We start from the raw sequence: 144,179 nt of genomic DNA on the forward strand, positions 1-144,179 counted from the left end.
TTTGTTGACATGAGGGAGGAAGCTTGAAGCCATTCTACACATTGTAAGATGAAGCAAACTTTCAGGACTACAGGGCAGAGAGACAAAACTTGGTCCTTTTTTTTTTTTCTTTTTTGAGATAAGGGTGTCATTCTGCCACCCCAGGCTGTAGTGTGGTGGGCATATTCTCCTCTCACTGCAGCCTCTACCTCCCAGGCTCAAGTGATCCTTCCATTTTAGCCTCCTCAGTAGCTGGGACTACAGGTACACATGACTATGCCTACCTAATTTTAAACATTCTTTGTAGAGACAGAGTTTTGCCATGTTGCCCAGGCTGGTCTCGAACTCCTGAGTTCAAGCCATCTGCCCACCATGGCCTCTCAAAGTGTTTGGATTACAGGCGTGAGCCTGGTCCTTAATGGCAATATTGATTACTGAATATTTACCCCAGAGTGTACCATACCTCTGAACTTCCTTATTATTTAAGCCATTTTAACTGGGTTTCTTGTTACTTGTGATCAAAAGTTTCCTAATGTCTGTGGTCACTGGTTTGCCTTGCACTCTCTGGTTCATGCAATTTTTTTTTTTTTTTTTAATTTTCTAGACAGAGTTTCGTTTCGCTCTTGTTGCCCAGGCTGGAGTGCAATAGCACAATCTTGGCTCACTGCAACCTCCGCCTCCCAGGTTCAAGCGATTCTCCTGTCTCAGCCTCCTGAGTAGCTGAACTTACAGGCACCCACCACCAAGCCCAGCTAATTTTTGTATTTTTAGTAGAGACGGGGTTTCGCCATGTTGGCCAGGCTAGTCTCGAACTCCTGACCTCAGGTGATCTGCCCACCTCGGCCTCCCAAAGTGCTGGGATTACAGGCTTGAGCCACTGCGCCCAGCAGTTCATGCAATTTATATGTAAAATGTAAAAAAATAAAAGCAGAGAGAAGACAATGGCTTGTGGGCTGAGAGAATCAGTGGTATGTGGGCTAAAATGTGTTTAGGTAAAAGCTGTTGTGAGTGAACTGTGTCTTCTTTCTGAGTCGTCACGTTTTTCAGTTTCCACAAGTGTCCACATCCAGAAAACAAATTCATTAAATCAGCTTTTATTTGCATTTCTTATCTCAGAAATAATTATATGTTTGTTTAACTTCTTGTTAGCATAGAAAATTGTTTACTGAGGTAGATATGGAATGCCAAGATGAGAAAATTAAATCAATTAGGAAATGCTCTCACTGACAAATAGTAGAAACTTATCTGTACATACCAGAAGAATTGGCTTTTCGAATAGACAAGTAAATGCACTCCTGATCTTAAGTGATCCACCCACCTTGGCCTCCCAAAGTGCTGGGATTACAGGTGTGAGCCACCACGCCCAGCCTGAGGCTTTAGTTCTAATATAAGCGCTGCTAAACCCAAATATGTGAAATGCTCAGGTGGGCTAAACTGCTCTGGTGGAGGGATATGGGTTCTGGTTGCACAGGGAAGAGGTGTTTCTTTTTTTTTTTTTTTTGTTTTGAGACGGAGTCTTCATTTTAAGTGCAGCAACTTATCACTTATTTAGATGGATATTTAGAGGCTAAGGTTGCAATGGTTGGTGATATTTTAGATCTACCTGGAAACAAACTGTACTATTGATTTGCTCAGGTTCCTTCTATAAGAGAGGGCTGCAGCTTCACAGGGTAGAGGCAGGAATGTAAGAATGAGAGCTGGCTGGGCCTGGTGGCTCATGCCTATAACCCCAGCACTTTGGGAGGCCGAGGTGGGTGGATCACTTGAGGTTAGGAGTTCAAGACCAGCCTGGCCAACATAGTGAAACCCTGTCTCTACTAAAAATACAAAAATTAGCCAAGCGTGGTAGTACGTACCTGTAGTCCCAGCTACTTAGGAGGCTGAGGCAGGAGAATTGCTTGAACCCAGGAAGTGGAGGTTGCAGTGAGGCGAGATTGGGCCACTGTACTCCGGCCTGGGCGACAGAGCCAGACTGCATCTCAACAACAACAACAACAACAACAACAAAAATGAGAGCCCTGGTTTGCTTCCTTTTTTTTTTTTTTTTTTTTGAGATGGGGTCTCACACTGTTGCCCGGGCTGGAGTGCAATGTGGCCATCTCAGCTCACTGCAACCTCTGCCTCCCAGGTTCAAGCAATTCTCCTGCCTCAGGCTCCCGAGTGGCTGGGATTACAGGGGCCTGCCACCACGCCTTGCTAATTTTTTGTATTTTTAGTAGAGACGGAGTTTCACTATGTTGGCCAGGCTGGTCTTGAACTCCTAACCTCGTGATTCGCCCACTTTGGCCTCCCAAAGTGCTGCGATTACAGGTGTAAGCCATTGCGCCCGGCTTCTTCTTTTGTTTAAATAATTTAATCCAATTTACAGCACTGTAAAAGGCATTAAAATAAATTCTACTCACAATCCCATCACACGGTCATTTAGTTACTAATTAATTTATTAAAAAATATATAGGGAATCCCCCAGTGTGTCAGACCCTGGGCTAAGTGCTGTCTCCCTCTCGGTGAACAAGACAGACTGTCCCTGCCCTCTTGCAGCTTACAGGCGATATTGCGAAGGCAGATATTAAAAACATATCACACAAATATGTCTTTCATTGCAACTGTGGTAAGTTAGAGAAGGGAACGGAAGGTATAGGGCAGGAGGGGATTTCAGGTAGATTGAGTTGGGGCTTAGGGAATGCCTCTGAGAAACATTTGAGTTAAGGCCTTCAAGATGAATATGAGTTAGAAGGGTGAAAAGAGGCTTTCAGGTAGAGAAACAGTTTAACGTAGGGACAAGGAGATCTGGGGTGTTCTAAGAACTGGAAAATGGAAGTTTGGAAGAAGTCAGGTGAACATGGAGTAAACTGCTATTTATGTATTTGATTCCTTTTTTGGAAAGTTAATTTTTTTTTGTTTTTTTTTTTACTGTGGTAAGATATATATAACATAAAATAGGCTGTTTTAACCATTTTTAAGAGTACTATTCAGTGGCGTTAATTATATTCACAATGTGGTGCAACCCTCACCACTGTCTATGTCCAAAATGTTTTCATCACTCCAAACAGAAACTCTGTCACCATTAAGCAATAATTCTCCACTCCTTTCTTCCCCCAATCCCTGGTGACTGCTAATCTGCTTTCCGTCTGTATGAATTTGTCTATTCTAGCTATTTCATATAAGTAGACTCATAGTATTTGTCCTTTTGTGTCTGGCTTATTTCTCTTAGCATTTTTTTTTTCTTTTTCTTTTTTGAGACAGAGTCTGTCTCTGTCCCCCAGGCTGGAGTGCAGTGGCACAATCTTGGCTCACTGCAACCTCTGCCTCCTGGGTTCAAGTGGTCATCCTGCCTCAGCCTCCCAAAGTGCTGGGATTATAGGTGTGAGCCACCACACCTGGCTGCATAATGTTTTCAAGGTTCATCCAAGTTGTAGCACATATCAAAACTTTATTTATTTATTTATTTCTGAGACAAAGTCTTGCTCTGTCACCCAGGCGGGAGTGATTGGCATGATCTCAGCTCACTGCCACCTCCACCTCCCAGATTTAAGCCATTCTTGTACCTCAGCCTCCCTAGTAGCTAGGATTACTGCGTGCACCCAGCTAATTTTTGTATTTTTAGTAGAGATACGGTTTTGCCATATTGGCCAGGCTTGTCTCAAACTCCTGGCCTCAAGTGATCTGCCTGCCTCAGCCTCCCAAAGTGCTGCGATTACAGGCGTGAGCCACAGTGCCTGGCCAAAACTTCATTCCTTTTTATGGCTAAATAATATTCCATTGTATGTATATACCATGTCTTGTTTATCCATTCGTGTGTTGATGGACACTTAGGTTGTTTCCATCTTTTGGGCATTGTGAAAATGGTGATACGAATATTTGTGTACAAGTATCTGTTTGAGTCCCTATTTTTAATTATTTTGGGTGTCTACCTAGCAGCAGAATTGCTGAGTCATTTGTTTAATTTTTTCGAGGAATGACAACAATGCACGAGGGTTCAAATTTCTCCATATCCTTGCCAACACGTTATTTTCCATGAAAAAAATTATATCCCTGGGTATGAAGTGTATGTATTTGATTCTAACTCTCTTATATCCTCGAGAATCCATCTCTCCTGAAACTCTGAGATCTTTGGGGTCACTAATCTGGCATGTGGCTTACGATGACCTGCCTTCATTTTTTTACCCAAGTGTCTGATTTCCTTAATAGATGTTCAGCAACTTTGGAACAAGGTGTGGGTGGGGGATCAATTTGAATCTCCAGTGTCTACCATCTGGTAGATGTTCAATAAATAAAATAATTGTGATAAAGGTCGCAGATCTTGTCTCTCTCACATTGTAAACACCCAGTGGAAGTTTCCAACAGGCACCTGAGAGATTTTTGCTTGATTCAAATGAATTAATTTTCATGACTATGTGAGGCAGTTAGTTGTTGGTTACATTTAAACTGCGAATCTGATCCCTGCCACTCTGCTTGATGCCCTTCAGTTACTCTCCATTGCACTTAAGGTTGGGGCCCCTGTTCATTAACGTGGTCTGCAGTGCCCTGCCAGGTCTGACCTTGCCTCCCTCCAGGGCTTTCTCCCTTTCTCTTTAGGCTTGGGTTATTCCTCAGATACACAAGACTCATCTCTAGCACCGGCTGTTTTCTCTTTCACTCTTGCAAACAAGTTCCCCCTCATTTTTGCCTCCCTCCCTCCCTCCCTTCCTTCCTCTCTCTCTCTTTATCCCTCTGTTTCTCTTTGTCTTTCTTTTTTTGAAACAGGGTGTTGTTCTGTCACTCAGGCAGGAGTGCAGTGGTCCAATCATAGCTCACTGAAACCTCAAACTCTTGGGCTAAAGTGATCCTCCTGCCTCAGCCTCCCAAGTAGCTAGGACTATAGGTGTGTACCACCATGCCAGGCTAATTTAAAAAAAATTTTTTTTTAGAGATGGGGTCTTGCTATGTTGTCCAGGCTGGTCTTAAACTCCTGGGCTCAAGCGATCCTCCTGTCTCAACCTCCGAAAGTGCTGGGATTACAGGTATGAGCCACTGCACCCGGCCCTCTCACTTTTTCACCTGAATCTTACTCATCCTTCAGATCTCAGCTGAGATGTCATTTCCTCAGGAAACTGTTTCCTGACCCTCACCCGATCCTAACTCTAGACTCCATTTTGTTCTCCCTCATAGCATCTTTTACTTTGCCTGCATAGCACTTATCAAAATTGTAGTAAAGCAACTTTTTGTTTATTTAGCGTTCATCTTCCAAGTAGTCAGCAATCTCCATGAGGGCAGAAACTCATGTCTGTATCCATCGGTGTTAGGCACATAGTAGGCCCTCAATGCATAGTTTTGAGGAGAGCTTCTACCAAGAAGCAGAAAAACTGATGAGTGGCTTGTGAATGCTGCTCATATTCTGGGTGACTCAGAGTTTCTGGGTATTCTGGGGAAAACAGCTTAGATCAGATTGGATAGGACAGTCACATGAGTGCCTGGCAGGAAGTTGATGAGAGGCCATCCAAGGCCACAGTGAGGTGGCCTCTTTTGCCATGCAGCAGTGCCCAGGCTCTTCAGCTAATGTCAGGTTAGAAACCTCAAGCAAGCTCTTTATGGTTCCTCAGCCTCCCAGCCCTTTGTTAGAAGGTTGTTTCATGAGTTGGCATGGCTTGTCTTACCCTTGAAAGTCATGAGGCCAAATTGTTCTATCCTTTTGCATTTAAAGGAATTAATTTTTTGTTACAAAAGCAATACATGATTACACTTATCTTCCAAAACATTAAAACGAAAGCTAATACTCCCTTTGAACATTCTCTCAATAAAATAATGGTCCTTTATCCCTAGCTTAGAGAGAACTTCTGATAAATTTTGGGCATGCAGCTTTACAGACCTGTTTTAAAAATCTGTCATAAACCTAATGTATGATAATAGGGAATAATGGTATTATTTATGTGTGTTCTGTTTTAGCTTTTTATTTTGAAATAATTTTAGATTTACAGAGGAGTTGCAGAGCTAGTATAGAAAGTTTCAACATACCCTTCACCCAGCTTCTCTTAATGTTAACAATTTATGTAACCCTGGTTCAAAACTAAGAAATTAACACTGGCACAATACTAATAACAGAACTACAGACCTTATTCCAGTTTCACCAGTTTTTTCACTAATGTCCTTTTTGTGTTCCAGGATACCACATTGCGTTTAGTTATCAGATCTCTTTAGTCTCCTATCTGTGAATAGGACAATCTGTGACAGTTTCTCACTCTTTCCTTGGCTTTCATGACCTTGACACTTTTGAAGATTACACGTCAAATATTTTGTAGAATATTCCCTCAATTGGGGTTTATTTGATGTTTTTTCATGATTAACTGAAGTTTTGCATTGGGGGAATAATTTTTTAAATATTGATACTATTCATCTATCTATATATAATAGATATAGATATATAATTCTGCAACTTTGTATTTTCATTCAAAAATATGACTGAGATATATCCATGTTGATACATGCAGATCAAAGTCACTTCTATTTTTTATTATTATTATTTTTGGAGAGAGGGTCTTTCTCTGTCACCCAGGCTTGAGTGCAGTGGCACGATCACAGCTTACTGCAGCCTTGACCTCCCGGGCTCAAGTGATCCTCCCACCTCAGCCTCCTGGGTAGCAGTTGCAACTACATGCTGGAGCCACCACACCCGGCTGTTTTTTAAAAACTTTTTGTAGAAATGAGGTTTCACTATGTTGCCTATGCTTCATTTAAATTCTCTATAGAATTTTATTATATAAGTATTCTACATTTTAGTTAGCCATTCCCCCATTGGTGGGCATTTAGCTGATTCTAAATTTTCTTTCTTTCTTTTTTTTTTTTTTTTTTTTTTTGAGACAAAGTTTCACTCTGTCACCCAGGCTGGAATGCAATGGTACAATCTCGGCTCACTGCAACCTTTGCCTCCTGGGTTCAGGCGATTCTCCTGCCTCAGCCTCCTGAGTAGCTGAGATTACAGGTGTGCACCACCACACCTGGCTGATTTTTATATTTTTAGTAGAGACGAGGTTTCACCATGTTGGTGAGAGTGGTCTTGAACTCCTGACCTCATGATGTGCCAGCGTTGGCCTCCCAAAGTGCTGAGATTACATATTCATTCTTTTTGTTATTGATTTGTTAAGAGTCCTTTATAGACAAATCCTTTGTCTTTTGTATGTTGCAAATAGTTTTCCCCTTATTCTGTTATCTTTCAACTTCGTTTTCAGTTTTTTTCAAGTTATTCCATCTCTCTGATTTTTTAAATTCTTTTTTCTGATTTATTTTTTAAAACAAAGTTCTTGATTATAAAAGTAATACAAACACCGTAAGAAATTAATACAAAAGTATAAAGAAGAAACCACCCCATCTTATCACTGAGAGAAAACAACATAATCAATTACATATTTCCCTGTAGTCTTTCGTGTGTGCAGTTTTTTTTTTCACAGTTGTGATCACATTCATTTGTGTGTGTCTGTATATTTGTTTTTCTCTCAGTACCATAGTCTTTAGACACAAACCCTGGCCTTTTTTCATTTCTTCTTCTTTTTTTTTTTTTGGAGATGGAGTGTCCCTCTGTAGCCCAGGCTGGAGTTCAGTGGCGTGATCTTGGCTCACTGCAACCTCCGCCTCCCGGGTTCAAGCGATTCTCCTGCCTCAGCCTCCTGAGTAGCTGAGACTACAGATGCGTGTCACCATGCCCAGCTAATTTTTGTATTTTTAGTAGAGATGGGGTTTCGCCATGTTGGTCAGGCTGGTCTTGAACTCCTGACCTCAAATGATCCACCTGCCTTGGCTTCCTGAAGTGATGGGATTACAGGTGTGAGCCACCACGCCCTGCCATCCTGGCCTTTTTTCAAATGCACTTGGTTTAAAGATTGTGTTATGCCAGCTTCCAACCCCTATTCCTCTTTTCCATATATCCTGAGAAATTTAGAAGGTGAGGGGACCAAGGTCTAGCCTCAGCTGACCTGAAGCGAAGTTGGCTGAGAAGCACAAGAAGGGGTAGAAGTGCTCTGGTGGACCACTTATTAAAAAGACCCGGAGGTTTTGGTTGACTGCAAGCCCAATATGAGTCAACAGTATGGGTGCCAAGAACTTTATCGCAGGAGTGCAAAGTGATAGGTCCCAAAAGGAGGAAGCTATAGTCCTGCTTTGCTCTGATGATACCACAGACATTTGGTTCAGTCTTGGGTGACGTATTCTAAAGAAATCACAGTCAAATCTACCATTTGCATGACAGGGATAAAGACCCTCAAAACCAGGGCAGAGGAGGAACAATGGAAGGAACGGGAGACACTGATGTGGAATGAGAAGACCTTGGGCAGAGGTGATAGAAGCAAAGTATCTGAAAAGTCAAAAGTCCAAGAGAGATTAGACGTTTGTTCTCTGTGGCTCCAAGGCATCGAATTTGGGCTCTGAAAGTAGAAGTTTAGACACATTTTCTCACTGGTGAGAGCTGCCGGGACCGAGGAATTCAGTCCTCTGGAAATAGCTGGCTGCTTTTGCGGAGACTTCCTGCTGAGTTGCTGGTGGTGGGAACATTTATTGAGTGCTTACTGTGTGCCAGGACCCTGCTGAGGGCCTCACCTATATTGTGTGATTTCATCCCGTCAACACCCTTTGAAGTGGGGACTGTTGTTCCCTATCTTGGTGTTACAAATGTGGGCACCGGGTATAGGAGGTCAGGTACCTCGCCCGAGGTTACAGTTTGTAAGTGGTGGTACTGGGACTGGAACTCGTTCTGACAAACTTCAAAGCCGGTGTTTTTAGCCATCAAGGGGATTCGAGGGTGCCATGCGGTTGTGGACGCATGAGGGGCCTTGAGGTCCATTAGACCAAAACATTCTGTGACTGGGAAAAAGGATGCCCTCTCCTCCCAAGGAAAAGCTTCTTCTGAATGATACACAGTGGAGAGGTTAGCCCGGGTCCCGGCTGAGGGTCGCAGGCAGAATGTCAAGGGATGGAAACCCTCAGAAGGGCAAAGCCGGTGTTCCGTCGTTTGAAGATCTCCAGAGCCGCGGGACAGACAGACGCAGCGCGGTCAGGGAGCGTCGGCTTCGCCGAGCTCTGCGGCGGAGCTGGGGGACGGAACAGCGCGCTGGTCCCTGGCCGGGCGCGAGCAGGGGGGCGGCGCGGGGCGGTGCCGGGCGGCGGGGGCGGGGAGGGCGCGCGCCGAGGCGGCTGCGGCAGTTGCGCGCTGGGATTGTTGCGGTGCGCTGGAGCCGGTGAGTGCGGCGGCACCCGTGGGCGGGCGGGGAAGGAGCGGGCGAGCGGGGAGCTAGGGGAGGTGCGCGGCCGAGCACGCGACCCCAGGGTAGCGGCCTCCGCCTGCCCCCGCCCCCGGCCCCCAGGGACCATGGCCCCCAGGCCCCTCTCCCCAGGCCGAGTCACCGCCAGCGCGCTCGCGGACGCTGCACGCCTCCCAACTCCCTCGGTGCGGCCCCCGCCCCACGGCAGCCCCTTCCTCCGCGCCGCCGTGACGCCTCCGGCCCACGTCACGCTCGCGCCATTGTTTCCCTGCCGCCGGCTCGCCGGGACCCCACCTCAGCCTCCGAGCGCGGCCGTTCGCCGCTTTCCGCCCTCTCCCCCCTTTCCTAACGCTGGTGGTAGCCCTTTCCTCAGTCCTGCTGACGTCCTCCAGCTGATTCCAGGCTGTTCCCGGCCACTCCTGAGGCCGTCCTTTCGCTTCTTGTAAAAGCCTCCCCGCCCCCTGAGCTCCCTCGGTCGCCTTCCGAGAAGCCAACGGGCCTCTGGTGGAGGGCCAGATTGACAGCGTTTTAGCAGGACCGCGAGAAACGGCCAGCTCGTTTGCCACACGCCCGTGTGCAACACTTCCTGGAAAGGTCACAGCGAATTGCAAGCCGCCACAAAAAACATCCGGACGGCTCCTAGTCAGGGGGCTGAGCCGTTCAGTGGCGGCCTATTCCTCTCCTTTTTTCGGGGCTCCTGAAACCGGAGAGGGCGAGATGCCGACCTGAGGCCTGAACCCTTAGTTGTAAGAAGAACGTTTTGGGGGTTTGACTCCGGTAGGCCACAGTTTCTAAAAGCAGCAGGTAGAGGCTGCTGTCCGAATCGACGTTTTCCTGGGGTTTCACCTTTAGGGCCTTGATGTTTGAGGGGGGTCGTACTCTGAAATACAGCGCCCTGAAATGACTAGTCACCATTGCAGGGGGGTGTGTGCGCGCCCGTCCAGGGGCCTATGAGTTCTTAAGCATTGAGCTGTACTTGGTTCCCAGTGTCTGTAGACTATGCATTTCGCCTCTTAAAGCAACGAATGCAAACTGCTGACCGTAATGTGAAAGGCAGAATATTGAAACTGTGTCATTTACCATAAAAACTTAGTGTTACTGCGTAGAGAAGGCTTTAGGTTTCAAAAATATTTACCACGTGGCTTTTCAACAACGGTTAGAATTTATCCAGATGAAGACATCCAGGCCTGAAAGGGTTAAGTTCGAAAAGAGAAAAAAATAGGTGTGAGCTGAGAGTGGAAAAAAAAAAGATAAAAAAGGGTTAAGTTCAAGAAAACATAGCTGGTTAGTAATTAAAATAAAAACTACACATGCAGGGTTGATACTAGCATACACAGACTTTATTTCTGAAGTGCATTTCCATTGCAGTGGAAATCACTACATTTCAACAGTATAGGTAGCTGCATTACTCTCATTGACCCAGAATTAAGGTTTTAGGATTTAGTAACCAACAAATCTGTAAAATAAGGTGGTGGGGCGCGGGGCGGGGTGGGGGGCGGTGCTGAAGGAGATGTTATGCAAGATTCCTTTCAGTTCAAAGGTATGATGCCATTGTATGAAAATTTACAATCAGCTACAAGTTTCCAGAAGTTTGTAATTGTAAGAAGATTTATATAGATAGTATTCCCTTATAGTACCTGCCACCCTTAACCAGAAGACATCACATCTTTGTAAAGAAAGCCAGATTACAGTAGAATGTTAGGCAGAGAGGTGCTCATTAATCTTTCTTTAGGCTCTTTCTGCTGTTTTATGGGGAAAGAGGAATACATAAAACACAGGTGTTTTTTTTTTTTTTTAAAGTATTTCTATTGCTTAATTTTCTCTCTCTTTTTTTTTTTTTGAGACGGAGCTTTGCTCTTGTTGGCCAGGCTGGAGTGCAATGGCACGATCTTGGCTCATCCCAACTTCCACCTCCCGGGTTCAAGCAATTCTCCTGCCTCAGCCTCCCAAGTAGCTGAGATTACAGGCATGCGCCACCACGCCTGGCTAATTTTGTATTTTTAGTAGAGACGGGGGGTTTCTCCAAGTTGGTCAGGCTGGTCTCGAACTCCTGACCTCAGGTGATCCGCCCGCCTCGGCCTCCCAAATACTAGGATTACAGGCGTGAGCCACTGCGTCCGGCCCTGTTGCTTAATTCTCTTAACATAAGCTTAATTCAGTGAAATAGTAAATAACAACAACCCACAACTTTGTCATGTTATGACTGTGCTCTTTTAAAGTACTTACATAGACATGGTTTTTATCTAGTATAGTTGCTGTGTACATATTATTTGGGATTTTGCTCTTACCAATATTTCTGGGATGTCCATGTATTTAGAGAATTCATCTAATCTTCATATGTGGATGCTCTCTAATGTGCTCCAGTAGTCAACAATGCCGGGCACACAGGCTCTTAGTAAATTTTTGTTGAATAAATGTTGTAATATTTTGAGGTTTTTAGACATTTAACACAAAATGCTAACTATCACAAGGCATATGTTGAGTGACATGTGAGCAGTAAAGGCAGTCATACTTTCAGCCAGGAAACATTGCATTTATTTAAGGGCCTGAATTTTGTAGTCTGGCTTGCTACTTAGCATCATGCAACCTTGGGGAACTCAGTTAACCTTAGACAAGCTCACTCAGTTTCTCTCACCTTGAGAAGGGAAAAATAGAACAAATTTTACAGGGTTATATGGATTAAATAGAATAATTCAATTGAAGTGATACTGGCACACATTAAGTTCTCTATAAATGTTAGTTTTTTTTGCTCAGAGTGAAGGAATATTAATGTAGCTTGATGGGATCAGGAAAAACAGTAACACTTTATGGAGAAGATGCTGAAGTGGATGTATTGAGGGTATGATTAATAGATTGTTCTCACTAAAAGGGTTTGGTAGAGCACTAGTCTGAGATAAAGCTGGAAAGAGAAATTTTGGTAAGTAGTTTACAAGTATGCTACATGGATTCTTTGCAATTAGAGCGGAGTGAATGACCACCTGAGGTCAGGAGTTTGAGACCAGCCTGGCCAACATGGTGAAACCCCGTCTCTACTAAAAATACAAAAATTAATCAGGCATGGTAGCGCATGCCTGTAATCCCAGCTACTTGGGAGGCTGAGGCAGGAGAATCGCTTGAACCCAGGAGGCGGAGGTTGCAGTGAGCCGAGATTGCTCCACGCACTCCAGCCTGGGTGACAAGAGTGAAACTCCGTCTCAAAAAAAAAGAAAAAAAAAAAAAAAGGAAAGCCACAAAATTAATGCAGTTAATCGGCCAGGTGCGGTGGCTCACGCCTGTAATCCCAGCACTTTAGGAGGTCGAGGCAGGTGGATCACCTGAGGTCAGGAGTTCGAGACCAGCCTGGCCAACATGGTGAAACCCCGTCTCTACTAAAAATATAAAAAATTAGCTGGGCGTGGTGGCACGTGCCTGTAGTCCCAGCTACTCAGGAGGCTGAGACATGAGAATCACTTGAACCTGGGAGGCAGAGGTTGCAGTGAGCCCATATCATGCCACTGCACTCCAGCCTGGGTGACAGAGCATCTCAAAAAAAAAAAAAAAAAAAAAATTCAGTAAACAGTACAAGAAAAAAGTTAAAAAAATTACGACAGTCTTAATCTTTTTGTTTGTTTGTTTTTTTTGAGATGGAGTCTCACTCTGTCACCAGGCTGTAATGCAGTGGCACGATCTCGGCTCACTGCAACCTCCGCCTCCTGGGTTCAAGCGATTCTCCTGCCTCAGCCTCCCAAGTAGCTGGGACTACAGGCGTATGCCACCACGCCCAGCTAATTTTTGTATTTTTAGTAGAAATGGGGTTTCACCATGCTGGCCAGGATGATCTCAATCTCTTTGCCTCATGATCTGCCCGCCTTGGCCTCCCAAAGTGTTGGGATTACAGGCGTGAGCTACCACGCCTGGCCCTTAATTTTAATTGTTAAAATTTGATAAAGAAGGTGGGTAGTAGACATATCAAATGATCATTATATTATTTTCTGTATGTTTGAAATATTTCACAGTATTTTAAGATGAACCTAAAATAAAACATTAAAGAAACTCCATTAAACCAAGGAGCCTATAAAAATATATATCCCACTGGGCATCTGTAATGAAAACATGCTAATACTCAGCAAGCTTACTGATTTTTTTTTTTAAGCCGTTAAATTTCAGGCATCAGATTTCAGTCTTCTCTTTCCAAGCAGATAGTACAAGCAGGCTCTTTCATCTCACACTCTTTTCTTTCCGAGACGGAGTCTCACTTTGTCACCCAGGCTGGCTCTATCTCAGCTCACTGCAACCTCTGCCTCCTGGGTTCAAGCAGTTCTCCTGCCTCTGCCTCCTGAGTACTGCAAGCATGCTGAGAAAGAATACAGGCATGCGCCACTATGCCCGGCTAATTTTTGTGTTTTCAGTAGAGATGGGGTTTCACCATGTTGGCCAGGCTAGTTTCGAACTCGTGACCTCAGGTGACCTGCCCACCTCGGCCTCCCAAAGTGCTGGGATTATAGGCATAAGCCACTGCACCGAGCCCAAATTCGTATGTTACACAGAATTTTCTGATTTATAAATGTGGGCAACTGATTGTAAAAAATTGTGAAAAACACTGTGACCTCTACAGAATCTGGACCCATAAATCTGTTTCTACATCTGGAAGGGAACTTGAGAGTCTTCCACGTTCAATGCCTTCATTTGACAGATGGGGAAAGTGAATCCCAAAATGGTTTGCATTTTTTGTCTTTTATGCAAGAAAGTCTTCCCTACCTTTGATCCGTAAGGCTGTTCATCTCTATATTCTTCTGTAAATTGCATGATTTTGCTTTTTCACATTTAGGTTTATTGACAGTGCTTATTTTTTTCTGCTTAGTTTATCTTTATTTTTTATTTATTTATTTATGTATTTTTGATTTTTGCACTGTTGCCCAGGCTGGAGTGCAATGGTGCGATCTCTGCTTACTGCAACCTCCACCTCCTGGGTTCAAGCGATTCTCCTGGCTCAGCCTCCCGAGTAGCTGGGACTACAGGCGCCCACCACTACACCTGGCTAATTTTTTTTTTAATTTTTATTTTTAGTAGAGATGGAGTTTCATCATCTTGGCCAGGCTGGTCTTGAACTCCTGACCTTGTGATCCACCCGCCTCAGCCCCCAAAGTGCTGGGATTACAGATGTGAGCCACTGCACCTGGCCTTTTTTATTTTTTTAAGATGGAGTCTCTCTGTCTTGCCCAAGCTAGAGTGCAGAGATGCGATCTCAGCGCACTACAACTTCCGCCTGCTGGGTTCAAGCGATTCTCCTGCCTCAGCCTCCCTAGTAGCTGGGATTACAGGTATGCGCCACCATGCCCATCTAATTTTTCTATTTTTAGTAGAGACGGGTTTCGCCCTGTTGGCCAGGCTGGTCTTGAACTCCTTACCTCAGGTGATCCGCCCACCTCAGCCTCCCAAAGTGCTGGGATTATAGGCATGAACCACCGCGCCTGGCCTAACATTAGAATCTTTCACAAATCTGAAGTCAGTAAATGCAGTGGTGCCATGTCAGCTCACTGCAACCTCCATCTCCCGGGTTCAAGCTGTTCCTCTGCCTCAGCCTCCCTAGTGCTGGGATGTGCCACCACACCTGGCTATTTTTTTTGTATTTTTAGTAGAGACGGGGTTTCACTGTGTTAGCCAGGATGGTCTCGATCTCCTGACCTTGTGATCCGCCCGCCTCAGCCTCCCAAAGTGCTGGGATTACAGGCATGAGCCACCGCACCCGGCCAGTAAATGCCATTTTTTTAAGCCTTGAATTACTCGTTTACTTTTGAAGTAGGTTTGGTGAAACAAATCTTGAAATAATTCTCTCTAGGTCTGAGAGCTTCCAGGAAGAAAGGAAACAAACCTATAGCTATAGTTGTCCTTATATTTAGGATACTTTAATTGACGTGATAAATGTGTGAAATTGCTACAGCCTCTGATACGTAATGGACGCTATGAGGTTTTGACTCCAAAAGTAGAAGCCTATTACTCATTCCTTCAAACATTAAGTACGTTGTTGTGCTAAGGCTTCAAGTATTCAAACATCTTGCACTCAAGCATTATAAACAGTTTATTGACCAATTTCCATGTCTCAGCCACTGTTCTTAGCACCTTACATTTTTGTTCCAACTCTACCTGTTTTGCAGTGGAAGAAACTGTAGTGCTTATAATTTGCTTAGTGGTAGAGCTAGTTGGTGTTAGAGCCAGGTTTTGAACCCAGGCAGTGTGGCTCCAGAAACTGTACTCTTAACCACAGTATAATTCTGTGACTTCAAATTATCTAACTTCTCTTTCCTGTTTACTTCGTAAAATGAGGATAATAGTACCTAACATATAGGGTTGTTCTGAAAAGTCAGTGAGTTAAAATATGTACTATACTGCTTAGAATCATACATGAAAAATAGTAAGTACTCAATAAATGTCAGCTGTTGTTATGTTAGCATTATTAAGGCATCGAACTCATGCATATCTCTGAATTTTAACCAAATAGGTGGACTAAACCTTAAGTATGAATTTATATATTAAAAGGTAGAAATACTGTGGTCTGTGGTTATTTATGTCTTTCCGATTTTATCTTTTTAAATTATTTTATAAGAGGAAAAATAAGAACTAAACCAAAGTTGAATGGTGAGCAGGAGTTCATTGGTGAGAGAATGAGTTCTTTTTTGAAATAAAGCAGTTTTTTACCTGCTTTTTTTTTTCTTCTTTTTTTTTTTGGAGACAGGGTCTTTGTTGTCCAGGCTGGAGTGTGCAGTGTTGCGATCTTGGCTCACACAACCTCTGCCTTCCTGGCTCAAGCGATCTTCCTACCTCAGCCTCCCGAGTAGCTGGGTCTACAGGCACCCGTCACCATGCCTGTCTCATTTTTGCATGTTTTTATAGAGATAGGGGTTTTGCCATGTTGCCTAGGCTGGTCTGGAACTCCTAAGCTCAAGGGATCCACCTGGCTTGTTCTCGCAGAGTGGTGGGATTATAGGTGTGAGCCACTGCACCTTGCCCTATTTTTTTTTTTTAAAGGAGTATTCAGGAATCATTACTAAAGGTGCAAAGTATTATATATTGTCTGAATGTAAAAATTGTGCAGCTTGTTTATACCTTTATGTTTTTGAAGACCTCAGTTAATTATGACAACATTTTGAAGAAATAGCTCAATCTTTTAAAATGTTTTCCTTACATGCTCTCTTGTTCCTTTGTGCCAATAACCATGTTATTGTTGAAGGTCTGGTATTATTCAAAACATTCAGTTAGAAGCAGCCTTAATGTGTTGATGTAGAAGAAATATATAGCATTCTACGTAATATGGCAGGATAGTAGCAATAGAATGTTGATGAGAACATAGCAAAATTCCAGTCTTTTTTGTATATTTTCAAAACTTTAGGAAAAGATGAAATTTGTAGTTTCTAGTTACAATTTCAGACTACAGATAGGAGCATGTAGCTGCTTGAAGAAGAAAAACAAATCGTCAAGGCAACAGGTGCTGCATTTCTCACTCGACAAGATCTCTCTTCTCAACTTTGTTATTTTTCCTTCGGAGAACAAGGAAGCTTTTGTTCCAAGGCCTGATGTTGAAATGTTAACAAAATATTACGTTAATCAAGCCAAGAATCTTACATATTTGTGAACCAAGAGTAAGATTTCCAAAGATTCATTTAGAGTATTAAAAGGGACTTCTGCAGTTATTCTTGCATTTTCAGGCTTACACAAAAATAGGCTTCTGAAAAGCAAAGGGCTCCATGTATAGAGGTTTAATGGTTCATTTATTTCTGTCTGTTAAGTCTACTGTGCGAGATGCTGGGGATAGAGCAGCAAATAAAACACTCCTCTCCCTTATGGAGCTTATATTTTGGAGAGATTGACAGAATGCAAACTGTCAAATGTAAGTGTTATGTGCAAAAAACAAGTAAAGCAGGGTAAGAGGACAGTGAGTGATGTGTGTGGGTAAGTGTGATGTTATTAGTTGGAGTTTGTTAACTGTTGGCATCACTTTGGTGTGTGAACTATTGAGTGTTGGCCTTTGACAGGAATGTATAGTGCAGTTTGGGACAAATGACATAAAGAACTCTGAAAATAATGAAATGAAAAATAAACAAAAAAACTTGTTTATAGGCTGGGCACGGTGGCTCATGCCTGTAATTCCAGCACTTTGGGAGGCAGGTGGATCACTTGAGGTCAGGAGTTCAATACCAGCCTAACCAACACAGTGAAACCCCGTCTGTACTAAAAATACAAAATTAGCTGGGCGTGGTGGTGCTTGCCTGTAATCCTAGCTACTTGGGAGGCTGATGCAGGAGAATCGCTTGAATCTGGGAGGCGGAGGTTGCATTGAGCCGAGATCACGTCATTGCACTCCAGCCTGGGCAACAAGAGTGAAACTCTGTCTCAAAAAAACAAAATAAAACAAAAAGCAAAAACTTATCATGAACTATTTAAAAGATGATGAGAGGTAATGACACATTTAAGATAATTTAAATGCAACAGTTTTAAGGAGTCTTCTGGAAAAATAGGCATTTCTTCATCTTAAACTATTTTATTTTTTAATTTTTATAGATTTAGGGGGTACAGTTTTGGATATATAGCATAGCGGTGGTCTGGCTTTTTAGTGTAACCATCACCTGAATAGTGTACATTGTACTCCTTGGGTAATTTCTCATCCCTCACCCTCCTCCCACCCCCACTTAAAGTATATTATATATGTGTATAAAGTATATATGTGTGTATATATATATACACACACACATATGTATATCTTTTCCTGTGTTTTGTGATGATAAGGAGTAAAGGTTACAAAATACTTAAAAAAGCTATAGCTTATTTCACAGTGCTGTTCTTTGAGTTATAGGTAACACTGTTAACTACAAATATGAGGATTTAGTTTTTCAGCAGTACTGGTAGATGAATTAAAGTAAACTTGCATCTGACTTTCCATGTTTTTAAGGGGATGTATTTGTAAGTAAGTTGGTTTGTGGCTATGTTACAGAGAGGACCCTTAACCACAATATAATGATAAAACCAAATGTCTAACTACTATAGTTTATTGATTTTACTTGCTTATCTGCCAAGGACTAGGGTTATCAAAGACTGAATAAAATGTGGCTATTTAGTACTTTATGAGGCATACAAATGGAGGATATAGCTTTAACTTTTCTTTTTTCCATAAACTAGTTTAACATAAGTAATATACAATGAAAGTTGTTGTATTTAGAGACCAAAATAAGTTTCAGGCTGGTGAGAAAATTTGAAGAAATTATTCAAAATTATCCTTTCCATTTAAGTTTTAGGGCAGTATTCTTAGAATGAGAATGAATGGTTGATTATAAAACTTACAAATGCCAAGTTTTGTATTTTTTTTTTTTTTTTTTTGAGATGGAGTCTAGATGTCACCCAGGCTAGAGTACAGTGGCGCAATCTGGGCTCACTGCAAGCTCCGCCCCCTGGGTTCAAGTGATTCTCCTGCCTCAGCCTCCCAAGTTGCTGAGATTATGGGCGCCTGCCACCACACCTGGCTAATTTTTGTGTTTTTAGTAGAGATAGGGTTTCACCATGTTGGCCAGGCTGGTCTTGAACTCCTGACCTCAGGTGATCCACCCGCCTCGGCCTCCCAAAGTGCTGGGATTACAGGTGTGAGCCACCCAAGTTTTGTATTTTAAATACAAAATTAAAATTTGAGTGAAGTAGAAACTACTGATTATTCATGCTGCTATTATTACCCTATTATCCATGTTGACATATTCTATTGAAAAATGAATATTTGATTCAAATTGCCATGTGTTAAACACTTCGACTGATAGACCTGCTCTACATATTATTAAAGTGCTCCTCGCTTTATTCCAAATGAATTACTGATCTAACTTGAAACAGACATGTGAAATGACTTTTTAAAGAGCGTTTGCCAACGTATAACTCTAGCAGTGTGGCATTTTGTCTTAATGCAGAATTGTCATGAAAAGAAGTGCTGACTGCTATTTTTTTTTTTTTTTTTTTTGAGATGGAGTCTTGCTCTGTTGCCCAGGCTGGAGTGCAGTGGCACAATCTCAGCTCACTGCAACCTCTGCCTTCCGGGTTCAAGTAATTCTCCTGCCTCAGCTTCTTGAGTAGCTGGGACTACAGGGATATGCCACTACGCCCGGCTGACTTTTTTCCATTTTTAGTAGAGACAAGGTTTCATCATGTTGGCCAGGCTGATCTTGAACTCCTGACCTCAAATGATCCACCCACCTTGGCCTCCCAAAGTGCTAGGATTACAGGCGTGAGCCACCACGCCAGGCCTTTACTGCTATTTTTATACTTTTATCAATTTGGGCATGAAGAATATTACTGTACTACATCATAATTCTTGAACTTTTCTTAACATTATGTTAAGTAATGAGAGGGTAATTATGGGAGGGACAAAATTTCCTTTCATTGTAGTTTAAAGATAGTGGTCTTACTGCATGTGGCTGTCAGCATTTTATTGGCACACCATTTTGAGGGAAAGAATATTCAGTGCACATTGCTAACCAGGCTTACCCTACAGTTTCAGTTGCTCTTTTCTTCCTGTTTTCAGCAGTTGCCTAGAGCTGTTGGAGCAGCTGTTTTCCTTTCTTTGGGGGAGGGTGATGGTAGTGGTGAAGGGGACTGTGCATGTTTTGCCTGTGAAATATTTTTTTTTTTTTTTTTTGAGACAGAGTCTTGCTCTGCTGCCCAGGCTGGAGTACAGTCATGTGATCTCCTGACGTCAAGTGATCCACTCGCCTCGGCCTCCCAAAGTTCTGGGATTACAAGTGTGAGCCACTGCCACTGGCTGAAAAACAGTCTTATTGTGGCATAATTGGTATACAATAAGTTGCACAGAGTATATAATAAATTTTAACATATATATGTACCCATGAAACCATCATCATAATGAAGCTATTGAACGTATCACCCCTTCTCCCCAAAAGTTTTCCTGGGCTCCTTTGTAATACCTCCTCCTCTCCCTACTTGACCTCCCTACCCCAGGGAAGCACTTGTCTGTGTTCTGTCAGATTAGTGTGCATTTTCTAGGATTTTATATATACAGAATCATACACTATGTACTCTTTTTGTCTTCTTTCACTCAGTGTAATTATGAAGTTTTTAATGTTTTGCATATAAATACTTTATTCCTTTATATTACGTAGTAGTATTACATTGTACAGATGTACCATAATTTTTTTTTATCCATTCACTTGTTGATAACATTTGAGTCGTTTGTAGTTTCTGGCTATTACAAAGCTGCTAAGAACATTTGTGTGTAAGTTTTTTTTTTTTTTTTTTGAGACAGGGTCTCTGTTGCCCAGGCTGCAGTGCAATGGCATGAGATGATCTTGGCTCACTGTATGTAGCCTCAGCCTCTTGGGCTCATGTGATCCTCCCAAGTAGCTGGGACTACAGGCATGTGCCACCATGCCCAACTAATTTTTCAATTTTCAAAAAGACTGCATTTTGCCATGTTGCCCAGGCTGCTCTTGAACTCCTGGGTTCAAGCAATCCCCCATCTTGGCCTCCCAAAGTGTTGGGATTACAGGTGTGAGCCACTGTGCCCAAGCCTGTGTTGAAGTCTTTATATGGATATATGCCTTAATTTCTCTTGGACAATTACTTACAATTAGAAAGTCTGGGACATATGATAGATATATGTTTAAGTTTTAAAGAAATGGCAAACTTTTCCAGAGTGCTTGTGCTTTTTTTTATTTTCTTTCTGGCAGTGTAGTAGAATTCAGGTTGCTCTACGTTCTCAACAATATTTGATGTTGTCTGTCTTTTTAATTTTAAATTTTCAAATAGGCATATTTTCGTATCTTACTGTGTTTTTAATTTGTATTTCCTTAGTGACAAATGATGTTAAACATCACTTCATATGCTTATTTGCCATTTGTATATATTCTTTGATGAAATGTCTATGCATATCTTTTGTCTGTATTTTAATTGGATTATTTTTCTTATTATTGCATTTTGAGAGCTCTTCCTATATTCTGGATACAAGTCCTTTTGTCAGATGTGTGTTTGCAAATATTTTGTCCCAAACCATAGCTTGTCTTTTTCCTCCCAATATGCTAATGGAAGGATAATATATGAATGCAATTTTGTTTTAGTTTTTTAAGTCCTCTGTTAGTCATGAAGAGGGACTTAGAACAAATTAAGTATACAAACAAGGTTGCAGAGATAATATTTTAACCTCCTAAGAGAATAAAATATTCTAAACCTTTTGCATATGCATATAAACCATAATATGCAAAACAGATTAATATGATGTGTATATGCCAACCCTGTAGTAGGTTGATTTATTGTTTGTTTTATTTTTTTGTTTGGAGATTGGGTCTCACTCTGTCACCCAGGCTGAAGTGCAGTGGTGTGATTATAGCTCGCTGCAGCCTCAAACTCCTGGGCTCAAAGTGACCCTCCTGCCTCAGCCTCCCAAGTAGCTGGGAGTATAGTTGCAAACTACTGTGTTACTAAATAGAAAAAATTAGCCAGGCATGGTGGTGTACACCTGTAATCCCAGCTACTTGGGTGCAGTTGTTGTTTGTGTATGTGCAGTTGCTGTTTGTTTTATTTTGTATATCACTCCCTTACTTTACTCAGGTCTCTGAACAAATACTACCTCCTCATAGAGGCCTTCCATGGTTTTCCTACCTACAGTATTGTTACTGGAAAGGGGTCCTGATCCACACCCCAAGAGAGGGTTCTTGGATCTGATGTAATAAAGAATTTAGGGCGAGTCCATAGAGTAAAGTGAAAGCAAGTTTATTAAGGAAGTAGAGGAGGCTGGGCACAGTGGCTCACACCTGTAATCCCAGCACTTTGGGAGGCCAAGGTGGGCAGATCATGAGGTCAGGAGTTTGGCACCAGCCTGACCAACATGGTGAAACCCCGTCTGTACTAAAAATACAAAAATTAGCCAGGCAAGGTGGCGTGTGCCTGTAATCCCAGTTACTCAGGAGGCTGAGGCAGGAGAATCGCTTGAACCCGGGAGGTGGAGGTTGCAGTGAGCCAAGATCACGTCACTGCACTCCAGCCTGGGCGACACAGCGAGACTCCATCTCAAAAAAAAAAAAAAAAAAAAAAAAAGAGAGAAAGAAAAAAAAAAGAGAAAACATAGAGGAATAAAAGAATGACCACTCTGTTTACAGAGCAACCCCAAGGGCTGCTGCTTGTCCTTTTTTTTTTGAGACGGTCTTGATCTTGTTGCCCAGGTTGGAGTGTAGTGGTGTGATCTCGGCTCAGCTCATTGCAACCTCCACCTCCCAGGTTAAAGCGATTCTCCTGCCTCAGCCACCTGAGTAGCTGGGATTACAGATGCGTGCCACCACGCCCAGCTAATTTTTTGTAATTAGTAGAGACGGGATTTCACCATGATGGCCAAGATGGTCTTGATCTCTTGACCATGTGATCTACCCTCCTTGGCCTCCCAAAGTGCTGGGATTACAGGCATGAGCCACTGTGCCTGGCTTTTTTTTTTTTTTTTTTTTTTTTGAGACAGGTCTTCCTCTGTCATTGAGGCTGGAGCACAGTGGCATAATCGGCTCATTGCAAGCAACCTCTGCCTCACTGCAACCTCCACTGGGCTCAAGCAATACTCCTGCCTCAGCCTCCCAAGTAGCTGGGACTACAGGTATGGACCACCATGCCCAAGTAATTTTTGTGTTTTTTGTAGAGATGGGTTTTCGCCATGTTTCCCAGGCTTCAAACTCTTGAGCTCAAGTGATCCGCCCACTTTGGCTTCCCAAAGTGATGGGATTATAGGCATGAGCCACTGCACCTGGTCTGTGTACAGGTTTTATAGTTTTAGATTTTACATTTAGGTCTATGATCCATCTTAAATTTTGTGTATGATGAGAGGTGTGGATTAAGTTCATTTTTCCACAAAAGGAGAGCCAGTTGTTCCTACACAGTGGATTATTATTCAGTCATGAGAAGGAATGAAATGTGATATGTGATACTACATGGATGAGCTTTGAAAATACTATGCCAGCTGAAAGAAGGCAGACACAAAAGGTCACATTTTGTATGATTCCATTTACTGAAATATCCAGGATAGTTAAATCCAGAGACAGATTCCAGATTGGTTGTTGCTGGGGGCTGGGTAGAGTGCACAGTGGGAAGAAACTGCTTAATGGATAAGGGGTTTTACTTTAGAGTCATGGAAGTATTTTGACACTAGAAGGAGTTGGTGGTTGCACTAAATGCCACCAACTTGTTCGCTTTAAAGTGGTCAATTTTATGCGAATTTCACCTGAATAAATTATTTTTTTAAAAGCCACAGAGGTGATTTATATAAAAAAGACTTGGCCTGGACAATATAATGAGACCCTGTCTGTACACAAATTAAAAAAAATAATAATTAGCTGGGTTTTGTGGTGAGTTCCTGTATTTCTAGCTGTTCTGGAGTCTGAGGTGGAAGGATCACTTGAGTCTAGGAGTTCAGGGTTACAGTGAGCTATGATCATGTCACTGCACTCCAGCCTGGGCAACAGTGAGACCCTGTCTCAGAGGAAGGGAGAGAGGAAGGGAGGTATATATTGACTTCATGTCATAAACGATATTAGCATTTTCAAGATGGGAAACAGGCTACAGATGTTTTCACAAATAATGCTATTTTTATAAAATATTAATCTACTTCTTAACTCTAAGAGGATATTTTTCATCCTTATTTGAAACTACTTACTGATGAAAACTTCAAAAACAGAAGTGAAACCTAAGAATAGCCTAATGTAAAAGTAGTTAAAGACACTTAAGCTGCCCACCTCATTTTAGATGTTTATCCTAATTAGATGAAATATTTTAGTTTATTCCTTCTTTTTGTTCATAGTCTTTATTGCCAGCTGAAACTAAGTTATTACAGAAAAATGTAAAAGCATTAAATAAATAGAAATCAAATATTTGCTTGTATTTGTGCCACCATTGACTGAGCTTAGTATGTTATCAAAATGTATTTATTTATCTTTTAAAGGGATGACATTTTTTCCTTTTCAAATGTTACAGTAAAACCAGGTGGAAGAGAATAGTTTTAGCAGCTTAAAAAAAAAAAGTACAAATCTGAGGTTTGGCCATTAAAAGTTTTGTAACAACGGGAGAAGAAAAGACAAGTTGTTTCACATTACAGACCTACCCCCAACCCCAAAGCCAAATACTTTCTTACCAAGTCAAAAAAAGAGACACATTTGATGTACAAGCTGGAGGTTTCCACATGAGTAAGATATTTGTGAAAACCTAGATGGAGGCCGGCGGGTGGCTCACACCTGTAATCCCAGCACTTTGGGAGGTTGAGGTGAGCAGATTCTTGAACCCAGGAGTTCGAGACCAGCCTAGGCAACATTTTTTTGTAGAGACCCCCTTGCCCCCATCTCTGCCTGTGGTCCCAGCTACTAGGGAAGCTGAGGTGGGAAGATGGCTTGAGCCTGGGATGCAGTGAGCAGAGATCACGCCACTGCGACCCTGTTTCAAAAACAAACCAAAAACCTAGATGAAGCAGTGTCCTTTTCAGCCCAAGTGCCACCAGACACAGCACAAGAGACTAAAACTCAATGGCGGGAGGCTGGGTATGCAATGTTTGGGAGTATAAGCACCACACTTCTGGCTCAGGGATTTGGGGAGTAGTTTTGTTTTCCAAACAAAACCTACTTGGAAAAGAATCGAGGAAGAAAACCAACAATTGCCTTCTGCAGGGGTGGGGACAGGGAAGGAGGTAGGGCCAAGGCCAGGAGCATTTTACATCATTGACCTAACTTGGGGAGCTATCAGGGCCTGTCTTCAGCTGGCCTTAAGAGGAAAACCAGATGGCTGATGGGAGAATCCACAGGAGGGAGACGGGAAAAGGGAATGTGGCTGGCAGGAGGCAATAGCCCCTTCCTTTCTGGGCACAGGAAGGCAGTCAGGGCACCAGGTCCAGGCAGTGACCTCACAAGGACAGCACAGTTTTTGCAGCTTAAAGATCACCCACCTGCCCCCACCTAGCTCCTCATTCTGCTCAGCGCTACCTGGTATAGGGCCACTCTCTGCCCCAAGGGAGTGGATGGCTCTGTAGCCTGGGGCTTCTTCTGAGGCAGCATTACCCTCTGCCCCCTTGGCTTGGGGCTCCTGGCTCTCGGGTAGCAGCAGCCTTCCTTTCCTGGGCAGTGCCCTTGTTGCTACAGGCACCTTGCTCCTGCATTTCCTCTGGCTGAGAGGCAGAAGAACTGCCCCCGTCCTCCTTCCAGTTTTTGTGGAAGAGCAGGCTGCTGAATTTGAAAGACTTCTTGAGAGAACTTGTTAGGGGAGACTGCCCCCTTGGCCTCAGCACCCTGGATAGAGGATGCTGGCTCAATGGCATCGCCAGTGGCCCCGGCTGCCTCATGTGTTCTGTTCACGGAGGCAACACTCCTTCACCCTTGGGAGATAAGTCTTCATTGCTTTTCACGTGGCCATTGTCTTGTCCGTTGGCCTTTGCAGGGGAAGCGCCTGCCGCAACCCTGGTGGTCACGTCTTCCGAGGAGCCTTGGAGCTCTGCCTGCCCATGATGGGGGTCTGCTGGGGGGTAGCCAGTATCCAACCCAGGCTCACACCTTGGGGTAGTACAGCAGGGTTGGCTGGGCAGGCAGAGGGGTGGGGCTGGCATCTTATGGGGATGGGGAAATGAGCTGTACCCCTACTCCAACCTGCTAGCTATGCCTGCTACTGTTCTGCTCCACACCAGAATCTGTTGATTAGAATTTAAAATTTGCCTACTACACACGTTTTAAAAACATACATCAACTTAAAATTATATATCTTCACAAACTGCTGTGCTGTGGTTTTAGTGCCTTTTCTAGAATCTAGGATTAGAGTTAGTAATTACTGGCAGCCATGCTTAATTATTTGGAAGTATATGTTATCTTTCTGGATTGAAATTACCATATGAAATTATTTTTCTAACTTTAGATTGTTGAGAAGTGTCAGTATAATTTTCAGCATATTTACTGTATTCAGTGTGTTTTAATAGGTAATTATATTAGACAGTTTGCAAGCTGGAGTTTTTCTCATTTTTAAAAAAATCAGATGTCAGTATACAGATGCCAATATTAAGTTACTAAATTAATGATTTTCTTTTCTAGAATACAAAATACAGTTAAAATGTCAACCTCCTGGAGTGATCGGTTACAGAATGCAGCAGATATGCCTGCTAACATGGATAAGCATGCCTTGAAAAAGTATCGTCGAGAAGCCTATCATCGGTAAGTATTTTGTCTATTTAATCCTCAAAACCCCTCTATGAAGTGGGCACTTCATTTTACAGATGATGAAATTAATGTACAGAGAGGTTAAGTAACCCAGATCATATGTCTAGTTCGTGGTACAAATCTAGTTCTAAGTCGAGACTTTTAACTACTAGTACACCATACTGTGTATCTACTAGTAAAAGTCTTTAAGAGAAAAATCTCTTTGGTTGCTAGAAAATTGCACCTAAGTTAATAAGAATTTTTTTTTCTTTCTTTTTTTGAGGGGGTGCTGGGTGGACAGAGTCTTGCTCTGTTGCCCAGGCTGGAGTACAATGGCGCAATCTTGGCTAACTGTAACCTTCGCCTCCCAGGCTCAAGCAATTCTCTTGCCTCAGCCTCCTAAGTAGCTGAGATTACAGGTGTGGGCTACTGCACCCAGCTAATTTTTGTATTTTTTTGTTTTCTTTTTTGAGACAGAGTCTCGCTCTGTTGCCTAGGCTGGAGTGCAGTGGTGCAGTTCAGCTCACTGCAACCTCTGTGTCCTGGCTTCAAGCAATTCTCATGCCTCAACTTCCCCAATAGCTGGGGTTACAGGCATGGCCACCATGCCAGACTAATTTTTGTAGTTTTGATAGAGACAGGGTTTTGCCATGTTGGCCAGGGTGATCTCGAACTCCTGGCCTCAAGTGATCTCCCCACCTCAGCCTCCCAAAGTGCTGCGATTATAGGCTTGAGCCACCACACCCTGCCAAGAATGAATTTTTTTTTTTTTTTTTTGAGACAGAGTCTGGCTCTGTCGCCTAGGCTGGAATGCAGTGGCACAATCTCAGCTCACTGCAACCTCCACCTCCTGGGTTCAAGCGGTTCTCCTGCCTCAGCCTCCCAAGTAGCTGGGATTACAGGCATGTGTCACCATGGCTGGCTAATTTTTGTATTTTTAGTAGAGACAGGGTTTCATCATGTTAGCTAGGCTGGTCTTGAACTCCTGACCTCAGGTGATCCACCTGCCTCGGCATCCTAGAGTGCTAGGATTACAGGCGTGAGCCACCGCACCCAGCCCAGGAATGAAATTCTTGTATTTTTTATTTATTTACTTATTTATATTTTTAGTAGAGACATGGTTTCACCATCTTGGCCAGGCTGGTTTTGAACTCCAGACCTCGTGATCCACCTGCCTCGGCCCCCCAAAGTGCTGAGATTACAGGTGTGAGCCACTGTGCCTGGCCAAGAATGAAATTCTTTTTTTTTTTTTTTTTGAGACGGAGTCTCGCTCCCTCGCCCAGGCTGGAGTGCAATAGCGCGATCTCACTGCAGGCTCTGTCTCCTGGGTTCACACCATTCTCCTGCCTCAGCCTCCCAAGTAGCTGGGACTACAGGCACCCGCCACCACACCCAGTTAATTTTTTGTATTTTTAGTAGAGATGGGGTTTCACTGTGTTAGCCGGGATGGTCTTGATCTCCTCTTCTTGTGATCCGCCTACCTTGGCCTCCCAAAGTGCTGGGATTACAGGCGTGAGCCACCGTGCCTGGCCAAGAATGAAACTATTAATTGATATTTACCACAAACTGACTATAATTTTTAAACAATTTAAAAATTGTGTCTGCTGGCTACTGTGTGTTAGATTGAATGTGGGTAACTCTGGGTATTAGCAAAGTTTCCTTGTTTTGATTTTAGACTGTAATATTTTCTCTAAATCACTTTTTCTTTAAAAGTGTAGGCCAGGCATGGTGGCTTGCATCTGTAATCCCAGCACTTTGGGAGACCAAAGCAGGAGGATTGCTTGAACCCAGGAGTTTGAGAACAGCCTGGGCAATATGATGAGACCCCAACTCTACAGATTTTTTTTTTTTTTTTTTTTTGAGACAGCGTCTCATTCCGTTGCCAAGGCTGAAGTCCAGTGGCTTGATCTCGGCTCACTGTAATCTCCACCTCCTGGGTTCAAGCAATTCTCCTGCCTCAGCTGTCTGAGTAGCTGGGACTACAGGCATGGGCCACTGCACCCGACTAATTTTTGTATTTTTTTGTTTTTGTTTTTGAGACAGAGTTCATTCTGTCGCCCAGGCTGGAATGCAATGATGCAATCTCAGCTCACTGCAACCTCTGCCTCCTGGGTTCAAGCAATTCTCATGCCTCAGCCTCCCTGGTAGCTGGGATTACAGGTGTGGCCACCATGCCCAGCTAATTTTTGTAATTTTAGTAGAGATGGAGTTTCGCCATGTTGGCCAGGCTGGTCTTGAACTCCTGGCCTCAAGTGATCCACCCGCCTCAGCCTCCCAAACTGCTGGGATTGATTGCAGGTATGAACTACCGTGAGTGGTCCCCAGATATTTTTAAATAATTTTTTTTAAAAGTTAAAATTGTATTTAAATTTTTGTTTTTTCTTTTTTGAGACAGAGTCTTTGCTCTTGTCACTCAGTACAGTGGCGCGATCTCAGCTCACTGCAACCTCTGCCTCCCAGGTTCAAGCGATTCTTCTGAAGCCTCATCCTCCCGAGTAGCTGGGATTACAGGCGCACACCACCACACCCGGCTAATTTTTTAATTTTTAGTAGAGATAGGGTTTCACCATGTTTGCCAGGCTGGTCACAAACTCCTGATATCAGGTGATCTACTCACCTTGGCCTCCCAAAGTGCTGGGATTACAGACGTGAGTCACTGTTCCCGGCCTTAACCTGTATTTTTTTAAAATTTATTTTATTAGAGATGGGGTCTTGCTGTGTTGCTCAGGTTGGTCTCAAATGCCTGGGCTCAAGCATTCCTCCAGCCTTGGTCTCCCAAAGTGCTGGGATTACAGGCATGAGCCACTGAGCCCAGCCTAAATTGTATTTTCTTTTTATTTACCTCTTTTTATAGATTCAATTAAATGTTTGCTTCTACCTAAATCTTAAGTAGTTAAGGTCCTTGGGAGTAGATAATGTATTTAGTAATTATTTATTTTTAAGAAGAAATTAGAAATTTACACCTAAAGTGAATTTCTGGGGTAGAAAGATCTGGGCCCTACTAGAACCATCTTTGCCTCCCACACCAGGAAAGCCAGGAGTAAGTACAGGTGCTGGTATATTGGCAGGGCTAAAAAGTTGCATGGGGACTACAGGAAGTCTAAAATGACTCTTAATCACTTAGCTGTTTCTGGGCTACAGGAAAAAGGAAATGAATATTACTTTGAAATCTTACTGGAAAAATGGCTAAACTGGTTTATATAGGTAAGTTTTTGTAAGCAGACAAAAAAATTTCTAAGTGCAGTCTTCTCTGTATAGGAAAGCTAAGTCAGAATTAGGTAACATTTTGTTGTTTCAATAAATACTAATATTTTGAAAAACATAGTTACTTGTTATTGAGTATATCAGAAGTTAATTATATCAATAGTTGGTTTTTTAAGTAGGCTGGTGATGTTTGCCTCATGGTAGGTTGCTGTGGCATTTCTAGGTGTTAGGATGCTGTTACTCCTTAAACCCTGAAAAAGTGAAAACATTAAAGATTCCTGTCAAATGGGTACTAATGATTCTCTTCTGTGTGTGAGATATGTTGCTAGATATGGCATGTTAAAGTATAAAACAACATTTATGTGTGTCTATGTAATAAAACATAACATACATTTGGAAAATATTATGTTATATGGAGTTCTATACTTTTTTTCAATTATTTGCTTGGTCTTTACACTGTAAAGTATTAATTAACGTTAGATTAGGATGTAAGATTTTTAGCAGTGGAAATGAGGACTAGTAAACATCATTTAATAAACATCCTAATTGTATTTAATATATATCATAGACTGGGCATGGTGGTTCACGCCTGTAATCCACACACTTTGGGAGGCTGAGCCACGTGGAGTCCTTGAGCTCAGGAGTTTGAGACCAGCCTGGGCAAAATGGCAAAACCCTGTCTCTACAAAAAAAACATAAAAATTAGCCAGGTGTGGTGGCTTACACTTGTGGACTCAGCTACCTGGGAGGCTGAGGTGGGAGGATCGCCTGAGCCTGAGAGGTGGACGCTGTAGTGAGCTGAGATCATGCCACCAGCCTGGGTGACAGAACGAGAGCATGTTTCAAAAAAAAAAAAAATGTGTGCATGTGTGTGCTCGTGTGTGTGTATCATAGCCTGAATGAGTATACTCCTAACTCATTTGGAATGGTATTTCCTGGAATATTTTAGATGTATTCTGTACCCTATATTCTTTCATATAGTAAGGTGTATGTACTGGAAACAATAGAAAAAACATTTTCAAAGGCTTGATGTTTTAGATCATTGAAAAATAATTTTTATCTGTGTTAGGGCAGGGTCTCATTCTGTTGCCTAGGCTGCAGTGCAGTAGTGTGATCATAGTTCGTGGTAACTTCAAACTCCTGTGCTTAAGCAATCCACCTGCCACAGCCTCCCCAGTAGCTAGGACTACAGGTGTGTACCACAGTGCTCAGTAATTTTTATTTTTATTTTTATTTTTTTTTGAGACGGAGTCTCGCTCTTTCACCCAGGCTGGAGTGCAGTGGCGCGATCTCGGCTCACTGCAGGCTCCGCCCCCCGGGGTTCACGCCATTCTCCTGCCTCAGCCTCCCTTGTAGCTGGGACTACAGGCGCCTGCCACCTCGCCCGGCTAATTTTTTGTATTTTTAGTAGAGATGGGGTTTCACCATGTTAGCCAGGATGGTCTCGATCTCCTGACCTCGTGATCCGCCTGCCTCGGCCTCCCAAAGTGCTGGGATTACAGGCGTGAGCCACCGCGCCCGGCCCAATTTTTATTTTTTTAATTAATTTTTTTTTGAGACAGAGTCTCGCTCCGTAGCCCAGGCTGGGGTGCAGTGGCGTGATCTTGGCTCACTGCAATCTCTGCCTCCTGGGTCTGGTTCAAGCAACTTTCCTGCTTCAGCCTCTGGAGTAGCTGTGATCACAGGCGTGCGCCACCATACCCAAGTAATTTTTGTATTTTTAGTAGAGACTGGGTTTCACCATGTTGGCTAGGCTGGTCTTGAACTCCTGACCTTGTGATCCACCTGCCTCGGCCTCCCAAAGTGCTGGGATTACAGGCGTGAGCCACCATTCCTGGCCATGCTTGGTAATTTAAAAAAATTTTTTCTAGAGATGTGGTCTCACTGTGTTGCCCAAGCTGGTTTTGAACTCCTGGCTGCAAGCAGTCCTCCTGCCTCGGCCTCCAAAAGTGCTGGAATGACAGATGTGAGCCATCACTACTAGCCTGAAAAAAAATTTAAATGTAGAAAATTTGGGTTCTTGGTTCTTGCAAGAATTTGCTTTAAAATTATTACTATTATTTTTGAGACAGGGTCTTGCTCTGTCACCCAGGCTGGAGTGCAGTGGCTTGATCATGGCTCACTATAGCCTTAACCTCCTGGGGCCAAGTGATTCTCCTGTCTCAGCCTCCTGAATAGCTGGGACTACAGGCGTGTACCACCACACCTGGCTAATCTTTGTATTTTTTTTGTAGAGACAAAGTCTTGGTATGTTGCCCAGGTTGATCTTGAACTCTTGTTCTCAAGTGATCCTCCTGCCTTGTCCTTCCAAAGTGCTGGGATTACAAGTGTGAGCCACCATGCCCAGTGTTTAAAATAAAGTGTGTGTGTGCTTTTAGAACAATAAAAACATTATGTGTGTGTATATGTATATGTCTTTTTAAACATTGACAAAAATTGTATGTATTTATGGTGTACAATTTGATATGGAATGGCTAAATCAAGCCAATTAACATGCATAACCTCTTACATTTATCATTTTTTTTGTGATGAGAACACTTAAAATCTAATCCCTTTTCAATTTTGAGGTATACAGTAGATTATTATCTGTACTCATCATGATGTAGTCATCAGACTTGTATCTCCTAACAGTATTTGCTTTTGTTAATTAAAAATTTTAAATAGAAACCATTTAGAAGAAATTTATTTTAGTTTTCTAGTTAAGTAAATTTATAGAATATTCTGTTTCCAGGTCTTTTCATTAAAGACATTTATTTGGATTGGTAATTTATCATTGGTTAAGTTAGGCTATGCTGATCATTATCACAAAGTATACATTGTATGTGATGCTTTACAATTTCCCTTTAGAAGAAGCTAAATATTCTTAGTTAAGTAAATAAGTATCTAACTTCCAGCTTTTTTCTTACTTAATATCAGTTTTCTGAATTTCAATATAGAGATGCCAGTCATATGTCATTATTAAGAAACTGGCCTTCAAAATGTATGACTGTTGCTCTTCCTTCATTTCCTTATGGTTGTTTAGTTTTCTGGGCTGAGGATAGTCATCAGGCCAAACCTTTCAGTGGAATGTGTTTTGCTATATGGTTAGAAGACAAGCTGAGCTGCTCAGATGTCAGTGACCTGAAAGAGGCAGCTTCAAAAATTACCTCTTAAATAGTTTTTGTTTAATACTAGAATCTTTTAGTGATCACTATAGATCAGAATTCGTATTTACCAATCCAAGAATGGAACAATTAGGTTTTTCGTCTGCTCTCTACATTGACTGTGCCCAGGATACCGAAGTCAGGTATTTAGTTTTACATTTGTAAAGTTCTGATGATTCCAATACAACAGAATTTCTGTAGGACAATGAATTGGCGTTTTTCTTTATGAACACGGCTTATTAATTCAGCAGTGGTTTTATCATACTGAACTGAAATTTGGCAAGTTATTAGGCTTGTGAATTTTTTGTTAACCAGTCTTTTGCCTTATTTTAGAAGATACTGCAATAATTTTCTCTTTAAAATTCTTTAAAGACTTTTGTATATTTATCTTAAATTATATATCTGAATTTTTTTTTTTTTTTTTAGTTGCAGTTTAGGCTTCTAGAGCCATATCAGTCTTTATATAAATCTGTTGAATAATAGTTTCTTCTAAAATCAAAGTAAATTTCTTATACATGTTTAAGGAGTGAAAAGGAATTTGTGTATATGTAATTTTGTAGTACTTATGGCTTTGATCTAGAAATGTTTATGATGGACCAGGCACGGTGGCTTATGCCTGTGATCCTAGCACTTTGGGAGACCCAGGCGGGCGGATCGCTCATTGAGCACAGGAGTTCAAGACCAGCCTGGGCAACATGGCAAACCCCGTCTCTACCAAAAATACAAAAATTAGCTGGGCATGGTGGTGTGCACCTGTAGTCCTGGTTACTCGGGAGTCTAAGGCGGGAGGATTGCTTGTGCCTGGGAGGTCAAAGCTGCAGTGAGCAATAATTGCGCCACTGCACTTCAGCCTAGGCGACAGTGAGACTGTGTCTCAAAAACAAAAACAAAAAAGGGAAATCTTTATGATTTTTTTTTTTAAACCTCATACTAAAAGCAGTTATCAGGTTGTACGTAGATAGAGACTGCCAGGTTGATCAATTTTAATTTCTTTCTCTTTTAATCACTTATGGATATCATATGAATGTCATTCAGCTTTTTAATTTTGTCATTAAGCTGAGTAGTAAACTGTCATTTTAGTATTGGTTCAGATATTCAGTGGATAATTGTTAAAATTTCAGTAGCCACTTTGTAAATTGAAAATCATGCAGAAAATATAGGTCCTCTGGAATGCTGAAGAGCCATGTTTCTTAAATAATATGCATATGGGGCTGGGCATGGTGGCTCATGTCTGTAATCCCAGCAATTTGGGAGGCCGAGGTGAGCAGCTCGCCTGAGGTCAGGAGTTTGAGACTAGCCTGGCCAACATGGTGAAACCTCATCTCTACTTAAAGAATACAAAAATTAGCCGGGCATGGTGGCGGGTGCCTGTAATCCTAGCTACTCGGGAGGCTGAGGCAGGAGAATCGCTTGAATCCAGGAGGCAGAGGATGCAGTGAGCTGAGATTGCACCACTGCACTCCAGCCTGGGTGACAGAGGGAGACTCTGTCTCAAAAAAAAAAAAAAAAAAGAAAAGAAAAATAATATATATATGGGATATATCTTGTCGGAATAAGAAGAGTAAGGCAGAACATCAAAACTGTGGCTGGGTGTGGTAGCTTATACCTATAATACTAGCACTTTGAGAGACCGAGATGGGAAGATGGCTTGAGGCCAGGAATTTGAGACCAGCCTGGGGAACATAATGAGACCCTGTCTCTACAAAAAGTAAAAAGATTAGTTGAGTATGGTGCTGTGCACTGGTCATCCTAGCTACTTGGGAGGCTGGGGCAGGAAGATCACTTGAGCTCAGGAGTTTGAGGTTGCAGCGAGTTTTGATTGCGCCACTGCACTCCAGCCTGGTGACACAGGAAAATCCCGTCTCTAGAAAAAAAAAAAAAAAAAAAAAAAAACAAAACTCTGGGGGTTTTTTTGTTGTTATTTTTTTTTATTATTCTAATGCTTTTATTCATGTTTCATGTTCCTAAGGAATGACAGGTAAGAATTTAGGGACTGGTAAGAATTTTTTCAGCTTATTATTTTCCTCCCCAAATTCTATATATGGAATTCTATTCAGCAGTAAAAAGTGAACTGTTGATACATGCAACAGCTTTGATATATCTCAAGAGAATTATGCTGAGTTAGTAAAGCCAATCTGAAAAGGTTACACTCTGTATGGTTCCATTTCTGTAACATTCTTGAAATTACAAAATTATTGAGATTGATAAATTAATGGTTGCTAGGGGTAGAGATTGGGGTGGGTGGAGGGAGAAGGTGGGTGTACCTGTAAAAGGGTAGCACAAGGAATACCTTATGAGGGAACTCTTGTGTCTCAACTCTAGTGGTAAATATATTAATCTACACATACACAGAGTGCATGTAAAACTGATGAAGTCTGAATAAAGTTGTGAATTGTGTCAATGTCAATTTCTTTGTTGTAATATTTTTCTATATGACAGAAGATTTCCCTATTGGGGGACACTGGGTGAAGGGTTCATGAAATCTCTGTATCATTTCTTACCCAACTGCACGTGAATCTACAATTACTCCAAATTAAAAAGTTTAACTTAAAAAATTCTCTTGGGTAGGCCAGGCACGGTGGCTCACGCCTGTAATCCCAGCACTTTGGGAGGCCAAGCCAGGCGGATCACCTGAGGTTGGGAGTTCGAGACCAGCCTGACTAACATGGAGAAACCCTGTTTCTGCTAAAGATACAAATTAGCCAGGCATGGTGGTGCATGCCTGTAATCCCAGCTACTCAGGAGGCTGAGGCAGAAGAATCGCTTGAACCTGGGAGGCGGAGGTTGCGGTGAGCCGAGATTGTGCCATTGCACTATAGCCTGGGCAGTAAGAGTGAAACTCCATCTCAAAAAAAAAAAAAAATTCTCTTGGGAGGCTGAGGTGGGGAGATGACTTGAGGCCAAGAGTTTGAGATTCTGGCAACAGAGTAAGACCCTGTTTCTAGGAAAAAAAAAAAAAAAGCCACAGGTGGTAGTGCATGCCTATAATCCCAGACACTAGGGAGGCTGAGGCAGGAGGATTTCTGTTTTTCTTTTTTTTTTGAGATGGAGTTTTGCTCTTGTTGCCCCAGCTGGAGTGCAATGGCACGATGTTGGCTCACTGCAACTTCTGCCTCCTGGGTTCAAGCGATTCTCCTGCCTCAGCTTCCCGAGTAGCTGGGATTACAGGGATGCGCCAGCATGCCAGGCTAATTTTGTATTTTTAGTAGAAATGGGGTTTCACCATGTTGGTCAGGCTGGCCTTGAACTCCTGACCTCAGGTGATCCACCCGCCTTGGCCTCCCAAAATGCTGGGATTACAGGCATGAGCCATTGCACCTGGCTGAGGCAGGTGGATTTCTGGAGCCCAGGAGTTTGATGTTACAGTGAGCTGTGATCATGCTGTCACACTCTAGCTTGGGAAACAGAGCGAGACCCTGTCTCTTAAGAAACAAAAACAAAATAAAAATTCTCACAGTGACACCTTTTCTTCCATCACATGAATTCCTTATCTGTTCTAGATACAAGATGCTCTTTAAAATGTGCAGTGATACCACTATGGAGTACAGATTCTCTAAATGTTACTGTTCAAAGAATGTATTGAATCCTAAAGCACTCTCCCTTTACTACCATTCCCTCTATACTTCTTCCAAAAACAACATATCTAACAGTAAAATTAAGAAGAAAAGTGGTGGTATTGGTGGCATGGAAGAGAAAGAATAAAAGCAGATCTGAGATTTATTGAAATAGTATAAGAAGAAACTTATGTTGAGGAAGTATTATTTATATTTACATTTAGATGGTGTATTTCACCTTAAAGGGTATGGCTTCTGTATTAATTGTAATGTCTGAGAGAGAGATTATTCATGTTTTTGTATCAGTAATTTGTTCTTTTTAATTACTGTGTCATTCTATTGTATCAATATACCACAATTTATTTCATCATTTATTTTCTGTTCGTGGACATTTAGGTTTTTTTTAATACTAAAAACATTGTTTTTGTCTGGGCACGGTGGTGCACGCCTGTAATCCCAGTCCTTTGGGAGGCCGAAGCAGGTGGATCACAAGGTCAGGAGATTGAGACCATCCTGGCCAACATGGTGAAACCCCGTCTCTACTAAATATACAAAAATTAGCTGGGCGTGGTGGCACATGCCTGTAATCCCAGCTACTCAGGAGGCTGAGGCAGGAGAATCACTTGAACCCAGGAGGCGGAAGTTGCAGTGATCCTAGATTGAGCTACTGCACTCCAGCCTGGCGACAGAACGAGACTCCATCTCAAAAAAAAAAAAAAAAAAAAAAAAGCATTGTTTTTCAGAGACACGATTTCACTCTGTTGCCCAGGATGGAGTGCAGTGGCACAATTATAGCTTACTGCAGCCTTGACCTCCTCCTGGGCTCTAGTGATCCTCCCAACTCAGCCTTCCAAGCAGCTAGAACTACAGGAGCACACCACCACACCTAGCTATTTTTTTATTTTTTATTTTTCGTAGAGATAGGGTCTCACTTTGATGCCCAGGCTGGTCTCAAACCCCAGGCTTCAAACAGTTCTCCTGCCTTGGACTCCCAAAATGCTGGGATTTTAGGCGTGAGTCACCATTCCTCGCTGCCTCCCAGGTTCAAGCGATTCTTGTGCCTGAGGCTTCTGAGTAGCTGGGATTACAGGTGTGTGCCACCAGTTGTTTTTTTTTTTTTTTTTGTATTTTTAGTAGAGACAGGGTTTCGCTATGTTGGCCGGGCTGGTCTTGAACTCCTGACCTCACGTGATCCACCCGCCTCAGCCTCCCAAAGTGCTGGGATTACAGGCGTGAGCCACCATGCCTGGCCCACATTTGAGTTTTTTTTGTTTTTTTTTTTAAGTTTTTAGTTATTGCGTATAAAGCTGTTATAGACTGAAAAAAATTTGATAAAGGACTTATATCTGGAGTATACAAAGAACTTTTAAAATTTAACAATATGAAAATAACCAAATTATGAAATGGTTAAAAGACTGAACATCACTACAGAAGATACATACAGATGACATCACATATTTAACTTCTTTAGCCATTAGGAAGATAAAAATTAAAGCAAGTGTATATATGTCTGTTACAATAGCTAAAATAAAAAATATTGACAATATCAAGTGTTGCCAAGGATGTGGAGCCACTGGAACTTCTCATACATTATTTGTGAACAGGGAGGATGCAGCTCCTCTGGAAAAACAGTTTGGCAGTTTCTTATCAAGTTAGAGACCTTATCATTAATGACCCAGAAATCCCACTCCTAGATATTTATCCTAGAGAAATGAAAACTTAGGTTCACACAATGGATAATGTTTATAGTATCTCTGCTTATAATTGCTCAAAACTGAAGGCAGCCCAAATGTTCTTCAGCAGGTACATACATAAACAGTATGAGATATATTTATAGAATAGATTATAACTCAGGTAAAATAATGAACTAGTGATACATAGAGCAACTTGGATCACTCTCAAAGGCATAATGCTGAGTCAAATAAGCCAGTCTTAAATGACATCTGGCATGATTTTATTTATATGATAGTCTCAAAAAGACAAAACTGTAGTGATGGAGAACACATTAGTGGGTTCTAAGAGTTATTAGAGAAGGAAAATGTGACTACAGAAGGATAGTAGGGGAGAGTTTTTTGGGGTGATGGAACTTTTAAATTTCAGACTGTGGTAACTATTATGTGAGTTAGGATTCATAGAAATGTATACATAAACAGTGTATTTTAAATAAAAAACGTATTGTATTTTAGTAATAATAAAATAATAGTAATTTTTAGTTGAAAAAATAAGAATAATGCTGTTATAAATGTTCTTGAACAAATCTTTTTGTGGATATATACATTCAATTCTCTTGGTTTCTACCCAGGAATGGAATTGCTGGGCCATAGGTTAAGCATATGTTTAGTTTTCGTAGATACCGCAAAATAGTTTTCCCTAGCAGTTTATAGTTCCACTTACAATGTATGAGAGCAGTATCACCAACACTTTAATATTAATCTTTTGAATTGTACGTTTAATGTAAAAGTTATTCTAGTGTATACATAGTGGCATCTCCTTTTGGTTTTAAGTTGTATTTTTCTGATGAATAAATAGGTTGAACACCTTCATATTGTAAGTAGCCGTTTGCAGAAGATCCTCTTCTGTGACTTGCCTTTTCAAGTTGTTTGCCAATTGTGTTGTCTTTTTTTTCCATATTGATTTGTGGAAGGTGTGTGTGTGTATTCTCTTAAAAACTAACAGCTTCAGTGGGGCGCGGTGGCTCATGCCTATAATCCCAGGGCTTTGGGAGGCTGAGGTGGGTGGATCATGAGGTCAAGAGATCGAGACCATCCTGGCCAACATGGTGAAACCCCGTCTCCACTAAAAATACAAAAATTTGATGGGTGTGGTGGCACACGCCTGTAGTCCCAGCTACTTGGGAGGCTGAAGCAGGAGAGTCACTTGAACCCATGAGGTGGAGGTTGCAGTGAGCCAAGATTGCACCACTGCACTCCAGCCTGGCAACAGAGCGAGACTCTGTCTCAGAAAACAAACAAACAACTTAATTCAATTATAATTTACATAATATAAAATAGAAGTGTATTATTCAGTGGCTTTTAGTATATTGACAAAGTGATACAACCATTTTTCATTATCCCAAAAGAAACCTCATACTCATTAGTAGTAGACTCCACATTTCCTTCTCTCTCCAGCCCGTGTCAGCCACTAATTTACTTTCTGTCTCTATGGAATTGCCTATTCTGGATATTTCATATAAATGAAATCATACAGTTAATTTACTTTCTGTCTCTATGGAATTGCCTATTCTGGATATTTCATATAAATGAAATCATACAGTTGATGGCCTTCTGTGTCTGACTTCTTTCACTTAGCATAGTATTTTCTTTTTTTATTTTTTTTTTTTAAGAGTTGGCGTCTTACTCTGTCATCCAGGCTGGAATACAGTGGCGCAATCATAGCTCACAGAAGCCTCACACTCCTGGGCTCAAATGATACTCCTGCCTCAGTTTCCTGAGTAGCTGGGACTGTAGCACTACAGGCACAAGCCACTGTGCCCTGCATCACTTAGCACAGTGTTTTCAAGGTTCATCTGTATTGTAGCCTATCTCAGTACTTCATTATTTTTTATTGCCAAATAATATTCTATTGGTCAGGCACAGTGGCTGATGCCTGTAATCCCAGCACTTCCTGGTAGGTGAGGCGGGCAAATTGCATCATAATACCAGGAGTTTGAGACTAGCCTGGGCAACATAGCAAAACCCCATCTCTACAAAAAATACATAAATTAGCCAGGCATGGTGGTGCATGCTTGTAGTCCCAGCTATTCAAGAGGCTGAGGTGGGAGGATCACTTGAGCCTGGGAAGTCAAAGTGTCAGTGAGCTTTGATTGTGCCAGTGCACTTCAGCCTGGATGACAAAGTGAGAACTTGTCTAAAGAAAAAAAAAATATTGTATGGATATACCATATTTTGTTTTTCCATTCATCTGTTGCTTAACATTTGGGTTGCTTCCACTTTGCCAAACCATTTTCCAGTGCAGATGCATCATTTTACATTCCCTCTAGAAGTGTATGAATGTTCCAGTTTCTCCAAATCCTCATCACACTTACTGCCTTTTTTTTTTTGAGACGGAGTCTCGCTGTCACCAGGCTGGAGTGCAGTGGCACGATCTCAGGTCACTGCAACCTCCGCCTCCCGGATTCAAGTGATTCTCCTGCCTCAGCCTTCCGAGTAGCTGGGACTACGGGCATGCACCACGCACAGCTAATTTTTGTATTTTTGGTAGAGATGGGGTTTCACCATGTTGGTCAGGATGGTCTCGATCTCTTGACCTCGTGATCTGCCCGCCTCGGCCTCCCAAAATGCTGGGATTACAGGTGTAAGCCACCGTGCCTGGCCCTGCCTTTTTAATTATAGCTATGTGAGTGTGTGTGAAATAGTATCTCATTGTGGTCTTTACCTGCCGTTATGACCAATAATGGTAAGCGTGTTTTCATGTTCTTACTGGCCATTTGTGTATCTTTTGTGAAGTGTCTGTTTAGGTGTTTTGCCTATTATTATTAAATGAGTTGTTTATATTGTGGAGTTGTAAAAGTTCTTTATATATTCTGGATTCTAGACCTTTATCAGATACATGATTTTCCAATATTGTCTCCCGTTCTGTGGGCTGACTTTCATTAATAACTTTTTTGGTAGTGTCCTTTGAAACATGTTATTTTAATACCGGTGAAGTCCAATTTATGTATGTTTTCTTTTTTTGAGTGTTCTATTCATGACATGTTTAAGAAACCATTGCTTATTCCAAAGTCACAGTGATTTACTCCTGTGTTCTCTTCTGATTTATAGCTTTTGGTCTTACATTTAGGTTTTTGATCCATTTTAATTTACTTTTTGTGTTATTATACAAGATAGGGGTCCAGATTCATTTTTTTGCATGTGACTATTCAGTTGTCCTAGCACCATTTTTTGAAAAGACTATTTTTTTCACATCGAATGGTCTTGGCACCCAAGTCAAGTATCATTTGAATGTAGATGTATGAATTTATTTTTGGACTCTGAATTATATTTGTTTGATCTATTTGTCCTTATGCCAGTAGCACACAGTCTTGATTACTGCAGCTTTGTAGTAAGTTTTGAAAAACAGCAACCTACTCTTCTTTTTCAAGATTGTTTTGGCTATTCTGGTGCCCTTCTATATCCAGTGAATCTTAGGATCAGCTTGTCAATTTTTATAAAAAAGCCAGCTGGGATTTTGTTATGGATTACATTGACTCTCTCTCTATATAACTTTGAGAAGTATTGCTGTCCTAATAGTATTAAGTCTTTTGATCCATGAGTATGGGATGTCTTTCCATTTATTTAGATTTTCTTTAATTCTTTCAATAGTATTTTGTAGTCTTCATTGTACAGGTCTTGCACTTCTGTTGTTAAATTTATTCCTAAGTATTTTCTTTTCTTTTCCTTCCTTCCTTCCTGCCTGCCTGCCTGCCTGCCTGCCTGCCTGCCTGCCTGCCTGCCTTCTTTTCTTTTCTTTTAAAGAGACAGGGTCTTGCTCTGTCACCCAAGGTGTAGTACAGTGACATGATCATAGCTCACTGTAACCCTGAACTCCTGGCTTCACGTGATTGTCTCACCTCAGCTTCTCAAGTAGCTAGGACTATAGATGTACCACCATGCTTAGCTAATTAAATTTTTTTTTTTTGATGGAGAAGGGAGTCTTGCTATGTTGTCCAAGCTGTTGTCTTTCATTATTTCTGATGCTATAGTAAATAGAATTGTTTTCTTAATTTTGTTTCTGGATTGTTCATTGCTAGTTTATGGAAACGCAACTGGTTTTTTGTATATTAATTTTGTATCCTGCCACTTTGCTGAACTTGTTTATTAGCTCTAATTGTGTGTGTGTGTGTGTGTGTGTGTGTGTGTGTGTGTGTGAGCATGTTTCGGAGATGAGGTCTCACTCAGTTACCTAGGCTGGATGCAGTGGCTATTCACGGGCCTGATCATAGTGCACTGTAGCCTCTAACTCCTGGCCTCAAGTGATCCCCTTGCCTCAGCCTCCTGAATAGCTGGAACTACAAGCATCTGCTACTGCACCTGGCAGTGTTGGAAGTTTTTTGATTACTGACTTAATCTCCTTAGTACTTATAGATCTCTTTAGATTTTCTATTTCTTTTTGAGTCAATGTTGGTAATTGTGTGTTTCCAGGTATTGTAGTCTTTTTTTTTTTTTTTAGACAGAGTCTCACTGTCGCCCAGGCTGGAGTGCAGTGGCGCGATCTCGGCTCACTGCAGGCTCCGCCCCCCGGGGTTCACGCCATTCTCCTGCCTCAGCCTCCCGAGTAGCTGGGACTACAGGCGCCCGCCATCTCGCCCGGCTAATTTCTTGTATTTTTAGTAGAGACGGGGTTTCACCGTGTTAGCCAGGATGGTCTCGATCTCCTGACCTCGTGATCCGCCCGCCTCGGCCTCCCTAAGTGCTAGGATTACAGGCGTGAGCCACCGCGCCCGGCCGGTATTGTAGTCTTTAGTGTACAAGTCTTGTACTACTTTTGTCTGTTTTATCTTGGTTACCTAATATGTTGGCATATAGTTATTTATAGTATTATATCTGTTTTTATTTCTGTGAGGTCAGTAGTAATGTCTCTGCTTTTATTCTTTTTTTTTTTTTTTTTTTTTGAGATAAGAGTCTTGCTCTGTCACCCAGGCTAGAGCGCAGTGGCGCAATCTCGGCTCACTGCAACCTCCGCCTCCTGGGTTAAAGCTATTTTCCTGCCTCTGCTTCCCAAAGTAGCTGGGATGACAAGTGCCCACCACCATGCTTGGCTAATTTTTGTATTTTTAGTAGAGACAGGGTTTCACCATGTTGGCCAGGCTGGTCTCGAACTCCTGACCTCAAGTGATCGCCTGCCTTGGCCTTCCAAAGGGCTGGGATTGTAAGTGTGAGCCACCGTGCCTGGCCTCTGCTTTTATTCTTGATTTTAGTAATTTGAGTCTTCTTTTTTTGGGTCAGTCTAGCTAAATGTCAATTTTGTTGATTTTAAAGAACCAACTTTTGGTTTCATTGATTTTTCTCTAGTGCTTTAGATTTTGTATATATATATTTAAATCTCTGCTCTAATCTGTAATATATTATTTCCATCCTTCTGTTTGATTTGGGTTGAATTCATTTTTATTTTTCTGTATTTCTTAATGTGGAAGGCTAGGCTATTAATTGAGATGTTTCTTCTTTTTAAATATGTGCATTTACAGCTGTAAATTTTCTTCTGAGCACTGCTTTTGCTGTATCCCAATGGTTTTGTTATGTCCTTTTTTTCATTAAATTGTGTTTTCTAGCTTTCTTTGTGATTTCTGTTATTTAGGAGTGTGTTGTTTAATTTCTACATATTTGTGAATGTCCCAAGTTTTCTTTTTTTTTTTTTTTTGAGATGGAGTCTCACTCTGTTGTCATGCTGGAGTGCAGTGGCACGATCTTGGCTCACTGCATCCTCCACCTCCTGGGTTCAAGCGATTCTCCTGCCTCAGCCTCCTGAGTAGCTGGGACTACAGGTGCATGCCACCATTCCCAGCGAATTATTGTATTTTTAGTAGAGACGGGGTTTCCCAATGTTGGCCAGGATGGTCTCAATTTCTTGACCTCGTAATCTGCCCGCCTTGGCCTCCCAGAGTGCTGGGATTACAGGTGTGAGCCACCACACCTGGCCCCAAATTTTCTTTTGTCATTGACTTGTACTGTCATTCCATTGTGGTTGTAGAACATATTTTACATGATTTTAGTCCTTTTAAATTTACTGTGTCTTGGTTTATGGGCTACTCTGTGGTCTATCTTGAATAATCTATATGCTTTTGACAAGAATGTGTATTCTGCTGATGTTGAGTGGCATGTTCTAAAGATGTCTTTACCTTAATTTGTGTAGCATTTTTCACTGGGTATGCATTTTTATATGTATTGTAGAAATCATGAGTTCACACCATTACATCTAATTCTAGTCCATCCTAGGAAAGTTCCTTCTTGTTCACTCTCATTCCATGTTTGTATATCTCTTGTTCCACAGTGAAAGCCCTGGCTCCTGACATCATCAACATATTTAGTTTGCTTAATCTAAAATTGCTTCAGTTGATTAACTCATACCATAACAAACAAACCTAAAAAGAGTTCAGGATTTGTTTGCCATTCTTCCACTTTCTTACCTTACCCTGCCAAAGTCTAAAGGCTTAGACTGTGTGTTTTTTAGTTCCTTGGGTTAGTTCGTCCTTGCTTTTTTTCTCTACAGCGTGATTAGGGTATTTGTATACAGTATAATTAGGTTCATTTGTTTGCTTTCAGTTAAGTGTTTTTTTCTTTTTCATTCTATTGATTTAATTTTTAAATAATTTAACATAATATAACATTTCATAATACATCCTATATTATAGCATTATTATATATAATATATATGAGTAATATACATTTAAAAGTCAAAATTATGCAAAAGGCATATCAGAAATGTTACTCCCACCCATATGTCTCCCAAAGTTGGTAGGTAATAAACTTTGGATTTCTTTATTTTTCCTGCTTGGGATTCATTGGACCTCTTGATTTTGTGCTTGTATTTAATCAGTTCTGTAAAATTTTCAGTGGTTGTATTTTCATATATTGTTCCTGCCCTATTTCTCCTTTCCTTCTGAACCCTAATAAGCATATGGTAGATTGGGACGGTGTCCTTTCTTCTCTTATCCTTTTGTATTTTCCATCCTTTTTTTTGTCTCTGTGTCACATTCTGGAAAGTTTTTCCTGACCTATCTTCCAGTTCACTAATTCTCTTTTCAGTTGGGTCTGATCTGTTGTGAAATCTATGAATCACATTTAAAAATTTTGATTTACATAATTTTTTTTTGTTTCAGCATTTCATTTTGGAATATTTTTTCAAATCTGCTATGTCACTTTTTGCAGTTTCTAGTTATATATTAAACATTTAAATCTTAGTGAACTTTGTTCTAAGAGTTGTAAGACCTGACTTATATTCCTGGCTCTATTTCCAGCCACCTCCGTTTGAAAGCTTTTTTTTTGAGATGGAGTCTCACCCTGTTGCCCAGGCTGGAGTGCAGTGGCGTGATCTTGGCTCACTGCAACCTCTGCCTCCTGGGCTCAAGCAATTCTCCTGCCTCAGCCTCCTGAGTAGCTGGGATTACAGGCACGTGCCACCACGTCTGGTTAAGTTTTTGTATTGTTAGTAGAGATGGGATTTCACTGTGCTAACCAGGATGGTCTCCATCTCCTGACCTCGTGATCTGCCTGCCTTGGTCTCCCAAAGTGCTGGGATTACAGGCGTGAGCCACTGTGCCTGGCCCTTGAAAGCTTTTTTTTTTTTTTTGAGATGGAGTTTCGCTCTTGTTGCTCAGGCTGGAGTGCAATGGCGCGATCTCAGCTCACCGCAACCTCCACCTCCTGGGTTCAAGTGATTCTCGAGCCTCAGCCTCCCGAGTAGCTGGGATTACAGGCATGCGCCACCACACCCGGCTAATTTCGTATTTTTAGTAGAGATGGGATTTCGCCATGTTGGCTGGGCTGGTCTTAAAACTCCTGACCTCAGGTGATCTGCCCGCCTCGGCCTCCCAAAATGCTGGGATTACAGGCATGAGCCACCGCACGTGGCCCCTTGAAAGCTTTTTGAAAGAGGACTTTAACTGCTACTACATCCATTAGGAAGCATTTCTAAATATTACCACCATAGATCCAAGAAGTGAGGAATAATATAGTCACCATACTCAAATTTTAGTGTCTTATTTAAGCACACATGCATACTTTAAAATGAATCTAATTATTTCTAGTCTCTGGCCTTTTCATTCCTGATAGTATTGCCATAGTCCAGGCCCTTGTTATCACTGTCCTAGATTACAGCAGTATCCCCCTGTAGGTCTCCCCACCTTCAGCCTTGTCCTCCTCAAAAAAAATTTTTTTTCAAGAGATGGAGTCTCACTCTGTTGCTCAGGCTGGAGTGTAATGGCATGATCATAACTCACTGCAGTCACCTTGACCTCAAGTAATTCTCACACCTCAGCCTCCCAAGTACCTGGGACTACAGGTGCATGCCACCATACCTGGCTAATTTTTAAACTTTTTTTTGTAGAGACAGGATCTTGTATGTTGCCCATGCTAGTCTAAAACTCTTGGCCTCAAGCAGTCCTCCCAGTTCAGCTTCCTGAGTCGCTGGGATTACAGGTGTGAGCCATGGCACCTGGCCAAATTCATTTTTTAAATAATGTTATAATCCTGCTTAGATCCTTTAGTGGTATCACATCGAGCATGCAACAGGATAAATTCTAACCCCATTAAGACTCTCTTAAGACTGATCTTTTTCTGCCCACTTTTGTGTTGAGCAGTTCTCTTCCTCAGATTCTGTGTTCTGTCAACTCAACTGTATCTAGCTTTGCTTTTTCTCAGACTGGGTCTCGCTCTGTCACCTAGGCTGGAGTGCAGTGGTGTGATCATGGCTCACTGCAGCCTTGACCTCCCGGGCTCGTAGCTTTGTTTTTATTCACACATCATGATGTTTATGTCATTTTGCTTTTTGTTCATGGCTCCTCTTCTGTTGGAGACCTCTTCTTTTCCTCTTAGCCTGCTGCTAATACTTTTAGCGTGATGATTAAGAGCTTGGGCCTAGGGTTGGCATTTTGGATTGTTCCATTTCTTTAGAATCACAGCATTTAATTTTGTAAAATTTAATTTTGTCATCTTTTAAACTGGAATAACTTTACCTCATAGAGTTATTGCAAAGATTAGATGAGGTAATAAATAAAGAGCTTAGCACAGTGTCAGTTTAAAAAAAACAGTATCTCATCCTATCTTTCGATAAGACTCAGCCAGGAGGATCTATATGTCCCTCTCTGTTGTGTGTATCTGTAATACTACTATTAACACACTACTTCATAACTGCTTTCGAATGGACCTTCTCACTAGGTTCTTAAAATCAAGGACTGCCAAGTTTATCTTTGTATTACTGATATCTAGCACACAGACATTCAGTAAATGTTTGTTTAATGTATGCATGGAGTTTGAAAGAGCCAATCATCTTTAGACAATGCCTTCCTTACCTTTTGCACAGGAAGCTCCTGTAAGTGTGTACCCTCAGTTCAAGTGAGAATTTTTGTTTTCCTTTCTCTTTGCCAATAGCAAAGTCTTAAAATAGTAATTACATTTATTTCCACTGCACTGAGCTGTGATACCACAAGCTGAAAATCTAGGGAATCCATGGGAAGTTGGCACCCTTAAGGATTAGATCATTTTTCCATATTCAATTTGTATTCTTGTAGTTATGGAATTTGCTTTGAGGATAGTCAATGGAAATCCTTCATATTTGTGTAAAACTTGAGATTTAGATTTTTTAAAAAAGTGTTTCCCAAGAGATATATTAATGAGGCAATGCCTGATAATCCAGTTGCTTTTCCTCTTCCCCTACCCTCAGTAATAGTTCTTGGAGTGCTTACATATGACAGACAACATCCCTACCAGATGTTATCTTCCCTTTTATAGATTAAAACGCTCAGGCTTAGGTTAAGTAACTTATTCAAAGTTCCAAAGCCAGAAAGTGGAGGAGCTGGAATTTAAGCCTTAGTTCTTCTAGTGCCCATTCTCTTTCCATTACACCATACTGCTTTTCTAAATAAACTGAAAATAATTTTGTTTTTTCTTTTTTATTTTTTCTAACTTAAAGTCTTTTATCCCTAAATTTTATTTTGAATTTATAGTATTTAGTAGTGCTTTTAATTACTTAGTAACTATTTAAACATTTTAATAACAAAAAGAAACCTTTATGGTAAGATACTTAGGTAATATTTAAAGAGATAAAGCTTTTAAAAATTTTAAGCCTTAATTCAAGTAGTAGTTCTTTAAGGTATATGTATTTTATTTTTAATTTGAATCACCACGAAGAGGATTTATTTGCCATCTCAACGTTCTTAGACTTTAGCAGACTTATTTCTTCCCCTGTTGCATAATCCCTATGCATTATATTGGTCAGGAGGCAGGAACGTTACAGATTTTTTTTTTCAAAGCTCAATTTGCTCTGACATTTGGAATTAACCTTTAGAATGTTCTGGATTTATCCCCCATATGCCAAAGATCTGTAAATATCTTTTCACATGAGCTGAAATTTTCAGGCGATTAAGTGAAATATTTGTGAACGCAGATGTTTTGTTTAAAAGCAGTTAATGAAATCAGAAAAAAAATACCTCACTGTTGAAATACTTTAGGTTCCTCCTGTAATATGATCGGCACATACTTCCTTCTCTTGTAATTCACATTGTTCATTTTCTGAGGGAGGAAATAACTAACTAATAATTAAAACATAAAATTATTTATCCTGTGTTTTTTGCTCCCAGAGTAAACTAAAAATGATTTTGACCGACCAGGGCTGCTTGATTCTGTGAAACTCACATTGTTTGCGTACTGTTGGAGGGCCTCATTAGGGGGTAAATTTGCTTTTTCTGTGTTTGCCAGTAACGATTCCTGTCTCTTACGGGAACTTGCCATTTGGATTGTCTCCTTCTTTAACTGGCCAGCCTTAAACAGTTCAGGCCTTTAGTTATTTTTCCTAGTCTTGAAATTTTTTGAAAAATTATTCTTAAGTTTTCAAGTATTTAAAGCTGAGGATATTGGTCACTGAGATATTGCCTAGTTAGGGTTCGGCATTGTGCCCAAATTTGTTGGGCCTCTCAGGGCCTGAGTTCTCTGTGCTTTAACAAATGAGCTACAGTTCTCAAGAGATCAGTGAAGCTTGTTTGTTGATCCTGTATTCTCATCCAGAGGAAGTAGATCTTTGAGAATGTCTAAGGAAGGGTAAGTGATTTTATTATTCTTTCTCTTTCATTTTTCTCAGTGAAGAGGTATGACTGCGTGAATTAAAAGATTAATAAGCAGTGCTACCAGTCCGAGAGTGGAGGTAGAGGCAGAGATTGAAAGAAATTCAGCCCAAATCTTACAGTGTTTCATGTGTAATCTACTGTGAAGTTGCTATTGTTGTTTTGAAAGATAGCATTGAGTAAGGGCAATCTTAATAGGAATTTTGTAAGATATGAGTACTTTGATTACTCTGTGGTAAATTCATTTTGTTTTTCTGCAGAATGTATTAAGATTGGAAGCAAACGGTGGTTTACCGAAGAATTGAGGGAAGCTTAAAAATTCAATGGCGTTTTAAAATAAGTTGTACCTTTAGAAAATGGTGTGATTTTGTTTCTGGGGTGATTTTGTTTCTGGGGTGCGTAGCCTGTGATTTTGTTTCTGGGGTGCGTAGGCAAGACATAATTTAGAGTAGAATTCCCTATTCTAATTTGCTTTGCAATATAAGATAGTTCTGTGTTTTTTTTATTATTTTCTCTTATGCTTCAGAGTCTGAATTATTACTGATTCTCTTTTTGTGACCACTATAATAAGTGATAAGTTAATAACTGCATACTGTTGGTTATTTCATTTCTAGCCTTCAGGCATAACTAGACCTGGTTAATTTTAGAGAGATGTTTCTTTTAATAAAATAGGACATAAGTCTCTCAAAAAATTCTTTAAAAATACAGTAAAAGTTTAGTTTTTATTTTTCTGGAATCTATTAATTATCTTTGTAGTAATTTTGTTCTGTAAGAAAATTTGAAGTGGTTCCAGAGCCTCACATTTACAACTTATTTTAATCTAATCATGTATTGATTATGAACAAAATAAAATTGGCCCACTTTACTGCTATTTTTAAACTTCATTATTGAATAACAAGAACAACGAGGAGTATAAGTAATTCTGTATTATTTTTAGACCTTTTATGACATCACTAGAAATTTGAGGTTTCTTTTAAATGTGAAAATTACGAAAGGACTGCCGTTTTAGATTGGTATATTTTCTTAAAGGACTGCCTTTTTAGGTTGGTATATTTTCTTTCCTTCTACCACTGGCTATAGATAGGTAGTTGTTAAACCATTTTTATGATAAGGACTATCACAGGTGCTAGTATGTTTGTCAATCTTGTACACAAGGTTGTTTATAAAGCTATTATAGTTTGTAGATTTAAGATGAATTGTATTTCTAGATGCAGTTAAAGTTCTTGGAAGTAGTTAGTACTAATTTTTACCCTATGGTAAAGTATATGTTAGACTTGGTTAGTTAGAGAAAGTTGGAGGGACCTATATTACCCCTCTAGGACACTGTAAGGGCAGATTTTTTTTTAGGTTTATCTCTAGGAGCCTCTGGGGCAATGCCTGTACTGTCCGAATGGATAACAAGTGCATTTGAAGTACGTGGAGTATATGAATCAATTAAGTTTTATTCTCTATGCTATCTTTAGAAATAAATGGATACATTTTGTGCTTGGGGATGAAAAAAATTCTTACATTCACCGTTTTCATAAGTGCAATACTTACATTTAGTACCGTGTTATCATTTGATAGGTATGAAATATTTCCCTAATAGTAATAGGAAAAGATTGTTAATAGAGTTAAATCACCCAAAATTATACTTGAGCTTTATGTAAACCTATGGTAATTAAGACAGTGTGATATTAGTGTTAAGATAGGCATATAGATTATGGAACCAAATGGGAAGTTCATAGACCCACACATATATAATCAATTGATTTTCAGCAATGAAGTTAAGCTAATTCAATGGCGAGAGGCTAGTGGTTTTTTTTGTTTTGTTTTGTTTTTGTTTTTAAGAACAAGTTTCACTCTTGTTGCCCAGGCTGGAGTGCAGTGGTGTAATCTTGGCTCACCACAACCTCCACCTCCCAGGTTCAAGCAATTCTCCTGCCTCAGCCTTCCTTAGTAGCTGGGATTACAGGCATGCACCACCATGCCCGGCTAATTTTGTATTTTTAGTAGAGACAGGATTTCTCCATGTTGGTCAGGCTGGTCTCGAACTCCCGACCTCAGATGATTCACCCACCTTGGCCTCCCAAAGTGCTGGGGATTACAGGCGTGAGCCACCACGCCTGGCCAGGAGAGGCTGGTGTTTTTAACAAATGTACTGGAACAACTGAATATTCATATAGGGAAAAAAAAATGAACCTTGACCCTTGACCTTTACCTCAAACCATACATTAAAATAACACAAAATGGATCATAGACCTGAATATAATCTTTGTGACCCCGAATGAGGTACAGATTTCTTAGGTAAACTGAATAAAAATTGTTAGACAAAATTGATAATTTGGGCGTCATCAAAATTTAAAAAATCAAATTTCTGTTTCTTGAAAGACATCATTAAGAATATTTAAAGGCAAGCTGCAGACTGGGAGAAAATATTCTGAATATGTTTATATCTGATAAAAGACTTGGATCCAAAATATATGAAGAACTCTTGTAATTCAATAATAAGACAACCCAGTTTAAAAACGGGCAAAATATTTGAATTGATGCTTCATAAAATTGGATTTGAAAAGATGTTATTGGTCATTAGGGAAATACAGATTAAGACTATAGTGAGATACCACTGCACATGCACTAAAATGGCTACAATTAAAAACACAGTGTGGAGCAATGGTAACTCTCATGCATTGCTGATAAGAGTGCAAAAGAGAAAAGAGTTTTGGCAATGTCTTTTTAAGTTAAACATATGCTTAACACATGACCTAGTAATTCCACTTTTAGATATTTACCCAAGAGATGAAAAGATGCCCACATAAATTTGTATGACTGTTTGTAGCAGCATTATTTATAATAGTCGAAAGCTGGAAACAAACCAAGTGTCCATTAACTGAATGGATAAACAAATTGTGGTATATCCATACAATGAATTACTCAGGAATAAAAGAACTAATCATATATGCAGCAACATGGATGAATCTCAGAAGTATTGCTAAGCAAGCCAGACACATGACAAAATAATACTTGATTCCATTTATATGAAAACTACAGTGACAGAAAGTACTAGTGGTAGCTCAGGGCCAAGGGCTGGAGAGGGTATTGCAAAAAAACATGAAGGAATTTTTTGGATTGAAGAAAATATTCTACATCTTGATTGTAGTAGTTGTTGCATGAGTGTATACCGTTATCAGACTCACCAAAATTTTCATTTAAGGTGGGTGAATGTTATTTTAAGTAAATGATACCTTGGTAAAGTTGGTGGAGGAATGAGACTTGAGAAACTCCTCATCCTGCTGATTTAAAATTTTGTAAGGTGGTTGTTGATTATTCATATTCAAAAGGATATCTTTGGGAAAATATGATTGGTCCTAGGATGTGTAATGCAGGGAAAAATATACTCTCTTTGCAGTGTCATGATTGAATTGGCCCTCTGGAGTTGTTAAAGTGCTTTTTTTTTTTTTTTTTTTTTTTAAATTACTAGAGTTGCTGTCATTTAGGTAAAAGGCCAAAATGAATTTTATTATTTATTTTTATTTTAAATTCTGAGTTTTGACCTTTCTTCCAATATAGGCACATGGACTTAGCTAACATGGATAACCATATTTTCTTCTCTGATTTCTATCTCACAGAGTTTAACCCTGAAATTTTGCTGTGTTTTATGAATGATCCTCTATACACTGGTCTTTCAAAAATTGTAGAGAAAAAGTGAAAAACAATTTAGAGGAAAATAGGAAAAAAGAGATTGGAAAAACCTATGCTTAATTAGACTGAGGTTTTAGAATAGTAAATATATTCTTAGAAGTACTGGTATTGTCCTGGTTTCTCCCGTAACTTGTGTATTTTTCTGATTTGGTAGTCAGCCCTCTCTTATATTTCCTACCATCCTGCTCCCATTATCACAATTTCTTCATTTGAGAATGAAGGTGAAGGGAATTTTAATGTCTTTTCCGTAAATATTTTTGATGAATCTCCTTAAAGTGTGCTTTAAAATCTTTGGTGGAAAGAGAGTCTACATTATCATCAGTACTCCTATTATTTTATAGTTTTTAAGATAGACCTTCTTTTACATTTAAACATCCCAGAAACTGGGCTATATCTGGCAATATACCACCTAGAATTCAAGTTGAGTTCTTCCAGAGAGGATTTGCTTTCGCTTCTTTCAGTCACCTGGGGAAAATATCAACCATCCTGGTAGTAAATTCAGAGCACAACCTACAAGACTGACTTGTTCAAATTCTCAGGGAGAGATTTCCCCCCTCCCTGGACCCAGTACAAAATGGGAAATAGATGTACAGTCAAGGCTGAGATGTACAGATTTCTTTGTGGGCCCTTCTGTGTTGTAGATATATTTCTCTCTTATCCTCATATTATGAGTATATCCCTTTTGATATCCTAACTTTTTGCGGAATCTCCTAGGCTGTGACTTGGCATTTTCCCCCTTTTCTTACTGGTATATAATATAGGTACATTTTATAATTGGTGGCATTTTAAATCTTAATCATCTTAAAGTTTGTTCTATGTATGTCTCCATACTGACTTTTCTCTGGAGCTTTTAAATATTGAGTATATGAGTGAGTAAAATGAGTGTTATAATTTCATGTTTTATTTTATAAGTGATAACACATTTGTTCAGATTTTTAGTGTGTGTGCTGCCAAAGTGAGCATTGTTCAGATTTTTAATGCACAGGCGGCTGTTCTCTTTTTTTTTTTTTTTGAGACGGAGTCTCGCTCTGTTGCCCAGGCTGGAGTGCAGTGGCACGATCTTGGCTTACTGCAAGCTCTGCCTCCTGGGTTCACCCCATTCTCCTGCCTCAGCCTCCCGAGTAGCTGGGACTACGGGCACCTGCCACCACACCCGGCTAATTTTTTGTATTTTTAGTAGAGACGGGGTTTCACCATGTTAGCCAGGATGGTCTCGATCTCCTGACCTCGTGATCCACCCGCCTCGGCCTCCCAGAGTGCTGGGATTACAGGCGTGAGCCACCGCACCCAGCCACTGCTGTTCTCTTGACACAATCTGATAAACAAAATGTATCCCTCTTGATGTTCCTCAGAGAAAATGTTAAAACAAATTAGTAAGAAGTTATTGGTTAGAATTTATGAAAGCAAAACTAATGCTACTAGATGTCTGTTGCTTTTAGAATCTAACCCAAAATTTCTTGTTGTGTCTGTATGTCCATGGTATTTGAGCTTTGAATTTTTAAGAATCCATTTCATAAAGTTCTTACCTATAATATTTTTTATGTCATTAAGCATACTTTTTACGAAGGATGGAGACATAATGGCAGACTGAAGTCTTCCTATTACTTTTTTTTAATAACAGCTTTATTGAGATACAATTCACATATCATTCAATTCACCCTTTTAAAGCATACAATTCGATGATTTTAGTGTATTCACAGAGTTGTGCAACCAATACCGCTATCTAATTTTAGAACATTTCATTACCCCCACAAGAAACCCTGTACCCATTAGCAGAAACTCCCTGTTCCCTCCTCGCCACATCCTCTGGCAATGACAAACCCCTATTAAGTTTCTAGTTTAGGCTTAGTTTTTAGTTCAGTTAAATATTGTGTCTGCTATTACAAGGCGCTATGTTAGGTGTTGGGAAGATTATAAATCCTGGTCTCAAAGTTTATAATCCAATAAAGAATAAGAGAACTACCATATTTTATGTCTATGACAACATAAGTGTCAAAATAGGGAATTTTGAATGTTTAAACCTCTCATTTGGGTCACAACTTTATAGAATTTTAGTTGCTGATGCAGTTTCTTTCATTAAGTAGAAAAGTAATGAGACCCAGAGACATTACTGTCACATAGTTCTGTGGCACAACCAGAATATTGATAGTTCCTTGACAAAATCACTTGAGATGCAGGGTCTTGATAATTGGAGATAACTGAGGTGGCCCTTTTAGGGAAAAGAATATAAACAAAGCCTTAGGCCGGGCGTGGTGGCTCACGCTTGTAATCCCAGCACTTTGGGAGGCCGAGGCAGGCGGATCACGAGGTCAGGAGATCGAGACCACGGTGAAACCCCGTCTCTACCAAAAATACAAAAAAATTAGCCGGGCGTGGTGGCGGGTGCCTGTAGTCCCAGCTACTCGGAGAGGCTGAGGCAGGAGAATGGCGTGAACCCGGGAGGCGGAGCTTGCAGTGAGCCGAGATCGCGCCACTGCACTCCAGCCTGGGTGACAGAGCAAGACTCTGTCTCAAAAAATAAATAAATAAATAAATAAAAAATAAAAAAAAAAAATAAAAAAAAAAAAACAAAGCCTTAGGGTGTATTTAGGAAATAGCAAGTAGCTCACTTTGATTACTACAGCCAAAGGTGCATGATGTGGCACAATGTAAGATCAAACTGATTTTGACAAAATGGTGAAAGTTTTTGAACTTGAAGATCCAATAATTTGCAGTTTATTAATTGGGTAGGTAGTGAGCGATGACTAAAAGTTCTTAAGAGAGTGATATGATTGGATCAGGGCCTTAGGACAGTGCTTCTCAAACTATCTGTGAGGGAGGACCAGTTTATAAACAACTTTTTTCCAATCTGTTTCAAATGGACACGTTTATAAAATAAAAATGAATTTCAAGAAAAATGAAGACACAAAATGTAAGCCTACGTTTTTTATTACTATATTCAACAAACAAAATTTCTCTGTCAAATTACTATAAAAATTTCTAAATACTTAAAATTTCTGTATGTGTCATGTCATGGGTTAGCAACAAATGTTCATAATCCAGCACTGGCCTGTGGACCATGCTTTGAGTAGCACTACTTCAAAGCAATTAATTTGGCATTAGTGCGAGGGCAGAGCAATTGGGAGATGATTGCTGGACTAATGAGGACCTGGACATGTTGTTAGCACTGTGAATTGAATGGAAGATTGGATTCCAGAGACGTTTGTTAATTTAAATGAAGGCACATTAGATGATTGGATGTGGATTTGAAGAAGAGGAAAGAATCAACAGATAGTAACTAGATTTTAAGCTTGAGTGGGAAAATGGGAGTGCCCATAGCAGAAATAGGAACTAGTTTGGAGATTGGGTTTTCAACAAAAAATCCACATTATAGCATTTTCTATTAAGTAAAAATATGCATATATACAGACACATACTTTTTAGTTCATAATTTCAATTTGCCCTCTCAAGAAGCACTTGTAACTTTTTCTTTTCTTGATTGTAGCAAATTTTCAATGTATAATTATGCAAGCCCATAAGGAAAACAGATGCCCAAGAAGATTTTATACTTGAATCCCTAGTCTTATTTGTTGTTGCACTAACTGTCATTGGGCACTTGGCCAGGAAATTGTGACTCCTAGGCAAGGGGAGGAGTTACAGATAAAGTTCACCATTGCCAAAGAAATTCTATTCCAAATGGATTTGTGTGGAGCAACAGTGATATCCAATGACAAGTTAAATTAGACACAGAGGTGTTTTCTCCAGCACCGTCTCGGAAGATACATGCTTTTGAGGGGCCTGATTCAGGCTAAACTTCTTGAAGTTAAGTCACAAAAAATCTATACTAGGGACCTTACGAAGAATTTTGTTATGTGATTTCAAGAACTAGTTGACTCAGATAGTTTTACACTTTTCAAAACGGCAACCAGTGACAGATGAGGTAATACTGCTTTGAATTACGAGTTAAATCTCAAAGCCATTAAGATTGCTATTTACAAAATTTCAAATTTAATAAATTGCATGTTCATGTTACTTAAGTGTGAGAATATTCTTATTTCTAAAGCACATTATAAATGGCTCTATTTCTTATGGTTAATATTTATATTTACTTGGATAGAGTTTATTCAAGTTTAATGTCTTAACTGCTGTGGGATATGATAATAAAAGCTGTTACATTTGTCTTTATGTTGAAGTCTGTGCTTGGTTTTATAGTGTTCCTGTCACCTAGAGATTGTTTTTCATGTTAATGCTCAAATCTGCAACTTACAAAAGACTTAGTATGTTGGAATTGCTGGTTAATTGTGCTTTAAGATTGGATGCTTAGTTTAGTCATGCTTTCTAGGGCGGCAAGTTTGTGCTTTTTTAAAAACAAGCTTCGGGAAGTTAATTTCTCAGATATGTTCAAGCTCTTGAACACAGGGGTGGAGTATGTTCCACTCGTTAATAATTTAGAAATGTGACACAGTAAACTGGCATTGGCAAAGGTACAGTCAAGGCCCGGAGACCAATAGAAATTTTTGGATTCCTCAAGCAGATAAATCTTTTTGTTTTGAAATGTATGATGGTGCAGTGGGCCAGCCTTGTAATTGATATAGTACCTTTTAGTTGATATAGTACCTAACACTTTGTTTTGCTATAACCTCAGTGAAGAGTAGTCATTAGTTTGAGACTAAGAGATTAGTTTCTCTTGAAGACTGTATCCTGGAGACATGGTATTTCATGCTTTAAGGCTGCCTCTGTGCTGAAGTCAGTGCATACTTTAAGCATTTGGTTGTTTATTTGTAAACTGTGGAATATATAGCCAAATAACTATATTTGGCTTATTGCAGTTCTCTATAATACAGCTGTTCTATTTTGCCATTATAGCTTTGTTTATGCACTTCAGCTATTCATACAACAAATTAGATTTAATTCCACATTGCCCCTCCCCTCATGTTTTATAGCCTAGATTAGGGAAAGAAAAGGAAAGATGAGAATATATGTGAGGCTTTTCATTTTTATAAACATCATAATAGAAATGAATTGGGGGGAGACAGGAGTGATTGTTTCTAAGTTCAGGAATTGCTTTTGTGGTTAGAGCACTTATTTTGAATGAAAATGGAAAGATAAAGGATATTTGGTAGAACTTCATAGGAAAACATCTTATTTTCTAATTTTAGACTCTTATAAAGTCTGTCCTAGCTCTTTCTGCTCCCTAAAGAACAGCTTCTATGACTATGACATATGTCACAAAATGGTATCTGCTTTGTAGTAGACAGTGAATGTGTTGATTAGTTAATGTGACTAGGTTAAAGAGATGAGAAGTGTAATTTGATGGATATGTAGCAATGATTATTCTGGCAAAACCAGATTTTCATGTTCCTGAAATATGTTATTCCTAGAGTTTACATAGATAATAAAGGTACATTATAATCTTTGAATCCTTAAAAATATACGTATATGATTTGATATATTTTCATGAGAGTACAAGCTTAATCTCTTTCCTAACAAAGAAAGAAGCTGGTACTTGGCTGAGACTGTTGACAGTTTCTTGTCTTAAGCACTGATTGACATTAGCAGCAAAATCTCTTTTTTCCTGTAATGTTAGCTGTGCTTGAAGCCAGCTAGCATCTTTCTTCTATGAGAGTAAAAGCTGTTTCTTTAATTATGTGGTTCCACATACTTCTCTCCTGGATTGTATCACAAGGGAAAAAATCATCCCCAATCCATTCCTGCTTGTATTCCCATAGAATATTTTAGGCATGTCAGCTGTTAGGGCTTGATCAAGGATTTGATCCAGTTGGCTCTCTAGCCTGAATTAAGAATCTGTTTGAAAAGCCTTCAGTAGTTACATTTAGTTTCTAGAGCTACAACCATTATTTTGTCTTTTATCCCTGTTATACTTTCAAAAGGATTTATGTAACTGGGAAAATATAATAAAGTAGATGCTTTTATCAGTAATAGCAGGGTGCTATTTGATGAAATATTAGAAGGTGATATGTTTGGGGGCTGGAGGTTGGAGGGTGTTTTTTGTTTCTTTGTTTGAGACAGGGTCTTGCTCTGTTGCCCAAGCTAGAGTGCAGTGGCATGATCTCAGTTCACTGCAGCCTTGACCTCCTGGGCTCAAGTGATCTTCCTGCCTCAGCCTCTTGAGTAGCTGAGACTATAGGCATGTGCCACTATGCCTGGCTAATTTTTTTTTTTTTTTTTTGAGCTAGGGTCTCACCATATTGCCCAGGCTGGTCTCAGACTCTTGGGCTCAAGCAGTCCTCTCACCTTGGCCTCTCAAAGTGCTGGGATTATAGGTGTGAGGCACCACTGCTGGTCTCAAACTCCTTTTTTAAAAAGTCTCCAAGGCCATCTCTACAAAAAAAAAAGAAAAGAAAAATAGCCGGACATGGTGGTGTGTACCTGTGGTCCCAGCTACTTGGGAGGCTAAGGCTGAGGTAGGAGGATAACATGAGCCTGGGAGGTTGAGGCTGAGGTAGGAGGATAACATGAGCCTGGGAGGTTGAGGCTGAGGTAGGAGGACAACATGAGCCTGGGAGGCTGAAGCTGAGGTAGGAGGATAACATGAGCCTGGGAGGCTGAGGTAGGAGGATAACATGAGGCTGGGAGGCTGAGGTAGGAGGATAACATGAGCCTGGGAGCTGAGGCTGAGGTAGGAGGATAACATGAGCCTGGGAGGCTGAGGTAGGAGGATAACATGAGGCTGGGAGGCTGAGGTAGGAGGATAACATGAGCCTGGGAGCTGAGGCTGAGGTAGGAGGATAACATGAGCCTGGGAGGCTGAGGTAGGAGGATAACATGAGGCTGGGAGGCTGAGGTAGGAGGATAACATGAGCCTGGGAGGCTGAGGTAGGAGGATAACATGAGCCTGGGAGATTGAGGCTGAGGTAGGAGGATAACATGAGGCTGGGAGGCTGAGGTAGGAGGATAACATGAGCCTGGGAGGCTGAGGTAGGAGGATAACATGAGCCTGGGAGATTGAGGCTGAGGTAGGAGGATAACATGAGCCTGGGAGGCTGAGGTAGGAGGATAACATGAGCCTGGGAGGCTGAGGTAGGAGGATAACATGAGCCTGGGAGGCTGAGGTAGGAGGATAACATGAGCCTGGGAGATTGAGGCTGAGGTAGGAGGATAACATGAGCCTGGGAGGCTGAGGCTGAGGTAGGAGGATAACATGAGCCTGAGAGGCTGAGGCTGCAGTGAGCCATTATCACACCACTGTACTCCAGCCTGGGCAACAGAGTAAGACTTTGTCTTGAAAATAAATAAGAAACATATATAAATATATAAATTAGGCATTTTTAAATGGTGAGGTAAATATCAATAGAAGATCTGATATTTTCTTTCTGTATCCCAGTGGAGGCTTTTTGCATCCCTTGATGCAGTTACTCTTCTTTGGACACCATTGACCTAGATCACTGATGGGGGAGCCCAGCCCAGGCTTTTTTATTTTTATTTTTTTATTATTTTTTTATTTATTTTTTATTTTTATTTATTTATTTATTTTTTTTGAGAAGGAGTCTCGCTCTTTCACCCAGGCTGGAGTGCAGTGGCGCGATCTCGGCTCACTGCAGGCTCCGTCCCCCGGGGTTCACGCCATTCTCCTGCCTCAGCCTCCCGCGTAGCTGGGACTACAGGCGCCCGCCACCTCGCCCGGCTAATTTTTTTGTATTTTTTAGTAGAGACGGGGTTTCACCGTGTTAGCCAGGATGGTCTCGATCTCCTGACCTCGTGATCCGCCCGCCTCGGCCTCCCAAAGTGCTGGGATTACAGGCGTGAGCCACCGCGCCCGGCTGCCTTTTTATTTTTAACAAGTTACTCAGGTGATTGTGATTTTGATGTACACTGCAGTTTTGAGATCCACTGATCTATATCATTCTAATTTCTTACAGTTACTTATGAAATGAAGGCAAAGAAAAGATTTGGTAATAAGAGGAGAAGCCATGCAGTTTTAACTTTGGCTACCAAGCTGAGGATCAAGTGGAAAGGATAACCTTATTTTCTTTCTTTTCCCTTCCTTTCCCTTTCCTCTTTTCTCTTTTCTTTTTTTTTGTTTTTTTTTTTGACAGAGTCTTGCTTTGTAGCCCAGGCTGGAGTGCAGTGGTGTGATCTTGGCTCATGGCAACCTCCGCCTCCCGGGTCCAGGCTCAAGCAATTCTCCTACCTCAGCCTCCTGAGTAGCTGGGATTACAGGAACACGCCACCATGCTCAGCTAATTTTTGTATTTTTAGTAGAGACAGAGTTTCACCATGTTGGCCAGGCTGGTCTTGAACTCCTGACCTCGTGATACACCTGCCTCAGCCCCCCAAAGTGTTGGAATTACAGACGTGAGCCACCGCGCCTGGCCCTTCCTTTCTTTTCTTCTTTCTTTTTTTTCTTTTTGAGACAGAGTCTCACTCTGTCACCCATGCTGGAGTGCAGTGGTACAATCTTAGCTCATTGCAACTTCTGCCTCTCAGGCTCAGGAGATCCCACTTCAGCCTCCTGAGTAACTGGGACTACAGGCATGTGCCACCACACCCAGCTTTTTTTTGTATTTTTTGTGGAGACGGGGTTTTGCCATGTTGCCTAGGCTGGTCTCGAACTCCTGTACTCAAGCCGTCTGCCTGCCTTGTAAAGTACTGGGATTACAGGCGTGAGCCACTACACCTGGCCTTTATTTTTAAAGATGATTAAAACTTACCCTGAAAGACCATCATGCTGATCATCTACCATACTATTATATGTTCAGTTTTTCCTATGTCTTCATAGTGATCTTTCTGATTATTTCGTTCCCTTAAACTCTGATATTTTGGTCTTAAATGCGGGATAAAGTCCAAATTCCCTAATGTGGCTTACAAAATCTTCATGATTTTGACCGCTACTAACCTTTCATAGCTTTTATTGCTCCTTCCCCCATCCTTGCCCCCTGGAAAACCTCTTTCTGTGAAAACAAACAGAAGCGAAACCAAAGAAAGCTTCTCATCTCTAGCCACAATAAATGCTTTGTAGTTTACTGTAAACCTTTTCTTTGCTTGGCTATTTTGCCTGCATTGCCTTTCTTGCATTTTCCTAATGGAAAACTACTGATTGATTAAGATTCAGTTCAAACATTTCTTCCTGACCTCTCTAAACAACTGGTACTCTCTCCTCCATGTTATTTTATAGTACTTACTGAATTGCTGAAATTATTTAAAAGTCTCCTTCCTAGTAGGCTGAGTTCCTCAAGGATAAAGAGAGTAAATTACAATATAAGTTTCATGAGGGCTGGTACAGTCTTTTGTTCAATCACAGTATCTGGGTATAATAGTAGCTATTTATTTAGTTAATCTGTATATCTTCAGTGGGCTTTAAATGACTTGTTTATTAAATGAATTATAAATTAATAAGTGAATGAGTTATAAATCCCAAAAGTAATCTTATTTTATGGGGTCAGACTTTGGAAAGGAGAGCCTCTTCCCTGAAATCTTGAATACATGGCATTTTTAATGCCAGGACACAATACACAAATCTGTATATTTTTGTATAATATCTGATTTCATTTACTGTATATTTTTCCATTTTTAATTTATTTGTTATGTTTTTTGGGAACAGGGTCTCACTCTCCTGCCCAGGCTGGAGTGCAGTGGTGTGATCTTGTCTCACTACAGCCTTGATCTCGTAGACTCAAGCAATCTTCCTACCTCAGCCTCCCAAGTAGCTGGAACCACAGGTGCACACCACCATCCCCAGCTGATTTTTGTATTTTTTGTAGAGTTGGGTTCTCATCATGTTACCTAGGCTGGTCTGGAACTCTTGAGCTAATGCCATCTGCCTGCCTCGGCCTCTCAAAATGCTGGGATTACAGGTGTGAGCCACTGCTCCCAACCTTGAATAATTTTTATTATGGATTTTAATATTGGTATTTAAATGAGAAGATCTAAAAAAAAAACAAAGGAAAAGCTTCTTGACATTGGTCTTGGCAGTGATTTTTTTGGATAGGACACCAAAAGCACAGGCAGCAAAAGCAAAAACAAGTGGGACTACCTCAAACTAAAAAGTTTCTGCACAGCAAAGGAGAAACAACAAAATAAAAAGGCAGCCTATGGATTGGGAGAAACTGTTTGCGAACCATATATCTGATAAGGGATTAATATCTAAAATATATGAGGACCTCCAACAATAGTGAAAAAAGAAATAACCCAAAAATGGGCAAAGGACCTGCATAGACATTTCTCCAAAGCAGACATGCAAATGGCTAACAGGTATTTGAAAAGGTGCTTAACATCATTAATCATCAGAGGGAAGTGCAAATCAAAACCATGATGAGATATCATCTCATACCTATTAGAATGCCTTTTATCAAAAAGATAAGAAATAAATGTTGGCAAGGATGCATGAAAAGGGAACACTTGTACACTGTTGGTGGCAGTGTAAATTGATGCAGCCACCGTGGAAAATGCTGTAGAGCTTCCTAAAGAAATTGAAAATACAGCTGCCATATGACCCAGCAGTTCTAGCTATATACCCAAAGGAAGTAAAATCACCACTTTGTGAAGATATCTGCACTCCCACGTTCATTGCAACATTATTTAGAATAGCCAGGAGATGGAAAAAAAAAAAAAAAAAAATCTGTTGATGGGCTGAATGAATGGATAAAGAAATTGTGGTATATATACACACAATGGAATATTCAGCCTTAAAAAAGGAGATTCTACCTTTTGCAACACCATAGATGAACCTAGAAGACATTATGCGAAGTGAAATCAGCCAGACACATCAAAGAATACTGCATGATTTCGCATGTGGAATCTAAAAAACAATCAAAAAAGAAAACCATAGAAACAAAGAGCAAAACAGTGATTGGAGGTCAGGCGCGGTGGATCATGCCTGTAATCCCAGGACTTTGAGAGGCCGAGGTGGGAGGATTGCTTGAGCCCAGGAGTTCAAGACGAGACAGAGCAACATAGGTGAGCCTGTCTCTACAAAAAAGAAAAAATTATCCGGGCTTGGTGACATGTGCCTGTAGTCCTGCTACTCGGGAGGCTGAGGTAAGGAGGATCTCCTGAGCCTAGGAGGCTGAGGCTTCAGTGAGTCATGATTGTACCACTGCACTCCAGCCTCGGTAACAGAGTGACTCTGCCTCAAAAAACAAAAACAAAAGTGTTGGGGAAGGATGGAAAGATGTAGATCAAAGGGTACAAAGTTGCAGTTATGTTGGATGAATAAGTCTAAGAGATCTAATGTACGGCATGAGGGCTATATTTAATAATATTGCATTATGTACTGTTAATTTGCCAAGACAATAGATTTTAAGTACTTGTACTACAAAAAAAAAAAAGAAGAAAGAAAACAAGGTAACTATATGGGATAATGGGTATGTTAATTTGTTTGACTGTATTAATCATTTCACTGTGTATATGTGTATCAAGACAAGTATATCAAACAGCATGTCATGGTATACATCTTAATATATAATTTTAAAAGTTTAAAAAATCAGTCGGAAAAATAAATGAGAAAACCTAGAAAAATAGCCAAATAACTTTATTAAACTTGAGAATTTATTTTCCAGTGTTGAGATATTATTTTTTATTATTTTCTATAGGGTGTTTGTGAACCGAAGTTTAGCGATGGAAAAGATAAAGTGTTTTGGTTTTGATATGGATTATACCCTTGCTGGTGAGTAGCAATTTCTGATTGCTTAAGAACTGCTGCTTTGGGTATAACACAGTGGGTTCACAGTAGGCAACTCAATTGACATTTGCTGACTTAATCATGTATTTGGCTGCCAGAAGCTTTTATTATCAGGTTGCTTCCAGTAAGATTTGTGAATATTGAAATTGTCAGATATCCTTGAGATTTGGCTCATGAGTTTGTACACATAGATAGAAAAAGTACTAAATTTTACTATTTTAGAGACCCTGGTAAGAAATAATATGGTAAAATCATACATTGATACATATATTTGGGCATTTTTGACTTTTAGCCATTCTTTAGGTATGAGATTTTGTATCTCTTACTCTGCCACAGATAAACTTGTATCAGTTAAAAATTTTAATTTTTTTTTTTTTTTTGAGATGGAGTTTCGCTCTTGTCCTCCAGGCTGGAGTGCAATGGCACGATCTTGGCTCACTGCAATTTCCACCTCCTGGGTTCAAGTGATTCTCCTGCCTCAGCTTCCCAAGTAGCTGGGATTACAGGCATGCGCCACCATACCAGGCTAATTTTTGTATTTTTAGTAGAGATGGGGTTTCACCATGTTGGCCAGGCTGATCTCGAACTCCTGACCTCAGATGATCTCACCACTTGGCCTTCCAAAGTGCTGGGATTACAGGTGTGAGCCACTGCACCCGGACAATGTGTTATTCTTAACACAGATGGGAAATGTGTTCATTTTCCATTGAAATGATTGCACACATAGTATGGATAAGGCTTTTTAAAAACTAGAGCTGCAGCCACAAAAAAGAATGAGTTTGTGTCCTTTGCAGGGACATGGATGAAGCTGGAAGCCATCATTCTCAGCAGACTAACACAGGAACCAAAACCCAAGCACTGCATGTTCTCACTCATAAGTGGGAGTTGAACATTGAGAACACATGAACACAGGGAGGGGAACATCACACACTGAGGCTTGTTGGGGGGTGGGAGGCAAAGGGAGGGAGAGCATTAGGACAAATACCTAATGCATGCAGGGCTTAAAACCTAGATGACGGGTTTATAGGTGCAGCAAACCATCATGGTACATGTATACCTATGTAACCTGCACATTCTGCATATGTATCCCAGAACTTAACAAAAAACAAACAAACCCCAAAAAACTCAGAGATGTACTAGGGTTGCTTTTCTGTACCTAGGGTATATGCAGGAATTTAGCCAGTCTTCCCAATGGTCAGCTGCAATTAGATGGAGGATGGGCAAGAAGTCATTGAAACTCCATGACAAATATGGAAAAGATGAACTTTTTTAACTTGTAGAATCCTTAGTCTGTGTAGATGTTTTCATCAGCATGTTTTGTCCTTATGAGGTGGGGCATTGGGTACCATCTCATGGTCTCCTATTTGTGTAAACTTTGTGTTTAAGTTTCCATATCCTTTTTTATTAAATAAATTATGTAGCTTCTGAAACCAACTAACCAACCACCCAAACAAAAAACTAGAGCCATTAGCTTTATTCATTATCCTGTAGCCTTTAAACACCAGCACTGTGCTGTTTTTCCCTTCCTTCTCTAAGATGTATTTGAAAGAGTCACTGTACTAATCAATAGTTATAACATCTTTCCAGAATTTAGTAAAATATTTTCAATCTCATGAAAATGCATTTAATTTAAGAAGTAGTGGGGATGAGGGATCAAGTTGAGCATATGTGCTTGCACGTGTATGTGAAACTGTGACACACAGAATCTTTCAGAAATTGTCTCTTAAAAAATTTTGTCTTTACACAAAAACCTTAAAATGTATAAAGACACTTCTCAGGAACTATTAATGTAACAGTATTAATTTGTCCATCTCAAATTAGACAAATCACAGTTTGATGTTCAATTTAGGCTACAAATGTAAATGAATAATACATGTTCAAAAATGAAATTATGGGAGTACTTGCTACATACATACGGCCATGATTTTTTTACCAGACAAGTAATACATTAAAAATATATGCAGTTCCTGATTTGAATTTTTCTCTTCCCTCCATACTCTTTGTCATTTATTTGTTTTTCTATTGCCTTAAGCTTATTTTTGCAGCATTTAATGTTTTTCTGATTGGTCACAGACACTTTTAGGAGCACTTGTCAGAAAGCAGGGGAAAGCAGTATACTTTCCCAATGTAGATCTTGCTGTTCAAATGGGAAGAAAATCCTATAGTCTCTTCTTTCAAGAATTCTAGCTCTCTAGGGAAAGGAATGGTAAGTTAATTTGGCAGCTGAAAGAGATTATCTAAAGCAGAAATAGAAGTTAATGGTGTCAAAAAGTGACAAACATTTTTCCGTTGGTTATTAAGACAATCTCATTACATTGAAATAGTTCAATTTAGTAAGTATTTATTGAGAATCTGTAATATGCCTGGCACATTTTGTTACTGAAAACTGAGATGATTATATATTCCCACAGAATAATGAAAAAATAAACTATCTTGTATATTGAAAAGGTCACTTAATCGGCCTGGCGCGGTGGCTCATGCCTGTAATCCCAGCACTTTGGGAGACTGAGGCGGGTGGATTACTTGACAGGAGTTCGAGACCAGCCTGCCCAGCATGGTGAAACCCTATCTCTACCAAAAAATACAAAAATTAGCTGGGTGTGGTGGTACGTGCCTATAGTCTCAGCTGGTCAGGAGGCTGAGGTGGGAGAATTGCTTGAACTGGGGAGGCAGAGGTTGCAGTGAGCTGAGATGGTGCCACTGCACTCCAGCCTGGGCAACAGAGTGAGACCGTGTCTCAAAAAAAATTAACTGAATCTGTCTCTAAACATTAATGCACCTTATGATTTCTTCTTTTTGTTTTTTTTTGTTTTTTTGCAATGCCACTTCATATTTTAATGCTTTCTCCTAGTCTACACACAAACATACTTTGTGTATATTTAACACTAAGTGGTAACATTTATTAAGTACTTATTATATGCCAGGACCTGTTCCAAGTGCTTTACGTAGATTATCTCATTTAACACATGGATTCTGTCATTCACATCTGTTATTTAATATTTACAGAAACCCTGTGAAGCAGTTACTACTATCATCTCCATTTTACATATGACTCTGAGACATTAAGCACTTTGTCCAAGGACATTTAGTTATGATGTACCTGAACCAAGATTCAAACCTAAGCATGCATGTATGTATAGGCATATAATGTTAAAATGATCATTTTGGATAATGACAGTTTATCGAGATTTTCATATAAATAGAAACATATGGTGCATTAGTCTGTTTTCCCACTGCTGATAGACATACCTGAGATTGGGCAATTTACAAAAGAAAGAGGTTTTTTTTTTTTTTTTGTGAGATAGAGTCTCGCCCTGTCTCCCAGGCTGGAGTGCATTGGTGCAGTCCTGGCTCACTGCAACCTCCGCCTCCTGGGTTCAAGCGATTCTCCTGCCTCAGCCTCCTGAGTAGCTGGGATTACAGGTGCCTGCCACTATGCCTGGCTAATTTTTGTATTTTTAGTAGAGACGGTGGGGGGGGGGCGGTGGGGGTTTCATTATGTTGGCCAGGCTGATCTCGAACTCCTGACCTCAGGTGATCCACCTGCCTCGGCCTCCCAAAGTGCTGGGATTACAAGCGTGAACCACCAAGCCCGACCAGAAAGAGGTTTAATGGACTTATAGTTCCACCTGGCTGGGGAAGCCCCACCATCATGGCAGAAGGTGAAAGGCATGTCTCACATGGCAGCAGACAGGAGAAGAGAGATTGTGCAGGGAAATTCCCCTTTTTAAAACCATCAGATCTCATGAGACTTATTCACTATCACAGGAACAGCAAGGGAAAGGCCTACTCCCATGATTCAGTTACCTCCCACTAGGTCCCTCCCACACCATGTGGGAATTGAAGATGAGATTTGGGTGGGGACACAGCCAAACCATATCATTCTGCCCCTGGCCCTTCTAAATCTCTTGTCTTCACATTTCAAAACCAGTCATGCCTTCCCAACAGTCCCCCAAAGTCTTAACTCATTTCAGCATTAACTGAAAAGTTCATAGTCCAATATCTCATCTGAAACAAGGCAAGTCCCTTCTGCCTATGAACCTATAAAATCAAAAGCAATTTAGTTACTTCCTATATACAATGGGGATACAGGCATTGAGTAAATACAGCCATTTCAAATGGGAGAAATTGGCCAAAACAAAGGGGCTACAGGCCCCATGCAAGTTTGAAATCCAGTGGGGCAGTCAAATCTTAAAGCTCCAAAATGATATATTTTGACCCCGTGTCTCACATCCATGTCTCGCCGATGTAAGAGGTGGATTCCCATGGTTTTGGGCAGCTCCACTTCTGTGGCTTTGTGGGGTACAGCTTCCCTCCCAGCTGCTTTCACGGGCTGGTGTTGGGTGTCTGTGGCTTTTCCAGGTGCACGGTGCAAGCTCTCAGTGGATCTATTATTCTGGGGTCTGGAGGACGGTGATCCTCTTCTCACAGCTCCACTAGGCAGTGCCCTAGTCGGGACTCTGTGTGGGGGCTCTGACCCCACATTTCTCTTCTGCACTGCCCTAGCAGAGGTTTTCCTTGAGAGCCCCATCCTGGCAGCAAACTTCTGCCTGGATATCCAGGCATTTCCATACATCCTCTGAAATATAGGTGGAGGTTCCTAAACCCCAATTTTTGACTTCTATGCACTTGCAGGCTCAATACCACATGGAAGGTGCCAAGGCTTGAGGCTTGCACCCTCCGAAGCCACGGCCCGAGCTCTACATTGGCCCCTTTCAGCCATGGCAAGAGTGGCTGGGACTCAGGGCACCAAGTCACTAGGCTGCACACAGCATGGGGAGTCTGGGCCTGGTCCATGAAACCACTTTTTCCTCTGAGGCCTCCTGGCCTATGATGGAAGGGGCTACCATGAAGACTTCTGACATGCCCTGGAGACATTTTCCCCATTGTCTCGGTGATTAACATTAGAATCTTTGTTACTTATGCAAATTTCTGTACAGGGCTTGAATTTCTTCTCAGAAATGAGTTTTCTTTTCTATTGCATTGTGAGGCTGCAAATTTTCGGAACTTTTATGCTCTGCTTCCCTTATAAAACTGAATGACTTTAACAGCACCCAAGTCACCTCTTGAATGCTTTGCTGCTTAGAAATTTCTTCCATCAGATACCCTAAATCATCTCTCTCTTTGTAGAACCCTAAATCAAAGTTCCACAAATCTCTAGGGCAGGGGCAAAATGCCACCAGTCTCTTTGCTAAAATGTATAAAGAATCACCTTTGCTCCCGCTCCCAACAAGTTCCTCATTTCCATCTGAGACCACCTCAGCCTGGAATTTGTTGCCCATGTCACTATCAACATTTTTGTCAAAGCCATTCAACAAGTCTCTAGGAAGTTCTAAACTTTCCCACATTTTTCTATCTTCTTCTGAGCCCTCCAAACTGTTCTAACATTTGTCTGTTACCTAGTTCCAAAGTTGCTTCCACATTTTTGGATATCTTTTCAGCAATGCTCCACTCTACTGGTACCAATTTACTGTATTAGTTTGTTTTCATGATGCTAATAAAGACATACCTGAGACTGGGCAGTTTACAAAAGAAAGAGGTTTAGGCCAGGTGTGGTGGCTCACACCTGTAATCCCAGCACTCTGAGAGGCTGAAGTGGGTGGATCACCTGAGGTCAGGATTTCGAGACCTGCCTGGCCAACATGGTGAAACCCTGTCTCTATTAAAAATACAAAATTAGCTGGGTGCGGTGGTGCATGCCTGTAATCCCAGCTACTTGGGAGGCAGGAGAATCACTTGAACCTGGGAGGTGGAGGTTGCAGTGAGCTGACATCATGCCATTGCACTCTGGCCTGGGCAAAAAGAGCAAAACTCCATTTCAAAAAAAAGAAGTTTAATGGACTTAACAGTTCCACGTGGCTGGAGTGGCCCCACAACCATGGTGGAAGGTGAAAGGCGAAAGGCATGTCTCATATGGCAGCAGACAAGAGAAGAGAGCTTGTGCAGGGAAATTCCCCTTTTTAAAACCATCAGATCTTGTGAGAGTTATTCACTATCACAAGAACAGCAGAGGAAAGGCACGCCCCTGTGATTCAATTACTTCCCACTGGGTCCCTCCCATAACACGTGGAAATTCAAGATGACATTTGGGCAGGGACATAGCCAGGGCATATCATATAGTATGTACTCCTTTTTGTCTGCCATATTTTGCTCAGCATGTTTTCATGATTCATTCACATTGTTGTGTCTACCACTAAGTAGTTCATTCTTTTTTTAACTCTTGACATAATTTTTTTTTTTTTATTTTAAAATTACGTTAGAGTGCGGCCAGGCACGGTGGCTCACGCCTATAATCCCAGCACTTTGGGAGGCCGAGGCAGGCAGATCACAAGGTCAGGAGATCGAGACCATCCTGGCTAACACAGTGAAACCCCGTCTCTACTAAAAAAATACAAAAAATTAGCCAGGCATGGTGGCAGGCGCCTGTACCGAGTCCCAGCTACTCAGGAGGCTGAGGCAGGAGAATGGCATGAACCTGGGATGCAGAGCTTACAGTGAGCTGAGGTCGCGCCACTGCACTCCAGCTTGGGTGACAGAGTGAGACTCCGTCTCAAAAAAAAAAAAAAAAAAAAAATTAGACCTACAGAAGAGCTACAAAAATAAATTTAGAGAGTTCTCCTTTCCTCTCTCCTATGGTAACATCTTGCTTGACCATAGTACAATTATAAAAACTGAGAAATTAACACTAGTACAGTATTATTAGTTGAACTACGGACTTTGTTTTTTTATCAGTTTTTCCACTAATGTCATCTTTTTATTCTAGGATCCAGTCCCGAATCGCATATCGCATTTAGTTGTCTTATCTTGTTAGTCTCTTCTAATCTGTGATTGTTCCTAAGTCTTCTCTTTCATTGCTTTGACACTTTTTTTTTTTTTTTTTTTTGAGATGAAGTTTTGCTCTTGTTGCCCAGGCTGGAGTGCAATAGCACAGTCTTGGCTCACTGCAACCTCTGGAGGCCTCCCAGGTTCAAGCAATTCTCCTGCCTCGGCCTCCCAAGTAGCTGGGGTTACAGGCATGTATCACCACACCCAGCTAATTTCTTGTATTTAGTAAAGATAGGGTTTCACCATGTTGGTCAGGCTGGTCTCGAACTCCTGACTTCAGATGATCCACCCGCCTCAGCCTCCCAAAGTGCTGGGATTACAGGCGTGAGCCATCATACCCGGCCAACACTTTTTTAAAAAATAATTTTTTTTCTCTCTTTTGAGACAGTGTCTCACTCTGTTGCCCAGGCTGGAGTGCAGTGGTGCAATCATGGTTCACTGCAGCCTTAACCTCCCAGGCTTAGGTGATCCTCCCATTTCAGCCTCCCAAGTAGCTGGAGATACAGGTACAAGCCACCATGCCCAGATAACTTTATTGTTTAGTAGTGACAGGGTTTCACCATGTCACTCAGACTGGTCTGGAACTTCCGGGCTCAAGCGATCCACCTGCCTTGACCTCCCAAAGTGCTGAGACTACAGGTGTGAGCCACTGCACCTGGCCTTGCTTTGAGACTTTTAAAGAGTACTGGCTAGGTATTTTGTAGAATGTTCCACAATGTGGGTTTGTCTGCTTTGTGGTTCATAGAAAGCACCTTCTAGCTGTGTCCTTACATGGTAGAAGTAGTAAGGGGTCTCTCTTAGGCTTCTTTTATAAGGACACTAATCCCATTCACAAGTGCTCCGCCTTTATAAAAGAGGGCACCAGTCACTTCCCAGAAGTCTCACTTCCTGACACCATCACATTGATGATTAGATTTCAGCATATGAACTTTAAAGGACACAAATATTGAGACCATAGAATGAACTATAAAACTATCTGTCTAGCATAATCTATGAATTGGCTATTCTGGCAAACAGTATTTTGAGTGATATATAATTACCTTACAGCATAGATAGATTACTAGTTTTCAGAGTTAGAATGTAGTGAAATTCTTAGAATACAGTGATCCTAGGATTGGTGCTTCTGAAGTGTCTGCATAGGACATCACATGTCAGACATAACATCTCAAAAGTCATGTTTTGGAATGGTGTGTTCATTGAGAGGTGGTTATTGGCTCATGATCCTTATCACACTGTAAATTTGCCTAAATTTATTCTGAGGAAACAGCTACATAGGGTTTCCTCAAAGTTCTTTTTTCTTGTTTTCAAATGTGGGAAATACATATGACTTCTTTTTGGAGAGGATGGGGGTTGGGATTTAATCTTGGCAAATTGAGATATTTTCATAAGGAAACTGTTTTTGGTCTTCCTGAAGATGGCCACAGAAGACCTTTGGGGAGAGGGATTTTATTTTGATTTTTCAGCTTTCTAATGGTTCCTATTAATAGATAAGAAAATTTACTTTGAATAATGATGTTTTGAGAATCCTGTTTTTTATGTTAAATGCTGGAGTTGATAGAATTAGTGGTAAATAATTATTTAAAACTTTGATGTCACTAATGAATGAGGAAAAGGGTAACAAGCTAAAATATATATGTGGACTGTAGGAATGTTAAGCTGAGTATATAATAATTCTAAACTTGTAAACTTGTAATTTTTCAAAAGTTAACGATATAGACTTTGCTAAAGGTGTTACTGGGGGCTATGGGAGAGTTGGTTGTTGGGAGTTTGTTGAGAGTAGTTTGTTAAAAGAGAAATTGATGGCCTTTCTTGTATTAAAATGTTTCTTATTTTGCTTACAGTTTGGTAATCATTTGGTAATCATTTATTTCCCCAATGAAGTGTGTCACATAGTGCTCAGTAACATAATCCATTCTGATGGGAGCTTCATTATCTTCATCTCATCTAAATGCCAGCCTAATACCACAAATATTTTTCAAAGATTCCTTTATCACCAGTTATCCCCATAATTGAAGCCAGCTGTGTATTGGTTTATTTGCAAGATTTCTATGTAAGACTAACATTTGTATATAGAACAGAAACAAAATATGCAAAAATCTTGTTCATTGACAAAAGTAATTTTGCCTGGTTGTCTTGAACCTAAATCAGTATTAATCCTGAATCTACCACCCATAGAATGCCAGTATTTGTATTTAGCTCCTTATGTCTGTATTATTATAGATTAGCACTTTATTTCTCTAATGAGATTATGTACATTAATTACGCTTTAACTACAGTTGACCCTTGAATAATACAGCAGTTAAAGGCACTGACTCCCATGCAATTGAAAACCCTTAACTCTCCCCACCAGCCGAGGCAGGTGGATTGCTTGAAGCCAGGAGTTTGAGACCAGCCTGGGGAACCTAATGAGACCCTGTCTCTACAAAAACTTCTCAGAAATTAGCCAGACATGATGGTATGTGTAGTTCCAGCTACTCGGAAGACTGAGGTGGGAGGATCACTTGAGCCCAGGAGTTTGAGGTTTCAGTGAGCTGTGGTCATGCCACTACACTCCCTCCTGGGTGATACATCAAGACCTTGTCTCCAAAAAAATAAAAATAAAAAATCTGCATATAAGTGGACCTGCGCAGTTCAAACCCGCATTATTCAAGACAGCTGTAGTTTGTCTATTGAGTACAGATGAGTTTATATATGAAAGTCATGTTTAGAATCTAGATAGTACTGAACCATATGTATTAGCTTTACCACTGGCCAAGAGTGGACTATGATTTTTGGTTGTTTGTTTTTTAGTTTTTTAGACAGAGTCTCGCTCTGTCGCCCAGGCTGCAGTGCAGTGGCATGATCTCGGCTCACTGCAACCTCCGCCTTCCAGGTTCAAGCGATTCTTCTGCCTCAGCCTCCTGAGTAGCTGAGACTACAGGCATGCACCACCACGCCCTGTTAATTTTTGTATTTTTTGTAGAGATAGGGTTTCACCATATTGACCAGGCTGGTCTCGAACTCCTGACCTTGTGATCTGCCCACCTTGGCCTCCCAAAGTGCTGGGATTACAGACGTGAGCCACTGCATCTGGCCAACTATGTTTTATATAAAGAGTACCTGCCAAGCCTATTTACAATTCCTGTTTCACCCCAGATTACTTTAGCGGCATTCTTTGCACATGATATGTGTCAGGATTTGGCCCTTTGCATTTTGACTTCCTCTACAGGTATGTGTTTTTCTTTTCCCTTTTTTTCGAGGCCTCTTTCTCCCTTAATTAGACCTGTCGGATGCTCTAGTTTCCTGTTTTATTAAGTTGCCCTCGTATATACTTTCTACACCCCAGATTTTTCATTTGTGGTCCTTATCTGAGCACACAGTCTTTTTAGCCTTTTTATGGTTAAGTGACCCACACAGATGAGTCAGGCTAACCCCAGGACAAAACAAGCTTAAAAAGATCTTGAAAGCCAATCTAAGATTAGGTCTTTGGACTTGGGAGAGAGCAAGAAAGTTGTTTTTAATCAAACTATGCCCTCTCCACAAAATGAAGGGACTGATCTATACTATTTCTGAATTTTCTTTGGTTTTATTTGCATAGACAACTGCTAACAGTGTTATATTGCTGAATTTGTTGTTACCAACAGCGGACAATAGAGTGAAAATAGAAAACAGAATTGGTATTTTTCAGGCTGTTCAGTGCTGCTTTTTTTTCAAATGGCAAATAGGCATAAACAGACTAGGATTTCCATTAGTATTGTTACTTAGTTTTATAATATTAAATCCAGAAATCTAGTTCTGAGGCTTCAAATGAGAAATTCTTTTCCGAGTAAATGAGTGACATAAAGTCCTTAACATTACCTCCTTATGGTTACAGATCAGCATCTGACAGACTGCTAATCTGCAAAATGTGGTTTCTTCAAGAAGGAAAATGCTAGCCAGCAGCTGTTAAGTGAGAGTAATCTGAGTGTAAGAAGTGATTTTTTTTTTCTTTCTGTCATCTTTCCATGCTGCCACAATGGTGCACATGAACGACTTGGCTGATGCCCTCAAGAGCATCAACAATGTCGAAAAGAGAGGCAAACGCCAGGTTCTTAGTAGGCTGTGCTCCAAAGTCATTGTCTTTTTTTTTTTTTTAACTGTGACGATGAAGCATGGTTACATTGGCAAATTTGAAATCATTGATGATCACAGAGCTGGGAAGATTGTTGTGAACCTCACAGGCAGGCTAAACAGGTGTGGAGGGATGAGCCCCGGATTTGATGTGCAACTCAAAGATCTAGAAAAATGGTAGAATAATCTGCTTCCATCCCGCCAGTTTGCTTTCATTGTATTAATGATCTCAGCTGACATCATAGACCATGAAGAAGCAAGACGAAAATGCACAGGAGGGAAAATCCTAGGATTCCTTTTCTAGATATTTACAAATAAAATGCCTCATGGAAAACAAAAAGTTATTGTTTTAAAAACGGGAGAATAATCCTTTTTCTGTTAAATTATATTAAATATATTAATTATGTTAAATATAATTACATTAAATTTAATTATTATTAAATTATATATTATATATTAAATATAAGTCCCATACATTCCAACTTTAGACCTAGTCTTATTTTTATCCTTACTCTAGAGTTTATGTGGTTGGAGGAGAAAAACCTCATGGTGTGGTAGACCTGGGTTGGATCCCAGCTCTGCCTTGTACTAGCTCTTGACCACCAGCATTGTTACTTAACTTATGTCTCAGTTTCTTCATTTAATTTTTTAAAAGGTTGGGGGGGGGGCGGTGTGGTAGGGATAAACTTTTGATGTAAGGTTTAATTGCAATAGTGTACATAAAATGACTAGTGCAGGACTAGTGCACTCTTTGTCTGACTGGTGATACCAAGGTATTAATATACTGAAACTTGAGCTGAAAGGGAAAAAAAATCTGAGGAATAAGGAGAAAAATACCAATATTGACCTTATTTACACTTCTATATATTATGGAAAAACCTGGCATGCTTGGTAGATGGCAGTGGAATGCTCAGTGCTCTTTTCTGTGCATTTAAGTATTGCAAATGATCATGAACTTAATAGAAAGTTAAAGCTCTTTTTTGAGCAGCTGAATGACAGGGTATTTTGGCAACAGCATGTTTCCATGAGCATGTTTACCAGTGTGCTGAAGGAAATAGATTTTGGACACAGGTCCTTCTTTAAATTAAAAAAATAAAATTTCTTTATGACAGAGGCGTCATTATGCTTCTAATAGGTGCAAGGAGAGTTACTTGCCTTTTTGAAACAATAAGAAAGGTAGAAAGAAATAGTTAATGTTTGCAGTTGCACGAAAGACTAAACGTGGTAAATTTCATGAAGTTAACATAAAAATTATACATGTAGAATTATTAAATTTCCAGAAGTCTTAACCCCTAGAGCAACATACTGGTAGAAAGTGGGGGGATGAGTTGTTAATATTTATTTAAGCCCTTCACAAATATAGAGTGACTCTTGGTTTAGGATTATGAAACTATAGTATTTCTAACTTGGCTCATTTGGGAAATCATAATGACTTTTTTTTTTTCCTCCCAATTATGAAGGCTTGAGTTTCTTGGCTCTCTTGTGAATCCTGTGCTTGGAAATCCGGAAGGAGGTACATTCCAGTTTTTTTCCAGCTCCAGCACTTTAGATTCTGAGCCGTTTCAGTAAATCCAGCGATAAGCTCATTATTTCTGTTATTTCAGAATCAGTGGATACCATGGCTAGTGTCCACTCCTTCGCATTTCTCTGAGAAATTTTCAGGAAGATAAGAATGAACATTTATTAAACATGTACTAGAAAATGTACTTTATGTACAATGTACCTTTTAATCCTCACCACAGCCTGCTGAGGTAGGGATTACTAGCAACATTGTACAAAAATAAGGCCAGGCATGATTGCTCACAGGGGTAATCCCAGTGCTTTGGGAGGCTATGAGCCCTTGAGCCCAGGAGTTCGAGATCCATCTGTGCAACATAGTGAGACCTCATCTCTACAAAAAATAAAGATTAGCAGGGTGTGGTACAGCAAACCACCATAGCACATGTTTACCTGTGTAACAAACCTGTACATCCTGCACGTGTACCCTGGAACTTAGGGAAAAAAAAAAAAAAAAAGATTAGCAGTGTGTGGTAGTGCATGCCTGTAGTCCCAGCTACTTGGGAAGCAGAGGGAGGAGGATGGTGTTAGCCAAGGAGTTTGAGGTTTTGGTGAGTTGTGATTGCGCCTCTACCCTGGGCTATAGAGCGAGACCCTGTCTCAAACAAAAGTCAAAAAATAAAAAAGGCTACTAAGTCAACAGATAAAATGACTTATATGTAGTGTAGGGGAAAGAAATATCTTTCCTTCCCATCTTAGGTTCCTGGCTGCGGCCCCTATAAGAAAAGACAGATTAGTGAGAGAAAAGCATACAGATTTATTTAATGTAAGTTTTATGGGACACAGGAGCCTTCATAAGGAAATGAAGACCTGGAGAAATGAGTAAACCTGTGTATTTTCTATGACAGGATTGATAAAGAAGTGGATAGTTGTAGAGAAGTATGGTTGGACAAAAGGGGGTATGATCTAATGGTGATAAACTGGGAGGAACTTAGTAAGCTGTGTTCATTCAGATTCTTTGCTGCGTCCCTGGGTCTTCAGAGGTAAGGATGTTCCTTTCCTCCTGGTATAAGGAGGACACCGCTCAAATGAGAGTAGTATGACCTGCTTTAGGGGAAGGTGAGAAAAATTCTTCCTAGATTTTATGACTTCCTTCAGGGAAGAAGTGGGGAGGTGAGAGTGACCTTCCTGCTTCTGCTGTTTTCTCAAATGCCAAGGTACCACATTTTGGGTTCAGATGTCCTAAATCCTGTCAATAACTAGCAACTGATTTGTTAAAACTCATAGCTGGAATTTAAACTCAGGTCAGTTTCCATTTCTCATGCTGCTCCCAGCTTTCAGAACAGAAATTATCCAGTAACTCTAGATGAGATATCAGTAAGAGACAAAAACCCATAAACAAAAAAGATCATCCTTAATTTTTTCCCCCCAAATGAAAACCCTGCCTGGGGCAAAACTGCATCTTTCTTTTGCAGTTGAATTGTAATCTTCATCTTTAGAATACAGATAGAAACTATGTTAAAACACAGTTTTTCTTTTGCTTAATTTTTAGAAATAATCTTAAAGCTTCATTAACCTCAGGATTACTATATAAGTACTGTATTAGAAATGTTGTTAGAATTATTATTATTTTGAGACAGAGTCTTGCCCTGTCACCTAGGCGGGAGCGCAATGGGGTGATCTCGACTCATTACAACCCCCTCCTCCTGGATTCAAGCGATTCTGGCGCCTCAGTCTCCCAAGTAGCTGGGATTACGGGCGTCCGCCACCACGCCCGGCTAATTTTTGTATTTTTAGTAGAGATGGGGTTGGCCAGGCTGGTCTTGAACTACTGACCTCAGGTGATCTGCCCTCCCTCAGCCTCTCAAAGTGCTGGGATTACAGGCTTGAGCCATCCTGCCCGGCCGAGAATTCTAAAATTAAATAGTGCATTTTTTTCTCAATTAAAAAATCTTAGGGGGATTGGAAATATATTTTAGGTCCCTCTCTTTTGAATTTTTCTGCCATATCAGAAAATTTTGAATATTTCTAGGCCATATCATTAGCCTCTGGGGAGTTATCCCAAACCTAAGCACTTGGCATTAACAAACCTAAAGTGTGGGAGAGGTGATGAATAAAGCTGTTAAGAGTACCAGGGAAGAAATTAAGAGAAACTAGCTCATGGTGTCAGTAAATCAGAGCATTATCTTGCTACTAGCAGAGGCATCTCAGGACCTTTGATCCCTGTCCTCTCAAACATAGTAGATGCACTCTGATCTTGTTTTATTGTTATTGGAATGGACTCAACTCACTTGATATTTAAATGAACATTTTTTGGATGGTGTGTTTACTTGGACTAGAGTCCAGGGCACTCATCATGTTTCTGTCAGCAATTGTATATCCTCACCAAACTTACTGGCATTGGAGGTGCTTAAATGAGTGAGAAAAACTATTTAAAGTAAGAAATATTATGCAGTATTGGTGTATTGTCACCACAGACATCTCAAGTCCAGCATTAAAAAAATTTATGGTAAAATATATAGAATATAAAATTACCATTTTAAACCATTTTCAAGTATACAATTCAGTGGCATTAAGCACATTCACAAAGTTGCACAATGCTCACCACTATCCATTTCCAGAACTTTTTCATCATCCCAAACAGAAACTCCATACCCATTAAGCAATAACTCCCCATTCCCTCCACCCCTCAGTCGCTAGTAACCTCTAATCTATTTTCTGTCTCTATGAATTTGTCTGTTATAGATATTTCATAAAAGTGAAATTATACAATACTTGTTTTGTGTCTGGCTTATTTCTTTTAGCATAATATTTTTAAAATTTGTCCATGTTACAGCATATATTACTTTTTGAGACTGAATAATATTCTATTGTAGGTATATACCACATTTTGTTTATCTGTTCATCTGTTGATGGACACTGGGATTGTCTCCACCTTTTGGCTATTATGAATAGGCTGCTGTGAACATTGGTATTTAAGCATCTGTTTGAGTTCCTGCTTCCTGCTTTCAATTTTTGGGTATATACCCAGGAATGGAATTGCTGGATCATAATGTAAATCTATGTTTAGCTTTTTAAAGAACTGCCAAACTATTTTCCACAGTGGCTGTAACATCTTACATCCCCATCAGCAATACGTGAATGAGAGTTCCAGGTTCTTCACATCTTGGCAATACTTATTTTCAGGTTTTTTGTTGTTGTTTGATAATACTCATCCTACTGGGTGTGAAGTTACGGTATCTTATTATGGTTTTGATTTAATGTTTCTCTAATGGCTGGTGATATTAAGCATCATTTCATGTGTTTAGTCCTTTATATAACTTCTTTGGAGAAATGTCAGTTTTTCAAAATTAGGTTTTTAAAATAACTGTGGAGTTACATATTCTGTGTATTAATCTTTATATATTCTGGATATTAATCCCTCATCAGATACATGATTTGCAAATATTGTCTCTCATTCTGTGGGTTTTCTTTTCCCTCTCTTGATCATGCCTTTTGAGGCACAAAAGTTTTTAATTTTGAAGTCCAGTTTATCTGTTTTTTTCTTTTGTTGCCAGTGCTTTTGCTGTCATAGCTGTGAAATCATTCCCAAATCCAATATAAGGAAGATTTTCTGCCATGTTTTCTTCTAAGAGTTTTGTAGTTTTAACTCCTACATTTAGGTCTTTGGTCCATTTTGAGTTTACTTCCTTTCTTTTCTTTTTTTTGAGACAGGGTCTCACACTGTCATCCAGGCTGGAGTGCAGTGGTGTGATCTCAGCTCACTGCAACCTCCGCCTCCCAGGCTCAAGTGATTCTCCCATTTCAGCCTCCCAAGTAGCTGGGACTATAGGCTCGTCCCATCATGCCTGGCTAATTTTTTTTATTTTTTGTAGAAATGGGGTTTCACCATGTTGCCCAGGCTTATTTTGGAGCAAATCCATTGATCGTTAGGTAAAAATACTCATCATTTGTAGTTTGTTTCTTTAACTGAACTAAGCTTTATTTAAACTAAGCTACTTTGGTGTCATCCCTTATTTAAAAATTTTTCTCAGTGGTTACACTGTTTTATTTTCTTTGGCCCAATATATTACCTATCTCTTGCTCTGATTTTCTAAGAATATTAATACCTGATGATAATACCAGTACTATCTTACCAAAAAAACAATGCTGTTGGTAGAACAGGTTTTCTCATTAAGACTATAATATTGACAACATAGTATAGTTAAAATATTCCTGAGCTGGGCATCGTGTTTCATGACTGTAATTGCAGTGCTTTGGGAGGCCAAGGCGAGAGGATCACTTAAGGCCAGGAGTTCTAGACCAGCCTGGGCAATATGGTGAGACCCCATCTTAAAAAAAAAAAAAATTAGCCAGGTGTGGTGGTGGATGTTGGTAAGCCCCAGCTACTGGGGAGGCTGACTGAGGAGGAGGATTGCTTGAGCCCCGTAGTTTGATCATGCTGGGGCATTCCAGCCAGGATGGCAGAGCAAAAAAAAAAAAAAAAAAAAAAAAAGAGAAAAGAAAAAAATCTGAAGCAGCCCTTAATTTGGAAGCCTCCTCTAACTAATTGCTGATAAAAGACTTCGAGTATTGCATGGACCTCTAAGTGGGGAGGAAATTTAAGCAGTAATTAAAGGAACAGCTCAACTAGTTCATAAAATAATTCTGTATGTGTGATACATAATACTTGTGTACACTTCTATTTAAAATATTTTATTAAAGAACAATTTTAAAACTTTCTGATTTGATAAAATTTATTAAGTTGGGTGAGAATAAGTTAGGGAAGATGGATGAAACAAAAATCCAAAATAGCAAAAGTTGTTAAAACTGTATGATGTGTTTAAAGCAGCTCATTACATATTTCCTCTACTTTTGTGTGTACGAGTAAAAATATCCTTAATAATATTAAATTTAAAAAGCATGTGGGCTTCCTTCCTTCCTTCCTTCCTTCCTTCTTTCTTTCTTTCTTTCTTTCTTTCTTTCTTTCTTTCTTTCTTGTCTTTCTTTCTTTCTTTCTTTCTTTCTTTCTTTCTTTCTTTCTTCCTTTCTTTCCTCTCTTTCCTTTCTTTCCTTTCTTTCCTTCCTTTCCTTCCTTTCCTTCCTTTCCTTCCTTTCTTTCTTTCCTTTCTTTTCTTTCTTCCTTTCTTTCTTTCCTTCCTTCCTTCCTTCCTTCCTTCCTTCCTTCCTTCCTTCCTTCCTTCCTTCCTTCCTTTCTTTCCTTCTTTCCTTCTTTCCTTCTTTCCTTCTTTCCTTCTTTCCTTCTTTCTTTCTTTCTTTCTTTCGTTCTTTTCCCCTCTCTGGCCCAGGCTACAATCTACTCGGCTTGCTACTGCCCGCGCCGCGGACTCCCTGGGACTGCCGGCGCCCGCCACCGCTGCCTGCCTTTTCTCCTTTGGATGCAGGCACGCGTTCGCCATCTTGGCCACGCTGGTCGCCAGCTCCTGACGCCGAGTGCTCTGCCCGCCTCAGCCTCCCGAGGTGCTGGGACTACAGACGGAGTCTCGCTCACCCAGTGCTCGGTGTTGCCCGGGCTGGAGGGCGGTGGCGTGGTCTGGCCTCGCGGCAGCCTCTACCCCCCGGCTGCCTGCCTTGGCCTACCAGGGTGCTGGGATTGCAGCCCCTGCCCGGCCGCCGCCCCATCTGGAAGGTGGGGAGCGCCTCTGCCCGGCCGCCCCATCTGGGAGGTGAGGAGCACCTCTGCCTGGCCGCCCCGTCTGGGAAGTGAGGAGCGCCTCTGCCCGGCCGCCCCGTCTGGAAGTGAGGAGCGCCTCTGCCCGGCCACCCACCGTCTGGGAAGTGAGGAGCGCCTCTGCCCGGCCACCCACCGTCTGGGAAGTGAGGAGCGCCTCTGCCCGGCCGCCCCGTCCGGGAAGAAGTGAGGAGCGCCTCTGCCCGGCCGCCCCGCCCGGGAAGAAGTGAGGAGCGCCTCTGCCCGGCCGCCCCGCCCGGGAAGAAGTGAGGAGCGCCTCTGCCCGGCCGCCCCATCTGGGAAGTGAGGAGCGCCTCTGCCCGGCCACCCACCGTCTGGGAAGTGAGGAGCGCCTCTGCCCGGCCACCCACCGTCTGGGAAGTGAGGAGCGCCTCTGCCCGGCCGCCCCGTCTGGGAAGTGAGGAGCGCCTCTGCCCGGCCGCCCCGTCTGGGAAGTGAGGAGTGCCTCTACCCGGCCGCCCCGACTGGGAAGTGAGCAGCACCTCTGCCCGGCCGCCCCGTCTGGGAAGTGAGGAGCGCCTCTGCCCGGCCTCCCACCGTCTGGGAAGTGAGGAGCGCCTCTGCCCGGCCACCCACCGTCTGGGAAGTGAGGAGCGCCTCTGCCCGGCCACCCACCGTCTGGGAAGTGAGGAGCGCCTCTGCCCGGCCGCCCCGTCTGGGAAGTGAGGAGCGCCTCTGCCCGGCCACCCACCGTCTGGGAAGTGAGGAGCGCCTCTGCCCGGCCACCCACCGTCTGGGAAGTGAGGAGCGCCTCTGCCCGGCCGCCCCGTCCGGGAAGAAGTGAGGAGCGCCTCTGCCCGGCCGCCCCGCCCGGGAAGAAGTGAGGAGCGCCTCTGCCCGGCCGCCCCGCCCGGGAAGAAGTGAGGAGCCCCTCTGCCCGGCCGCCCCGCCCGGGAAGAAGTGAGGAGCGCCTCTGCCCGGCCGCCCCATCTGGGAAGTGAGGAGCGCCTCTGCCCGGCCACCCACCGTCTGGGAAGTGAGGAGCGCCTCTGCCCGGCCACCCACCGTCTGGGAAGTGAGGAGCGCCTCTGCCTGGCCGCCCCGTCTGGGAAGTGAGGAGCACCTCTGCCCGGCCACCCACCGTCTGGGAAGTGAGGAGCGCCTCTGCCCGGCCACCCACCGTCTGGGAAGTGAGGAGCGCCTCTGCCCGGCCGCCCCGTCCGGGAAGAAGTGAGGAGCGCCTCTGCCCGGCCGCCCCGTCCGGGAAGAAGTGAGGAGCGCCTCTGCCCGGCCGCCCCGACCGGGAAGAAGTGAGGAGCGCCTCTGCCCGGCCGCCCTGTCCGGGAAGAAGTGAGGAGCGCCTCTGCCCGGCCGCCCCGTCTGGGAAGTGAGGAGCGCCTCTGCCCGGCCGCCCCGTCCGGGAAGAAATGAGGAGCGCCTCTGCCCGGGCGCCCCATCCAGGAAGAAGTGAGGAGCGCCTCTGCACAGCCACCCATCGTCTGGGAAGTGAGGAGCGCCTCTGCCCGGCCACCCACCGTCTGGGAAGAGAGGAGCGCCTCTGCCCGGCCGCCCCGTCCGGGAAGAAGTGAGGAGCGCCTCTGCCCGGACGCCCCGTCCGGGAAGAAGTGAGGAGCGCCTCTGCCCGGCCGCCCTGTCTGGGAGGTGAGGAGCGCCTCTGCCCGGCCACCCATCGTCTGGGAGGTGAGGAGCGCCTCTGCCAGGCCACCCATCGTCTGGGAGGTGAGGAGCGCCTCTGCCCGGCCACCCGTCGTCTGGAAAGTGAGGAGCGCCTCTGCCCGGCTGCCCCATCTGGGAAGTGAGGAGTGCCTCTGCCCGGACACCCATCGTCTGGGAGATGAGGAGCGCCTCTGCCCGGCCGCCCATCGTCTGGGAAGTGAGGAGCGCCTCTGCCCGGCCACCCATCGTCTGGGAAGTGGGGAGCGCCTCTGCCCGGCCGCCCCGTCTGGGAAGTGAGGAGCGCCTCTGCCCGGCCTCCCACCGTCTGGGAAGTGAGGAGCGCCTCTGCCCGGCCACCCACCGTCTGGGAAGTGAGGAGCGCCTCTGCCCGGCCACCCACCGTCTGGGAAGTGAGGAGCGCCTCTGCCCGGCCGCCCCGTCTGGGAAGTGAGGAGCGCCTCTGCCCGGCCACCCACCGTCTGGGAAGTGAGGAGCGCCTCTGCCCGGCCACCCACCGTCTGGGAAGTGAGGAGCGCCTCTGCCCGGCCGCCCCGTCCGGGAAGAAGTGAGGAGCGCCTCTGCCCGGCCGCCCCGCCCGGGAAGAAGTGAGGAGCGCCTCTGCCCGGCCGCCCCGCCCGGGAAGAAGTGAGGAGCGCCTCTGCCCGGCCGCCCCGCCCGGGAAGAAGTGAGGAGCGCCTCTGCCCGGCCGCCCCATCTGGGAAGTGAGGAGCGCCTCTGCCCGGCCACCCACCGTCTGGGAAGTGAGGAGCGCCTCTGCCCGGCCACCCACCGTCTGGGAAGTGAGGAGCGCCTCTGCCCGGCCGCCCCGTCTGGGAAGTGAGGAGCGCCTCTGCCCGGCCGCCCCGTCTGGGAAGTGAGGAGTGCCTCTACCCGGCCGCCCCGACTGGGAAGTGAGCAGCGCCTCTGCCCGGCCGCCCCGTCTGGGAAGTGAGGAGCGCCTCTGCCCGGCCTCCCACCATCTGGGAAGTGAGGAGCGCCTCTGCCCGGCCACCCACCGTCTGGGAAGTGAGGAGCGCCTCTGCCCGGCCACCCACCGTCTGGGAAGTGAGGAGCGCCTCTGCCCGGCCACCCACCGTCTGGGAAGTGAGGAGCGCCTCTGCCCGGCCACCCACCGTCTGGGAAGTGAGGAGCGCCTCTGCCCGGCCGCCCCGTCTGGGAAGTGAGGAGCGCCTCTGCCCGGGCGCCCCGTCCGGGAAGAAGTGAGGAGCGCCTCTGCCCGGCCGCCCCGTCCGGGAAGAAGTGAGGAGCGCCTCTGCCCGGCCGCCCCATCCGGGAAGAAGTGAGGAGAGCCTCTGCCCGGCCGCCCCATCCGGGAAGAAGTGAGGAGCACCTCTGCCCGGCCGCCCCATCCGGGAAGAAGTGAGGAGCGCCTCTGCCCGGCCACCCATCGTCTGGGAAGTGAGGAGCGCCTCTGCCCGGCCGCCCCGTCTGGGAAGTGAGGAGTGCCTCTACCCGGCCGCCCCGTCTGGGAAGTGAGCAGCACCTCTGCCCGGCCGCCCCGTCCGGGAAGAAGTGAGGAGCGCCTCTGCCCGGCCGCCCCATCCGGGAAGAAGTGAGGAGCGCCTCTGCCCGGCCGCCCCGTCTGGGAGGTGAGGAGCGCCTCTGCCCGGCCACCCATCGTCTGGGAGGTGAGGAGCGCCTCTGCCAGGCCACCCATCGTCTGGGAGGTGAGGAGCGCCTCTGCCCGGCCACCCATCGTCTGGAAAGTGAGGAGCGCCTCTGCCCGGCTGCCCCATCTGGGAAGTGAGGAGTGCCTCTGCCCGGACACCCATCGTCTGGGAGATGAGGAGCGCCTCTGCCCGGCCGCCCATCGTCTGGGAAGTGAGGAGCGCCTCTGCCCGGCCACCCATCGTCTGGGAAGTGGGGAGCGCCTCTGCCCGACCACCCATCGTCTGGGAAGTGAGGAGCGCCTCTGCCCGGCCACCTATCGTCTGGGAAGAAGTGAGGAGCGTCTCTGCCTGGCCGCCCCTTCTGGGAAGTGAGGAGCCCCTCTGCCCGGCCGCCCCGTGTCTGGGTAGAAGTGAGGAGCTCCTCTGCCTGGCCGCTCCGTCTGGGAGGTCTACCACGGAGGCCAGAAGCAATGTGGGGGCTGGACGTGGTGGCTCACGCCTGTGGTCCCGGCACTCTAGGGGGCGAGGCGGGTTGATCACTTCGGACTAGGAGTTCGAGACCAGTCTGGCCAACTTGGCGAAACATGAAGAATACAACAGACAAACCAACCAACCAACTCAATGACAACAAAACAGGTCTACCCTGGAGTCATACTCTAATTTTTTCTATTTTCCTCCCTTTCTGATCCTTTATCCCACTTTCTTTTTCTTCCTCTTCCTTCTCCCTCTTCTTTGTCAAATAGAGGATTGAGTTATTATCACTGATCCATATAAAGTCCCTCTCTCATTTATTTTAACTCCCACCCCCATTTCTATTCCCCGACTTCCCATGTGCAACCTTCCTAATATGTTTGATACGCATCTTTTTGTTTGTATGTATTTTTAGAAAATGTTTATTGTTTTTGTATGCAAAAAAAATTAAAAAAAAAAAAAAAAAAGCATGTGGCAGAAACTAAAAAAATACCAATAAAGTGGTTTTTTTAAAAAGGCATTTAAATGTTAAGGTCCTTTAGTCTTTTCATTTCCATTTGAGATATTGTAGTCCTTGTTATTTTAGCTGCTATTACTTATTTTTCTTAAACTTCAGAATTTCTTACACTACCTTCCTCAGGAAATAAAGTACTATGTCTACAGTCAGGCAGTGCTTTTGAGGTGGTCCCTCCATGTTAGGAAATAATTTAAAAGAAATAATACTTCAGTGCATTATCTTACTTGTAGATGAAAGGCCTTTGTATTTGTTGAGATAAACACCCTCAATACTGTTATTTTTAGACATGTATTACATATGAAATATATGGCATATTTTAGGTGTATATTATATTACTTTTCAGACAACTTTTTAATATATGAGTCTATACTTAGTTTCCAAGCTTTGATTCCCTTTATGTCAAGTCTGTATCCCAGTTAAAGTTTTCAGTAATATTAAATTAATCTCTCTGAATTGCAATAATACTTGGTTTGTTTCTAGATTAGGAAATTTAAAAGATTGCTTAATAAAACCCATTTCATCTCCATTACATGGTAAGTGATAGAATCAATTACTAGTGTTTATGATCTTTACTTTTTATTGCCAATTATAAAAGCATTCAAATGTAGGCCAGATTTTTTGTGTGAATAAATGTCATGTAATAATATTAGTGGCATCAGTGAAATTATTAAGATGTATTTTTCGCTTCCAGCATCCAGGCTATTTTCTTTTCTTTTTTTTCTGGAGATGGAGTCTCACTCTGTCACCCAGGCTGGAGTGCATTGGCACAATCTCCACTCACTGCAACCTCCGCCTCCCGGGTTCAAGCAATTCTCCTGCCTCAGCCTCCTGAGTAGCTGGGACTACAGATGCACACTGCCATGCCCGGCTAATTTTTTTGTATTTTAGTAGAGACGGGGTTTCACTGTGTTGCCCAGGCTGGTCTTGAACTCCTGAGCTCAGGTAGTCCACCTGCCTTGGCCTCCCAAAGTGCTGGGGTTATAGGCGTGAGCCACCGCGCCCGGCCAAAGGCTATTTTCAACATGACTAAACTTGTTTTCAACATACTTCTAACATAATAGCTACCTTTGATTCATTATCTCCTTTCTGCTTACACATTCTCTGGATGTTTGTTTTATCATGCAGTTAATGGCCAATGAGGAAAGGACAAATGATAATGGAATTAAGTTGTGTAGCAAAGATTTAGGTTAAACCTTATGAATAAGACACTAATACTGTAGTTGGTTACCTAAGCAGATCATGAGGATGTTGTGATTCTGTCACTGGGAACATTTGTTCTGTTTTGATAATCTAGTGAAGAAATCAGATTCAGACGATTATAGGGGTCCACATCAAGTGACCACATAGAGGTTCTTTTATTTTCTGTTTTTAGTCCACTTCCTCAGTTTTTTCCTTGGGATGAATAGACTGACAATATTACCCAGAATACTTTATGTTATTAAAGAATGAATTTATTTCCATCTAGATTTCCAATTCATTAAGTACCTAAATTCTATTTATTTCCTTAAGACTCTTTGAAGAAGATAGTCAAACATTTCAATTAAATGGGATAGATAATGTATGATGTGGAAGTATATGACCTAAAGTATAGGCTAGAGGTGCACACTGTTGGCCCATGGACCCAACTTAGACCACAGACCATAGTTTGGCTGGAAGAGTTTTCGTTTGTTTAATTGGGTCAGTATTTTTATTTTTATTATTTATTTATTTTTGAGACGGAGTCTCGCTCTGTCACCCAGGTTGGAGTGCAGTGGCATGATCTCAGCTCACTGCAACCTCCGCCTCCTTGGTACCAGTGATTCAGGCACGTGCCACCACGACAGGTGTGCGCCACCACACTCGGCTAATTTCTTTTGTTGTATTTTTTAGTAGAGACAGGGTTTTACCATATTGGCCAGGCTGGTCTCGAACTCCTTACCTCGTGATCCACCCACCTTGGCCTCCCAAAGTGCTGGGATTACAGGCGTGAGCCACCATGCCAGCCTAATTGGGTCAGTATTATACAGTTGAGAGATTACAGGTAAAAGTCTAGGTTGGCTGTTATCACGCAATTGGGAACATTTGGCTCCCATTCCCTCAGGGAAGTCAGCTACACTTGAGTAGCCACTTCCTCCTCTAGACAAGATGTGCACCGTCATGTATCCCACTTCACACATTAATTCACTTGCCTAGTCTTGACATAGATGTTTGTAATGTACTAGTTGAATCTGAATTTCAGAGAGTTGTCAGGTAAACTTTATAGTACCTTGAGAAATTGGTTATAAAAATGAGTTATCTGTATAAGCCTGAATAAATCATACATAAATCATGCATAGGTTTTAAGAAGACTTCCTGGGCTGGATTGATTGGTCCTCTTTTTGTCCCTCTATACTTTCTTAGTCATTTGATTAGTCTTATTGATCTCCTAAAACTTATTATAAATATCTAAATGTATATCCCCTCTAATATGCCATGAGCTATGAGCTCCTTCAAGGCCCAGGATCATACATTATTTTGTTTCTTGTTCTCAGCTTCTAGTACCTGGTACACTGTAGGTATCCAAATGTTTGCTAAATTCTTCTAACTTTAGTACAGGCATTTGAGTGCTGTGATCTGTTTTTATTTTTGAAGAAAAAAAAAAAAAAAAACTAGCTATTTCTGTTTTTGTATTACAAGCAGCTCCTTTGGTTGAAGATGATTTTTAAAAGTTATCTCAATAATTTTCAATTTTTCTGTCTTAAATTGAAAACAGTACTGAAAATACAAGATATTTGTAGTATTCAGATTCTCAGATGGAATATTTTTGAAGTAGGTATTTTTTTCATTTTATTTAAAAATATTCTAATATTCTTAGTATTTTTTAAACAAATAACTCTTAATTACCATTTAATTTTGCATTTGCTTGCAATAAACTGAAATTGGCAGTCGCTCAAACTCCACTTACTTATTTACACATCTAGTCATTTGGGAATGTGTTTTACTTTGTATTACTAAAAGTATTGCTATGATATCTAGCTGTTTTAAGTAAATTAAAATTGAGGCCATTTTAGGAAATTTGCTTTGAAAATTTAGAAAGATATGAAAATATCTTTTTTAGGTCATTTGTGATCTCTTAGGTTAGAGATAGGATTTTTGCCTGTGTCTATTTAATGTGTTAGGATTTTCATATAGTTTTGGAAAATGGAAAAAAGTCCTTGGGCATTTGTTTATATGATAATTGGAAAGATCTCACTTAAAATTTTCTCAGAGAAAAATGTGCGTTATCACCTTTTCTAGTTAGAGGCCTAGAGAACCAACATCATGTAGCCTGCAACTAAATAGATGAGCATGCTGATGTTGATCATAAGTATAACATAAAAGCAAATGACTATTCTTGGGTGGTTGGGTTGCATTTTTGGTTTTCATTGTGACTGTTAGTAGTGTTGTAATGCTTTTAGGACTTTTAGACATCGCATCTGGTCATTTCTGCTCTTTGGTTGAGTACCCCAAAAATCCAAGAATTGGAGGAGCCCAGTGACGTGTTTTCAAAAACCTAAATGTCTCTAGGGAAAATGACTCCCTATAAAGTTAAACATAATGCATATCTTTAAAGTGTCAGTATATTTAATGGATTATGTATCTTCAACTCAGTTATTTTACTAGACTAGGTAGTTTCTTTTAACTTTATAGAGTATATATTGGCTTACTAAGGGCAGATTTCCACTGACAATCAAAATGTAAAAATTTCCTTCCATTCCAAATTTAGATAATCTGGTTAGATTTGTAGCAGTGTGCAGTTGATTCTAGTCATCTTGATAATGATGACTAGAATCTTGATAATGACTAACCTAGTAGTCAGGTATAGGTAGACTCAGCTAAAATGGGTACTTGGAAGCAAGATGAGGCCGCTGTGGTTTGTTTTTGTATCCTTTATTCAGTCTGTTTCACTACCCATAGTTTAATTTTAAACACCATTTGCCAGCTGCATTCAGTTTCTATCGTGTTAGCCTGAAATGTGCTAGAGAAAATAAACTAAGACCAATAGACTTATTTTTCTGTTTGTCTTTCGACTTAACATTTTAGGATCAGACTTGGCTTGTATTCCAGACTCAGGGTGCCAGAAAAGTAAATAATACACAATAATACTTAGGCTTATCTTCAATACCCTTGTTTTGTTATGGCCAATTAGGCTAATTTTAGTGATGGTCAGAGGCTTCTAAATTGGAGGGCAGTAGTAACTCCTGTAAATACCAGTTTCCAAATGGTATCTCTCTGTTCCAGCCCATCACAACAGTTTTAAAACCAGCTTTTGTTTTTGTTTTTGTTTTGTTTTGTTGCTTTGTTTTGTTTTTTAACAGGAGAGCCAGTGTAACTCCTTCAAGACTGGAGTGACACACACTGCATCTGCATCTGCCTCATGTGAGTTCTCATTTTGGCAGCAGCACTCTGCTAGGCTGGAACCTCTGTAGAGGTTTGCCCTTTATTTTTCTAAATCTATAAATTACTACATAGTGTGTCTTGGTGGCAATGGTTAAAAGTGCATGAGAATTCCATACTTCCTGCAGAAAGTTTTCTGCTCATTCCAAAGGGACTTTGTCCTTTAATATATATTATATCTTGTATAAACAGCATCTACTCAAAACAGAGCCCACAACTTTCATCCTGAAAACATAGTTATTTTTTGAAGAACTGTTTTTTCCTTGCAGATTATGGAGTAAAGAATATCTTTAAATGCTCTCAGTAACTTCAACTTTCAAAGCGTTGGTTGTTTTCTTTATAGTCTAATTATGTAACCTGAGAACACTGTGTGCTGTCCTAGTGGCTGAAGCAGTCCTCCTTTTGGGACTCTAGCCCTTAAAATAGCTTCTTCCTTTGTCTTCAGATATTGAGTAACTAGGGGTAGGCCAGAGTACCTTCTGAGAGAAGAAATAAGCAGATATTGTGTGAAGTTATGTTTACTCTGAAGCTATTGCCTGGGTTTTGGAACCACAGAAAGTCAATTATGAGAGTTGAGCTTGAAGCTGTGCATCATTTACTTGTCACAGTTGTGGGAGAGAAACTGAAATTAGAGCCTTTGCAGCTGTGGAGAGGCATAAAGCTCTAAGTCTGAGGAGATATATGTGGTTTCCCATAAATATCTGAGGCCGGCTTTGTAGGGCCTAGTTGATTAAAAAAGGAATTTTATTTTTTATATTTTATTTTTATTTTTATTTTTAAAGGAATGGCGGTACTTAGCTTCAGGAATTTTTGCCACCAGGTCACAATAAATATGTTTATCACTGAGGGACACTTAGAATAAAACATCTAAATTCATGCTCTGTGCGGCTGCAATTCTGCTTCTCCAACCTTGGTTGTACTATATAGCAGATAATTTAATGACCAGGGAGTTTGTGTTGCTGAAATGACTCTGGGAAGCTTATGAGAAAATATCAATAGCTTGTAGGTCTTACTGATTAATATAGAGCTTGATGAAATAGTGTTGTCAGGGTAGAACTTGGACTCTTTTTTACTAAATCCATTCCCACTGTGAGTAGAGCAGTTTATTTTGGACTAGTTGAAAAAAATTGGAGGGAGAAGTGTTATGTAATCTAGAAATTCACTTTTTGCAGGGGTAGTATATATACCCTATTACAAAGAGCTTTTGTTTGTTTGTTTTTTGAGATGAAGTCTTGCTCTGTCGCCCAGACTGGAGTGCTGTGGCGCAATCTTGGATCACTGCAACCTCCGCCTCCTGGGTTCAAGCGTTTCTCCTGCCTCAGCCTCCTAAGTAGCTGGGACTGCAGGTGCGAGCCACCACACCCAGCTAATTTTTGTGTTTTTAGTAGAGACGGGGTTTCGCCATATTGGCCAGGGTGGTCTCAAACTCCTGACCTCAAGCGATCCACCCGCCCCAGCCTCCCAAAGTGCTGGGATTACAGGTGTGAGTTACCACTCCTGGCCTTACAAAGAGCTTTTGGAGACTCAAAGAGACCTAAATTTTGGCTTCAGCTGATGTTTGTACTTGCTATATAACTTTACGTCAGCAAATGGGGAAGATACATCATATTTTAGGAAGTACTCTGAGCTCACTGAGAAAAAGGAAATTTAAAATGTTTCCATAGGTGGAATTTCTAGAAAGTCACTTCGGTTGAACACTTGGGAAATTCTGCCCTGCCAGTAAATATAATGTGGCAAGTATAGTGTTTTTATTTTCTGCTATTCTAGGATTTGTACTGTCAAAATGGGGATTTGAGACTTTTTCTCCCCTGTATTGTTTTTCACTGAAAATTATGAATACATTAATTTGAGCTTCAAATCCAAATTGTCTCATAGACATAGGTTTTACTCACTAGTTGCTCCATTGCTCTATAGTTACCTGATTCTCTAGCTGGAGAAATTGCTAATTTAGGGGTGAGTGTGGGTGGGAGTAATTAAGGTTTGTTTTTTGTCTCCCACTCTTAAGGCATATCCAGCAAATTGTCCTTCTGAAAAAATTAACAATTGAAAACATTTTATATGTACCAAATCCTATAAGAATAATTGTCAGTAGATTACCCAAATTACTTAGCTAACTGGAATTTTATTTCATTAAATACTGTTTGAAATAAATCAGGCCTTGGTTAGGATTGAGAAATAATTTTTGTTTTATGGAGATTGTACTAAAATGAGATTTACTTGCAAATGGGGTAGGAGCATGGAGCATTGAGGAGGGTAAGGTGAGAGTGGTTATACTTATAACTCAAATTTACAACAGTAGGTGCCATGCCTTATGGTTTTATGATACACCAGCTCTTACTCTATTAGTGTATATAGCACTTTATTTTTTTAACCACAGTGTACATCATATAGATTTAGGAATTCTACACTTAAGTCTACAACAAGTTTTTTTTTAGGGGGATGGGAGAGGATGAGGCAGGATTTAAGGGGAAGAAGGTAATATAGCCAGTTTTGCAAATGTTAGCCATGGCTGGGCGTGGTGGCTCAGCCTGTAATAGCAGCACTTTGGGAGCCCAAGGCAGGCGGATCACTTGAGGTCAGGAGTTCGAGACCAGCCTGGCCAACGTGGTGAAACCCCTCTCTCAACTAAAAATACCAGGTGTGGTGGCGGGCACCTGTAATCACAGCTACTTGGGAGGCTGAGTCATGAGAATCGCTTGAATCTGGGAGGCAGAGGTTGCAGTGAGCCAAGATCACGGCCACTGCACTCCAGCCTGGGCAATGGAGCGAGACTCTGACTCAGAAAAAAAAAAAAAAGAAAAAGAAAAAAAGAGTTAGCCAGGGTTAGCATTGGCATTAAATTATTATTACCCTTGTGACAACAAAATAAATAAAGATGGTTTTTTTTCTTTTGGCATTGTTCTGATGAGACTCAAAAGACCTTAAAAATTTTAGGCTTCTGGTTTTAAAATCTGACAAATATTTATTAAAGGATTTTGAAAGCCTAGCTTGCTTTTTAAAAACTTCAGTTTAATTTTAAAAATAGATATACATTAATATAAGTTTTAAAGATACAGGAGGTACATGACAGTCTCCTTCCCTGTCTCTTAAAAGCCACTGAGTTCCTTTCCTAGGAGGCAACTAGTATTACTGTTATATATTTCCAGAAATATTCTAAAGGATTGTTTTTGGGAAGGGAAAGTTGAATCACACTCATTAAAGTATTAGCACCAACTTGGATAGGTAGACTAATTGCAATGAAAAATCAGTTTGCGCCATAAGCTAAAGATGTTAATAGTAGATGGAAGAACTATAATAATAATAGTTGCATTATTATGAGATTACAAGAATAGGATGGATATTTTTGCCTCATTTGGCATTTAGCAAGCTAGCAGGTCTTTTTAGTTGTTATTTTTAATATGGCTTACTCACTCCTGGAGACTGATGGAAAGATGCTTACCTAAATATTTCATTTGGAAGAAACCTATTTAAAGGAGCAACATTTTCTTTTTTTCTTTTCTTTTCTTTTTTTTTCTTTTTGAGACAGAGTCTCACTTTGTCGCCAAGGCTGGAGTGTAGTGGCACGGTCTCGGCTCACTGCAGCCTCCACCTCCTGGGTTCAAGTGATTCTCCTGCCTCACCCTCCCGAGTAGCTGGGATTACAGGTGCCCGCCACCACGCCCAGCTAATTTTTGTGTTCTTAGTAGAGACGGGGTTTCACTGTGTTGGCCAGGCTGGTCTGGAACTCCTGACGTCAAGTGATCCGCCCGCCTTGGGCTCCCAAAGTGCTGGGATTACAGGCGTGAGCCACCGCACCTGGCCACAACATTTTCTTTATGTTTGAATTTCAGTAGTAACTCTAAAAAGTTTTTTCATTATGGAAAATTTCAGACTTATACAATAGTAGAGAGAACCCCTCATTGCCTGAAATCCCTGTTATTTGACCTGTAACAAACTCAGTGCTCCTTTGGCAGATAAGGAGAGATTTAGTTTTATATACACACTTGCATTTTTTTTTTTTTTTTTTTTTTTGAGACAAAGTCTCACTCTGTCACCCAGGCTGGAGTGCAGTGGCATGATCTCAGTTCACTGCAACCTCCGCCTCTCAGGTTCAAGAGATTCTCCCACCTCAGCCTCCTAGCTGGGACAACAGGCATGCACCACCACACCCGGCTAATTTTTTGTGTTTTTAATAGAGACGGGGTGTCACCATGTTGGTCAGGCTGGTCTCGAACTCTTCACCTCAAGTGATCTGCCCACCTCGGCTTCTCAAAGTGCTGGAACTACAGGCATGAGCCACCACGCCTGACCAATTCTTCAATATCTAACTCCAGTTCATATTTAGATTTCCCTAATTGTCACAAACATGTCTTTTTGTGGTTGGTTTACAATAATAACTTGCAAAATACAATTTTGATGGCATACATTGTTAGAGCTGATAAGAAAACAATTAATCTAACAAGTGGAACAAATATGTCGATTGGAGAAGGCATATAAAGCAACTACCCAAGCCAAACAGGAATTCCAAAAATAAATGATTTTAAAAGTTCATTTTGAAGGATTTCTGCAACAATTATGCACAACACCAAAGCCTTCAACATACATAGACCAACCTTACCTAGTTTTCTGTGTACTTTTATTCTCATGATTAATATCACAGCTATGCATATTCATTTTTTTAAACTGTGGGAATGAAAGAATAAAGGAAAAAAAAGTTTGGAATAGGTTTCCTGAGAAGAAGGAACTATACTGAATAATTTGATAATTCAGCTTGTTGCTGTGCTCCTGCTATATAATATGACCTATTTCCACAGACTAACAATTGAGTTCTCTAATTACTTGGGGCAGTACAGAACATGGAGTTTGAGGGGGAAGAAGAAAAATGGCAGAATTAGGAGGGTGGAAGAACTGGGAAAGAGCAAAATTCATTCATTTGCATTCTGTTTTAATTGGCTGTTCTTTCTGCTAACTAATGAAAACCTCCTCTTTGTGCAGTGTACAAGTCCCCAGAGTATGAGTCCCTTGGTTTTGAGCTTACTGTGGAGAGATTAGTTTCTATTGGCTATCCCCAGGAGTTGCTCAGCTTTGCTTATGATTCTACATTCCCTACCAGGTAATTTTTAAAGATATCTTTGGATTAAGACTAGATTAAGACTACTTTCCTTATCCCTCACATTCCAAATTTATCCTTAACAAAAAAAACCTCCCAAAACATTGAATAATTCTTTGTTGTTTTCTTGGTTGGTTGATGTTGATTCTAAAATTACCATGAACTTTTCATATACACCATATCTTGGTGTTCCTGAATTAAGCTCAGTTTATTGCAACTGAGGAAGACCCACTTCCAGGTAAAAAAGGAGATTACTAAAACTGACGGGCAGTAATCACAGGTGGTGCTATTTGGGGCTGTTGGCAAATAGGTATGTGTTTCTCTAATACACTTAACATGATAGAAGCTTGGCAGTTTCCATTTCTGGATTTGATAGGGACTATTTAAGATTAAGAAAATGATGTTTATTTGAGATGGTATCATATATATCCCACATACAGCATCTAATGGAGAAAAATATAAGCCTTCTCAGTTGTCCAAGAAAAAAAGACTATGTTTTAGAATGGTACCAGCTGTGTAGTAAGAGGAATGTTTTTTATACCTTGTTTGATTAAGCACTTATTCCTTACAGAAAACAATTATGATTATCTGTCTGGACAGAGTCAGTATTTTTTAGTTGCTTTAGAATTAGTTTTTAAGATTTTACTCACTTTAGCTATATTAGGAAATACTTTGAGTTGGTACAAAGCTTGAATTAGATGAGGTTGGTTCACGATGATTAAATACTACTACATAAAATTATTGCCTATATTACTTTGCATTATCAATAATGTCTTCATTTTCACATAGGGGACTTGTCTTTGACACACTATATGGAAATCTTTTGAAAGTCGATGCCTATGGAAACCTCTTGGTCTGTGCACATGGATTTAACTTTATAAGGGGGTGAGTACAGAGAACCTTTAGCCTCTTTCTAATGTTAAAGTCAAACAATGTGAAGATGACATCATCTCTCCAGATGTAATGTATTTCCCTATTTTCATCATTAAAGAGCAAATTCCCTTACATAAGGTTAGTTAACATTTATTAGGCAGTTGGAACCCAAACTGATATATAGTTAGCAATTACATTTTGTTTAAATTAAGTGCCTTCCAATTATACAGCATACAACAAAACTAATATTGAAACTTGCCCAGAAGAACTTTAGTAGTTTTTACTTATTTGAAATTCTAAGATTTTTATTTTCTTCTTTCTAATACAGTTCTCAGGTAGCTGTTCAGAAGAGGTATGTATATAAAAATGCTTTGAAAAATTTTAAACTGTAGCAATTTAAATGATTAAGAGATTTTTAATAGCCAGTACGTTTTTTAGATTCTAATGAATCTAAATTTTGAATCCTGGCATTTGATTGTGTCATTAAAAAAAATTTAAACATAAGGTTAAAGTGAATATGTGCTGATAATATTTAAAACAAATAAGGATAAGCTTTATTTTCAAAATAAAAATATTTCCACTATTGTCACTAATTTGAACTTTTTACCCTAGTAAACAGCAGATGAAATTTAATATCTATTTTTTTGTGAAATGTCCCAATATTTTCAAATCATAATGCCACAATTTGACAACTTCTGTAGCTATAGCTTTACAGTTATACATTTTCTCTACTGTTATGCTACCTTATTTACTATTGACATTGTATTAAGGTCAGAACAACAGCTCGTAAAACCAGAATAGGATGTGTGTCAGTCTCTTATGTAAACTTTTCCATTTACTATTCATTCTTGATGGCAGAATAGCAAAAACACCAGGCTACATTGAAATGTTTAAAAAGACAATGTCTTTTTTTGTGATAAGAGGCACAAACCAACTGTAATTGTGCCAGAGCTTCCTTTGGATTTGAGGTCACAGGATGCCCCTTAGAATTGAAGCATCTAAGACTCTTTAGTTGGCATTACTGACATTACACAGGCTCAGAGATTTCCATGTATACATGAGAATGATGTGAAGTAAACACCCATCTTGACACATCTGAGCAAGCCAGTGATTACGTCCACATTTCCTTCACTGTTTCTTTCATGAGGGGGTTTGTTCAGGATCCATGAAAATATCAGGAAAGAGGATTTGGAATATGAAGTAATTACAGGTTGTACTAGTAACTTAAGCTGTTTTATACACAGATATTGTCATCATAACTCAGAATCTCAGTGAAGATGAACCAGGGTTCTATTATGTCTAAAAAGGAATTTTTGTATTATAAGGGAGGGGTAGGCAGAGAGGAAAAGAGAAGCAGTTGGATAAGTTAGTACTACGATCAAATTTCCAACTCAAGATCCACAGACTTCCTCTCTTCCCCTAAATAAGCCAATAAAGTTTTCACATAGCTCCTTTGCTAATGCATTTAATAGTGTTTCAAAAATAAGTCATTTATGAGTAAATGCAGAATCATTCAAATAGCACTTAACACTGTGCAGTCTTTAGAGTTAAACAGAAAAGCTGGCCAGGCACAGTGGCTTAAGCCTATAATGTCAGCACTTTGGGAGGACAAGGCAAGAAGACTTCTTGAGCCCAGGGGTTCGAGACCAGCCTGGACAATAAAGTGAAACGCTATCTCTACAAATATCAAAAATTAGCTGGGCATGGTGGTGTATGCCTTTGGTCCCAGCTATATGGGAGACTGAGGCAGGAGGATTGCTTGAGCCCAGGAGGTTGAGGCAGCAGTGAGCTGTGTTGGTGCCACTGTAGTCTAGCCTGTGTAACAGAGCAAGACCCTATCTCAAAAAAATAAAAATAAATTAATAAAATTAAAATTCCCATGAAAAGAAGAGACTGAAGATAGAAGGTTTAGAAAGAAAGAGTTATCGAAGCTATTACAGTGGTAGACAAGGCTGGAAAAGAAGGACTCCATCAGGCTTTGCTAATGAGTTAGGACCTTATTTTTTGATAAATCTTTATTCTGTGGGTCACAGAAAGTTAGTAGTAATCTGTGCTGTAACTGTTTTCTTCCCATTTCAAGTGTAGCATTTCTTCTTTTATGATACATTACTTCCCCCAAATTGATTTTTATTTTAAATATATACTAGTGTGATTTGACACTGAAGTTTACAATGTAATTGCTAACTACATTTATAAATCAATTTGGGTTCTAACTGCCTAATAAATAACTGTTAACCATCTTTATGTAAAGGATTTTTTCTTTAATGATGGAGGGAATAGGGAAGTATATTGTATCTAAGGAGACAGTGTCAGTTTATTAAACCTAACTGAAGAACGTATATTTTTACTGTTACCTTCCACCTTACTTTTATTAAAGAAAATCTTGGAAAGCTAGCAGATGAGATACTCTACAAAATTATTCATTATTGGGAACTCTTATCTCAGAAGAGTGACTTAAGACAGGGAGCTAATGTGATTTTTATATGTCTAACTAGAGTTTATGCCGTTTGTAGTTAACAAACCCAGGCAGGAATTAATCCAGGTCACTCAGTGTGAGCTTTAAATTTGATTTCCTTTATTTAGATTGTTAATCTCCATGTATTCACTGTCAGAACTGTGCATTTTTATATTTTAGTATTTTTCCCTTTGAGTTTCTCTGAAATGTTTTCTTCTAGAAGTGTTTCTGCATCCTTAACAAATTCTGCTTCACTGGCTTTTTTCTTTTAAACCTTGAATTTTCTTCATGGTTCTGTTCTCTCTCTTCTCTTCCTTCCCTGCACACTAAGTGGTTTCATCTCCTCTAATACTTTTCATGATTCCATCTAGTATCTGTATGTAGATGATCTCAGTTATCTCTCAAGGCTGAATCTCTTTTAAGTTCTTGACCTTTGTTTCTAATTGCCTAATAAAAATCTGTTTACTTCAAACTTAGTATCACCAAAATAGAACTACTCTCACATTGCTTCTTATCCAGTTTTCATATTTCTGTTCATCGTACCAACACCTCTCAGAGAGAGACACCTTAGCATGGACATCATCATCTTTGACTCTTAATGTTCCCCCAGCCAAATCTGCTCAGTCTGCTGGGTCTTATTTTACCTTGGTAATCTGTCTTCAATATATGAGTGAGCTGAGATCATGCCACTGCACTCCAGCCTGGCCGACAGAGTGAGACTCTGTCTCCAAAAAAAAAGAAAAAGAAAAAGAAAATTCTGAGAGTCAACTGGGTGATTCTGGGTTACACAGCTGATCTCTCTACGCTCTTTCACATGTCTGTGGTTAGCTGATGGGTGAACTGGCATCTGATCTAGAATGGCCTCATGCACATGTCTGGCATTCGCAGGCTGTTGGCCCAGTGCTTCATTTCTACATGTAGCCTTCTGTCCTCCAGCAGACTATCTCACTCTCATGCACATAGTAGTCCATGGTTCCAAGTGCTGCAAGAGAGATTAAGCCTCAATACACACACGTTTTTCTAGGTCTCTGCTTGGATCCCATTTGCTGCTATACAAGCCTATATTCAAGGATAGAGAAATAGACTGAGTTCTAATGGGAGGAGCCACAAAATTGCATCACAAAGAGACAGGAAGAATTTGTAGCCATTGTTGGAGTGCATCACATTGTCTTTCCCCAGTTTATCCTGAAACAGCCACTAATTTAATTTTGTTTTACAACTCAGCCCCAATGGGATTATCCCTCTGCTTTAAAACTGTCAGTACTACCCTCTTGCCCCTAAGTGGTGTAGGAACAGTAGCTTAATCTGCCTCAACCCATCTTTCTAGCTTAATTTTTCTCTGCTCCCCTTTCTCTACCCAAATTGGACTAGTTTCACAACTGGTCCACCTAGCCTTTAAGGCCCAGCTCGTATACCAGCACGTGCATGAATCCTTCCTAGATTTTCCTCTCCTTAGTCCTCACATTTGCTTCTCTCTACCTCTTAAGTTGAAATGTTGTTCCCTTCTTTGGTTTTCTCATAAATTTTTGCACCTCTCTTGTAGTAGTTGTGATTTTTTACCTTATATGTGTATGTGACCCACCTCGCCCACCACACTGACAACTCTTTTAAGAGCTGGAACCTAAGCTGGACATCACACCTGTAATCCCAGCTACTTGGGAGGCTGAGGTGGGAAGATTGAGCAATCTTCAGAAGTTTGAGTCCAGCCTGGACTTAGCAAGACTCTGTCTTAAAAAAAATTAAAATTAAAAAAATAAAGAGCTGGAACCTGAACTCGTTCATCTTCATAGCTACCCATGCGTAATATTCGGAATCCTGTCTTGCACATAGCCATCAAAATATTTGAGTTAATTTTTGAATAATGCTATTTCTCAATTATTATGTTATTTTAAAAGTCAGTTAATTTTTAAATTTTTCTTTCAGACCAGAAACTAGAGAACAGTATCCAAATAAATTTATCCAGCGAGATGATACTGAAAGATTTTACATTCTGAACACACTATTCAACCTACCAGGTAGATTCATTCTATGCTTATTTATACTGATGCTTTCCCTTCTGTGACCATTAGTCTGTATTCAAGGGAGGTAATGAAATAAGTTTGAATTATTTCATTATAGCTTATGAATATCTGTTCTTCGTTTTTCAGAGACCTACCTGTTGGCCTGCCTAGTAGATTTTTTTACTAATTGTCCCAGATATACCAGGTATGTATATACTATAATTATTTTTTTCCAATTGATTTTTTAAATTAATGCACAGGGTTTTAGAGAACTGGCCATTGTAGGTCTTTTCTGCTTTTCTAAAGTGAATTTAGTGCTAGTGAGAGATGCCACATTGCCAACCTGAGAGATGGGACAGCACCAGCAGCTCCATGCAGGCTCTCACCTCCCACACGGCCCCTCTCCTTGCCAGTGTGCTGCAGCCACCACTTCTGATTGGCTTCTCCTGGGAATGAAGACGGCCAGCAGAGGTGCTAATTGTGACAACTGAGTGGGAGGTTTGTGTGATGATTATCTGTCCAAGCAGAATTACACTAAAACCCCCCAACTCATTTCACAGCAGCTACCCAGGAGCCATTCAGGGATGGTAATTTAATTTCATTACCAGGCCCAGCAAGATTTGATTAAGGAATAAATACTGTCTATCTTACCAGAAGTAAAATTTTGCATAAGTCTTAAAACAAGTTATCATCTCCCTTTAGGGAGAATTATATAGCCAATACTGAAAGTTTAGCCATATATATACCAGAGTTGGCTAACTTCATATCCTCTTTGGGCTTTGTCCACTTGAAGACACTAAATTTGGTGGAAAGCTGAGTCACTGAGCTAAATAAAAAAATGGACAGTACCTTTGTACTTAGGGACAGTGTCAGGAAAATCAGGGTGGAAAGAACCTAAATGACCAATTTTAAGTTTTAAATGTTTCTTCAACCTGTTTCTAAAAAGTGATAAATAAAAAACCTGACATTTTTGGAACTTTGGCCTTTTAGCTTCCATTCAATATATTCTTCTATCACTTTGTATTTGTTCACAATTATTGTATTCCATTGAACACTGTAGCCATTTCTGGTGGTCAAAGTGGACTTTCATTAGGGAGTAATTATTTTCCTCATTAGCCACAGCCTTTACCCATGTGATATGGAACCTTTGGGTCCCCTGAGAAATTTTTGATATATATTTTATTTACCCTGTTTTGGATCCCCTGTCATGTTATTTTTATCTTTCTGTAGTTGTGAAACAGGATTTAAAGATGGGGACCTCTTCATGTCCTACCGGAGTATGTTCCAGGATGTAAGAGATGCTGTTGACTGGGTTCATTACAAGGTACCTAGAAGCTGTTTCTTCACCTGCTCGCTTTCTGGCATGTGTTTTATGGCCTGGCATTAACTTTCCAAATGGAGCAGAATATTTCTTTTTTTTAGAAAAGAAGAAACAGATTTGCCCCCTAGTGATAGCTCTCTAGAATACATTTGTTCTTGTCTTTGGTCTCGGAGGTAATGTTGATCTTTCCTCAGTGATGATGTTTGGCTTCTGGATTTTATTTTAGTTTGCATTTCTCAAACTTAGAAGAGGTTTTAGTGTATTACATTATACTTAACATATCCTTTGTGGATGACAGTGGTCCATTTTTTTTGTCCAGATACCTCCCACCCGACTAATAACATTAATATTAAATTTACATTTATTATAAACTATTGAATAAAATATGAAATGCCTTTTAATTTCAAACTTAAAATAGAAGCTTTTATATTTTGAAGACAAATTTTAGAGGCAGGGTTGCAGCAAATCATACCTGCTACTTTTTTCTGGCCTTCTCTAGTTTGTCCACTTTTCCATTTTGGTAAATCCTTAAGAAATGCATTTGGGGCTGGGCATGATGGCTCATGCCTGTAATCCCAGCACTTTGTGATGCCAAGGCAGGTGGATTGCTTGAGTTCAGGAGTTCAAGACTAGCCTGGGCAACATGACAAAACCCTGTCTGTACAAAAAATACAGAAAATTAGCCAGGCATGTTGGTGTGGACCTGTGGTCCTAGCTACTTGGGAGGCTGAAGTGGGAGGATCGCCTGAGCCTGGGGAGGTCGAGGCAGCGGTGAGCCGAGATTGTACCACTGCACTCCAGCATGGGCAACAGGGTGACCTTGTCTCAAAAAAAGAAAGGATTTGGGTTGATTAGTAAACACCATTTTTCTTATAAACTACATGTTAAAAACTGATTTTGTTCTTTTCTTAATTCCTTTTTTTTTTTCTTCCTCCAGGGCTCCCTTAAGGAAAAGACAGTTGAAAATCTTGAGAAGTATGTAGTCAAAGATGTAAGTAATATAGGGGAAAATAGATCTGCATAATAGCTCATTTTACCTATTAGGGAAATTAATAACAAGCTGACTTATAAAGAAATGGACAAAGGAAGAGATTTCTTTGTCTTGGCATAGTATGTGCCGGGTATAATCACCAAGAATATTCAGCTAGAGCATAGGTCTTAGTAGAGTTTTTCCTGTTTCTTGATAGGCAAGAAGACTCAGTATTTCATTTGTTCACTTAGCTTCAATTATAATAGCAGTTAGAGGTTTACTGTATGCACATCACCATGCTAAGTGATTACATGCATTATGCCATTTAATTTTCTGTATGACCTTGAGTTAGGTATTATTGTTGCCTCTGTTTTATAGATAAAAAACCTGAGAAATAGAGGGATTAAATAACTTGCCAAAGGTCACACAGTTAGTAAGTAGTAAAGCTAAGTCACACCCAAATCATAACTACTGCACTAGATCATCTCAAAAATGTGCATATATGTTACTGTTACTTAAAATGCCTTTAACCTGTCAACAGAGAGTAATGAGGAAAGCTTTGAAGTACCTTAAAAGGCATTAGTGGCAAACCTGGTAAAATTTTTTTAAAAATCTGTGGTTAATAGTATTGTACCAATGTTAATTTCATACTTTTGATAATTATACTGTGGTTATATAAGATGTTAATATTAAGGGAAACTGGAGAAAGAATATATGGGAACTCTATTTTCACAGCTTTTCTATAAGTCTAGAACTGTTTTAGAATAAAAATTAAACACACATAGTGCCCCAAGGTGACATACTTCTTTCTTTTCCTACAGAGTAAAAGTAGCAGAATACAGTATTTTCTCAAAGTACTGTGGTAAAGATTTCTTGTTTTCAGTTTTTGTGCTTCCTATTTTCACCCACCTCCCTTATTTCAAGAAAGAACACTGAATGGGGAGGGTCCGGGAGAATTTGAGTGAAGGAATCTATTTGCTATGCGAGAAGGAAAAGATATTTTTCTTTCCAGGCACGTGAGGGGTTAGAAATTCCTCATTTAATCACACGTGGGTGTGGGTATTTCTAGGTAGCATCTGCACATGTCATTTCATTCTGCAAGGTGTTTTATAAAACCATAGTGTACACACTGAAAGCCATATCTAATAATCTCTATGTAGAGCATGTTTAAATCAGCTTCTGCTGACCTCTAACACACCTCACATACTTCAAGAAATTTCAAGGTAGTTTAAACTCTTCCCTGAGGCAGACATCACGAGGAAGGTAGAGATATGTTGTTAACAGCCATATAACCCCTATAAATATGTGCATAATTTTACATGTGAATCTATTACATACACTGTGTATACTACATATGTTAATACTTTATTCATTTATAGTGATAATGTGGGCTTTTAAGTGCAAAATTCCGAAATCAGCTAACCCTTAAAAGGTTCCCCCATTCCTGTTGTGGACAGAAATCCAGTATATGACAACTCCAAAGTGTAAAGATAAAAATGTTTTCGTGTTTCACTCATTATCCAATTACATTTCAGGGAAAACTGCCTTTGCTTCTGAGCCGGATGAAGGAAGTAGGGAAAGTATTTCTTGCTACCAACAGTGACTATAAATATACAGATGTAAGTGCTTAATGTTTATATTTATTTATGCAGTGGAATTATTTTGGCCTAAAGAACTGTGAAGACAATGAGGAGGACAGAAGTTTATTAAGTGAAAATAGCTTCTTGCCTTCTCATTTTCAAAGAGTAAAAAGGTAAAAATATACAGGATGACAGTGGTTCTCAAATTTTTCTAGAAATTTATTTTAACCATTTTCACTGATTATAATTGGCTACTTGAAAATTTTAATCTTGGGGTTATCTAAAACATTTGTAAAGATTAAAATGGCTTTTGTGTCTCTTTGGAGCATCATTTCTATAAACTTGAGCAGTCACACCCCTTATTGATGTGTATATATGACTTCCCTGCTGTTGGAAGACCTGCAGCAATAGATGCTGCACAGATGTTTTGGCTCTTAGCCATCAAAATTTACATCTTTTTTTTTTTTTTGAGACAGAGTCTCACTGTCACCCAGGCTGGGTGCAGTGGTGCGATCTTGGCTCACTGCAACCTCTGCCGCCTGGGTTCAAGCAATTCTCCTGCCTCAGCCTCCCAAGTAGCTGGGATTACAGGCACCTGCCACTGCGCCTGGCTAATTTTTTTGTATTTTTAGTAGAGACGAGGTTTTAACATCTTGGACAGGCTGGTCTTGAACTCCTGACCTCGTGATCCACCCACCTCAGCCTCCCAAAGTGCTAGGATTACAGGCGTGAGTCACTGTGCCCAGCCCAAAATTTACTACCTCTTAAAAACAGTTTTTTCCCATGATTAAAGCATGTGGAAAAACTGATCTAACTCCTTAACTTCATCTTACTTTTGCTGAGACACAAGTTTATAATACTGGCAAGAAGTTCCACTTCCCCCAATTTGTTGTACATGTAAACTTGATTTAGACACCTGGTGATTTGTAGTAAACAGTCTTACATAAACCGTTGGTTTGTTGACTTAGTTGATCTAGGGATGGTAGTAGTGAAGCCAAGGTGATAGGTTATTTCTGTGTTGTTAGTTTTCTCTATACCCCTACCTCATATGCTGCTTACCTCCAAATGTGTGTTCAAAAACATCTTCAAGAGGAAGTATGTATCCTCCCTGAGAATGTCAAAAGCCTTTTTTTCTTTTTGGTATATGGTAAAGCATTAATTTCTGGCTTCCACTGCCATGATTTCATAAAATTTAGAGGAAACAAGAATGTGGTGAGTCCTATGTTGAAAAAGACATGTTTTGTGAAAAGCTTGTAATTTCTTTAGGTTATATGCCTTTTGCAAAAGTAGTATATGGACCTTATGTTAAATTTTTTTCCAGAAAATTATGACTTACCTGTTTGACTTCCCACATGGCCCCAAGGTACTGTATGTGACTCAATAGACCATTGCTTTAATAACAATGAATGCATTTAATCATTCTGGAATATTAAGGGGGAAAGAATTGGTCAGAACCCACCCAGAAAAGTCCTACTTTTCAAGCCTATTGTCTAATCTTCATTAACATTAGAAGTAATCCAGGAGCTAGTAGAATTTAAAATCAAATTGCTAATTTAGAGTCCGCAACTTGAATACTTAGTAGACAGAAATAAAAGGGATATTCATGTGATATTTAGTAGGATGGGATCAGAATAATTTTATGCCCAAGAAGTTCTATGCAAAATTAAGTTTGTGTGGCAATGAAAGGAATTTTCAGGTTGTGGAAGATATTTGATTAACAGAAACAGAAAATGTATGTATATTTTAGACAACTTCTAGATTTTGTATTAGTTGTTGCTAAGTTTTTGCCAAGAGGGCACTCAACCTTGATATTTAGCAGAGAAGTCTTCATTTCTGCAGTGTGGCTGCACTTAGGTTTAAGGAATACTCCTTGCAACTTAGTCACATACTTACAGAATTTTAGTCCTAGACTTTAGTGAATAAACGTCAGCAAATCCCTGTTTTGAGAACACCTGAAATCACACTGTGCAGTGCCCTTCAGGTTGGTCTTAAAAGGTTAATGCCAGGGTTCCATTTCAGGATAGTCATGATTTTAATGGGCATAACTCATTATTAGTATTGTGATTAGCTTACACTATGAACCAAAAGCCAGTGTGTACCTAGAGCCATCATTCTGAGAATGTAACCAGTAAAATTTCCTAATAGTTCCATGTTAGTTTGTATACTTTAGCTCTGATGCTGATCTGCCTCTCTCTCAATCTGTCCCTTGGGTATTGATTTGCATCTCTCCCTAGCTCTTTTGAGCTCCTTTTAGCAAATTTCAGGTGAGCACACTTTCATATATTAAAGTGCTGTAAAATAAGTTATTGTAATTTAGTAGTAGATGAAATGATTTAATGTATAGAATATGTTATTACAGTTATTATTTATACCTTGTCTGCTTCCCAAAGGATATGGCTTATAATACATAGACACAATACTTTATTTTTTGAGATGGAGTCTTCCTCTGTTGCCAGGCTGGAGTGCAGTGGTACGATCTCGGCTCACTGCAACCTCCCCGTCCTGGGTTCAAGCGATTCTCGAGCCTCAGCCTCCCAAGTAGCTGGGACTACAGGCGCCTGCCACCGCGCCCGGCTAATTTTTGTAGTTTTAGTAGAGACAGGTTTTCACCATATTGTCCAGGATGGTCTTGATCTCCGGACCTTGTGATCCGCCCGCCTCGGCCTCCCAAAGTGCTGGGATTACAGGTGTGAGCCACTGCGCCTGGCTGACACAATACCTTTTTAAAAAATAAAATAGTGGGATCTTCTGGCTATACTTAGTATTTTTATATTCCTTGCATCTGAGTGAGATTAAATAGTAATGCCTTAAGGTAAGGAGTGATGTTTCAACTTTTGCTGTTTCTCCTTCACCAGCCTGGGAGCTCCCATCGACCATGGCAGTCCTACTTTGACCTGATCTTGGTGGATGCACGGAAACCACTCTTCTTTGGAGAAGGCACAGTACTGCGTCAGGTGGATACTGTAAGTCACGAGAATGATCTGTCTGCTAGCATGCCGTCCGTAATGTTTCTCCTTTCCCCACTCTTACTCTACGTAAGGAAACAGGAATTTTTTTTTTAATTAGCCGTATCTCTCTTTTGAAATTAAGAGTTTTGGTCTTAACTGAAGCAGTCAAACAAACCCCACTAATTGGAAAGAGTAAGTGCCATTCATTTGGCTGTCTGGCCAAGTAGCACTGGTGGTGGGGGGTGAGGGGAGGATTGTGATAGGATGATAAAGTATTACAAAATCCATATTCTTCACACAGAAAACTGGCAAGCTGAAAATTGGTACCTACACAGGGCCCCTACAGCATGGTATCGTCTACTCAGGAGGTAAGTCACAGACTTCCCTTTATTTAACATCTTTGCTCAGACCTCACTGTGAAAGCTTTGGTAATCTCTCAGCAAAGTACCACATGTACTTTTTAGTAGTCTAAGATGTCATCTACTGAAGGTAAATAGTTTAGTCACCTCTTAATGCAATAGGAGTCTGGGTTTGAGCAGTTGTTAGTATATCCTAATGAATCTGATTTTCACTAAAATGATCAGTTTTCTTTTTTTTAAATCCTATTGGAGGCTTTTTCTCAGTGCTTCGAATCACTTGGGGGTACTTCTCAATATGTTCTCAAGGGTTTCTCAAGGAGTTCCGTGGGTATAGGTACATAGTATGTTGGAGTTAGAAACAGTTGAATAAAGCCAGCTTAATGGCAGATTTGTGATGAAATTGGCAGTGGCTCTTTTGAAGGTTATTTTCACTAAGCTGAGGATGTAGTTTTGTTGCTCTTGGATTTGGTGATCAAGAGCTCTGGTCAGCACAGTGGAGCTGAAGGCCTTGTCTTAGAAGGCAGTAAAAAGAGAATGGTGAGTCTTTGTCTTTTTTTCCTAGTCTGTTCCTCATATAAGAATAAAATGAATCATAGTATTTAACGGTTAAATACTATTGGAATGCCGATTTTAATATAGGGACAGTTTTCTCATTGTTCACTCTGTTGTTTCAGGTTCTTCTGATACGATCTGTGACCTGTTGGGAGCCAAGGGAAAAGACATTTTGTATATTGGAGATCACATTTTTGGGGACATTTTAAAATCAAAGAAACGGCAAGGGTGGCGAACTTTTTTGGTGATTCCTGAACTTGCACAGGAGCTGCATGTCTGGACCGACAAGAGTTGTAAGCCATTCATAAATCTTTGATGTAATTTATATCTAAATGACCAGCTTTGAATCAGTCGTCTTTGATAAACCATTACTTTGTATTCAGGAAGTCAGAGGTGGTCAAAAGGTAGGCCTTGATATTTGGATACTTCCTTCCCATAGAATATTCAGATATTTCACAGAACTCCAGAATTGGAATAAATATGAGAGGTTATCTTGTTTAACCTTCTTGAATCTCTTCGAGGTTAAGTTTAGAATGTTGTTGTCTTGAGTTGTGTTACAGTAACACTAAGTTGTGAACTGGAGCTCAACTTTTCCTCTGTGGTCCTGTATTTTCCCAACCATGCCTAGCAGTCCCAGTCTCTCTGCTAACAGCCCATATCTGTGATTCTGGGGCAGTGATGGCTCTGAATGTTAATCACCTCTGGTATTTTTTATTTACTCTTCTGAGATCTAGAGAATGAGGCCATACTGTATTCTTGAACTAAGCTACACTGTGTATATGCAGTATACACACTGTGCCGAACTGAGTTACGGATATAGTTCTGTAAAAGTGTTTGATACGCAATTTCTCCAGCCAGCCTTGATCTGCATTACCTGCAGTGTGGTGAAGGTGACTCCGGAAACTCAGCCTGCCTGGGGTAGGAGTCCTGGCTCCATAACTTGAAATCTGCATGCCGTTAGGCAAGTTAATGAGATACCCTGTGCCTTAGTTTCCTCAAATGTAAAAATGGGGATAATACCTACCTCCTAAAGCTGATGAAAAACGGAGGTAATATGTGTATAAAGATAGACAGACATGACAGCCTTTCTCAACCAAGGCTCCTTATCCGAAACACAGAAAATTACTACTATTATTTTACCTTTCCAACGGAGCTGAATACAGAAGATTATCTGAGTAACACTTTTCTCAGTTCTCCTAAAGATGGTAGATAGAAGAAAATGTGTTATATACAGTAGATGAAGGAGGGCTTGTCTTGAGGAACCCAGGTTGACAAAGGCTGCAACAAACTGGCAGCATGCTGTAGATGCTGGCTGTTGCTGTTACTATTGTCTGTACTATCAGTGGTGGCTAGCCTTTCATTCACATTTTCAACTTTCTACCTATGAAGTTTTAGAAATCTAGTTGATTTGGCCCTGGACCTGTGACTCAGGACAAGTCACCTAATTCTCAGTCTTTCATCTGAAAATGGGACTGTTAACATTTGCTTAGCTGACTGCACCTGAGACAGCATGTAAATTCTGGTACTTTACAAGCTCAGAATGAGCATGCAGCTGATAGGGAAAGTTGTCATCATGGTGTTTAAGCAGGAGGAAAGGCAGTTAAAGAGAAGGTGATGGTGTTCATCTGTTGTCAGACTCCAAGCGGGTATCAATGAGTTACCCTGAAGAGGGAAAGAGGAGGTAACTGTATACTCACCTATAGCATGTTAGTCCCAGGTTATACTTTTCAGTCACATCTGCAACCTTTTAGTTTTAGCAGCAGTTAAGAACTGGGTGCTTATTTATTTAAAATATCTTCCTTTTCCTTCCAAACCTTAACTAGCACTTTTCGAAGAACTTCAGAGCTTGGATATTTTCTTGGCTGAACTCTACAAGTAAGTTTTCTAAAAATTTCTTTCCTAAAAACTTCTTCAGGAATCACTTAGGTATAAGAAATGTTCTTTCCAGGCAGGTAATCCCAGCTATTTGGGAGGCTGAGGCAGGAGAATCGCTTGAACCAGGGAGGTGGAGGTTGTAGTGAGCTGAGATTGCACCATTGCACTCCCGCCTGGGTGACAAGACTGAAACTCCGTTTCAAAAAAAAAATTCTTTCCAGGCCAAGCGCAGTGGCTCATGCCTGTAATCCCAGCACTTTGGGAGGCCAAGGCAGGCAGCCTTGTAATCCCAGCACAAAGGAGGCCAGAATTTTGAGACCAGCCTGGCCAACATGGCGAAACCCCATCTCTCTCTACCAGAAATACAAAAATTAGCTGAGTGTGGTGGCACATGCCTGTAATCCCAGCTAATTAGGGTGGCTGAGGCAGGAGAATCGCTTGAAGCTGGGAGGCAGAGGTTGCAGTGGGCCGAGATCACACCCCTGCACTCCAGCCTGAGTGACAGAGTGAGACTGTCTTTTAAAAAAAAAAAAAAAAAAAAAAAAAAAAAGCTCTTCCCAGGGATTTTCACCGAGTTTTTCTTTTATTTTTAGGCACCTGGACAGCAGTAGCAATGAGCGTCCAGACATTAGTTCCATCCAGAGACGTATTAAGGTATCCAAATGGGATTTGGGAGAAAACTTGGGAAATAAGTTTAAATGATTTTTTCACATTTCTGATTTTTATAGAGACTGGCATTCAACTACTGCTCAATAAATATTTGTTGAATGAGCCAAGAATCAATCTTGTTCTTTGTTTTAGAAAGTAACTCATGACATGGACATGTGCTATGGGATGATGGGAAGCCTGTTTCGCAGTGGCTCCCGGCAGACCCTTTTTGCCAGTCAAGTGATGCGTTATGCTGACCTCTATGCAGCATCTTTCATCAACCTGCTGTATTACCCATTCAGCTACCTCTTCAGGGCTGCCCATGTCTTGGTGAGTTAAAGCTATAATGGACAGCCAAGATGTACTCTAAGCCCAGGGTCAGCAACCAGCTTTGTGAGATGGCACAGGAGATAGTTTGAACATTTCTTTCTGATGTGCAGAGCCCAGGGGCAGGTTATATGGTTGCATACGAAGGAGTCTTTGAGAAAGTAGAACCAATATTGGAAGTTACAGAGTATAACTTTACTCTCTGAAGTCTACTCTATTAAAAGCTGTATGTAGGCCAGGCATGGCGGCTCATGCCTGTAACCCCAGAACTTTGGAGGCTGAGGTGGGAGGATTGACTGAGCCCAGGAAGTCGAGGCTGCAGTGGGCTGTGATTGCTCCACTGTACTCCAGCGTGGGTGACAGCGAGAGACCCTGTCTCAAGAAAAAGAAAATGTGGTTTTTACATTCCTATATTCTGATCTGTTTCAGGACTATTTTGTTTTTGCTGTAAAATAGGAAATAAACTCCCCTCTCCATCTTTTCCAATTTCCGGCTGCCATTTTGAGGCACAGGGAGAGAGGAAGACAGGCAACTATAAGTAGTTCTATGAAGATAAGTCTACATTGACTTGTCCTGTCGTCCATTATAGATGTAACTGCATGGCCACCTAACAGAGGAGAGGGGTTAGGATTTGGGAAGTAGCTACTTTGCTCTGCCTGCTTTCTGAGCCTCTAGCTTTTTTCTGTCTAGATGCCTCATGAATCAACGGTGGAGCACACACACGTAGATATCAATGAGATGGAGTCTCCTCTTGCCACCCGGAACCGCACATCAGTGGATTTCAAAGACACTGACTACAAGCGGCACCAGCTGACACGGTCCATTAGTGAGATTAAACCTCCCAACCTCTTCCCACTGGCGCCCCAGGAAATTACACACTGCCATGATGAAGATGATGATGAGGAGGAGGAGGAGGAGGAGGAATAAGGAGGAAAAGCAAAACCCCAAGCACCCATTAAACAAGTCCTGGCAGGACTCACAGGAACAAATGATGTCCCTGTTAGGGTTCTACTGGGGGGAGGGAGGGGGCTCCATGAAAGGTATGTCTGAAAAGTTTCTGAAGATTTTATTATCATAGATACTTGTTTTGGTTTTGTGTATCTGTATTCTTTGCAGATGGTCCAAAATTGTAATGGAGTCTATTAGAAGAAAATAAGGGTAAAATCAGGCTGAACTGCATGTATATGGCTCCATTGTGGCTTGTGACACTTTTTAAAAATCATCCGTATGTCAGTGTATCTGGATACACGAGGAAAAGGCAAGAGTCTCAAGAGCGGAACAAAGAGTGGGAAGAGGTGATCTGTAATGTTACAAATTGTGCTATTACTCCAAGATCCAACTTTTCCGGTGCATTACATGGTATTGTATATCAGTGGAGAAATGTATTATTTCCATGATCAAATGTAGTCTCTGTTAAGGTCAAGTTTCCTTTTATAAGCCTTTAATTCATCCTCAGTGACTCTGGCAAGGCTGCTTCTCTATCACTGGCTTTGCACAGAAGTATTCTCTACTTGCTTTAGGGCAGGATTCTATTTTGAGGGAAAAGACAGTATCCTTATTACCTTCTGTTTAATAGCACAAATGCTTATTATTTGTTATCCAAAAACAACCTTTTTCTTATCTGTGATAAGTCTATAGAAAGAATTTAGCTGCAAGTGGACAAAGGAACAAGCCCCCAGAAAAGAAAGGGAAGGACTTCCTTTTTATACTACAGAACATTCGTTAGTGTGGGCTATATAGCTGTGGCTCATGCTACCCAATTCCAGATTTCTTTATCCTCTAGAGTTGATTGCTGTATATTAAAGTTGAACATCAGAGGATGGGAAGAGGGCTCTGTAAGCCAGAACCTTACTAAAGTAGAGGGCACAATCAATCATCAGTGTGAATAAATTCACTTCAGAATCACAAGTCAAGGCCGGGCACGGTGGCTCACGCCTATAATCCCAGCACTTTGGGAGGCCGAGACAGGCGGATCACCTGAGGTCGGGAGTTCGAGACCAGCCTGACCAACATGGAGAAACCCCATCTCTACTAAAAATACAAAATTAGCTGGGCGTGGTGGCACATGCCTGTAATCCTAGCTACTCAGGAGGCTGAGGCCGGAGAATCACTTGAACCCAGGAGACGGAGGTTGCAGTGAGCCAAGATTGTGCCATTGCACTCCAGCCTGGGCAACAAGAGTGAAACTCCATCTCAAAAAAATAAAATAAATAAAAATCCCAATCCCAAGTCGAAATCACTACTTGTTTTAAACAAGAATGAATCATTACTGTGTATGTTAGGGTATTAAATAAAACTGTTTCACCAGTACAGTGAAAGTTGTTTCAACATCTTAAACAGTGGATATAGACTCTTACTTTAACCATCGTATATTTTCTTCTATTCTTGTCATTGGTCAATAGGGGAGGGTAGATTAGCTGCTCCAGAATTCAATAAAGTGTAATATTTCTAACGGTGACTTTGACCTATTCTGTAGCACAACAATAGCTATTGGTCTTCAAGTGGGTTTAGATTTGGTGACATCAGTTTGATATTCTCTTAAAGGAAATAAATACTCAAGAACTGATATGTTCTAACATGATTATGTTCATGGTATTACATAGGCCTCAGTTTTTTCACAGAAATATTTTTGGAACAGGACTGTAAAATGAGGCTTTTAAAAAAATCATTTTATAAGCAGAGAACACAGCCTGATAACTTAGTCAAGGATGTACTGTCTCACTACTTTGGAAGAAACAAACATGCATTCTAAATGGTATATATTGGGAACATATGCCCCTTTAAAAGAATCAGGTCAGAAATGCAATAACAATTAGACTGTTGCCCATGTTAGGAGAATGTGTGGTCATCCTAGTTACTAATTACTCTCAAGATGGAGATGTTGCCCAGTTTAACATAGTCTTAAGTTTTCTTAAACCCAAATAATTTATGAGTAGCTGCTTACATCTACAGAGCTACCTTATTATAATAGTACATTCACATATTGTCCCTTTTAGAGTAAGGAACACATGATTGCTTTGCTTTAATTTACCACTTTTTGTATTGCATCCATGTAAGAGTGTCTTACTAGCCAGATGATTCCATGGCAAATGATTCTCTGGGTCCAAAGATCGGAAAGTGAAAAGCACACAGCTGGAATAAGCAAGAACTCCACTGCTAGTCACAGCTCTCCATAGGACCACCAAAACGTATTAAAGAGCTCTAGGATTCCATAAGACCCAGAGCAAAATGGTGCCTCTCTGTATATTATTCTTAAGAGTGTGCTGGGAAGTCAATGGTCCATGGGTAGGCAGGGCAGCTGTAACTGGGCTTTTTTTTTTAAAACGTAAGTTTCTCTCTGTTGCCAGTAGTTACGGAAGCTGAACTTAAAAGGTATACTTTTTTCCTTTAAAAAAAAAAAAATCCTGCAGAGTTTTACACCATGAGAAGACCATTCTGCCATCTCTTTTCACAATTTTTTTCCCAGGCATTTTGAAAACACTATTTACAGGCATTGTAGAACACCAGGCAACCCCTTCTTGGGTGCTAGACTGAACTCCCAGCCTTACAGCATGTACTGACAGGGCCCCTAGCCTCCCCAGCAGTTGGTCAGTGGTACAGCAGACCCAGGCCCTGCTGGGTTTCCTTGGGGAGAGGAATTGCCCAGTACATTCATTTATCTCTGCAAAGACAGTCAGTGAAAACTCTGATGGTGTACTTCAGAAAAGTTGGTCACAGCCAAGAAAGTTTAGTGTTCTATTTAGACCTGAGATTTTTCTCTTGCCATAAGCATACCTCTGCTGAGACCTAAAATAATAAGGCAAACCCTTCAAGCTACCCTTTCTAAGATACTTTTAGAAGTGGTTTTTAATAGAACTACAAATCCTTAAGTCACGTTAGCATTGTTAAGAAATCACTTTAAAAAGCCACATGCAGTTGCATGTCAGATTTAAAAGTATTTTGTCCATGTTTAGGTATTTCTAAATCAGATGTATTTATTTAAGAAATACTTTGTCAACAACTTTAAAGCCCAGCAATTTTTCCAAGGCTGCCTGGTCATTTTAAAATAAATACTCTGCTTATTCACCACGAATAGCCTGAGACAAACAACTGCATATTTAAGTCTGTATTAGGGTAGGAACCTTATCCACATTCCATGTTATGGAAACTATTTAATCTGTCTTTGATGGTGGGAAAAATGGTAACTGTGATCTAGCTATTGCCATACAGTTAACGCTCCAATTCCTCATTGGACTTAATAGTTTAGGGCTCAAATACTTATGTTTCTCATGATGATCTTTAGTGGTGATCAGGGAATCCAGCTTTTCTTAAAAGTTTTTCCTCAAATAGAACAATTTCAAATGATACACAACTTTTGGGAGGCCCTGAGAATGAAATCTCTACCATGGAGCTACCAGAGCAACCCTGAAGATAGAAGAAAAACATGCACTACTGCTAAGGAGCAGGGATGACCACAGGCACAGGCAGCCAGAAAGCAGAAACAGGTGACTTCCAGAAACCCACGCCGCCCCGTCACGCACCTCCCACAACAGGAACGCAGCACGTCACGCAGTTCTCACACTGCTAGGTATCTAGAAACAGCAGAAAGCAAGTCCTTTAAACAGGCAGCATATTAATTTATAGAATGAGTAAAAAGCTTTTCTATTCTTTAACCTGGATTTCTCAACCATTTTTCCCTGTCCTCAGACACAATGTCTTCATCCCAAGGCCACAACAGTCTGATTCGTTCCAACAAAGATATGTGATCTCAAAAATAAAATATATACCCAAGTTTCTCTGTAGAGCTTTAACACAAAGTACTCCCCACTGAACACAAACATTTCATCTCAAACTTGCTGACTCTGTTTAAGGATGAGGAATCTATGTTTTCCAATTTAAATTTAAGACACAATGATGAGTTTTGAATCTCGTCCCTTTGTTTCTTCACACAAAATAACTAGGTACAAATATGTCCCCAGATGTTCTGGTCTCCCATGGAGCTCTTCCCAAAGCCATGTCTGGCGAGGGGAGTAGAGAAGGCCTGAGATAAACCTTCCCACACAAACTGGAGCCCAAGCAGCTGAACACACATTTTTCCCATGAAAGGCAGTAATAGTCCTTCCACGTCTCACAAGTTCTTGAGATACTTGGAAAGATTTGCCAAGCAAACCTTCCCCATACTGAAAAATGTTTATTCAGTGTCCAGTCTTTGAGTGTTCTCACCAGAGGTATCTTTAACTTGAGTGTGTGGGTATTTTGAAACAAGTAACTTTTTGGACCCACTGACCTCAAGTCAATGACTTAGTAGAATTGCAGTAGGAAAACTGGCCCAATCTAAAATTTCCTGTCATGTGCTGGCCTCCTGTTTGAAACACTGCACAGTCACTCATACCTTCACAGGAAAAGCACTTCAGAAGTTGGGCAACTAATTCTCCCTTAGAAACGTGCATCCTCAGTCCTCAGTCATCCACTAGGGGAGATGGCATGCCAGCAAAAGTCAGAGAAAAGGGCCCTAGAACCATCCCTTTGTCCTGGGACTGCTTGAAAATAAGAGCACAGATATGAGGCCCTGGGAGGGAAAATGACAAAACCACCATACAAAGAAAGCAAAAGAGTTTATTATCCATCTAATAGAATTCAACTTTTTGGCTTTAATAAAGAATCATCTCTTTATTACCTTCAAAAAGTATAAAATAAGTTTCCAGAAATCAACTCTAAGCTATAAAAAGGTCAGTTTTTAATCACTTTCTCTACAAGACCCTCTGATCAATATTTGTTTCCTCCAGAAGTGCCGAGTTGAAAAATGGCTCTAGGGAGCACAATTTTTGTGAAATAGAAGCCCTGGGGTGCATCACGATAAAGCTTAGAAATGAGCGGATGTGTGCACACTCCAAGGATGCAGGGGGGAATTTTAGGCAAATCTCATCTTGACAGCAGGAAAAATTGCCTCCATTTTCCTTGGAGCATTTCCTGATGTGAGCTAAGGGCTCATCTAGACCAAGTGAGTAAAACAGGAAAAACAAACCAAGGCAGGAGGCTGGGAGTGAATGTGCTACCGTGATTTCTTTCCCTAGCTCTGCTGCCACTTTCTGCCCTGCTTCTAAGGAAAGCAAGCAGGGTCTGAAGACAGCATTTCACTGGGCTAAAGATACACCTCATTCTACTTTCAGGTAGTTGGGTGATAGCGGGGGAGATGGGAGTGGTAGTTAAGTCAGGCAGCGTCTGAAAGCCAATTCTGTCAGCAGTTCTTCCCTGAAATGTCTCCGTCCACAGAACAAGTGTAAGTAAGACTGCAAATGCCACGGTTAAATAAATTCAGTGGGGACTATAAATGGACCAGTCAAGAGGCTAAATTTTCAGAGCACGATCCTTTTTGGAATGTAAAATAGAGACTAAAAGTGGAGAGAAAAGGGATTCCAAAAAGATGTGGTTTAGGAATGGATTACAGAGGGTCCCTGAAGCTCCACCATAAGTTCTTCAGGGACTGGTCTCATGTGAGTGACGAGGTAAGAAGGAACAGAAGACAAAGTAGTGATGGAAAAGAACGTGTATCATACACACCGATTACTGGGGAATGTAGGATGTCCACTGAATCCTGAAGACCCACCTGCACACGCCTCACCACACTCAGGCAGGATGTCTTCCACTTGAAAGTGAGTATCCATGCCTGCTCTGACCTTCCTCCCAGGCTTAGCATAGCAGAGGAGGACCTATAAAGCCATCCTTGTCTTCAAGAGCCAATTGAGAGGCCTGAATGAGGCCTTTGGTCTTACCTAGGAAATGTCGGCTTGGCCCAGCTGCACTGTGTGTTATTAGTGACTGAGCAGCCAATGTCTGGGGCAATTTGACTGGATACTCCGAATGTTCTTATGTAGAGAGTAACTGATGGAGGACAGATTATAATCCTTGCAAAGGAGGACACCTTCCCCCTAGGATTGGCTGTACCAGGCTGTGACTTGGAGGCACAGAACTAGTACCCACTTCTCTTAAGACTTTACACTGTCCAAAGAAGATGCTCTTCTATGTTGTCATGCTGAGATCCAGTCCCAGGTTTCCCACCAGCAAAGCCAGGCAAGTGGGCAGGGCAGTTGGTTCAGCCAAGCTGAATACAATGGCATGGTTGGTGTTGCATAGATGAAAGGGAAGAGGGAACACACATCTGCTAGCAGGGTCAACAGAACATCATTTATCTAAATAGAATAGAAATAAACACCTTGTAAAACAATCACAAAATTTACAAATAAATTGGTACAAAATAAATACGAGACTGTACATCTACAACATCATTTGAATTATAAAACGCATTCATTATGACAATCAGCTCATTAATCCTATACATGTCATTTGTGCTTATTTAGGTTTATGTACACAGCTCTGAATACTGTGTTCAGAAAACTTCACTGCTCAAATGCATGACCTGTACACTATGATACAGTGAATCAAGGCCGAGGAGGATGAACATCAGACACAAAGCAGGGTCTTATTTGAGGGCCAAGGCAATGTTGGCACTGGGCCTCAAAACCAAGAAAAGGCCTATTAAGAGCCCAGATGGGCAGGCAGCTTCCATTATCCAGAAAGATGGATTATGCAATCTAAGGTAAGTAGAAGAAACCATTATCATTGTGGGGCCAGGCAAGTGACCTGCCTTGGGAGGAAGGAGGCCGTGGACTCAGAGTTGTACTGTACCCTACATAGGGGAAGAGAGCCTGTCACCAAGAAACTACCTCGGAAATACTTCATGGAGGTACTTGAGAGGCCCTGCCCACAAGGTAGGAGACCTGCTTCCATCCTCACCCAAAACACTGGTCATAAGGAATACAGGTGGGCCCAACTAAAGGGGCTGAGGATGCTAGGGCCAACATAAAAGCAGCAACCTGTTTATAAAAAACAACACTACCCTCTCACCCACCTTAAAGGACAGCAGAACCCTAGGATCCATGGATAAGGAAGCTTCAAGACAGATCTTGTCCTAGTCATAGATGAAGTACTAACAGGCATATGTACATAATAAATAATATAAAATAAAGCATATACATTTGTGGGTTTAAAGGACTCAAGAAAAAATTGATAACTTCACCTTCACAGTAGACTTCAGACTTGGGGAGTAATGATCAGAAGCGAGGCTGGGGCTCTCTGGGGAATGAGAATCCTAAGACCTCATTCTTCCTAACTTTGCTCTGCTCTAGAAGTCTGAGCCTCCAACAAAAAGGGCAGGCACCCAAGCCCCACCAGGCCCATTGGATAGTTCTCTTCAGGGTGAATCTGCAGCAGAATCTGGCCCCCAAAGAACTGCATCCTAAAAGTGAATCCATGTGGATCAGATGCCAGAAGGCATCCTTCCAAGCGAGGCAAGACAATGCTTCCATTCTTCTCATTTGTTCACGGTCCCAATGGGCATTAAAACCTGAAAACCTTGTGTACTGAAGTCTTTCTTACAGTATGTGTTGGATCTGTGTACATATAAACCTTGGCTTACAAACACCTAGAACTTTACTCTCTTGCAGCTAGAACCTTTTTTTCCATGCTGCTTGAAGTTCAACCTGGTATTTCCCATCAAAAGATATTTAAAACAATTCTAGTAGAGATGATGTCAGTAGCTCTAGCATACAGAGAGAACACGCTTACTTGAGCTGAGCCAACCACAGTGGTCTGAGAAGCAAAGAAGGTCCCCAGCCTAGGATGGTGGGAGGAAAGCTGCTCCCTACTCTATGCAGTTGCTGTGAACTGCCATCTCTTCTTCGCATCCATAGGGTTGACCAGGGACTCTAGAATGTGAATCTCCAGATAGGAAAGAAGGTAGCAAAGGGGAAACGGGCAAGTAAACCGTGATTGCAGACAGAAAGCTTGCAAGTGCTAGAGGAGGAAGGCCTGCTTGTCTCACAGCCTTGCTGAGTAACAGCAGCAAGCTATTGGTGCACCACTCACCCCTCAAACGGAGGCAAATGAACCTCAACTTAGAAGTCTCTGAACGTCTCTCTCCTATTAACCAACTTGAACACCTAAGAAATAGGAAAAGAGAAAGATTTGCAAATGACCCTGAGGTATAAAAATCCACTGAGAAGTTGCTCATTGATAAATTACATCAGAAAAATTTCTGAATCCCCAGATCACTTTCCTATTCAAACCCCTATATCCCTACTAAATTCTGGGTTAACCTACAACTCACCCAGATACTCTTGATGGACAGAAGCACCACTAGCCTAGAGCCCAGAATGGAACTACATGGCCCAGGACAAGAGCCAGTTTCCTCAGTAAGGAAGTAAGCAATGGCACCTCAGAGGCCTTCTGGACCCTAACCTGCCAGCTCAGTCTTGTATTTCTCCTCAACCCTTTGCAAAGAAAAGCCCGTATCTGGGCTCAAAAGCAGAGGGGAGTTTTTCCCATGCTACTAGGGAGCTTGGGTCATGCTACGTAGTGTGCAAAGCCAGCCCTCCCTGGCCTGCTCTTGCTTGGAGCCCCAGAAAACAAGGTGAACACCTTCCTGTGCCAGCCCAGGTGAGTCATCTGCCTAGGATCACCCCTGGGGAACAACAGGGGCAACTCTGGTTGCCCAGGAGACCTCACCTTCCTGGGCCTAGGCAAGGCAGGGATGGCTACAGATCCCCGGCTGGCCTTCAGATGACAGAGGTGGTTGTGTGTTTTTACTAGGCAGGACACAGACTTGATCAGCCAGGGCCTATACAGGTCTGCTCCTCAACTGAAAGAGAATTTGAGGGCAGAAGTTCATGGTATCTGCTTAGCTCAAATTCCTATTGCTCCATTTCCTAGGGAAAATGTATTTCTATTTGTATCTACCATTATTTTCCTAGGCTTGGAAAAGCTGGTCCTTTAGCGTACAGTGCTGACGACAGCACAAGTAAATATACTCACAGTTACTGTTCCATATTAGTGTGAAGCTCTGCATTCAACATTTGCACTGTTCCTTGAAGTCACATTAGAAGATAGTAAGATGCCCCACTCCCTCCCACTTGGGGATGCCAACCGCTTCAACATGGCATTGAACTCCCTGCAGGGAGTGAGATGAGGAGGGAGGAAAGAACAGAGTTCAATGTACCCTTTCAAGTTCAAATTATGTAAGAATCAAGATTTCAGTTAGTTGATTAGCACCCTGATATCTGTGTAAGTCTTAGATTTTGTTTTCCTAAGAGTTTAAATGTATGATTTTGAATTTGCCTGATGCATATGGGACAAGCAGTGAAGGGAAGGAACCTCCAAAACAGCAGGAGAAAAGCCCTCCTCATTTACAGAGAAGGCAGAGTGTCCCAGGACTATCTGGATGCTAGGGATTTAGTTTCAGAGGAACCGTGGGGCACCAGTGGCTGCTCAGGAGCAGGTGAGGCTCTGTCCCACCCAGAGAGGCCCCGTAAAGGAGGGTGAGGCCTACCATCAGTATCCAGACCTCAGGGGTCTGCATCTGGTCCACTCGACCAACTCCCTTCCACACTTGAAAAGGTCACAGCCATGGGAGGACAGTCCAGCGGAGGTGCCAAAGAGCAGCCACATCAAGACTGCAGCTATTCCACAGTCTTTCTCTGCCGGACCCCACTGGCTTTGTAGAGATGAATGGCAGAGGCCTTCCAAGCCAAAGTCATTCTCCTGCTGCCCCAAAGAAGCAACAGTGCAGTGTTTCTCCTCCATCTGAGAGGTTGGTTTCTCAAGGGAAAATGGGGCCTGGAAAAGGAATCTGGTCGCTCAGACATGAGTGTTGTTTGAAGGGTCCTAAGCTCTACCCAAAGGAGATGTTAGCCTTCATTCCTTCAGGGACCTGACAGGAATTATTTTAGATTCCTTAATGTTATAAAATAGTGTGACTAATAGAAGGTAAAGAATAACAGAAAATGAATACGAACTTGGCGGCTAACATTTCATCCTTTGGGAGCCCCACTGATGCCACTCCTGCCGAGCTCTTTTATAAGAGAATAATTTGGAAGAAGCCATCACACCGAGCAGGTAAGACAGTATTAAGAAGTCTGCTTCTCCCTGAAGTCAGAGGCGGCAGCTGGCATCCCCTCTCCTCTCCCCAGACTCAGTTCTTTAGGATTTATAAAGCAACAGCAGAGCTCTGAAAAGGGTACCAACACACTAGCTCTGATTCCAGAGGCTCTCCCGGTAGCAAGGCATCCCTGAGAGACTGTGTGTGGAGAAGCAGACGTGAGCCCGGATAGGCTGACAGGGCAGAGCTCCTGAGGCCAGAGAAGCTGGGCTAGGCAGGCCTGGCTCCCCACAGCTCAGGGAAGGCCAGCACTGCGCAGACCCGAAGAGGGGGATAGATGCCCTCCCCCAGCATAGGCTACGCTTTGCTTTGTTGCAGGGACCCCTCATCTTTATACACTCATCACACTGGTGTTGTGCTCAGTGAGAGGCATCTTAAGAAACTGACTTTTATATCTAGATGGCTCTGTTTAAAAACAAAGGATGCTTAGAGTGGAGTCCCCTCTAAGGTCAAGCTACACGGTGGGGCTTCATCCCACGGGGGCAGGTTGCGTGCCAGTAGCAGGCCACTCAGCACCCTCGGGGGGTCCCCATGACCCTCTACACCAAGTGAGATCAGTACTTCCCCCCGCTAAGGGACATGGTACCTTCTGAGGAAGACACTCCAGGACTGGCATCCCAGAGGAAATACTGAGCCGGGCACGCACAACACCCGAAGCACCAAACTGCCCACCAGGCAGCCAGCCCAGCCCGCTGCTGTCTGCTCCTCAGCCACGCTCCCTGCCCCACACACAGCCCGGCCATGGCTGAACAGACTTCCTACCTGGAGTAGGGAGAAGAAAACTGCCGCTTAGCCAAGGCCTCCCTTTGCGCAGTGAGCCTAAACAGAAATCGCTCTCTCCTTTTCCTAGTGATGGATGCGGCGGGCACTGATAATCTCATGTGTACACTGGTCAGTATGATTTCATTTCAGTGTATGAATAGTGCCAACAACCTGCACATATCCCTCGGGCTAACAAAACACAGATAAGCTATAGTTAAGAATTCAGTCACTCAAATACCTCCTGACATAATTTCACTACATGATGAATTTGGTATTAAAATAAGACGGAGACACACATAAAATGGCCACAACACACATTTGGTTTCTGAATCCCTGTTTGGGGCCAAACTGACCCTGGCTGTACAGGCAGCCTCTCTGGCATGGGCCGCATCTGAGGCAGGAGGCACAGAGGCCCTCAGGCAGGGGACACAGCCACTGCCGGGCCCCATGGGCCCAGGGACAGGGGAGGAGGGACAGTTGGCTCCCTGGGAGGAGGAGCAGGGGCTGGCAATCCCCAAAGTTCCCTCCTTTAAAAACATGGGTCTAGAAATGCCTTCTCGGCACACAGTACAGAGTGCAGCTAGAAGGTCCGACTCCTTTTCTGTTAACGTATGTTCTAGTGGGAAGGGGAGGAGCTTGCACTCCACATTACATGTTTACTGAAAAAGCCCTGTGGAAGATTTCCATTTGGCATCTGTGTAGCAGCATCTTGGGTTAACAAGCAAGGACCCAGGGAGGTGGGCGACGACACTCTGTGAGCTTGGGTGCTGGGTCGGGGAGGAGGGCTGGCTGGGAGACCCCAGGCTGGAATGACAGGATGAAGTCAACTTGCCTCTTGCCAATGATAAACCATGGGTTTTAAATTCATTAACATTCATTTTGGTGATAAAAATTCCTTAGGGTGGGAGCAAAATCACATTCCCAAGCAAATGTTAAATCTTCCTGAGGGAAAGGGGTACAGTTAAACATTAAATTCTCAAAATACCACTGAGCTCAGAGAGGTGATTGCAGGTCCCTCTGAGGCAGGCTACACCCCACAGTGATGACAGACTTGGCAGGTTCTGCAGTAACACGGTCTTCTTCATTCAGCCAGTGAGTTCGACGGTGATGCCCACTGGGGTGCAGAGGAAGGGTGCCCCTCCCTGGGAGGGCCAAGGAAGGCTACTGGAGGGGCAAGTCCAGCCTATTAGGGTCACATCATGGGATTGCAGCAGAGTTCAGATAGAACAACTTAAAACTCTGCAGAAGACACTTTAAAAACATGATCTCTTGAAAAAATAAATCGCAACAATTTTCAACTTCATGCAAATCGAGGGCAGAGGAGCGTGAATAATGATAAAAGGGAGAGCTGAAAAAATAAACATGATTCTATTTGGGCGGAATCCATTCATCTCCACAATCTTGAACGCCATGCCCCAGCTGCCAACTTCACGTCTCTCGTTTCCATTCCTCCCCTCACCGTCCTCCTCCGCGGCTGCTGGGAAGGGCACAAGGTCTTTGGTCTCAGGATGTTGCAGGGTGCAGCATGGCAGACAAGCTCACACCAGTGAAGTCATGGGCAGACAGGGCTGGGCCCTCGGGACTGGGCGGGTGCGGGCCTGGGCGGGTGCAGCCAGTGCGGCCTAGATGGCGCCTTCGTTGTGCAGGCTGTGGTTGGCCTTACTGTGCGTCACACAGTTCTGTTCGTTGAGCAGGTTGGCTGTCTCGTCTGGCAACCCGTCATGCAGCTCCGTAAGAGTCAATTCGATTTTAGTGTTTTCACTGTCTGATGACTGGGGGGTTTTGTCCATCCGGGATGCCATCAAGGCATTTTGGTATTGCTGTCTTGAGATCTGGGGCCAGAAGATGGCACAGAAAACAAACCAAGATAATGCTTATTTTTAGGTTCTCTTATCTCCACACGTTCAATCCCGAGAGGCCCACAGCAGCCTCTCTAGGAGAAAATCACACTTGAGCGCAGTGAGCCACTTTGTAAAGTTCAAGTTGACTTTGGTGAACAAGTCAGTTCTTACTGACGTAACCCACTTCCAAATATTGTCTCAAAATTTTAGGGACTAGAAAATAGAGACTGGTTTCCCTCAGCTAAAGCTGGCTTGTTCTCCAAAAGTCATCTTTATTTCAGACCAAGATGAGTACTCTGACTGCCCGGCAGAAGATAGAGGTGGAGCCTTCCCCGCAACCCTCCAAGTCTCCTGACCTCAGCCTTCCCAGGGCCAGGCAGGGAGCCACGTACCCAGGAGCTCTCTGAAAAGGGGCTACTCTTTTTTCCAGGATCTCTGGCTCCCATTCCCTGAAAGAGCCACATTTGATTTGGCAGCTCACTGGATAGAACCAAGAAGATCAATGTTTTTCTCAACCTGAGGCTTGGGCACAACAGACAAAGACAGGGTGTGTAGTTGAGAATGGAAGGCAGGGCACCCACAAAGTGACAAAGAGAAAGCTCCGCGGAGGGCAAGGAGCAAAACAGACAATTTGCCAGGGAAGTTGACACCTAACTGCCAGGTCCAGCCACGCTGCACTCACGTCTCTCACCTTAACAAACTGCAGATCCGAAAGGGCTCGCACCGAGTAATCGGGGATGTAGACTTGGAGGAGTGAAGAATTGAGCTGGTTATTGCTGCTCCCCAGTGTTGGTGTGACGGCGTCAATCCGGTCACTCCGACTGAGAGAGTCTGAGTGATTCAAGCCACATGGGCGAGGAGGGGACTTATTTTCACCTGGAAAAGGAGGGAAAAATCCAACCGTTTAAGTGAAGTAGATACAGCCAATAAAACCAGCTCTTTATTTTCCAAAATAAAAAATACTAAATGCCACACAAGCCCAGCCAATTGCTTCCAGATGTCTCGGCCGCACAGTACGCCAGAGAGTCTCCTACATATGGCGGACTCGCGGGCTTCCCTGTACCGGCAGGATATGTCCATCTCAGCTGCTTGGCCCTGTGTATGTGACAGACACAATCCTCCCAAGTCTCTAACAGCAAAAACCCTGCACTGTGTGCCTTCGTGAGGAACATTCCCGGTGTGCTGTGAGATGCTCAGGTGAGGTTGGGCCAAGGCCCAACATGCAGAAGCTGCTTGATATCAAATGTAGGCTACGAAGAGGACAGCACTTCATTATTTTGCCGGAAGTAAAAACAAGGGACTCTTGAGAATATTAATAAATCAGTATGTATTATAAAGGGATCAAAATACTCATCTGCTCATACCATACCCTCTAGCTGAACCTATTATCTTCGTCTTTGACCCCAGTAAAATCCCCCATCAGGTAGCCCGAGGATGTCTCCGGAATTCAAGAACGCTAGAAGACACCAAACCCCTAACGAGCTTGAGTAAGTTATCTTGGGTGCTAGAGAGTCTTCAGTGAGGTTTTGTAGCATCCTTCCCTTAAAACAAAGTGGAAGGAGCGCCAGTGTGGGTCGTGTTGCTCTTAAAGGGAAGTTCACTGTGGCTTCTAATGGAAACGTCATTAAAAAAATGCCCCCTCACCAAGGCTTCTTTCACTTTTTGCTTTTCTAACCAACTACTGCAGATAGGAACTGTGTGCCCACCCTGGCCAGGTCTTGAATTGCATCGTATCACAGGATTGGAGGGGACAAATTCTCCCATCTGACACTTGGCTCCTCTTTGCAATGTTGTCCCTGACAGCTGCCCTCAGAGGAGCTGGCCCTTGGCTGCACCTGCCCTTCAGCTATCGGGAAAGTTTGTCATCACGCCCATCAAAATGTGCCTCCCTAACTTCAGATGACAGGCCTCACTTCCTCTCTGTGGAGCTTTAGTACCTTTTCTTCCTCTGCTATTCAAAATAGCCCTTAGATAGGTGAAGACAGCGATGGTCTCAAGTCTCTTCTCTAGGATAAATCCTGCAGCTGTTCATCTCACCCCATCACTGTCTTAAAACAGGACACCCAGAACAAAACATAAGTACTCCAAGAATCTCCAGTGATGAGTTCACTTTCTCCTAATATTTTTTTCTTTTTGAGACAGGGTCTTGCTTTGTCACCCAGGCTGGAATGCAGCAGTGTGATCTTGGCTCATTGTAGCCTCAACCTCCTGGGCTCAGGGGATCCTCCTACCTCAGCCTCCTAAGTAGCTGGGACTATAGGCGTGTGCCACCATGCCCGGCTAATTTTTGTATTTTTGGTACAGATGGGGTTTTGCCATGTTCCCCAGCCTGGTCTTGAACTCCTGAGCTCAAGTGATCTGGTCGCCTCAGCCTCCCAAAGTGCTGGGATTACAGGCGTGAGCCACCGCGCCCGGCCACTTTCTCCTAAAATTTTTGTATCTTAACTCTCCCTCCAATTGTCAAGTCATGAACTAATTTTCCATTGTTAGACAAATTAAATTCAGAGTGGCAGTTCCCCTTGTTTCCACTTCTATGAGAACAAGGCAAATTAACAATTTATCAGACTTTTATATTTAGCAGAATGGATCTTTGAATAGGTGACCCAATTTTGCTAAGTTTCAGATTCTTTATCTGTAAAACGTGGATGATGGTACCTGGTACCCCCTTTTGTTTTGTTTTGAGACAGTCTCCCTCTCGTCACCCAGGCTGGAGTGCAGTGCTGCGATCTTGGCTCACTGCAACCTCTGCCTCCCAGGTTCAAGCAATTCTCTTGCCTCAGCCTCCTGAGTAGCTGGGATTACAGGCATGCACCACCAAGCCCAGCTAATTTTTGTATTTTTAGTAGAGACGGGGTTTTACTGTGTTGACCAAGCTGGTCTTGAACTCGTGACCTCAGGTGATCCACCCGCCTCGGCCTCCCAAAGTGCTGGGATTACAGGCGTGAGTGCTGCACCCAGCCCTGGTACCCATCTTATAAGGTCTGACAAGGATTAAAAATAAGATCATGTACAAAGTGCTTATCTGACAACAGTAGGTACCCCATAAGTGAGCCCAGTTGGCATTTTCTATTCTTTCTTGTCAGCTTCCTCCCAGATCTTGCCACCATGCGCCCACCCCATGACCAAGGTTTTGCACATGCAGTGACTTCACCCAGGGTGCCAGATTAGTCCATTTTTGAAACGAGATCCTGCTGTATCCCTGCGCTTTGGCCACCAATCTCATCACCATTTCTACAGATACCTTTGAAACAGTGTTTGTGTGTTAACATTTGAAGGCTATAAAAACAAAACATTTCAAGGTACTTTGCTGGTCTGAGGCCTCCTGCATTAATTCTGAGTCTCCTGTTTTCTCCTGAGGAGGATTTTAGGGCGATTTCTCTGATCTTCCAAAGCATCTAGACTCAGTCTGCTTCCTCTCGCCCCACTGCCCTCTGTTTGTGTGAGTGGACCCTCTCCTCTGCCAAGAGCCTGATGCCTGGCCCCATGGCCACCCTCTGGAGGAGCAGGCCCTGCCTTCCATGTCCCTTTCAACAGCTCGACAGGTGCCAGCGCCAGCAGGGGCGCTGCAACCCTGAGCTTCAGCCCACTGCTCAGAGCCTCAAATGCCATCTTACTTAAAATATTAATAATAATAAAGGTCTACATTCTTCACATGAAGCCCTTGGGGGCCAGAGAGATGTTTGAATTCTGGAAGGTGATACAGTCCGTACACCCGTTACATATACCACCAGCAATTCTGGGGCGGCCCTAGTCTGCAAACACATTAACTTTTGGTGAGACGGACGAGGATTCACATTAAGTAGAGCGAAAACCGTAGTGGCTGACCCCCAGTTCAGGGCAGGTTTTGTGGCCAAATTTATGTTCCAAAGTTTTATGATAGTAATTATGGAAAAAACTCCGAAGATAAATATAGGAAAATTGTGTTACCAACTAGGAAATCCCAGCAATTTTAATTAAAGACAGATTAAGCCTTTTCCCTTTTTAATGGCTGGACGTATTAGTTAGGACTGGCCACCCTCTCCTGCAGGGCAGTCGGCAGCAGCGGGATAGGAATGTGCTGGGTGTTCACTCCAAAACAAAGTCAGGTGGTGGGGAGAAGCGGGGCCGCCTGCCTGGTGGTGGGAGAAGTAGGGCCACCTGCCTGGCAGACAGCACAGGTGCTCGTGCTCCACTCACACGGATATGGGAAGAACCCAGGATACAGGAATGTCGTGCGCCTGTGTGGACGGGGTATTTTTCTTGCTTACCAAGAAGAGTTCACAGCTCTCAGGTCTTTGGCAAATGTGCTCTATAAAAGCGGCCTCAGGGTTTGAGGCCCTCAGGGCCTCTGCAAACTCCACACCCATAACTTGCTGAGGTCAGAATAAGAACCAAGAACACTCCCCTACTGCTGACCTGAAAATTCAAGGTCAGCCGCGCGGGCAGGGAGCGCTAACAATCCACACCAGAGCCGCCCTCCCTTTCCACGCTTCATGGCTACTCCTGTGCATGGTGACTTTGTGGTGTTCCGGACTCTCCACCTGCTGTGGCTTATGCTTTCCTGGAGAGCTCGCTATAAAGTTATGGAACCTTAGAGCTTTAGCGCTCCAAGGAACACTGAAAATAGCCTGTCCAGGTAAAGGGAGCAGACCCAGCCAGCCAGGCATGATGGGGGACAAGGAAGGCAATCGGGAGAATTACGGAAAGGAAGCATGCAGAATTACCTGGAGAACCTGCGGCTAACAACTCTGTTCTGCTGACAACAAAGGTACGAGACAGGGACAAAGGAACTGAAAAATGGAGAAAAACAGGGTGAGATCACATCAAAAGGCAAGAAAAGAGATCTCTGTAATCAGGGGACAGGAGGGGATACTTTTCTACCAATACAGTATGAGCATTCAGTTGCAGAAATGCAAGTCGGTATGGTATTATAGAAACAAAACAACACACACTGCTTTCCAGGAAGAGGAATACAGGGAGGCCAAGATCAGGAGAAATCCTACCCACGAGTTTGTTACTAACCAAGAAATCTCTTAAGCCACTAATAACCAATTGGGGTTGATAGCTCGAAACGTGCAACTCTTAAGGGCTTAAATCACAAGTAGCTGCGCAAAAGGGGAGCTCAATTAGTCAACTGCCCTAAGAGCCTGACCCAAACCGCTGGTGCCTGCACCCCAATACTCACTCACTGCACAGCCTACAGCTCCCCATCTGTGCAACTTTAGCTTATTTTAATTTTGACCTGAAGCTTTGAATTGTTAGGAATGCCTTCAAATCTCAACATAGAGGAAAGTAAGTAAAGAACGCATACACAGATTTCCTGGGAATGCAGACCAGAGTCATCCTCATCACCGCTTACTCACTGCCCCATCAGATTGAAAAGTCTCAGAACATGAAATGTTGAGCAGGAATCACACCTCTGGGGCAGGTAGGTCTTAAGAACTGATTATTGTCGGTTTTCCCCAGACAGTGAACATCAATAAACAGAAACTTTACCTTACGATATCTGTACTGTGCCTCTCAATGAATATACAAAATCCCAAATCTTAGTTGTAAAGTTAAGTAAAATACTAGGCTTTGGAATAGATAAGATGCCATTAATGAAATTCTCCCCACTTTTTTGAGATGGATTCTCACTCTGTCACCTGGGCTGGAGTATAGTGGCGTGCTCTGAGCTCACCGCAACCTCCTCCTCCTGGGTTCAAGCGATTCTCCTGCCTCAGCCTCCCAAGTAGCTAGGACTACAGGCATGTGGCCACCATGCCTGCCTAATTTTTGTATTTTTAGTAGAGACGGGGTTTCACCATGTTGGCCAGGCTGGTCTTGAACTCCTGACCTCAAGTGATTTCCCCTTCCTTGTTAGCAGTTCCAGACTCAGAGGACTGCTCACCACATCCTCTTCTGAATGAGACTTGTCCTTCCATTACAGTTCAATAGGAACTGGGCTGGTATTTATGTTTCAGGAACCAGTAATTGGTAGAAATGTACAACCCACTCCTAGTTTCTTTTCAAAGCCATCTTATAAATCTGGTTCTGCCGGGAGGCCAGCCTGGGGGACACAGAAAGACTCCGTCTCCAAAAAAAAAAAAAAAAAAAAAAAAAAAATCTGGTTCTGCTCACTTGGGGCTAATCTGAGGTCAGCTGCCGAAACTCAGTCAGGCACCTTTCTACTATACCCACATTTCCCCTCATGCTTTCAAGGGGACGAAGCACTTGTGTGAGGATCACTGCATCCTAGTCTTCTAATAATCACATGAGCTGGTATCATTATATCCTCTTAACAAGGAGGAGACCCAGGGCCTCGTTCAACACCACACGACCTGCCTGTGATGGAACTGAAGCTATAACCCAGGTCTTCTCAAGCCTAGGTAAGAGCTACCCTGTCTCTCTCACTAAGCAGTGAAAACGAAGGTCACCTTCAAGTTTACAACAGAAACCTACTCATTAAGTAGGGTCAGACAGGCCCATGTTCACAATGGGTGTTGGTCAGCAGTTGACAGTGGGGACACCGTGCCCCCAGGACTCAAACACCTGCACGAGGATAGTGAGAAGGGGCATTTGGGACAGAGGAAGTTTAGAAATACGACAGAATTCTTGAAGTCTCAGTGACTTTCTAACTGAAACATCTTTGGGTTCCTCGGACTACTGGGTGGAGCAGTCGATGAAGACCAATGTCACAGAAACAGTCTTGTCTGGAGGTATCTCCTCCCCTTTGAAGCCTGGCTTTCAGGAATTCTTTTAAAATGAGTTATTTTTAGGTTTGAGGTTTGTAAATAAAGTTTCCTAAAACCGCACATCATTTGGTGTTTTTGCCACAAGGTGGCACCCCAGCACCTCTGTCGACCTGCCCGACCTGTTCGGGCTGCCTAAGGTATGAATAGCAAGCGTGTGCGCTCTGCCAAGCAGCGCCATCCCCAGAGGCCAGCAAGCCACCAGGTATCTATCTGTGTTCATGTCTGAGAGCACATCCCGCTGGCTGGCATCTTGGAATCTTGTGCTCAGAGAACTGTCAATCCCCCATGGCCACCCACCCTTAACTGGCTGACTCACCTGGCCAGCTCTCCAGATAAGAGCCGGCCACAGGCAGTCAGTATACAGCAACAACCTCATTCGTCCTCAGAACATGCAAATTAAGACCTCCCAAACTGCTAACATTTAACAGACTCAACAATACCAAGGGCTGGATGCAGAGCAACCGGAATTCACACAGCACAGGTTGGGAGTAAGCAGGTACATCAGAGCTGAATCCAGAGGCACACCCTCTGACCCCCAGTGTCAGTCCCAGGTGCACAGCCAGCAGAAATGGACACACACGTTCGCCCAAAGACATGTATAAGAATGTTCAAAGCCACATATTCACAGTAGCCCCAGACAGGACTACCCCAATGTCTATCAGCAATGAAAGGACACGTGCACTGCTGTGTATTCACACAGTGGTGTACTAGACATGGCAAGAGGAAATAGTGTGTGATCACACACAGCAACAGAGGTGACGTGACAAGCACGACACAGAGAAATGAGCTAGCCTCTGTGTAACACACACAGTGTCTCCATTTATGCCAAGTTCAAAAGCAGGCAAAATTAGGCTAACTGAGAAGTCAAGACAGCAGTTACTCTGGGGGACCAGTGACTAAAAGGGAGTGTGATGGGAGTTCTGTAGGGCTGGTAACGCCCTGTCTCTTGGTCTCGGTGCCGCTTTACACGTGTTCAGTTTGTGAGAATTCATGGAGGTGTATACTTTGGATTTGTGCAGATTTTCTGCATATATGATATACTTCAAAAAAAAGTTCAAAAAGGAAATGAATGGGGTCAGCTGGCAGATAGAGAGGGAAGGATGAAAGGAGAGGGGCCTTACTTCCTAACACGTGGTCCTGCCCTATGCGGCTGGGAACCAAACATACCTGGAGAGGCTGTCAGGGCCATCACGCCATAGTATGAGAAGGCACTCGCTTCAAACTTCATACCTTCTTTCCCAGCTTCAACTTCCACTTTCCCCTGTGGAGAGAAAAGGCAGATATTTTCAGTCCAGTTGCAAAAGCCTACTGGCACACTCTGTACAATATTTGGTCCTTCCTTAGCTAATTTCCTTTCCCAACACTATCGAGGGAGCAAAGCTTCAGCTCATCTTTCCCACTGAGAGGAGGGGGCTCATTCGCTTTAAATATGAAAACTGGATTTGGCTGATTATGCAGAGGTGACAGTGTAAATGTGATGTTTATTTTTAAAATAATTCTTATATTAAAAACTTAAAATACAATTTTCTTTGTAGAGATAGATCTCGCTACGTTACCTAGGCTGGTTTTTAACTCTTGAGCTCAAATAATCCTGTCTCACTGTCTTGGCCTCCCAAAGTGCTCCCAAAGGGATTACAGGCGTGAACCACTGTGCCTGGCCTGTGATGTTTACTTTCTGTGAGTCCACTTAGTATCTTCCCAATATCTGTAGTTCTTGGATTCTTCAGGAGGCCTCCAGCAATGGAAAAATGGTGCTCTTGCTCCATCAGTGGGACCAGCACCAAGATGACGCTGGGCGATGGCTGACTAGGCTGTCCGAGGAGCCAGGGCCAGGGCTGAATCAGGGTCAAGGGCCAACATGGTTTGTGGCCATGGAGCAGAGAGGAATAACCTGGGTAGAACCCACTCTGTCTCACGAGCATGGTGTCCTGACCACTGAGCAGACCCCTCGCAGGCTGGTAACTTGCTGTCTACACTCCTGGAGGCACTTAAGTTCCATGGGATTTTTCTCCTGTCTTGGAAAAGCACTTTGAAGAAAGTCTCCTTCCATTAAAACAAAGTTCTTCTCTCCTCCCCCTAAGATCTTCCCTTTTCTTCACTTTCACTAACTTGTCGACAACTTCTTCTTTACCTTGATGAGTTCTTTTGGGACAGAGTGTCTTATTCATCCCTGGAACCTTAGGGTCCACTATAATCCCTGCATGGTAGGTGCTCATTGTGTTTTCTGGGCTACTGAAATGCTCTAAGTCAGTTTCACTTCTAGATTCTCAGGCCAAGGGTCAGAAATGCTCTTGTTCCCACTGCTACAACTGTGTGAGGCATCCTTTACAATGGGTGAAAATTAAGATGCCATGTATTGAAAAGGAATTGTGCTAACATATCAGTGTTTTATGAATTCATTTAATGTGCACAACTTGATGCAGCAGACAAATCATTCCCCTCCTACAAATCGGGGGGGAGGGGATCAGCAAGATTTAGTAAAGAACAAGCTCTTCATCAGGATGCTAGGAGGCTGGGGGCAGTGGCTCATACCTGTAACCTCAGCACTTTGGGAGACCGAGGCGGGCAAATTGCTTGAGCCCAGGAGTTCAAGATCAGCCTGGGCAACACGGCAAGACCCCACCTCTACAAAAATTAGCCAGGCATGGTGGCGTGCACCTGTAGTCTCAGCTACTTGGGAGAATTACTTGAACCTGTGAGGCAGTGAGCCGTGGTCGCGCCACTGCACTCCAGCCCGGGCCACAGAATGAGACCCTGTCTCAAAGAAAAAACAAAAAAAAGATGCTATGCCACCTGATGCAAACTATTATTTTATATTAAGTTTCCAATTACAAAAGCTCTTTCTTGGGCCATTTCTTCAGAACTACTGCCTCTCAGGTTTTCCTGCTCAACAGAAATGACGGATCACCAGTCCCTAGCCAATTATCTTGCCATATAAACTTACAACTCCACCCATGATATAAAATCCACCTGCAAATGGGCAGGTGCTGCAAACCCTCCCCACACAGGCAGGGCCCTAGAGATGACACTGTGGAGTCGGAGACGACAGCCGTCATCCCCCATGGGGCTGACCATGCAGCGGGGACAGGCGAGCACATGAGAAGCAATGGTCCACATGGCATACAAGAGCTCAGCATGAGGAAAACGACATTGGGAACAGAAACTCCCAGAAAAATCTTACTTCTTCTTACATAAAGACAAATCGCATACAGGAAGGAAAAGCTGCGGATGACCAAGAGAAGGGGACAGCATGAGGGAGGCCCAGGGTGGCAGCAGCGGCCGGCCAGGCTCTGGGTTTGCAGGGAGGAGTTAGGGCAGTTCTGGAAGGCAGCTGGGTGAGCAGATCCCCAGGCGATTGGCTGGCGGGGTTGGGTCCTGGGTGGAGGAACAGAGTCTGCTTCCGCGAGGGTGGCAGCCACACGCCTGGGGAGGGAGTGCGGTAGAGAAGCTATTGATAAGGGACCAGCATGATTTGAAGCAGCCATCAGGGAGACAGGAGTATAGGAACCAGAGGGCCATTGGGAGGGGCTGAGGAACAGGGACACCACGAGTGGGAGAAAGAAGGTCTGGAGAGAGGTCAGGACTGGAGACAGGGACGTGAGACAGGAAAAGGACCGAAGCGCGGCCCGTGACTGAGAGCAGGAGGGAAAACTGAAACTAACAGGACCATGGCAGAACCTGACAAGGGAGGGCCAGACAGCGGCACCACAGCAGAAGAGCAGGGGACAGGAGCATTCCAGGGGCAAGGACGGTCAGGGCCTCAAGGTGCTCAAGGCCGCCGGGAGCAATCACTGACCACAGGCCGCTGGGGGCTGCAGGAGGCTTTCCTACCCCACAGAGGAATCAGTGGGAGGACGGTGGCCCTGGCAGGAGAGGGACAGGCAGCAGGACGTCCCCATCTGTGGGGCCACGGGAAGGCTGTTGAAAATTCAGGACTCTGGGTGCTGGGGAAGTCCCTGAAGTAGGGTCCCTTCAAAGAGGAGGGGAGGAACAAGGTTCAGAGATAGGAACAAGGTTCAGAGATAGCAACAAACACAGGAGTGGCTGCGGTACATGTCTCCCCAATTCCGTGTCCATCTCTTCCTGAACTGACACTTATGTGCTGGCTGCAAATGTCTGCTTTGTCGTTTGTAACCTCAAGAGTGGCTGCGTGACCAGCTCTGAGCCTGACCCTCCATGCAGGAAATCAGGAGGAAGGGTCAAAATGCAGTGGAGCCTCATGGTGACTTCCGTTCCTGGGGGTCTCCAGTTATCTGGAGCGTTTGTTGTACAAGTTACAGGGCCTTTTGTGTTGTGTCCCTGCAGAGAGATGCCAGGTCACTATTCTTTGGAGATAAAACTTGTCAGGACTAGTAGGGCAGGCACTACCAAAACAAGACTACAACAGAAAACCGTGCGTCTTTTTTTCTATTTAATCCATAGGTTCACACCATCTGTCTCTTGGAAGTGTGTGGTGGTTCCACTCTGAGGCATGAAGCTCTGCCTTGCACACTCAAAGCAGAAATTCCCAAATTACCGACTCTGGCTCCGGCCCTCAGCCGTTCTCATTTAACAATATAGGTGAATCTGGGTATCAGGATTTTATTTAAAAAGCTTTCCAGGTGATTCTAGCAAGCCACAAACTTTGGGAATCATTCCTTTAAGGCTCTGTCTGTGAATAATGGCCCCAGCCCTGGAAACTGTGTGCCCTGGCCTCTCAAGGGACTCCCTCAAAGGCAGTGTAGCTGAGTCAGCTGATTAAGCAAGGGCAGTTGCAAGACTCAAAACTCCAGACCACTGCCATTCCAGCTGATGCTTCTTCTGTCCTTCCAGACAGGATCCCAAGCAGGGGAGGATCTGGCATCTTCCCTCTGGACTCCATCTAGTCGAGATCCAATGCTGTGGGGTGGATATGCTAGCTTAGTGATTCCTAGACATTTCCATCCTAATGGCCAGTAAGACGCAACTCTACAGAGACAGATACAGGGAAAGATATGGGGTTGCCAAATTTTTTTTCATAAAGATGGTTTTAAAATTTATTTTTTTCAGACAAGGTCTTAACTCTGTCACCCAGGCTGGAGTGCAGTGGTGCAATCATGGCTAACCGCACCTGCGGTGAGAATCCTGCAGCCTTGAACTCCCGAGTTCAAGCAACGCCTGTAACTCAGCCTCCAGAGCAGCTGGCACTACAGGCGTGCACCACCATGCCTGCTAATTTTTCTATTTTTTCATAGAGACGGGATCTCACTATGTTTCCCAGGCTGGTCTTAAACTCCTGGCTGATCCTCCCTCCTCAGTCTCCCAAAGTGTTGGGATTACAGGCATGAGCCACCGTGCCTGGGCAAAATAAAGGTATTTATTTTAAAAAACACAACTATTGCCAGGCACAGTGGCTCACACCTGTAATCCCGGTTACTGGGGAGGCTGAGGCAGGAGGATTGCTTGAGGTCAGGAGCTCAAGACCAGCCTGGGCGAAATAGTGAGGCACTGTCTCAAAAAACAAAACAAAACAAAACAAAACAAACAAAAAAACCCAGCTGTCTACTGTTAACCATCATTTCATAAAAGACCAGACATTTAACCCCTCAAATTTAGAAAATATATCATTTCAGAGTAATAGGTCTTCAAACTGAATATACATAGCTTTATGAAAAGCTCATCGAAACTGTATTTTTCTCATTCTGCCTCAAACTGGCAAAAACTTTGTTAAAATATCTCAGCACTTAGCAGGAGTTATCACATTAGAGTAATTTTACTTCATATAAAATTGCAATAGATTAAAGGGTATCTGCAGTTCTTTCAGTTCTATAATAGCATTCTATGACTCTACAATTCCAAGAGTTTTCAAACCTGCCCACCCCACTACATCCCTCTCTATAGGATTTAAGCTTTTCTGGCAGACAAGTTTTAAAAACATCCAGTAAACATATCTTATTCATTTACGTGTTAGTAGTTCCAAAAAACATTCATTTTCAAATAACATACCAGTATACAAATTAGGGCCCAGGAGGAGATGGCTTACCTGGCTTGAAATTAATTAGGTGTCTTTTCAGATAACAACTTTTTCCATATAAGGAAGCTACATATTGATTTTACTTTTGAAACATCTGTAAGTTTACTCTAGTCGAGCATATCGCCAAAAAAACCAGGACAGGACATGACGAATTCCAAGAATTCCCAGAGGGAAGTAGGGCTTCATGCTTATAAACTGACGAACTTGGAAGAAGGCCTCACTGGACCAGCAAAGTTGGCTTCCTGAATAAAGCATCTCTCACAGCATCCTGCCCTTCTTTGGACAAAGGTATCAGATAACCTCTTCTCAAAGTTTCTAAGTGTCCACAACCTACTCAACAGCCCGTGCCATGCCTGGCTTCAAAGTGGAATCCTAAGCTTCCCTAGCCAGCGTGGGCACAACCACACTGGTGCAAACAGTGCCAACCCGGGATCAGTCCATGCGGCTCCCAGGTGGGACTTCCCCATGTGCCACATGCTGAGCAGCCACCAGGTCTCCCGCTCACCATCTTGTTTTTTAAATCGCCATCACAAAGTATTCAGGCGGGCCTGACTCCTGAAAGGAGGTGATGAGATGCCAGGGGCACAAAGACTGGGTTGTATTAACCGAGAGAGGAGTAGCAGCACCCAAAGAGGCCCACTCAAAGCCTGGGGAGACCTGGTGCCCCGACACTCTCTAGCAATGCTTTCAATCTAGAGTCTGCGATGGAATGGCCAGACTCAGCAAGTTTGCTAAATTTACTTTTCTAAATATTGATGGTCAAAATTAACTTAGACACATTTTGGACCATCTGACTGACCATTTTCCAATCAAGTGCTACCACCAGATGTCAGTGCCAGCACCCGCCTTGGCCACTCTGGTGCCACGTGGTATTACTTGGAGCATCACAGCTAAGCCTTGCTACTGTCAACTGGGAGCTTGCTGGTAACGCAGCATCTCAGACTCCACCCCAGACCTACTGAAGCATTCATTTCATATTGAAGGATCTGCAATTCAACAAGACCCACAGGTGAATCCTCTGCACATTAAATTGTGAGAAGCACTGAGCTAATGAGTAGGGAACAGAGTGGGATTTAACAGGGAAGTAATTCAGTCACACCCAGTGGAGGCCAAATAATAGCAGGACACACTGTAGAAATATTCAAAGTAGCTCAAATTTGGCAAAGGGCTGGAGGGTGCAGTCATCTTGGACACACAAAGGCCCAGGTGTGCTGAATGCAAGGGAGCTCGCACGGCAGCAGCCCTCCACAGCCCTGGGACGGGGGCCCTTCCGGGTCAGCCAAATATCATCTACACATTGAGAATTTATTTGATAGTTTGTTTTAGTTTATAGTTATATATAAGAGTTCTAAGCAAAGGGATCTCATACCTAGTCAATTTTATACTGACATACATATCTTTTTTTTTTTTTACTACTTTCCCAATTAATGTGACATATTTTGGTTTTGTTGTTCTTGAACTAGAACTGCATTCCTAAAATAAACCCAGTTCAGTCACAGCCACAAGTCAGTAACCCTGGGTGTGTGTTGCTATCTGCTACCATTTTATTTAGAAATTCTACATCAATGTTGACAAGTGAGATTGGCCTATATTATCAGATTTTAGGATTAAGCCCATATTAGCCTTAAAGAATGCAATTGACTATCATGCCATCTCTTGTTCTATAATATAGAAATTGTGAGTTTTTTGAAGATTGACTTTTTTCTAGCAAATCCTTTTATTCTAGCTGCTTTTATGGGGGAAGAGAGAACTTTTTTTTCCTTTTATCACATCAATTATGCCAACAGAACACTGACTTTGTTCATATTTTCAAAGAGCCAAATCTTGATTGTATTTGTGAGTTATAAGGCATTTTCAATTTTAAATTATTATTATATATATTTTTTTGAGACAGTCTCGCTCTGTTGCCCAGGCTGGAGCACAGTGGTGCAATCTCAGCTCACCGCAACCTCCGCCTTCTGGGTTCAAGCGATTCTCAGGCCTCAGCTTCCTGAGTAGCCGGGACCACAGGCGCACGCCAACACGTCCAGCTAATTTTGCAATTTTAGTAGAGACGGAGTTTCACCATGTTGGTCAGGCTGACCTCAGGTGATCTGCCCCACCTCGGCCTCCCAAAGTGCTGGGATTACAGGTGCAAGCCACCACGCCCGGCCAGTTTATACAACAATCTTCATTAATTTGTTCTTTTTTAGTTTGCTGCTTTGCTCTTTTTCCACATAATTATAGTTCTCTATTTTCTTTTTAAGTATGTAAGAAATAAGATTTCTTAAAACTGACAGACCACCTCTATGGTATTTACATTATTTAATAATAGACTTTTATGGTAATACTATATACATTTTATTACATTCTATATGTTTTCTCTAACTCATTGCTATTTAGGACTTTTATTTTGCCATTAGCTCTATTTTTAAATTAAATAGTACATGCACATGGTGAGAAATTTAAACTACACAAGGAAGAAGTCAGTCTTCTTTCCACCCTGTTTCCAGCCTTTCAAGTTGCCTCCTTAGAGAGACTCGCTGTTACCAGTTTCTTGGGTAACCTTCTGAAGATATTTCATGTAGATTTGCATGTTTCTTTTACAAAAACGAGAGTACATTATACACTATGTTCTGTGTCTTGAATATAAACCTACATAAGAGCATTTATCACAATTTTAACATGACTTAGTATTTTTTAATATATAGCCTTTTCTTTTTTTAAATTTATCTTATTTTGTTTGGAGATGGGGGTCTCACCCTGTCCCTCAGGCTGGAGTGCAGTGGCATGATCTCAGCTCACTGCAATCTCTGCCTCCCAGGCTCAAGCGATTCTCCCACCTCAGCCTCCGGAGCAGCTGCTACCACTCCTAGCTAATGTTTGTATTTTTTGTAAAGACAGGGTTTCACCACGTTGCCCAGGCTGGTCTTGAACTCCTGGACTCAAGTGATCTGCCCGCCTCAACCTCCCAAAGTTCTGGGATTACAGGCGTGAGCCACCATGCCCAGCACTTTTATGTATTTTTTATTTTGAATTTTATTTCATTATGATCGATTCAGGTAGTTTTACGAAATTTCTATCTTTTTGTATTTACTAGCATGTACACTGTAACATGATGAATGATCAATTTTTATGAGTCACATAGCTTTTTTATTGAGACATTCTCACTCTGTTGCCCAGGCTGGAGTACAGTGGCACCATCACAGCTCACTGCAGCCTTGAACACCTGGGCTTAAGCAGTCCTGCCTCAGCCTCCTGAGTAGCTGGGACTGTAGGCACAGGTCACCAAGCCCGGCTAATTTTTAAAAAATTTTTTGTAGAGAAGGGGATCTTGCTCTGCAGCCCAGGCTGATAAACTTCTGGCCTCAAACGATCCTCCTATCTTGACCTCCCAAAGTGCTGGGATTACAGGCATGAGCTACCACACCCAGCCCACATAAGCGCTTTTGAAAGTGTATTTCTCTTGATTATGTTTAATTTCCTTCAAATCTGTTAATTCTATTTTACAAGGTATTCAGTTTAGAACTATGACTTTTTTTTTAGTATGCCTGATCTTCTATGATGGTGGAAAAACACTTCCACCAAAATCATGTTCCTATTTCTTACATAAGTATTTTGTTACTTAAAGCATGTAGAGCCAATAAAGTTTTTTCCATGATTTACTGTGCTTTTAACTGTCTTTATTGCTTCTGAAATGCATTTTGGTGTAAAGATCTACTTTTACAGATAAAACTTGAAGTTTTGGCTTTTTTATGCATATGTAGTGGGAGGTATGTACGTGGTAACTTACAAAATACTCTTGTTTACTTAGGTCATTTTCCTTGAATAATTTGGAATTTATCTTATCTAGGGCTTAAACTAAAAAATGATGTGTTTCTATTTACAATTATATTCCTATCAATTACTTAAAGGGTTTTTTTCCTGCAGGGAGAGCATCTCACTGGCACTGAGGCGAGGCAGGGAAGGCAGATATTATTGCTTCTTTCTTATTTAGTGCTCTTGAAATGCAGTGGAGGCCAGATGCAGTGGCTAATGCTTGAAATCCCAGTGCTTTGGGAGGCTAAGGCAGGTGGATCACTTGAGGTCAGGAGTTCGAGACCAGCCTGGCCAACAAGGTGAAACCCCATCTTGACTAAGAATACAAAAATTAGCCGGGTGTGGTGGAGCACACCTGTGGTCCCAACTACTCGGGAGCCTGAGGCAGGAGAATTGCTTAAATTTGGGAAGCAGAGGTTGCGGTGAGCCCAGATCACACCACTGCACTCTAGCCTGGGTGACAGAGCGAGATTCCCTCTCAAAACAAACAAACAAAAAACAAAACAAAAAAAACAAACTCCACAGTGGAACATGCTCCCTAAAGTGGCATGAACTTCCAACGCTGGCTTAGTGACATATTAGGTAGAATATGCTTTGTAATGATGGCAGCTATGCCAGATTGACTGAGGCTGTGAGGGTGTTTCATTTTGCTCTTCTCTTCGTACCTTAGGTAACTGGCTGTCTGCAAGATCATGATTTTTCACCAAACATCTCCATAAGTCCTGTTCATCAAACATACACACTACTTGTAAAACCCCCATGGCATCATCAGCCTAACAGTTCAAAAAACTTGTCACTTTTATGTAAGTATTTAACACAAATTGGTATACAAATACAGGTAAATATACATAAATGTCTTATCAAAAATATCTTAAAAGATTTACTTGTAAACGGACAGAGATTATGAAGTCCCTTTTCCATAAGATTTTTAGATCCATGGCTTTCTTATATAGCAATAAAGCATTACTGAATCACAACTTCATAAACACTAACTATACAAAAGTAGACAACTGAAAATCACAGTTTCTAATATTAACACTGAAATTCACAATGTCAATATTCCAATTCCTCCTGTGACAGTCTTCGATGTATCCAGAGTTTCTCCAGGCTTAAGGAATATTCACATCTCACTCTTATGAGAAACATGAATGTTTTATTCCCTCACTGCAGTAAATAAACTAAATTCCCAACAGTGCACTCAGAGTTTCAAGCTTATATTCTCTCCAAAGAGGAAAAAAAACAATTGAGGAAAACTAAATTTAGAAGATGAATCAGGGTACTAAATTAGTAAACTTGCCTACAGAAGTTTCTAAGAAGGACTGTAAGAAAGTGACATGTAATCAGTTTTTTCCTACTCCTCAGCATTTTCCTACTCCTCACTCCTGCTTCCAAACACCACAATGCTGCCCAAACATGGGGTCACACATGAACACAACACTTTCCCGAGCTTGAATTTACACATTTGATCACATTAGCATTTTATCGACTAATATCCACCCTGGCCTCCATGCCAAGGATAGAGCTCTATTAAGTGAAACTGTGATAAAACAAGGCCTCCTGTCAACCCAAGCACCAAAGCCACTCAAAGGAAGTTCAGAATGAATTGACCTTCCCACCTCATCTACTGAATTATGTTACAGTGAGAAGGAATTAGCTACCCTGCTGTAAGAGGCTGTAATTATCCTATCAGTTCCTCTATAAAAGTTTGGTTGGTAACCAGGAATAAAAACAACAACAAATGGATTATTTTGATGGTGTTAATGGAAGAGATGCTAAGATATCTCTAAGAAGCTGTATAAACTTAAGTCCTAACGAAGAATGGAAAAAAGGATGGAAAAAGGACCAATAACCCATGACACTTAAATTTCAAACACCCCCTGAGATTCGGACATGTACTGGTAAACTCTCCCACACTCTTCAAAAAATACTAACAATTGAATTCACTATTTTCTTCTGACTCAGTAATCACTAAGTGCATCCCCCCAATTTTTTTTTTTTTTTTTTGAGACAGGGTTTTGCTGTCATCCAGGC

The 144,179-nt window shown here is 41.9% G+C and overlaps 2 protein-coding genes and 2 pseudogenes across 18 annotated transcripts in view; 2 read left to right on the forward strand and 2 right to left on the reverse strand.

Annotated features, from left to right (window-relative positions):
• Positions 1-9,093: 9,093 nt before the first annotated feature.
• NT5C2 (5'-nucleotidase, cytosolic II) lies at positions 9,094-114,522 on the forward strand. Of its 13 annotated transcripts, none has more exons than XM_055250523.2 (20): positions 9,100-9,179; positions 19,856-20,001; positions 26,261-26,380; positions 64,251-64,324; positions 96,048-96,165; positions 96,952-97,047; positions 97,364-97,387; positions 101,414-101,505; positions 101,638-101,695; positions 102,721-102,814; positions 103,749-103,802; positions 105,317-105,400; positions 106,683-106,724; positions 108,217-108,324; positions 108,611-108,677; positions 109,343-109,513; positions 111,044-111,095; positions 111,689-111,749; positions 111,897-112,073; positions 112,761-114,522. In XM_055250523.2, exons 3-20 carry the CDS (start codon positions 26,280-26,282, stop codon positions 112,995-112,997), a joined length of 1,710 nt encoding a protein of 569 aa, XP_055106498.1. In that variant the 5' UTR covers positions 9,100-9,179; positions 19,856-20,001; positions 26,261-26,279; the 3' UTR covers positions 112,998-114,522. The 13 variants fall into 13 exon arrangements, with proteins under 13 accessions (XP_055106505.1, XP_055106478.1, XP_055106513.1 ...); XM_055250513.2 differs by having other exon boundaries at positions 19,856-19,953; XM_055250530.2 differs by lacking the exon at positions 97,364-97,387 and having other exon boundaries at positions 9,094-9,179; positions 19,856-19,953.
• LOC129462015 (MARCKS-related protein-like) lies at positions 9,864-25,685 on the reverse strand (annotated as a pseudogene).
• On the forward strand, positions 64,337-75,616 carry LOC129466811 (small ribosomal subunit protein uS8-like; annotated as a pseudogene).
• Positions 114,523-119,212: 4,690 nt separating the features above from the next.
• The window catches only part of CNNM2 (cyclin and CBS domain divalent metal cation transport mediator 2), a 172,514-nt gene continuing 147,547 nt past the window's right edge, over positions 119,213-144,179 (reverse strand). Inside the window, exons 5-10 of one of the 5 annotated variants that reach the window (XR_008652175.2) lie at positions 136,155-136,328; positions 133,526-133,619; positions 130,349-130,414; positions 126,337-126,521; positions 120,975-125,636; positions 119,213-119,239 (exon numbers count right to left, since the gene is read on the reverse strand). Coding sequence is in view for 4 of the 5 variants with exons in the window: in XM_055250410.2 (XP_055106385.1) it covers positions 125,427-125,636; positions 126,337-126,521; positions 130,349-130,414; positions 133,526-133,619; positions 136,155-136,328 (729 nt within the window). In the remaining variant the exon portion in view is untranslated. Of the gene's footprint in view, positions 125,637-126,336; positions 126,522-130,348; positions 130,415-133,525; positions 133,620-136,154; positions 136,329-144,179 lie in introns of all 5 variants that reach the window. The other 4 variants (XM_055250410.2, XM_055250424.2, XM_055250434.2 and 1 more) reach the window with 4 other exon arrangements.

Source organism: Symphalangus syndactylus, chromosome 2 (assembly GCF_028878055.3).
Source record: "Symphalangus syndactylus isolate Jambi chromosome 2, NHGRI_mSymSyn1-v2.1_pri, whole genome shotgun sequence".
In the NCBI taxonomy this organism is placed as follows: domain Eukaryota; kingdom Metazoa; phylum Chordata; class Mammalia; order Primates; family Hylobatidae; genus Symphalangus; species Symphalangus syndactylus.

Excerpts from the sequence above, each read along its gene's own strand:
- NT5C2 (XM_055250523.2), top strand. The coding sequence starts at position 26,280 with ATGTCAACCTCCTGGAGTGATCGGTTACAGAATGCAGCAGATATGCCT. Across the intron at positions 109,514-111,043 it reads TGTCTGGACCGACAAGAGTT|CACTTTTCGAAGAACTTCAG; the intron begins GTAAGCCATTCA and ends AACCTTAACTAG. Across the intron at positions 111,750-111,896 it reads CCATCCAGAGACGTATTAAG|AAAGTAACTCATGACATGGA; the intron begins GTATCCAAATGG and ends TCTTTGTTTTAG.